Below are 144,179 nucleotides of genomic sequence, written 5' to 3' on the forward strand. Positions count from 1 at the left end.
ATCACCCTCTGATGAGTTTCCACCCATTGCTCCTTGTCCTACCCTCCCACTCTTCCCTGTGACAGCCCTCTAAGCCCACTGCTCAATTACGTTTCCCAGAATTTTCCCAGGTATTGATGTCAAAGTGATTGTGGTTTTCTGGATCCACCTTTTCTCCTTTTTTAAAGACTGGAACCACACCAACTCTTTTCCAGTCCTGGGGGGGGGTTTCCCCCAGGAAGGTGAGAATCGCTCAACCTTCAAAGCCCCACAGAAATGGTGAAACTCTATTTCCTGACTGCTTGGTGCCCAGAAGGCCAGGAAATGTTTTGCTGGGCTGTCTTCCTGACATGACTGCAGGAAAGGCTCTCCCCAAATGGCAACCAGGGATGATGATGAATGCAGTAGTTAAATTATGACTCTTTTCTGCTGGAAACCCTGGCTGGAATCCTCCTGTTGGTTCACTGGGATCTTTAGTGAGCGGGGACTGAGTAGGTATACAGGACCAAGTACCGTAGATCTGGGCTTTTCTCAAGAGAGATCTTCATTCTGAAGATCAGATTTGGCCATAAGTTCTGCCTCAGTATGCTGTCTCCAATAAGCAGCTGAATCAGAAAATCATTTAACAGGGCTTTTTGTTAGAGAACTCTGATAAAGAGGGTCTCTCTATGAAATAGAGAGAGAACCTGGAAAAGTGGCTGACACAGCAAGGAAACGTTAAAGTAAAAGTTGATTGGTTTAGAAATAATCATCTATCCAGTTATACTGTAAGAATTAAAGCATCCAGTGATAGCCATAAAAAAGAGCTCTGTATGCTAAATAAAAAGTAAAAAAAAAATGCAAGGGAAAAAAAATCAGAATGGGTGTCAGTAAGATACATAGACAGTGCTTCCCAATGCTGGGCTTGAATACTTGCTTTGTTCATTACCTAAAAATGAAACTATTTTATCTAAAATTTATCGAATGCTTCTCTGCCAATTCTGTTTTTTTTTAAAGAAAGGCAAATTTAACATACAAGAAAACCCATGTTAGTCAGTGCAACAGTACTACAAAACCCATATTGCATATTACAGATTCCATCCTGCGTGGCCCTTATTCCCCACTTTGATTCTTATCAGAGCTGTGTAGCAGGGAGATAGGAATGAGGCTTTGAAGGACAGGCAGATGAAGGAAGATAACAAGGAACATGAGTTGGTAGCACATGTAACATACGCTCCTCGAGTCTCTCATCTTTACTATGAGATGGAGGAATACAATAGCAAATACAAGTACTACAAAGTTCATCCTACGTGGACCCGGAGGTGCCAATGAAGTTCCTTAAATGCCTCAGGCTGCAGGACAGAGCCAAAGGAGAAGGAGGCCAGGAGAGGACCTGGGCATTCAGAAGCCCTCCAAGCTGTGCCCAGAGTTGATGCTTCCAGAGCAGCCCCTCCAACTATCTCAGCATCAAGAGGGGGAAAATCAAAGCTGCAGCTTTGCCCGTCGTCTCCAGCTTCTCTCATCAGGCTGGGGGCCATTTTCCATTTATTTCCCCCAAGTGGCTATACTCATTGCAGGGTGCTATACAATTGTATTTTTATTTACTTTAATAAGGCTCATTATCCTGAAGAAAGAGGGAGGGAGGGAGGGAGGGAGGGAGGGAGGGAGAGGAAGAGAAAGAGGCGTTTCTGAGATGGGAGTGTTAAAGGAATCTGTTCTGCTTGGCCATCAGGTTTCTCTTTGAAGTTCAGATAAAGCCCCGGAGGGACTCTGCCATCTGCTCCCTGCTGACGCTCAAATCCAGAGGGTACAAATGGGAAAGAGGGCTTCTCTTGTCTGGTGTCACACAGCACTGTGAAGAACAGGCTCAGTTCAAAACCAAACCCTGAAGACAGTGAACAAAATGTCAAGAGTAGCCCTGAGTTCTACTGCATTTTGAATTTTGGGAGAGTCCCAGTTCTCTCTGATGATCAGAAATCCACCCTAATTTCAGCTTTGGGGTATCATGTTCATTGTGTGAATGTTTGCCAACACCAAACTGTAACACATTTTGCATTTTTTGACCCTGTCTCTCTGCAGCTCTTTCCGGAATGTGGTAAGCTTTCTGCCTTATTGATTTTGCATCTCAAGTGTTTGTTTTGTGTATTGGTACTTGGCTTGCTTGTAACGCTTTTAATTCCTCTGAGAGTATTTCCAGATCAGCTTCTGCTGTGAGGTTAAGCTAGGACTTGTCTATCTGCACAGCAAGGGGCCAGTCAAAAGCTTGCTCTGCAAAATCTTCCTCTTTTCTCATTTCCTCACTGGGTTTTATGTACAAGGTAGGTCTCGCCCTACACCTCCCGAGTCTCTTCTGTGACACCCTCCAGGAGTCTTCCCACTCACGGAAAGGTTAGGATCCTGAGTTTGCAACAACCGCACCGCTTTGTCTCCCATGGTGACTTTTATATCATACTACACTTTGGATTCTCCCGAGCAGCCCTCAGATTCTGCTGCAACTGAGTTTTTATAGCTTCTCCCTTTACCTGAGATTGTACTCCCTTTATGTGATATATACCGGTATACGTGTGTGTGTGTGTGTGTGTGTGTGTGTGTGTGTGTGTGTGTGTAAGTATATTCCAATAGTTTTTGGAACTGGAATTTTGTTTGACCATCCTTCTTCTCCATAGTCACTCTAGTCTGTTCCCCCCCCCCCCCCCGTGGTCTTCTTCCATGTAAGAGTTAACAAGGGCTGAATATGCCAAAATAACACTCAGGGCCCTTCTCTGCACACTTACTTACTTGACCTTTTCCTTTCAGAGTCAATTAAGGCTCTCTGTCAACTCCCTAGCACAGGGCTTTTCAACCTTTTCACCAATTGTACCACGTTTAGGATATGGCAATATTCGAGTACTACCAGTCGCCTAACAAGGTGTCAAAAAATTGATGACAAAAAAAAATAAAAAATGATAAAATACAGGTAGTCCTCGACTTACAACAGTTTGCTTAGTGACTGTTTGAAGTTACAACAGCACTGAAAAAAGTGACTTATGACCATTTTTCACACTTATGACCGTTCCAGCATCCCCAGGATCATGTGATTTACATTTGGATGCTTGGCAACTGATTCATATTTATGATGTTGTAAAGTCCCGGGGTCATGTGATCCCCTTTTGCAACTTCCGACAAGCAAAGTCAATGGGGAAACCAGATGTCATGGTTCCGAAAGATGAATCTCTTCAAAAGAACTTCGAGGCATTGTTTACCTTAAAGAATCTTTTATTCGAGAAACAAAGTATCGGCACTACATAGTTGAAGCCAAAAACTGAATTCCCCTCCCTGGGCACAAAGTAGCAAAGTACAATTCCCTCCTCCAATGAACAGTCATAAATCACATTCCCCAATTAGCTTGAAGCATGGGCTTTCTCCCCAACTCTCCAGCCCCTCAAATCTTTATCAACTCTGGGTGCAATAACCTTGATTTCCCACAGCTGAGTTATTATTGTTATGACTAACTGGACTCTCATCCACATCCCCCCTCCCAGCAGCAACTAACTCTAAAAGCGAAAGAGAAAAGATGGCTACATTTCCATCTATTGTCAAAGCAAGAACATCCGATGTTAGCAGCATTTACACCAGATTCACTTAAGAACGGTGTTACTAATTTAACAACTGCAGTGATTCATTTAACAAATGTGGCAAGAAAAGTCATAAATGGGACAAAACTCATTTAACAAATTTCTCACTTAGCAACATAAATTTTGGGCTCAATTGTGCTCGTAGGTTGATGAGTATCTGTACACCCACTTACCACCCTTTTAATGGGAAATTTGTGCCTGTTTCTCTGACATTAATCTTTGCACTGTTCTACCCCCTTCTCTCCTTCTGGTTCACTCAAAGAAGCCGAAAGGTGATTGCAGGGGCTTTGTGGGGGGGAGGATGCGGCTTCTGCCATTGAAATGGGGGCATGGGGGACGTATCGGGGTGCTAGTTGTTATCCCAAGATTCCCTAATCTTAAAACAGCTCTTGAGTGGCAACAGTTACCCAGCACGAGGGGCTCAGAAGAAAGAGGTGCCAGCAATGCTAACTCCCAAGATTGAAGGGCTGAGAGGCAGCTACAAGCAGGGGAGGCGGGGGGGGGGGGGAAGAAAGGAAATCAAACCTGATTGACAGGGAGTATAATAACCCTGCCCCTACTCCCCATCATCCCCAGCCCGGCAGGAGTCTTCCTGCCCCATTGTTGCAGACAAAGGGGGGCTCTGGTGAGGAGGAGGAGGAGATGGAGGAAGAGGGTTTAAGCAAGCGTAGCAACCAGAGTGGGGATCCCCCCCGAAAACAAACATGCTTCGTGGGTAACCTCCCAGCATGACAGAAGTGACCCAAACCTGCTGCAACCACCCAGCAGATGGGGGGAAATAAAAATCAAACAGCCCCCCCACTGCCAATCGTCAATGGAAATGCTCACAACAACAAAAGCCTTGGATATGAGGAAGAGCACAGCCGGGCGGGCAGGCGGGTGTTTTGCTCAGCTGTGGCTTGGAGGAGGGGAAAGGGGACAGCTTCACCCCCCCAAACGCTGCCCTCTCATGAAAGCAGGATGAAATTTCCAAAAAATGACAAGGAAAAAAAGTTAAAACAGAAGAGTCTCTCTTCTGAACAAGAAAAAAAATCACATCTGCCTCCAGCTCTTGGGGGATGGAGTGGGGGATTTTTATTTTTTGCCTAGTTTTGCTTTTTTAAAAGGACCCCACGCCAGAAGATGCCTGCCATCACTATTTGCCTACTGCGCCCCCCCCAGACCCAAAGCCCCTCTTTCCTTTCCTTTGAAACAAAGAAACAAACAACCCCCCATATCCTCCTGTTCCTCCCTTCTGAATTAAAACAAAAGAAAGCCAAGATTTTTTCCTTTTGTAGTCTTTACATATTTAAACTGCTAGAAGGAAATGGCTGTTCTGTCCCAGCCTACATAAGTACTTGCTCAATGCTTTACTCACAAGGAAAAACCCTCTTTATGGAATCAGGCAGGACCCACAAGAAAAACAAACCTTTTTATTTTTACACACCTGACTCAATGTCCAAGACTTCAGAGGCAAACAACCCAATCAACAAAACATAAAGCCGCGAATGGTTGCCTTTGGCAACCAGCACCTCTCACACCTCCCCCTTTTATAGTCCAGCCAGGGCATGGCTTCTTAATGACTTTTCTTTTGGCTCTAGAGCCGACCCATTGCCTTCCTCTGTCTTGGTTGCCTCTCCTCTCTGTGTATCTGCACATCTGAGATTGCCCCCCAACTGTTCCCCATCGTCACCCAACTCAGGCTCCCCAAACTGCTCTGTCTCTGTCCGAGCGTGAGTAGAGGGGCCGGGGTCCTTGTCTGACTGTGAGTCTTGGTGCTCCTCAGAGCCTTTCTCAGACTCCAATGAAACTCCAGGCTCCTCCTCCTCATCTTAGTCTTCAGACTCGGCTGCTGGTGAGAAATCACAACACTATCCCACACTGCAGGACCCTTCCTCTGGGTCTGACGAGCCGGATGCTGTTCGTGGAGCACCACCACCAAGGCAGGAGCATGCATCATGGTCGCATCCTTCCAGATGAACTCCTCCAGTCCATAGCCCTTCCACTCAATCAAATACTGGAATTGGCCTTTCAGCCAACAGGAGTCTTGAATACTGGTGACCTCATACTTGGGAGCGCTGTCTCCATCATATTGTTCTGGTGGGGGATGTTCTGATCGGTGAAGCAGACACGCTGGTTGTTCTGGGACCAAGAGAGACCGGTGAAAGACTGGATGTACCCATAACGACCGTGGCAAGGTTAACCAATAAGTAACTGGATTAATGATGGCTTCGATAGGGAATGGTCCTAGGTACTGGTGGTCCAGTTTGTTGGCAGGCCGGTCTGATGGAAGGTTCCTGGTTGACAGCCATACCTGATCTCCCACCATTAATGTAGGGCCTACATTATCTTGCCTTGATTGATCGGCGACATTCTTGTAATCTGCCTTGGCCTTATCTAATTGTCGCCGCACCAACTGATGGATAGCCTGTAACTCAGTCAGATATTCGTTAGCTGCGGGAACTGAAGTAGAGCTGTGAGAGGGGAAAAAACGCAGGGATGATACCTCACATTGGCCAGGAACAGTGTCATACGTGTGGAGGTGTGCTGTGAGTTGTTAAACGCAGACTTGGCTACTGCAAGATAGTCTGCCCAATTGTCCTGTTGCTGATTCACAAAACAGCACAGATATTGTTCTAGGATTCTGATTACTTTCTCGGTCCCGCCATCCATTTGTGGATGATGTGCCAATGACAGGCAGATTTGTACATCTAGGGCCTTCATCAACCCCTTCCAGAAACAGCCGTAAATTGAGCTCTTCTATCTGAAACAACCCTATCAGGGAGGCTGTGCAGCTGGAAAACCTGCTGGATGAACATGCAAATGGTGGCGTGGGCTGACAGCAAGCCACGGCAAGGAATGAAATGCGCCATCTTGGTCAGCATGTCCACTACCACAAAAACTGTTGTGAAGTCAGAAGATGGGGGCAAATCCATCAAGAAGTCCATGGACACTGCTCCCCAGGGTCTCTCGGGCGTCGGCACGGGCTGAAATAGATCCAGTGAAGCCCCATCGCTGACTTGGCCTGCCTACACTGTACACAAGATGTGATGTAGGCTTGGACGTCGTATCATACTCGGGGCCATCAGAATGTACAGGAGACTAGAATCAGTGTTTTGAAAAGGCCAAAATGCCCCGCTGCCGGATTATCATGACATGGCATGAGAATGAGCCCTCTGAGTGGCCCTCCCAGAACATAGAGCTGATCACGATATTTCAGGAGTCCATCCGTGATGGTCCAAGGGGAGTCGGGCCACAACTCCTCCCTTTGTTGAGGCACCCACGCATCGTGCCATTCTGCTTCCTGAATCCGAGCCCGTAAACCTATTGGTTCCCAAACTGCAGAGAAAGACTCTATGGGTAAAACTGTCCTGGGCAGAAGCTTGTCTTCCATATGGGAATATTCTGGTTTCCTTGACAGAGCATCTGTTTTTTGGTTGCAACCACTTGGTATATAGGTAACGCGGAAATTGAACCTAGCAAAGAAGAGAGACCACCAAATCTGTCGTTGGTTCAATTTCTGGGCAGTCTGCAAGCTCTCCAGATCCTTATGGTCTGTCCGGACTTCAATTTGGTGCTGAGCCCCTTTCAAATGATGTCTCCAGGGCTCAAATGCCACTTTAATGGGCAGTAGTTCCTTCTCCCTTAACCCCAGACAAATTAAGTTTCCGCGAATAGTACACACAAGGGAAGAGGGCATCACCAGGCACATGACCCTGGAGTAACACCGCTCCAATGGTAACATCAGATGCATCCCCTTCCACAACAAACGGCCATTGCGGGTCAGGTGTTTCAAGATGGGTTCATTCATAAAGGCTTCCTTTAAAGCCTGGAAAGCTTGTTGCTCTGGGGTGCCCCAATGAAACAGGATCTCTTTCTGCAGGAGCTGAGTGAGGGGCGCAGTCATGGAAGCAAAGCCGGGGATGAAGGTTCTATAGTAGCTGGTGAACCCAAGAAGTTGCTGGACATCTTTAATGCAATGTGGGGGTTGCTAACTACGCAGGGACTCGACCTTGCTTGGCTCCATGGTGATGCCCTCAGAAGAAATGCGATGACCTAGGAAATCAATGGTCATTTGATAGAATTGGCATTTCTCCAGTTTGGTAAACAAACGATCTCGGAGCTGTCACAGGACCTGACAGAGATGCTGGTGATGTGACTCCCGTGAAGAGGAGTAGATCAGAATGTCGTCCAAATAGATCACGGCAAATTGATCTAACAGATCCCAGAATATGTTGTTCATGAAGTGTTGGAAGACTGCAGGGGCATTGGTTAGCCCAAATGGCATCACTGTATATTCAAAGTGCTCGTACTGGGTGCCAAACGCTACCTTCCATTCATCACCAGGCCGGATCCTAAAGAGATTGTAGGCGCCTCTCATGTCCAATTTTGTGAAGATTTTGGCCTCTTAGAGGCATTCCAGAAGTTTGGGGATGAGGGGCAGTGGATATTGATTATGTACCGTAATGGCATTTAATTTTTTTTTTTTTTTATTAAAAGTTTTATAAATTTTACAAAAAAAACAAAAACAATACAAAACAAAAAACAACATATACAAAAGAAAAAAAATTAAACAATACATATATAAAAAAAAAAAAAAAACCCCCATCCCACACCCCTCCCAAAAACCCTCCCTTCCCCCCCCCTGAGCTTCCCAGAGCAGAATATAGGCTTAAAAAATAAAAATTAAAATTAAATTAAAAACTTTATATTTATATATATAAAAAAGATATCTTTAATATATATGAAAATAAAACTTATGAAAAAGCTATATGATATTTTTGTATACCCAATCTAAATTGTATAAATTTTATCCATTTATCCCAAATAGCAAAAAACTTCTCTTGCGTTTGTTGCTTTAAGAAAGCCGAAATCTTTGCCATTTCCGCCAGATAAGCTACTTTAAAAAACCATTCCTGCAATGTAGGCAAAGATTCCTTCTTCCAATATTGTCCAACTAACAGCCTCGCGGCTGTGATCAAATTTAACATCAATACAACCTCCTTTGTATCACAATCTGTAACAATACCTAACAAAAATAATTGCGGAGTAAATTTTACCCTCCTTCTAAAAATTCTCTGGATATTCCACCATATTTTGATCCAAAATGCTTTTATCTCTCTGCATGACCACCAAATATGATAATAGGAAGCCTCCTTATAACCACATCTCCAGCATTTGGGTTGCACGTCAGGGTACATATAAGACATTTTTTGTGGATCAAGGTGCCATCTATAAAACATTTTATAAAAATTCTCCCTTAAGTTCTGTGCTTGAGTAAATTTGACATTTCTCACCCAAATAGTTTCCCAGGTGTCCAATGAAACTGGCTCACCAAAATTCTGCGCCCATCTAATCATACAATCTTTAATTAGTTCCGTTTCTGAGTCCAATTCAACTAAAACCCCATATATTCTCTTAATGTGGGTTTGTCTTTGATCCTTCACTTGCTTAATAAGATTTTCATCTTCTCTAAGAAAACCCACCTTACAATCCAACTTCCATCTATCTAATAGTTGCCTATATTGGAACCAAGAATAAATAAAATTTTCTTGTGCTAATTCTTCCCGTGATTTTAATTGCCAGTTTTGTCCATCCCATTTAAGTAACTGTCTATAAGACACCATATCCATTTTAACCCCTCTTTTTATTCCTTCTATCGCATGCCAAGGTATAACCCATAATGGTACTTTAAAATCACTTTTATAATATTTTCTCCAAATCCTAAGTAAAGAAATTCTTAGAATATGAGATTTAAAAGCCCAATCTATGTTTTTATTAAATATTAAATAGGCATGCCACCCATAAAGTAAATCCCATCCCTCTAAGTAAAGTATCTCAGAATTTGTCAAATTTACCCAATCACTAATTAATGTTAAAACCACCGCATCATAATATAATTTCAAATTTGGTACCTTGAGTCCACCCCTCTCACGGAAGTCTTGCATAATTTTGAACTTAACCCTTGGTTTTTTCCCTGCCCAAATAAATTTATTGAGACCCTTCTGCCACTCATTTAAATTAATCTCATTTTTCAAAATTGGTAACATTTGAAACAAAAAAAGAAACTTGGGTAGAATATTCATTTTTATCACTGCAATTCTTCCCATGAGGGATAATTGCAACTTTTCCCAGTTCTTCAAGTCCTTCTGTACCCTGACCCACAACCTTTCATAATTATTTTTAAATAATTTTGCATTAGAAACAGACAGCATCACCCCCAAATATTTTACCTTATTAACAATCTCAAAACCCGTCAAGTTAACCAAAATCTGCTTCTCCTGACTCGACATATTTTTAGGTAAAATTTTAGTCTTATTTACATTAATCTTAAAACCCGAGACCAAACCATAATGGTGAATCAACTGTAATAAGTTTACTACAGAATAATCAGGTTGCGACAAAGTAACAACCAAGTCATCCGCAAAAGCTCTCAACTTATATTCTTTTTTATTAACATATATTCCTCTAATTTCCTGGGACTCTCGAATTTTGATCAATAATATTTCCAATGTTAAAACAAACAACAATGGCGATAAAGGACACCCCTGTCTAGTACCTTTCTCTATTGTAAAAACCTCCGACAGACCTCCATTAACAACAAGTTGTGCCGTTTGTTTTTGATATATTACCGTAAGGGCTTGTAATATCTTTTCACCAAAATTCATTTCTTCCATTACTCTTAACATAAAATGCCAATTCAATTGATCAAATGCTTTTTCAGCATCTAAAAATATGAGCCCTGCAGGAACTTGGTTGTTCTTATCTAAATATTCTAGTAAGTTAATAATTTGTCTAACATTATTTTTCATATACCTTCCTGTTATAAATCCTGATTGATCTTTATGCACAAGATGATGCACCACCCTCATTAGCCTATTTACCAAAATTTTTACAAATATCTTGTAATCCACATTTAAAAGAGATATAGGCCTATAATTTTTTGGTAAGGTAAGATCTTGATCCTCCTTTGGAATCAGTGATATAAAAGCACTACGCCATGAAGGAGGAATCTCCAAACCCTGTAAAATACCATTAAAAAGATCATGTAATGGTTGGATCATCTCCTCTATTAAAACTTTATAATAAACAGCTGTTAACCCATCCGTACCCGGTGCTTTCCCTAACTTCAATTGTTGAATTGCTGAGGTAATTTCCTCCTTAGTAATTAAACCATTAATTTCATATTTCTGATCCTCAGTCAGTTTAGGAAAACTTGCCTCAGCTAAATATTTATTTATATCTAACATTTGTACATTAGTAGATTTATATAGATTTTGATAATAATCCAAAAAAGATTTTTTGATCAATTCCTTCTGAGAAACTAGTTTACCCTTATAATTTATTTTCTCTATTATTCTCTGTCTCTGTTTCTTTCTTAATTGATAAGCCAACCATCTCCCAGGCTTATTGGCATTACAAAATGTATTTTGTTTCATGAATAATAAGTTGGTTGCAGCTTGATCTGCTATCAACATATTAAATTGTGACCTTAATAACTTTACAGATTCTTTAATAGTCTCATCAGAAGGATTTAAAATCAAAGCCCTTTCTTTTAATTTAATTTCATCTTCAAGTTCTCTACGTTTCTGAATCTGATTTCGCTTATAAGAATTATTCATTTTTATCAAAACACCGCGCATGAATGCTTTACCTGCATCCCATACCATTGACATTGAAGTCCCCTTATGCATATTTAAAGCAAAATAGTCCTTTAAACACTCCTTTAGTTTTTGAACATTCTTCTCTTGTCTAAACAAATTTTCATTAACTCTCCAGGATCTTCTTTCCTCTTTCTCTTGAATCAGCTCCATCCAAACTGGACTATGGTCCGTCAGTGATCTAGGAAAAATCTTTACATTCTTTACTTTATTATACAAATCCGTGGTAATCAAGAAAAAGTCAATTCTTGAGAAAGATTGGTGTCTATCAGAAAAAAAAGTAAAGTCTCTCTCCTCTTGATTACGTTCCCGCCAATAGTCCCTTAATTCCCAGTCTTCTTTCATATCAAAAAAGGCTTTAGGTAACCTTGCTTGTTTAAGAAAAGGAGAGGAACCTTTCTTATCCCTTTGTGTGTCTAAGACACCATTCCAATCACCCATTAATACCACTGATCTATAATCAAGCAAAGTTATTTTTTGGTGTAACTGTTTGTAAAATTGTTCCTGTTGTTGATTTGGAGCGTAAAGTCCAACTATAAGTACTTTCTTACCATAAATACCAAGTTCAATCATCACATATCTCCCCTGGGGATCTGATTCTACCAGACAAGCTGGCAGGTTTTGTTTAACATATATAACAACTCCCCCTTTCTTCCCAGGTGCAGAAGATACAAAATGAGATCCCAGACGAGCATTAACTAAATATTTCTGATCTTTAAGTAAAATATGAGTTTCCTGTAAACAAATAACATCATTGGTATGTTGCTTCAAATAATAAAAGATTTTTTTCCGTTTCTGAGGAGAATTCAATCCATTAACATTCCAGGTCAAAAACTTTGCCATCTCCCTTGGCACGCAGCCTGGAGAAGACACCATCAAACTCTGACAGAGCTGCGTATGTTGCAGAACTCTTGGGTCTTGCTCCTCCCACCGGCGGTGATGCACTTCCAGGAGAATTCTCTTTGGGCTCTTTTTTACGTTGCTCCTTTTCTTTACGCTTATAAGCTGCACGAGTCATCCTCTGCTCTTTAGCCTCCGTTTGGCGTTGCTTTGCCGCTTCTAACATCCCTGCGGAGACCAAATCTAGAGCCTCAGATTGCTGCTCAGCTTCCTTACCACTCAAAGATTTCCGACCAGATGAAGTTGAGCCTGCACTCAGGACCGAAGTATAAAAATCTCTAGCTTTGTCAACTGTGTTCAATCTATAGCGTGTCCCAGCATGGCTCAAAACGATACCCATCGGAATTTCCCATCTAAATGGCATCGATCTAGCTTTAAGCTCATTGGTTAAAAAAGCAAAGTCTTTCCTACTTCTTAAAATTTTGGATGGGATTTCCTTTAAAATGATAACATCTTGGGCGGCAATCTGAAATCTTTTGTTGTAAAAAACTTGTATAATCTCATTCCGCAGGGACTTCTTTGTAAAGTAAATCACCACATCTCTGGGCAGATTCTTCTGCTTAGCAATCCAGGAGTTAAGTCTGTAAATTTTTTCCACTTCTCTCTGTAATTCTCCTTTATCCATATCCAAAGCCAACGCCAGATCAGTAAGAACCACCTCCATCAAATCTTGATTCATATCTTCCTTGAGGCCTCTAATCCTCAGGGCATACTCCATCTGTCTGTACTGAAACATCAAAATATCTTCTTGTGAGGAGTCCACCTTCCTGTCCACGTCTTGAATTTTGTCATCCAAAAAGTCAACTTTGTCTTCCACTTCCTCAAGCCTTGCATCGAGCTTAACCACCACAGTAGCCAAACCTGAAACAGCTGCCAGTATATCTTGTCGTAATTCATTATTATTTTCTTGCAATTTAGACTTTATCCCCGTTATCTCTTCTTTGAGATCAGATTTAATTTCTGATTTAATCTGTGAAACAAATTGAGTCATTTCCTCTCTCATTTGAACTACAATCTCTCCCATTATGCCTCTAACCTCTTGTGCTGAAAGTCCAGGTAGAGGAGGGGAGGGTGGTGGCTGAGCCGGTGGTGCATGTTTAGATTGTTGTTGTAGTTGTGCAGTGGAAGTTATAGGAGAAGAAATAACCTTGGGTATTGAGGAAGGCTGCTGCCTCTTTGAAGCCATTTTAAAAAACACAATTGTCACTTCCCTTTCCCCTCCAGCCAAAAAGGGAGGAGGAAAAAAGAAGGAAAAAAAAAAATTTTTTTTTAAAAAAAAGAGACAAACTATAATCATTAAAAGTCCAGAGTAAATCCAAAGAATAAATAGTGAAAAAACAAACAGTTCAAAAGAAAAACTTCTAAGCCAAAAGCAAAAGCAAAAGCAAAAAACAGTCCTTAAAAAGGGAAAGTAAAACCAAAGAGAAAGGGAAAAAAAACTCCGATACTTTCAAAACGCCATCTTAAATCCTTTCACTAGTATAACAAAGAAAAGGAGGAAAAATAGTAAAAATCAAAAGATAAAAAAATAAACACCTAAAATATAACAGAAAATCCTTTAAACTGCTCCGTCCGTTTAAAAATAACTCACCAGAATGCTGTAAACACGGAGATAGAAGCGGCGGTTTCTTTTGCTTCCTAGGAAGCAAAAACAGCTGGGAGGCGGAGATCAGCAAGAGCTCCGAGGGAACACTCCTTTCACCCCCTCTGGAAATAAATCCAGAGGGGGTTCAGGGGTTCTACCTCTACTCTTGCGTTCTCTGTCCCTTCCCTTTGCCCGGGAAGGGATTTCCGAGCCGCGGGCCAGCTGATGCGCGCTGCGCTCCGCGGCTCTGACACTTCCCCAGCTGGACGGCTAAAAGCTAGCCGCCATCGCCGTCGCCTCCCACCGGAAGCTCCGTAATGGCATTTAATTTGTGATAGTTACAACAAAGCCTTAATTCCCCGGACTTCTTTTTTACAAAGAGCACTGGTGCGGACACTGGCGAGGACGAGGGCCGAATAAAACCCCAAGCCAGATTTTTGTCCAGGAAGTCCTGCAACACGCTCAATTCGGGGTCCGACATGGAATACAAACAGCCCACTGGTAGAGGCAGAGTAATAGGCTGAAGGCAAACTGTTCTGTCCCAGCCTACGTAAGTACTTGCTCAATGCTTTACTCATGAGGAAAAACCCCTCTTCATGGAACCAGGCAGGACCCACAAGAAAAACAAACCTTTTTATTTTTACACACCTGACTCAATGTCCAAGACTTCAGAGGCAAACAACCCAATCAACAAAACATAAAGCCGCAGCGTGAACGGTTGCCTTTGGCAACCAGCACCTCCCACACCTCCCCCTTGTATAGTCCAGCCAGGGCATGGCTTCTTAATGACTTTTCTTTTGGCTCTGGAGCTGCCCCACTTCCTCTGTCTTGGTCGCCTCTCCCCTCTGCGCATCTGCGCATCCAGGATTGCCCCCCAACTGTTCCCCATTGTCGCCCAACTCAGGCTCCCAAAACTGCTGTGTCTCTGCCTGAGTGGGAGTAGAGGGGCTGGACTCCTAGCCTGACTGTGAGTCTTGGTGCTCCTCAGAACCTTTCTCAGACTCCAATGAAACTCCAGGCCCCTCCTCCTCATCTGAGTCCTCAGACTCGGCTGCTGGATCCACTGGCTGGTGAGGAATCACAACAGTGGGGAAGAAAACCACTGTGAGACACTCTTCTGTTTTAACCTTTTTTCCTTGTCATTTTTGGGAGTTTCATCCTGCTTTTGTGAGAGAGCAGTGTTTTGGGGGGGGGTGAAGCTACCCCCTTTCCCCCCTCGAAGCCACAGTCGAGCAAAACACCCGCCTGCCCGCCCAGCCGCGCTCTTCCTCCTATCCGAGGTTTTCATTGTTGTAAGCTTTTCTGTTGAGGATTGGCAGTGGGGGGGGGCTGTTTGGTTTTATACCCCCCCCATCTGCTGGTTGGATGCAGCAGGTTTTGGTCACTTCTCTCATGCTGGGAGGTTACCCACGAAGCATGTTTGTTTTGGGGGGGGAATCCCCACTCCGGTTACTAAGCTTGCTTAAACCCCCCCTCCTCCTCCTCACCAGAGCCCCCCTTTGTCTGCAACAATGGGGCAGGAAGACCCCTGCCAGGCCGGGGATGATGGGGATCTGCCCTCTGCGGAGTAGGAGCAAGGTTATTATGCTCCCTGTCAATCAGGTTTGATTTCCTTTCTCCCCCCCCCCCGCCTCCCTGCTTGTAGCTGCCTCTGAGCTCCTCAGTCTTGGGAGTTAGCATTGCTGGCATCTCTTTCTTTTGAGCTCCTCGTGCTGGGTAACTGTTGCCACCCAAGAGCTGTTTTAAGGTTAGGGAATCTTGGGGGGATAACAACTAGCACCCCAACATGCCCCCCATGCCCCCACTTCAATGGCAGAAGGCGCACCCCCCCCAAAGCCCCTGCAATCTCCTATCGGCAATCGCATGCTACTCCGAGGAGGAACGCTGGAGGCAAATGGGCGGAGGCAGGAGGCTCAAGGAGAAGGAGGCGTGGCCAAGGGTGGGAGGCAAAAGACAGCTGGAGCTGTGCCAACCAATCCTGGGCTCTCAGCAGAACCCAGGCAAACCTCACACAGCTCCAGCTGAAACTCCGCCCTAAGTCTGCGAGCGGCTGCCTACCACCCCCAAGGCTGCTGCAAATCAGCTGGAGCAGCGCGCACTGATCTTGAGCTCTCAGCAGAGTCCCAGAGATACCTCACGCAGCTCCAGCTGACTCTCCCACAGGCCTGTGCGGTGCTGCCACAACTTCACCTCATCCACTTTTACACTTTTTTTTACAGTGCTTTTCAACCCGTCGTACATGTACCACCTGCCAAGTGCCAAAGTACCACCAGTGGTACACACACCACTGGTTGAAAAGCCTTGCTCTACCATGCTGTGGCTTTGCTCTGATTCCAGATTTGCCAGCTTTGAGGAGCACTGGCAGGCTGAAAGAGGGTGGTTTGCACTGCCAGGATCTCATGCTATTAATCAGTTTGTCGGTCACGGCCGGTGCTGCTGAGGGTGGTGCAAGTTTTTTCCTGGAGCTTTCTAGTGGCTGAATGACAGATAACCCAACTATGCTGGTTTCTTTGATTGGCATTGGCAACTAAACCATGGCGATGCATGAAGTGGACCAGGAGCAGTGGTGCTTGCTTCTTCTTTGGCTTCATGGGCTGCAGTGGGCAGGACTGGCCACGAGGTCCATGATCACTGCAGGTCAAAAGAATCTGCCTCCAGGTCTTGTTAGAGTTATGCCTGCCCCATATGATCATCAGAGGAGTTTTGTGCAGGAGGGTCAGCAGAACTGCTATCAAGCTCTGTGGAACAAAAGCTTGGTCCACCTTTTCTCCAATCGTGGGGTCTCCTCTGACTCCTCTATCAAGGGCTCAAGATCACAGGGACTGTCCTATCACTATCTTTTGGCAGGCCGGCCCTCCGATAGGGGTCTAAAGGGGGGTGTCTTATATCCACCTCCCGTCTCTTCCTATGGGCTGGCCTCTAATTCTGCCAGCAGCCTAAAAGCTTTCTCTTGATCTGGCTGCTTTCCTGGACCTGGTAAGACGGCCTGGCTGTGGGTGGGGAGTTCTTCTGTACCTGGAGGTTTGTCACCTCTGCTCCTGGATGGGGTGGCATTGCCCCAAACAGGCCCAGTGCATAATCTGGGGGTCATCCTGGACGTGCAAATTCTGATCATAGCCAAGAGGATCTTATCTCAACTATGCCTCGGGTGCCACTTATGCCTTTTCTTGGATCAGGAAGTCCTCTCAGTCAGTTGTGGTCTGGTCATCTCCTGGATGGACAACATGCTCTGCACGTAGCTGCCCTTGGAGAGGATCCGGAGGCTTCAGCTCCTGAAAAATGCAGTGGTGTGGGCACTTATGGGCACCTCTACGGCTGCCCGTGTATCGCCTCCGCTGCATGAACTGCATTGGGTGCCAGGTGCAATTCAAGATGTTTGTTATGGGAGCATCTCATCCCTATTACATCAGCTCATCCCACCTGGTCTAGCAGGAAGGGCCTATTGGGGACCCCTGCGGTGGGGTCTAGGAGGAGAGCCTCCTCCGTTATTGCCCCACCCTGTGGAACATGTCCCTGGATGTGATGTCGGCCCCAGGCTTTTGGCCTTCCAGAAGGGAGTTAAGGCAGGCTCTGCCATCTGGCATGGTGCCTTATGGAAGCTCTCTGTCTCTCTTTTTAACTTTGTATATTTTTATATGATTTCTATGGTCTCTTTTTATTGAAACTTCCCAGAATCACATACAGTACTGTGAGATGGGAATGTATAAATTTGATTAATAAATAAATGGGAAGGTAAAATTTCAGGCAATCTTTCTGTCTCCCTGTCTTCCTACTGCTTTTCTATCATTTTCTCTTGAGACCAACTGTTTTTCCTTCCTGCTGGTGTTGCAGAGCTGTATCTTGAGCTGTTAGGTGCCCACACACTGGCAGGTGAATACTGATAGTTACTTCCTTTGGCAACTCAGTCACAAGATTAGCACTGGTTTTTCCCATCCGATCTGAAGGCAAAGCAGGCAATGTCTCATCTGTCCAAAGACAGCAGGGACGGCCTCTAAGCCCATCTGGGTGATGTTTATTTATTTATTTATTTATGAGACTTATATACCGCTTTAAGTACAAACATTCTCTAAGCGGTGTACACCAGTAAGCAATGTATATGTATATATATATTTACATTGCCCCCAACAATCTGGGTCCTCATTTTACCTACCCCGGAAAGATGGAAGGCTGAGTCAACCTTGAGCCGGTGAGATTCGAACCGCTGACCTGCTGAACACAGTCAGCTAAAGTGGCCTGCAGTACTGCACTCTAACTGCTGTGCCACCTCAGCTCTGCCTGGTTCATCTGCTGCCAGTGTACAAGGTCCCTTCGGGTCCTGGCACGGACTTCTATGGATGCCATGCCCCCTTTCTGCTGGGGAAGCTTACTTCAGCATTTTCTTGAATTATATGTCAGCATTTCTCAACCTTGGCAACTTTAAGACATGTGGACTTCGACTCCCACCTAGAAGAGGCGCAGTGGTTAGGATACAGTATGGCAGGCTAATTCTGCTGACTGCTGATTGCCAGCAGTTCGGCAGTTCGATTCTCACTGGCTCAAGGTTGGCTCAGCCTGCCACCCTTCCGAGGTGGGTAAACTGAGGACTCAGATTGTTGGGGGCCACAGGCTGACTCTGTAAACCGCTTAGAGAGGACTGTAAAAGGACTGTGAAGCAGTATATAAGTCTTAGTGCAATTGCTATTGCTAATTCCCAGAATTCCCCAGCCAGCCATGCTGGTTAAGGAATTCTGGGAGCTGAAGTCCACACATCTCAAAGTTGCCCTATGTTACTACAAACAGAAGTTTTTGAACTACTTTTCCTTCTCCTTAACAGGTTTTGCCCTCTTTGGAGCTTCTCTTCCTTCTGGATCAGGTTGTCTAAGAGGTTTTGTTCTCTGAACATTGCTTTTTCTCTTGGAATTTTGTCTAGCCCTGCTCTGAGACTTTGGCCAAACCTGAAACTCCACTGTGGGTGTCTTCTGAGCTCCTGGCTGCTGAATAATTCTCCACCAGTTCCACTGCCTATTTTGCATTCAGACAGAACCGGACTGGGCTTGGCAGGACTTGCAAGGACTGTTTGTGGGCTACCTTTCTGCTCTGGCCACGTGGCTCCTAAGTCCAGTAACTTTGCCCTCAACTCTACAAACTCACCCTGTGGTCGTCAGAACGCTCTCTGCTGGATGCATCCTTGGTTCCTCCACCAGGGCCAGCATCATCTTCTTTGCATTCTCCTCCTCTCTGGCTGGAGGAGCAGGAGATGCTCCTGGACTAAGACATTGACTGAGGCAGGTCTCCCAAACATCGCAGAGAAAGCCTTGGCCTCACCGCCATCTGCCAGCTCGGGGACTTTAATCTGGCAGGCAAAAGCTCCCAGCAGCTGCCAGAACCTGCCACTTTGTCTCCCTGGCCCAACTGTTGCAACTGGCACTGGGTCCTGCAGCTCTTTCTGCCTTCTGCTCTTTCTCTCTCTTGGCTTAAACCCATTCTGGAGGTTTGGCCTCTCTAGGTGGTTTTTCTTCTACAGGCATCTTCCTGGAGAGTGGTCTGTCCTCCTGCTGCTGCTGAAGCCTTTCTTGGAAAAGTTCTAGCCATTCCCCTCACCCTCCTGGCAAAGATGGAGATGCAGTTTGGGAAATATTGTCTCCACCCTCAATGGCTGTAGGGTGCTTTGGGTTGACTCTGGGTTCTGCTGCTCTGATAACTGCTCTTGCCTGGAGCTCCAACTGCGGATGGCTCTCCTCCCTCAACTGCTGCTGCCTCAACGCCTCAGTCCTGGCTTTGCCTAGTCTGCATCTTTGAGCATCTCTGCCAACCTTTGGCAAAGGCCACCCACAGGATCTCACCTTTGACTCCACTGGGGCTTGCAAAGCCTCTGGATCTCAGCAAGGAAGCTCAGCCCAAACCCTCCTTTCCATCTTAGCCACAGGCTTTTATTCACAACCCTGTGCTCTCTGTCTCTCGCTCCCCCCCCCCCAGCATAGTGCCTGAAGGCTGGATATTCGCAGGATGAACCAGATGCAAACTCCACATGCAAACCTTCCTTTTGTTCTGCTTTATTCCTTACACAAAGAACACTGGTTTCTCTTTCACTCATGCAAGGTGAATCAAGCGAGCAGTAGTTTATCTGACACAAAAGTCTTTGTCCAGTGTCTCTTATAGTTTGGGCTATAAAGGATCTTTGTATGCAGTAAAAATCCCTGTGAATTAATTTATTGCTTCATCTAGCATTCCTAGGTTATTAGATTATCTGGTTTCCTATCTGCCATATAATTCTTCTAATGAGGCAGTCTTAACTTAAGACTGTAATTATATGTATAGCTATCCCTAAAGCTCCCATCAGAGTTAATCAAGGGCTTTATTTATGCTTAGCTGGCAACCTCTCTTGGCTGGCAACAAGTTCATATTCTTTCTTCTGCTTCTCTTCTTCCTTTGCTCAGGTAGGCATAATCCTTCAAAGTCTGCTCCCCTTTTATCTTCATTAATTTTCTCATTACCTGAAATTCTTCAGTGTCCATTCTAGAACCAGCAGATCTTCAACAGCAAATGCTGTCTAGATTCATGTTGATTTGATTGCTCCATTTTGATGCTAGCCATCTTCTTCCTCTCAAAACTCCAGTGGCAACTGCCCCTTCCTGACAATTCATCTCCAAGTTCACTTCCTTTCTCTTCTCCCACCCCAGTGAGAAATTCTCTCTGTGTGAAATTGCATACATGTTTCACTCCCTGCTATTTCTTAGACTCAGCTTATCACCTCCAGGCACAGCTTGCCTGTCTGGAAGATGATGTGACCGGATGGCAGAAAGGACCTAGCTACACTGTTGTGTCACAATCTGCCTTCTTAGAACTTAAGTTCAGTAATCTGTGTCCTGTTCAGATCTTCATCTTCTTCTAAATTATCATAGAGTGATAATGGAATTATAGATTTGGAAGAGAGCTTGGAGGTCTTCTAGTTCAACTCCAGCACAGGTCAAACTATAGACCAGTGGCTCTTCAACTTTTCTTGAAAATCTCCAGTAACGGAGCATCCAGGACACCAGGAGGCAGACTGATCACCTAATGCAGTGGTTCTCAACCTTTTTAATGCCGCGACCCCCAACTGGTCGTAAGTCGAGGACTACCCAACCGGTCGTAAGTCGAGGACTTTCCCTGCCCAGGAGTGCCGCGCATGCGTGGTGCCGCCCCCTGCGCCGGCCGAGGCGTAGCTGGCAAGCGGCAGAGACAGCGCAGGGCTGGGCCACCAGCTGGCCCAGCCCAAGGGAGGTAAGGCACCCACCGGGCCCCATGTGTGCCAGCAACCCTCCCTGCGCCCGCTGCCTCCCACCTCCCACCCCTGGCCCTCTTTTCCTTACATTTTAGTAGTTGCTCAGCAGGGAGGGGTGGAAGCTTCCAGACAGCTCGCCTTCGCTGCAGACAACTTGCAGCACCGTTTGCAGAATGGGACTTTTGGTGGGCTCAGCAGGGCAGAGACAGCCTGGGCAATTCCTATTGGCTTTTGAAAGCCAATAGAATTAGACTCTATTCAAGAGAGTCTATTCTATTGGCTTTCAAAAGCCAACAGAATAAAAGGGAGTGGCACAGCTAAGGAAAAGGGGGAAAAAATGGCGGACTGCGTTGTTTGGCGAAATGGTCGTTCGACCCCAAATGGGGTCCCGACCCACAGGTTGAGAACCGCTGACCTAATGACTGATCATTCTCATGGTCAGGAAATTCCACCTTATTTTGACTTTGGACTTCTCACAGTAGCGTGCCCAGCCATTGGTTCTTGTCCTATTCTCAGATACTATGCAGAATAAATTCAGAGTCTCTTTCCCTGTGATAATGTTGGAAGGCTCCTATCAGGTCTGTCTCTCCCTCCTCCCAGCCTTCTCTTCTTTAGGTAAACAATTCCATTAATTGTTTTTTATATGACTTAATCTCCAAGTCAATCACCATCTTTAATACTTGTTTCTACGCTCCTTCCCTTCCTCGATGTCATCCTTATGTTGTCACAAGAAATGTACACAGTTATTCCAGATGGTTTGACCAGCCCAGTCTACAGAAGAACTATGACTAAGAACATGATCTTTCTACCATATCTTGGTTGATGCAGCCCAAGACTGCATTGACTCTTTTGGCAGCTGCAGGAGATTGGCATTTAATCGGTGGTCTACCAGGATACCTAGACCATTCTTACAAGTGTTACTTTTGAGCCAGGCACTGCCTATCTTGTACCTGTGCATCTGGTTTTGCTCTCCTAAAATGTAGAACTGTGGGGTGTTTGGTGCTCTCTGAACTTGGTTGGTTTCTTGCAGACCTTTCATTACCCAAACTAAGTAACATCATAAGCAACATCAAATGATGATGTTACCTAGTTTGGCTAATGAAACATCTGCAAGAAAAAAAACCAAGCTCGGAGAGCACCAAGGACCCCTTATTTCAACCCTGAGCTACAAATATTCTCTTTTATTGGTATGTAGAACTGTGCATTTCTCTCCATTAAATTATATATTGATGGAGAGGCCCCAATATTTAAATATACTAAGATTCTTTCAAACACTGGGCCCATCTTTTGAAATGCTAACAGTCCCTCCTACAGCTTTGTGTGTCTGCACCTACGATGGGTAGCCTTTCCATCCACTTGTCTGCATCATTGATGAAAACGTTGAAAAGCCCAGGACGGAACTCTAGAGCGCCCCACTGCATGCCTCTCTCCAGGGAGACCTAGAGATTTACACGTGAAACCATCCATCTTATATTGTTCTATTTTATCCAGAAGAAGGCTAGGATCAACTTAAGTTACAGTCAGTTTGTCGTGCAATCTTTTGAAGAATATGAAACTTCTACCTTTAATTTATATTCAGCTACTTGTCCAAGATCTCATATTACCCTTGTGTATTTGATATATTTCTCCTAAGCAGTAAATTGCATTTATCTGTCAAATTTCAATCTCTTATTTTCAACCCATTTTTTAAGCCTCTAACCAAGATTTTTTGAAATGTATTTCTGTTTTTGTATGTATTCACTACCCTGTCCATTTTTGCATTGTCTGCAGATTTAATAAGCATTTCCTTCACCTCTTCACTTCCGTCAATAATTTACGTTTTAAGTAGAGTCCAAACCTGAACTTGGGGCATCCCATTCAAGTTTGATGAGAAGCCCTCAGAGTATGATTTTTGAGGCTGGCATATGGGTCCTTAACTACTGTGCCCCCCCCCCCAGCCATAAGCTGCAGTTGGGAGGTGAAAGCAGCCCACCTGGGAACCGGGTCCTCACCCAACTGCACTGTCAAGACAAGTCAAGAATTGCACAAGGACTTGTTCACTGGCCCTCTTGAAGGACAGGAGGAAGAGCTCTCCCAGCCCAGTCTCTGAAAGAGGCCAAGAATTGTTGCCCTTGGCTCCTTTGAGCCCTTTGAAAGAAGCTGCACGAAACTATGGATTGGTCTGAATGTAGATGAGTAACCAACACGGGGCCTGAGGCTTGGAAACACAGCCCTCTCAGTATGGAAAGAGAAATAGGATCACCTTGATGCACTAAGCGGGGGGGGGGGGGGGGGGAGATGTCAGCAACAAGTCATTGTGATAGCAGTGGTTGCCTCCCTTTCAGTGTGAAGGACACACCAGCCCTGAGCAGTTTGTGCCTGCCCAGAGAGGTGAGGGTGGCCACAAGCCTTGAACACACACCCACATTGTCACCTTTTGGGGTATACTAACCAGACTGGAGCAGGAGGAAAATCTGACTGGGCTGACAGTGGAAGAGAAGATTGCCAGCTGGCCTGGAAGGGTACCCCAAGGGAAGATGTGAATCCCCCACCCTTTCATGCCAGGATCCTCTGGCAGTTAGAACCAAGGTTCCGAGTGAAGAGGAAGAGTGTTTTCCCCCTCAAGGGATGCTGGAATCCCAGTACAGCAATACCAGGCTCTTTTTCTTTTCCTGAAAACCCCTCTATTCTAATTTAATACATAATTAAACATTTGATGACTTTTTAAGTTTCTGGCAAAGGATGGGAGAGAAGCAAGAGGGCAGGCAGTCCGTGCCCGCCTCTGAGCAGAAAATCAAAGCTTCCGCTTGCTTTGCCTGCTGCGAGCGGCATCCAGCCTTGGCACACCCCCTGCTAATGGTGCTTAATGGTCCTTGTAATTGGTGTCTCAAGTTATTCAAAAGTAAATTTACTAGAAAATAATTAGCAATTTTATAGTTCACTACTTCTTCATTTTGTTGATTAAAAAAATACAGTTGCTTTTTTCCAGTGGCACAATTGGATGAGGTGGTAAAATGATTTCCCCCCAACCTGCTAGATAGGGATTATGCACGACAGTGTGGAAACACACCAGAGATGGGAGATGTTCTGCTTTCATTATGCAGCAAAAGGAAGACGGCTTCACAGGGAGCCTTTGATCTGAGCAACCTGGAAGTTTCTTTCTCCTGGACCAGCGAGATTCCAAGGCTCACTTCAGACGTTATTCCAAACACGGGATCTCAGATTCTGAAGCTGGCCCACAGCTTCCCTCGAGAGGCTCAGCACCAAAGAAAACTGCCACCGTAGCAGTTAGCGAAGCTGAGCAATGATATGGGTGCCTAACCAGGACTGCAACTAACCATGGTATGTCCTGTTGTCTGAATGGAGCCAGGGGCTCTGCCATCGAGCAGCCCCAGGCGGTTGTTGAGGTTGGGCATTCTAACGTTGGTATCTCATTTCGACTTGGCTCCCAGGATTGCTCGGAAGATAGTCCAGGAATATAAAATAATGACTCCGTCCCGAGGGCATGGAAAGAAAGATGAAGTAGAATTGTGACAGAGGAATTATTCACTTATAAAGGACAGAAAATTGGGTTTGACGAGGGAAATGGAATTGATGATTGCAAGTTACTCTGTGTGTGTGTGTGCGTATATAAAACAGAGCAATTAGAAGAATATGAGACCTCACGATGGAAAGATGGAGGGAGACATTTTAAGACATACAAATATAATTGCTGGCCGGTGGTCTGTTATGAGGATGAGTTTGCCCACTCCTGTCACACAGAAAAGAGCTGGGCGTGTCAGGAGAAACATAAACATAAACCAGATGTAGGGTGAATGGGTGAAGAGGCAGGTGAAGACCAAGAAAGCGGTCAAGGGAGAATGGCCGGGCAGGGAGGGAGGGAGGGAGGGGCACGGCAGTGGTGCAAAGGAGCTTTAGCTGCGTTTTCCTTTCCTGCAATATCTTCACTTCCTCCCTCTCTGCATTTTGCATGTTTATTTCCAAAGGAAAGATGGTGATGGGGGTGTGGGGTGTAATAAAAGGCATGCCAGGATTAAGAATGTTGCTAAACTACAACTCCCAGTATCCTCCTCCGTGGCCTATGCTGATTGTCACTGTGGTTCAGCAACAGTTGGAGGCCACACTGCACCTCTCCCCACACACAGCTGGGTTAGTGAGAATCAGTGTTAAGAGCTCTTTTTACTCAGATATAAGCGGCTCTGATGAAAATTAAAATGAGCATTAAGCGGTTTTTCACAGCCTTCCTGCATTTAATTTGCTCTTCTAGAGCCAAAAGTGTATGGTATTTTCTCTGCTTTGGTACCGCATCTCCACCCATGTGAACCCCCCCCCCCCTTTGCCAAAGGCAGCTGCTTCCCCCCCCCCCTTTCCAAGAGCTGATAAACACAGCAGAGAGAAGAAGCTGCTGTTGCAAGATTTTATTATGGGGTGAGTTTAGCTCCAGGTGGAGACTTCGCAATGTCTGCATCGTTCAGGTAGATGGTGGAGACTCAGAGGAAGACAGGGGAGGGGAGAAGGTGGCAGAGAGGCAATTTTGCTTCCAGGCAATGAATCCTTCCATTGTCAATGGCTGAACTGTGACGCATCCCGTCTCTGGGAGTAGAAAATTAAGTATAATTTATGCCTTGCTAATTGAAATCAAATACAAAATTCGATCTCTCTGTGCCAGGGAGGCTGACATTTAAACAGGGAAGACAAAACAGAAAGAAAAAAAAAATGCTTCCTGAGCTAGTGGCTTCCTCAGAAGACAGACGGTCTTCTTGCACAGCAAAAGGCGAGGCTGGCAGAGGAAACGCACCAGCCGTCCAGAAAACAGGAAACTGGCAGCGTTTCATACAGCGGAATCGCCCCCTCCTCTGTTGGGAAGCGACACACCAACCATTAAACACCCAGGCAGCCTCCCCCACCGGGATGCCACTTTCCAGAAGGGGCTCCCCAAGAACAGGGCGACCTCCTCCGTCTGCTCAGTGGCTCAACCATAGCAAAAATAAACATCTGAAGACACGGCGCAGGGTGCAGGACGTGTGAAATGGCTCTTCTTCCCCAGCTGGGGAGCAAGGACACCCAGCCCCCCCCCCTTCTCTCAGGACAGCAGAGGTGTCTCCAGGGCAAAGCGGGGGCTCTCGGGGCATCCTCCTGGTCTCAGAGGAATCAGGGGCCAAAGGAATCCCCTGAAGCTTCGGCTGCCTCGTCAGTCCGCTGAGCGCTCATCCCCAATGCTGGGGGGGAGGAGGCAGTTGGCCCTCGGAAGTCAGGTCAGGCTCTTGTCACTAAAGATGGATCTGCGAGGAGGAAAAGAAGAAGCATCACCTTGTTATGTGAGCAGCAGCACCCCTTTCAAAGAATGCCCCCCGAGGAGTTGGGGCCCCTGCTTGGGACAGCCCGCTGCTCATCTGGCAGAAGAAGACCTCTCGCAGGGCTCCCGCTAGCCATCCCCTTGGTACCTGTTCCTCATGAACTTCATGCTGTTTGGTCAGAGGTCCCATTGGCTGTTTCTCACGAAAGATTTGCTGTTTTCACCATTTTGTCAGGGACAAGAGAGAGAGGTGGGCTGTGGCGTCCACCATGGTGGGACAGATGACAGGGGCAAATGTGGCCCCAGAACCTCACTCATCAACCACACCAGCTGATACTGAATCAACTCTAAGGAGAAGCCAGGTGGCCTTGCTAATCTTGTCCATAGGCCAGGCTGGGGTTCCCGGCAGAGCACACAGGCCAGGCCAACAAGCAAAGAGCGGGGTCACTTCCTGCGTGCACCTGTCCTGAGTATGGGGAATCCCGGTCTGACGGGATGCAGGCGCCTTTTCCAAATCCTTCAACGAGTCAAGCTGTCCCAGGAGGAGCTTGGGGGTGGGGAGGAGGAGTTGCATGGCCCCCTCAGACCGTAACCTAAGATTTCTTTTCTCTTTTGTTTTTATAAAGCCATCTACCTCAACACTTCAATTTTTGCAAAATAGATTGCACAACATCGTTATTTAACAGAGGAACTCAAAACTTAATCATATGTGAAAGTCAGCTCTAGCACATACTCCATTTTTGTTTGTTAGATTTATAGTTGCTTTTTCTCCTCAAGAGAAGAGCGAGCTATACTATTATAATCTTAAGAATTTTTATAAAATGATGTACTGCTGGCATTGTCCCCAGAAAAATTTTCTAGAATATACAAAGGCACTTCAAATGTACACATTGGAAATGTGAACAAAAGGGACATTTTACCATATTTGGTGGAAATGTAAAATGCTGAAAAATTCTAAACTCAAATACAGATTCAAATTCAAATACAGGATCTTAAAGATTAACAAACAATTGAGTTCAGAGGCTTTTCTTGTGGGATTAATAGACAAACAGTTGGGAAAAAAAGTCATGGAATTTTGTTTTGCACCTGATAATTGCCATGAGATTATTGTATGCACAAAGATGGAAAGATTTGGCCTTATCCTCACTGGAAGAATAGTTGGTGAAGATGATGGAACTCATCATTAGAGATGGCTAAATTGACTTCTTTGATAGATTGTATCTACTGTATGTTTACTGCTGACTGGCAGCCCCTTATGGACATTTTGCACAAAACAAAAAATAAATTTACAGTTTATGGATTTGATCAGATATAGAAAGAAGAGAGTTATGTTGTAACCATAGAGTAAGGGGTAAATATATAATTGTACTTATAACTGCTGTAAAGACAATTGGGAGCCACGAGATGCTTGTGTTTTTTCTTTTTTTTTCTACTTTTAGGGTTTTTTTTCTTTTCTTGCACTTTAGTTTTTTCTTTGATTTCTTTCCTTTTCCCTTTTCTTACTTTGCATCAGTTTGTATTAGTTTTATGTTCCTTTTTAAAATCTGTAATAAACTTTTTTTCCCTTCTGTTAAATCATGTCCAATTCTCAGAGGCTACTTGGACAAGTCCCTGCAGTTTTCCTGGCAAGGTTTTTCAGAAGAGGTTTGCCATTGCCTGCTTCCTAGGATGAGAGAAAGTGACTGGCCCACCCAGCTGACCGCCCAGCTGGGTTTTGCCTAAGGCAGGACTAGAACTCACAACTCCCAGTTTCTGGCCTGCTCCCTTAACCACGAACCAGACTGGATCTCAGTAAAATTACCTCTATAAAAACAGAGAGCTCCCAGGAGGATCTGCTTCCATTTTATCCCAACCTCAAACCTGATGCCCCCCTTCTCCTTGGCCCAGACTGCAGCAGCCTCAGCCCTCATTTCTGCTTGGAGACACCCGACTGTCAAAGCATGAGGCTGTAAGCAGGGCGGGGAGCCATGTTGAAGAGTCAGGGGACCCCAAAGCCTGTGGTGCTGGGCTTTGGAGGGGGACAGCTGGAATAACAAGAAGGCTGCGGGCCATTATGGAGGCTGGATTTTGAATCCAAAGCTTGAGGGTCTTGAGGCAATCACAATTCTGTAGAAAATGAAACATGACTAAAATCTGATCAGATTATGGAAAGCTGGTGGGCTACAGCCATCATCTTGATATAGTGGGAACACAAACCCCTTGCTATTTCTCACCTGACACCTCAGGTGCTCTCAGGTCAGAAGCCTGATCTCACACCTTCTTGCCATTTTACCTTCCGGTGGGTGGCTGGGCTTTGGGGCCCTGCCTGTGAAGCCAGCTCCTGACCAGGGCTGCTCGGGGCACGGCAGCGCCCAGCCCAGGCACTCTGCACGCCCGGGAGCCCAGGGCAGCCTTCCTCAACCTGGTGGCCTCGGGTGGGAGGACCAGGGTGGCCGGAGTCCCAACTCGAAGGAGGGGAAGGGCCGGGATTGTAAAGGCTCACAAAGGCTGCTGCGCCGCCGCCGCCACCCCCACCCCACCACCCCACCACCCCGGTCCCCCAGCCGCAAAGAGGGCTGCTTCTTCGAGGAAAGCCATTTACCTCCGGAGGAAAAAAAACAACCGCTCTGTCTGCCGCGGCTGCGTCAGAGCCCTCCCTGTTGCTGCTCCCACTGGAAATCCTGGCCGGTCATTTGGTAAAACATGACATTAAACGGTTTATAAAACTTGCGCAGCCTCTGAATTACGTCCCGGTCGATGACGGGGTGGGTCCGGCCCTTGGACTTGCCCAGGCACCGCGGGGCGCCGCTCTCCTCGGGCTTCTTCAGGCAAGGGAAGCCCTTGGTCTGGTTGAAGTGGAAATACTTCTCCGTCACCACCCTCCGCAGGCCCAGGAAGGCCTGCGCCTTGGCCAGCTCCCCCGCGGGGTCCGAGATGAGCCGCTCCCCGCTGACGAAGAGCATCTGGGCCAGCGGGAAGTCCTGGAGCCAGCTCTCCAGGTGCAGCGCGTAGAGGCCGATGCGGATGGCGCTCCAGGAGGCGTCGATCAGGCCCAGGCTCCGGTTCTTGAAGGCCAGCGCCTCGAAGGCCGGGATCTCGGGCTTCTTGGAGAGCGTCTGCGTGTAGTCGGAGACGGCCCTGGTCACCGGGTCGCGCACCACCACGATCAGCTTGGTGTCCTTGGCCATGGCGTGGATCCGCCCGGGCGCCTCGCCGGTGACGAAGTAGCTGGGCGTTTTCTCCATGGTGAGCTGGCCTTCCAGCGTCCGGGGCATCAGCTCCCTGGCGGGCAAGAGAACGGGAGAGCCGTCAGGGCCGCGAGCCCGGCGTCCCGGGGAGCCCTTGGGCCGCCCTGCGCCGCGGAGGCCGGCGGGCGGGAGTGAATTGGCCCTAAAACCCGCCCGCCCCAGCCCGAGCAGAGGCGGCGGCAGCCACCCGCTCAATTAAGCCCGTTCGCTTCGGAGCCGGGTATCAAAGTGGAGCGTTTAGGATCACGCAAGACCTTTTTGTTACGACGACAGGGCTCTTAAATGCCTCTGCTAATAAACTTAATAGCGGCAGAGATCCCTCAGCGCGTGTCCCGTAATTAAATGTATTTACTATCTCGCACGCGAGGAGACGGGCTTGCTTTTATCTCCCCTTCCCACGCCTCGCCAATAATTAACGGCCGTGGGCTTTGCAGAGGGACTTCCCAGCCGCTGGGGGGGGGGGCGAACCGGCCCTGAGCCGGAACGGGGGGGGGGAGGGGGTTCCTGCCAGACAATGGACCGGGGCTGGGAAAAGCGGGCCCTGCGGGGAGACAGCCGGTGGCTTTCGACACGCTCGGGGGCAGAGGGAGGGCTCCTGCGTGGAGGCGCCCCCCCCCCCAAGCCTTGCCAGACCCTGCCTGACCTCACCCGGTTCCTTCCCTGGCAGCCACTGGCCAGAACGCGGCTCCCCAGCTCCCTGACTGGCTGGCCCCAACAGGGACCCCAGCCCGGGGACAGGACGGAAGACGGGCGTCCTGAAAGGGAGGCTCCCCCCAAGCTGGGCTCCGCTCTGCCAAGCTGCAGCACCGAGAAACCGCCCCTCCCCCCCCCCCCGGCAAGAGGACGGGCGGCCAAGGAGCGTCTCCTCCGCTTTACCATTCTGCACAAGGATGGTAAAAACCGCCACTTAGGCGCCTTGTGGAGAGGGGCTCCGTGTCGTGCCCCCACCCCGAAGTGTTTCCTTCTGGCCCAAAGGAAAAGATGCTGTTGAATCAAAAGGGTCGTTAGAAAACGGGGCACCCGGCCCAGCATCTCCCTCTGCAGATTCTGCTGCAAATTGCTTTTGTGGGGGGGGGGTCCCAACAGAGGATCCTGCCCTGATGCCCATCCCCCATCAAGCTTCGGCCCCCTTGGAGGCCCTGCCTCGCTGGGAGAGCAGGGATGGGGCAGGGAGGGGCTTGCCTGCTGCCTGGGTCTGGGTAGAGCTTAGGAATGCCCCCCCCCCCCCGGAGCTCCAGTCTCCCAATTGCTATGATGGGGAAACAACCAACGTTTCCAGTTTGGATTTTCACTGTGTGCCAGCAGAGGCTGCAACTTGCCAGCAGCAGAAACTGCCTCTTCTCCGTTCCTGGATTTAGCAAATGCTGCTTTCACAAGCAAAATCCTTAGAGAGGAAGGGATGTTTTTGTCAGGGCTGGTCCAAGCCAGCTCCAGTTTTGGAGCCTGCCTGCATTTGTATGTCTCCAGCCGCCCCCCACAGTCCATGCCCAGCTGGAGGGCTCTCCTGTCCAGTACCTGCATCACCATCTCTGCTTGGGCAGCCTAGTCATTATTCAGGGGCAGGGGGGGAGGAGTTCCAAAGGGGGGGGGTTCCAGAAATGGGTGTGGGGTCTGGAACTGGTGCACATCTGGGTGTTGCGGTGGGGACCTCCCATGCCCCCTGGCGAGGATATTTTCAAGGGGATGGGCCCATTGGAGGCAGCAGAAAAGCCAAACTCCCCGGGCTGAATTTGCCCCACTGAAAGGGCTGGGAAGGAAAGGACACCCCTCCCCCTTCATTCCTGTTCCACTTTACACAGATGGAGCATCTGGTAAGCTTCTTTCTGATCTCCAAATCCATATTCAAGACTAAAAGCATTAATGCTGAAAACTGTTTCAGTCCCTCCCAAGCATACCCTCCAGTCCCTGCCAGTAAGCAACCAAAACTCTGCAGCTGCCATTCTGGGGTGTGTGTGTGGGGGGGGGGTCAAGCAGCATGCAGGTTGCCCTCCGGCCTGACCCAGGACCCTGGATGCACCATCTGGGCATCAAAGACTGATGACAGCAAACATCACTCTCAGAGACAGATATCTCAAAGGGGACAGGGTTGTGTTGTGTAAACTGGTGGGCACCTGCCTGAGCAACTCTGCAGACCCAAAGGAGCTCGGCCTCCTTGGGCTGCATGCCATGGCCGGGGGGGGGGGGGCTTCCTGCCTCACACAGAGCTCTGGCACATGAGAAGCTGCTCTCTCTTTCCTTGGCCTGCCTGGCATATCCCCTTGTCCTCCAGATCAGCTCCTGGCTGTGGAAAACAGTTGTTTACCAGCCACACAACTGGCATTGAAAGCAGCCCTAACAATGCAGAGGAGGGGAACCAGGAACAGCTGCAGAGGCTGGATGGTAGCCAGAGGTTGAAGATACCCAGAATCAGAACATCTGGGAATTCCTCAGGCTTCTATAAGGTTGCACAAAAGGAACAACAGGTGTGGCAAAGGGAGAGGAGCAGAGAAGGTAGGCAATCCCTCCCCCCCCCATTTCTTCCATTTAGTAAGCTTGAGGGCAATTGTCTCTCCCTTGCAAGCCCCCCCCCTTTTTGGAAAGGGAGAAAATGAAGGGAGGGAGAGAGGCCTGGTGGGAGATGGCAGGGAAGCTGCTGGTAGGAACACCTTCCCCAAAGCTGCCATTGCCACCTGAACAAGAGCAAGGAGAAGGCTGGGGGGGGGGGGCTCTGCGTTTTCTAGAGCTACAGCAGAAACAGCCAACAGCCAGATGGGAGCAAATGGTTCTCAGGGACCACAGTGCCATCGTTCCGACTAATGAAACACTTCAAAGAACTTCCAGGCATTGTTTATCCTAAAAAACAGTCTGGGCACTTCGGATATTTAAAAACTCTACACCGCCGGCAATTCTGGTGGCTGGGGCTAAAGCGAGATGTGGAAAACTATGTCAGGAGTTGTACTGTATGTGTCACAATGAAAAGAATTCCAGGGAAACCCCCTGGGCTACTGCAACCAGTGGCTGACCCCTCTCAACCATGGGAGAGAAATAGCTATGGACTTTATAGTAGACCTACCTGAAAGTAGGGGAAATACTGTCATCTGGACTGCGATAGACCTCAAAGCAGGCTCATTTCATTGCCTGCAAAGGACTCCCATCTGCCCAACAACTGACCAAATTGTTCCTGAAACATATGTACCGGCTGCATGGCGCCCCTAAGCGAATAATTTCGGACTGGGGTGCAGTTCACAGCAAAATTTTGGAGGAGTTTTCTTAAATTAATTGGATCATCCCAAGGCTTATCATCTGCTTTTCATCCAGCTACCAATGGAGCTGCAGAATCCGCTAACAAAATGGTGGAGCAATATCTCAGATGCTACTGGACTGACCTCCTCCCTTTCACCGAGGTGGCTTACAATAGTTCTGTTCACAGCAGCACCGGCTACACGCCTTTCAGAGCAGCCCCAGGAAACAGCCCAATACCTGAATACCCTCAGGTGCCCTCTGCCTCCCGGACACTTGATCAGTGGGTGAGGGGGTGGGAAGAAGTTTGGAGAAACACGAAAACTGTGTTACAAAAGTCTTCCGAGACCTATAAAAAGCAGGCTGATAAAAAGAGGGCTCCCCAAAGAATATTCCAAGTTGGGGAAACTAAATATTTATGCCTCAAATTGCCCAGCAAGAAATTGGGACCAAAATTCTTGGGGCCTTTCCCCATAGTAAGGATCATCAACCCCCCTTTCTTACAGAGACCATGTTTGCTCTTCTCCAATTTCTGGCATCTTCCCAATTTTTCAGGTCTCCTCAAGGATGATGGAGGATGAGAGCTTTTATAATACATACTTACCTGAAAGCAAGTCCCAAGGAAACTGATTCATGGAGAAGCTTGGCTAGGATCCCTCCATTTGAGTTGGGCTCACCACACCCACAGGAAAGGCTGACCCTTCATCACTGCCAAATCCAGGACTTCGGGCCTCTGATTCTCCAGATGGGTTTTAACTTTACTAGTGCAGCGGTGAGTTTTCAAAACAAATCCATCTAGGTTTAAACTGTCTTGAATATGTATAGTTTAACGAAAAGAAGGACTAGGGGTGACACGATAGCAGTGTTCCAATATTTGAGGGGCTGCCACCAAGAAGAGGGGGAGGGGATCAATCTGTTCTCCAAAGCACTGAAGGCAGAACAAGAAGCAAAGACTGGAAACTAATCAAGGAGAGAAGCAACCTAGAACTAAGGAGAAGTTTCCTAATTGTGAAAACAATCGGTGGAATGACTTGCCTCCAGATGTGGGTGCTCCAACACTGGAAGTTTTCAAGAAGAGACTGGACAGCCATTTGTCCAGAATGGTATAGGACAGTGATGGTGAACCTTTTAGAGACCGAGTGCCAAAAAACCACCCCACTTCCCCGCCCACCCCCACTCTGCGCCCTGCCTACCAGCATGGCCACCCACCGCCTCCACGGCCCACCGCAGATCACCCAGGCAGCCCAGCAGCGCCATGGCAGCCACACCCTCCACCGCAACAGCATCTGTGTGTGACAGCGCGAGGACAGAATCTTGTCCCCGCTGCCTGGCGGCCATGCCCTTGGCTGTGCTGCTCTGCGCAGACTGCGCTTGGGGGCAACTCTCCTCTGGGGGGGCTGCTGGTGAGGAGGGGGCCATGGGGGGAGGTGGGGCTGGGGCGATGGTGCATGTGCCTACAGAGAGGGCTCTGAGTGCCACCTCTGGCACACATGCCATAGGTTCACCACCACTGGTATAGGGTCTCCTGCTTGATCAGTGGGTTGGACTAGAAGACCTCCAAGGTCCCTTCCAACTCTGTTATTTTGTCTTCTATTTTTATTGTTCACATGTGAGCAAGAATGAAATAATAGATAATTTATGCACAAACTGCAGATTTTGGGCAAGTGCACCAGGACTGGACGGTCAGTATCCTCAGGAGACTCAGAAAGATGACCCCTTGAACAGCCATTGGTGCTCCAGGCTGCAACCAATCGTCCACAAGAGCACTCTTATCCCATTCCCCGTTTTCCCCAAGCCTGACATCTCTACAGAAATTGCATAATGGCAGATTTCTGCTGTCATCATCCCTGCCCTCACAAAATCAAAAACAATACAAGGAGCAGGTTGCTGACATTTATATCAAACCTGACTGCACTTCTCTTCACAAAGACAGCAAGGCTTTTGCTTGGGTCACTCCAACCCAGCACAAAGAACAGCTCCTAGCCATTCTGAAGCACCATAAAGGCTACACATGTGAACGCTTCTCGGTAGAAAAGACACACATCCGATGCCTCTCCCGCATACTGGCTGGCTTCCAACACAGCTCCAAACCACAATGGCTGGCTTCACTCAATACGGTAAGCCCAGGACTCTTCCAGTATATTTGTACAACAGACAAACACTAAATTTTTCTTTTAATTTCTTAAGTCTTCCACAGTACAGCCACCTCTTATTTTTGCATGATAGTGTAGCTGTACCCAAGGGCAGAAGAAGACATGCCCACTCCTGCAGGCCAGGCCATTAAAGAACTAGAAGCCTCATGTCATCAAATGGCTGCAGCTTTTGAGAAGAAGCACAATATGAATCGATCTCACAACATTGTTGGCTGGTCTCTTTACACAACACAGCTGCCTCCTTTGCCAACCTGGAGTTATCCCTCAAAATATGAAGATGTATGCTGAAAGCACTTCCCTCCCCACATTCAACACATATGTTTCAAGGTGTTCTGATACTAACAACAGCAGCAAATTAGTAGAATCCAAAATAGAAGAGGGGGGATGAGAAGGTCCAAGTTGCTACAGCAACTGCCAGATGGATCTGGAAAATATACTGAGAAAAAAATCTATGGGAACTAGGATGCCTCTTTCAGTTCCACTTACTGCATATCCCCTGTACACACAGTCATGAACCTGCTTTTTTGCTTCAACACAATGTGTGTCCATAGTGAGCCTATCAAAGGCAACCGGCTGCTTCTAACACCTCCATGGTAGACGGGAAGTTCTCACATCCAATTCCCTTATTTAAAATCCAGAGGAAGAGAAAATTGGAAAGTCTTAGCACTGGATGTGGGAGATATTCTCTAGATAAAATTAACATAGCCTTTGGAAGGGGATCCTGTAGTCAATAACCAGGTCTACTAGTACTACTAACTTCTCACACAGGGTGTGGTTGGATGGCATGACAACTGAGTGGCTGCACTGCTGAATTGAAGGAACACCCACAAAGGTCCTGAGCCTTCTGCCCTTCTATGCTTTCATTAATGACTTAGTAGAGGAGCTGGAGGGACCATCAATCAAATGTGAGATACAATCAGGAGAAAGTGTTGGAGACAGAAATAAAATCCTTGGTAGGTTGGAGAAATGGGCTGAGATTTAATAGACAATTAGGAAATTTTACACTTAAGAAACAAAGGAAAAGTTCTTGGGTATTGGATGAAAGAGACCACGATGCTTCAATTATGCGAGAAGGAGATTTTGGACTAGCAGGGATTACAAACTGAGAATGAATCAGCAGCTTGATGTGGTTGCAAGAGGGGCAAATATATTGTTTGGAAGTATTTCCAAATCGTGGGAAGTTAACTTATATCATATCTAAGTTTAAAACTGGAGCATCACAATAGAATTGGAGTAAAAATACTCAACAATCCTAGTTTGTCGAATCACTTGTGAATATTTTAGAACAACAAAGCCAGCCTGGAACTCTGGGCAGCAGCCTCCATTGTAAGGAAAAGACATACACACACACACACACACACACACACACACACACACACAGAGAGAGAGAGAGAGGGGGGGGGGGAGAGAGAGAGACAGAGAGACAGAGAGAGAGAGAGAGAGAGAGAGAGAGAAATGAACCACAAGTGGGCCCTGTTTGAAGATGTGACCTAACTTCTCCATGGTTTTTGGTGGATTTAGGAGTCCTGATACAGCTCTTAGACACCGCTAATCCCTAAGGTGCTTTGGAGTTTCCCACAATGTCGGCGGGTGAGTGGGCAGTAGGTGTGGGAGGAGGCATGAGGGCCATGCAGGTGCTTGTAACCCCTGCAGGGCAGCTGGTGCCCCGATGCTGCCTTCTCAACCCAGCTTTGCCGATGGCTCTTCCACAGCCCTGGCCATGTGGGGCCCTGGGGAGGGGGTGGCATGGTGCTGTGTTGTGGGGAGAGGACAATCCAGTTGTTCCCCTGGCTCCTTCCCTTTCCTGAGGGAGCAGAATAAGGAAGAGGAGTCCGTGGTCAGTGGCAACAGCTGTGGCAGAAGAGCAGCCGCAGATGAGCTCAAACCCAGATGTGGCTTTCTCACACACACACACACACACACACACACACACAGTAGAGGACCTGAGGTGGCTCCTTCAGTCCTTCTTGCCTGCTGGGTTGAAGGGCAGCCCACTGGGTCACAAGGGCAGCTCAGCCATGTCTGGCCTGGCACCTCCCCCTCCAAACCACTTTCCTTCTGGCTGGCTTCAGTTTCAAGGCCAGCTGCCCCTGAGCACAGGAGAGCTGCCCCCTCCTCCTTGCCCTCCCCCCTTTCCTACCCAGGCTGCCTCCCAGTTCCCATTGATTATGCATGCAGAAGCCGTAATTCCCCAGAATCACCCGGGAGCATCCTGCTTCCCATTATTGGAGGCCCTGCTCACCCCCTGTGGATTGGCTAGCTGCAGAATGGCTCTGCCTCATTACTGCTCTCTCTCTCTCTCTCTCTCTCTGTGTGTGTGTGTGTGTGTGTGTGTGTGTGTGTGTGTGTGTGTGTAGAGGCTTCACTGCAACTGGGGGGCAGTCAAAGGGAGATCCTGGCTGGTAATTCAGGGGATGCTTATGACCAATCGCTACTGCAGCAGAGCCCCTCCCCAGGGCAGCGGAGGGGTGGCAGACAGCTCCTGCCCCCGTCCAGGGGTCCTGTGGGAATGGCTCTGCTCCAGCCAAACAGTCGTGCCCACCAGGGTGACAGCTCAGGCGCTGATGTAGACAGAGTGCTATTTAGATAAGTTTGTACATTTAATCAGATTTTTCACTGTTTTCAGCAAGATGTGGACTCCATCCCTGTCCACAGCATTTGGTTCGCTTCAGCTGAGACAGAGAATAATCAAGATTTATGACACTCATTCCAACTCTGGATCCCACTCAGTGGTCTGGAACAGCTTGGCTTCCCTCTCGGCCTTGGACCGGCTTCACTCTCCTGTGCTTGAGAGACTGAACGTCCGTCCTGCAACCTGCCAGAGGCATCTTTCTTCCGCTAATGGCACCACCAGCCCCCCCCCACTCTGCCAGCTCAAGCAGGCACCTGTGCCCACCAGTGGTTGGTCTCTGCTGCACTTGCCCGCCAAGAATGCTGTGCCCGGGAGGCTGAGGGGATGACACCATCCCGCAGGCAAGCAGAGTCTCTCGGAGACAGAGCCTGCCAACCAGCCTACCGGATTTTCTTCCGAGCAGGCAAGCACGACTGAAATCCATCTGCTGCCAAGCAAATGTCACTCTGCCATCCTTCCCCGCTGCGATGTTGGAGGAGAGCAGATCTCACCACATGCCAAGGAGCGAATACGTCTCCCACATCAACAATGGTTCATTAGCTGGAGGAGGCAATCAAAGGCATGTTTGGTGTTCAGGGGAGCTTTGTATTTGCAAACAGTGGCTTATCTCACGGGCCTTGACGCACTCCTGGTGGGCGAGGAGAAGAAGGCGAGCCTTGGCAAGACGCAGGAGAAAGCCGAGCAGGCCGGCCCTGAATTTCAGGGCACAAGAGCTTCCTATCACTGGGCTGCAACCCAAAGCGATTTGGGCCGTCTGAGGAATTTCCCTCCCAAGGAAAAAGCAGCCAATTGTGGCCTGAGAGAGCCCCCCCCCCTCCTGCCTGCTCAGACCGCATCTTGAGAGAGAAACGGGCGGGAGGGGAGGAGAGGTGGGGCTTCCATTTATGCCTTAGTCAGAAAGAAAAAAGCAAATACAGACCCTTTGAAGCAGAGAAAAAGCAGTCTGGGAAAGGATTAGGAGGTGGCTTATGATGAGTTGTTGATTGTAACGGCACAACACAAACCCTAGTTTTCACACTTGCTTCCCAACAGTGGACACAAGTATGTCAATACATGCGTGGTGGAATGGCACATATATAAATATGCCTCCAGCTATACCCATGGCCAAAATTCTCATTATACCTTTTTCCTTTTTGCACTTTTTTAGACACAAAGGTGTCTCCTGCCACTCCACTGCAGGCATCCATGCACTCGGTCTCCCCGAGTCAGGGGTGAGGACTTGCTTTGTCTTCCATTTACTGCTTTGTGAATAAAGCCTGCCCTGCATGTAGGCCAGAAACAAAAGAGTAACACCAAGGAGTCAGGTCCAAGAGAAGTCATCCTCCCTCCTCTCTCTTTTGCATGGGCCAAAGTTCACCTGCCTAGTTCTGGGCGCCATATTTCAAGAAGGACATGGTGAAGCAAGTCCAGAAGAAAGCAAGATGGGGAAGGGGTGGAAGGAGAAAGACTCTGGGGACCATTGGAGGCACTGCAGAGTTTAAGTCTGGCTTAGTTTAAGACTTGGCATCTTGTCCAGGTCCCCCTCACTGCAGAAGGGGGAACAGTCAACAGCCTTTCCCAGAAGTTTGCAATGGACAGATTCAATTCTGGTTTGTCCCCACAATAACTGTTCTTTCCCCATCATTCTCTTCTTATCCACATGCTCTCAACTGGAGCTCCGTGCCTAACCCTCCCCCTCCCCGACCCCTAGGATTGACTGAGCAAAATTGAGAAAGATCTTAAGGTCCTCAAGCAGGTGATGACTTCCCAATTTGCCACTCAAAGGAGCAGCCTCTGGGAAATAACCAGATCTCCATCAGTGTCTGAGATTCACCCATATGGGAAATGACTAGCCTATGAGGTGGAGGAAGGCCTGATTATTTATCAGGTGATTCTCCAAATGCAGCAATTCTTTGTGTGTATATCCAGACCGATAACAGTGAATGTGGAAACATTTGAATTTGTTTGGTAAGTACGGGGCATCAAGATCATGAGAAGTGATAGTATTGTTTTATCTGCACTAGTGAGGCCACACTTGGAATACTGCATCCAGTTCTGGTCCCCAGATGCTAGGAAGAGTACAGAGAAGAGCAACGAAGATGATTGGGGGTCTGGAGGCTGTATGATGAATGGTTAAGGGAAGCAGGTATGTTTAGCCTAACAAAGAAAAGACTTAGGGGCAATGTGATAGCTATCCTCCAATACTTGAAGGGCTGTCGGCAGGTTGATTTATTCTCCAAAGCACCAGAGTGCAAGACAAGAAGCAACAAAGCTCATCAGAGGAAGATCCAACCTAGATCTAAGGAGAAATGTCCTGACAGTGAGAACAATTAAGTCAATGGAATATCTTGCACCCTGAAGTTGTGAGTGCCCCATCGCTGGAGGTTTAAGAAAAGTTTGGACAACCATTGTCAGGGATGGAATAAGGACAGGGGGTTGGACTAGAACAGGGGTTTCAAACTGCTGGCCCATGGGCCGGATGCATCATGCTGAAACCGCACCCACCCCATTGCCGGCAATGGAAAAAACATCACGTGACATTGTGACTTTGACACTCCTGGACTAGAAGATCTCCAAAGCCCCTTCCATCCCTATGATTCTATGATTGGACACTGAAAAGAAAGTCCACTAGGGGCTAATATTACTTAGAAACTGGGGAGACAGACCTTGCTCCTTAGAAAGAAAACTCAGACCAGGATGTCCACCCCTTTGCAAGAGCTCTGCTTAGCCAACCTGGAAGAAGACTGCAGACCAGACCTCAGAGGCAGCGCTCCCTTCCAGGCAGGAGATTGGAGAAAATGTCTTGATTCATGTGGAAAGTAGGGATAGTTGGGGGAGAAAGTAGAAGTCTCCGTATGCTATGAAAAATAAGAACGAGAGAGTCCCTACGGCAGGCGTGGAGTTCTTTGGTTGTGCCAAAGTCACGTCTACAAGGAGTGAGAGGGCTGGCCAAGGCTTGGAAACAGTGGACAAGCTTGGGAGGCTGAAGGAAAGCTCCAGGCAAAGGCTGTCAGGACGAGGCAGGCCTGCATCGGACCCTGAAGGAAATGGGATTTGCTAATGGTGTAAATAGAAGTCACGCCTACAGATAGGTATGAACAGAAGAGAGCATCAACTCAGGCCAATTCAGGTGCAAAAGAAATTCCAAAGATGCCTAATTAAGATGGTAGCTTTGGCCTCCAAGCAGGCCTGACAGATCAGAGCCACGAGGGGTGAGAGAAGCGGTGATTTTCCTTTGGAGAAATGGATCCACTTCTTTCCACAGAATCCTGGCAATTTAACAGGAACTCATACGAGGATGAGAAAACCAGCCCTCCTGAAAACCATGGCATCCCACCAACCTGCCTCAAGGTTGCATGCATACTGATGTAGTTACTAAGCTGCTGAAGTATTTACTGCAATTTAGGCAGATACTGGCAGATACATTACAATTCAAATACTGTATCTAGCAAAGAGTGCTGGCTGCCCTGCAAAGTGGCAAATACAGTCCAAAGAGCAGGAAAGGAGTCTAAACACATTCCAGGAGTCACAGAACACCCAGCCAGGAAGTCAGCCACTCCAAGAGTCACCAGCTAGAATACTGAACTAAGACTCAAAGCCAAACAGCTACTTAATTCTGTCTGCAGCCAGCTGGCTGCAATTACTCATGGTTTGCCCTTTGTCCAGTAAGGACCTCATTGAGAAGCATGGTCCTGGTTGCCCTGGGTGTGTCTAGACCTGGGGGGGGAGGGGTGCCTTGTCATCTGACTGTTTCAGCTGAACAGATGTTTGTGGCTGATCAGCCTCAAATGAATCCTGGCTTAATGAATCCTAACAATCCTGAAGCTGACAATCCACAGGACAAAAAGGACAAGCATAAAAACTAAGGCAGAATATCAGCAAGTAGCCAGAATCTGCAAATTAGAATAAGAATAGGGAATAGACTAGACTAGACTAGACTAGACTAGACTAGACTAGACTAGGACAGAATAGAATAGAATAGAATAGAATAGAATAGAATAGAATAGAATAGAATAGAATAGAATAGAATAGAATAGAATAGAATAGAACCTTGGAGGTCTTCCTGACTCTCAAAATGAACTAAGGCTTATGACAAAAGTCAAAAATAACAAAAAAGAGCATCTTTTCAACATATGAAAAACAAGAAAAAAGTGAAGAAAACAATTGGTCTATTAATGGGAGAAAATAGCAGGAAGGTGAGGAGGAACAGGGAGAAAGCAGAACTGCTTAACTCATTTTTTTGCATCTGTCTTTACACAAAAGGAAAAAACAGTCCAACCTATCAAAAAAACCAAAACCAACCCCTGTAAAATGCAGATTAGAAATGATAAGAGAACACCTATCCACCCTAGGCAAGAGTTCAAATCACCGGGACCTGATGGATTACATCCTAGAGTTCTGAAGGAGCTGGCAGATGTGATCTCAGAACCACTGAATCTTATCTTTCAAAGATCTTGGATCACCGGGGAACTACCAAAGGATTAGAAAAGGGCTGAAGTGGTTCCCATCTTTAAAAAAAAAATGGATCCAGGAAACTAGAGACCTATCAGCCTGACATCTATATCTGGAAGGATTCTGGAAAAGATTAGCAACAAATCTGCAAATATCTAAAAGCAAAGTCATAACCAGAAGCCAACATGGATTTGTCAAAAACAGGACATGCCAGACAAATCCTACTGCATTATTTGAGAAAGTGACAAAATTAATGGACCAGAGATATGCTGTGGATATAATTTACTTGGACCTCTGTAAGGCATTTGATAAAGTAGACCACAACCTACTACTTGATAAGATAGAGATGCTGTCTAACCCACATTTTCCTATCATAAGGGATTTGTAACTGGCTGACCAAATGCATTCAATATGTAGTCCTTAATGGAACTGCATCTGCATGGAGGGAAGTATGCAGTGGATACCCCAAAGCTCTTAGGCCCAGTACTCTTCAATAACTTCATCAATGATTTGGATGAGGGGATAGAAGGGAATTCATCAGATTGACAACAAACTGGCAGGAACAGCCAATACTCCAGAAGACAGGCTCAAGAAACAGAAGGATCTTGACAGCCTTGAACACTGGGCTCTATTTAACAAAATGAAATTCAATGATGAGAAATAAAGTTCTACATTTAAGTAAGAAAAACCAAAGGCACAGGTACAGAATAGGTGGTACTAGGCTGCTGCAGCTACCAAAAAAGCTAACACATTCCTAGGCTGCATTAACAGAGGGATAGAATCAAGATCACGTGAAGTATTAGTACCGCTTTACAACGGCGTAGTAGTAAGACCATATCTGGAATGCTGCATCCAGTTTTGGTCACCATGATATAAAAAAGATGTTGAGACTCTAAAAAGAGTACAGAGAAGAGTAACAAAGATTATTAGAGGGCTGGAGGCTAAAACATACAAAGAATGGTTGCAGGAATTGGGTATGTCTGGTTTAATGACAAGGACTAGGGCAGGGCTCTTCAAACTTGGCCCTTTTATGACTTGTGGACTTCAACTAGGGGGTGACATGATAGCAGTCTTCCAACATTTAAGGGGCTGCCACAAAGAAGAGGAGGTCCATCTATTCTCCAAAGCACTTGAAGACAGGACAAAAAGCAATGGATAGAAACTAATTGAGAGAAGCAACCTAAAAATCAACTTTTGAAATCAAAGTGTCCCCCCACACACACACACACATGAAGTAGGTTTGAGGTGACTGCTTTGATCTCAGCTATTGAGTCCGAGAGAGTCTTGATCTCTGTCTCTGTGCACACAAAGTTGCTTGCTCATAGAGCTGATGGTCCACCAGGGCTCCTAAATCCTTTTGGGTGCTCTGAAACTAAGCCAAGACTCCTCAGTCCTGCCACTGATTTTTCCTACCCAGATGCAAGATATTTGTCATCACTGTTTGATTTGGGCCAACGTTCAAGTCTGCTGAATTATGTTACCATCTCTGTGGTGTTAATTAATCTCCTGGCTTGGTGTCATTTGAAATTTAAAAAGTCCATTACAAACTCTGGGTAGTTTATAAGGAGGTTGCATACCGGTAGTACAGAGGGCGGCAGACTGCAGTTACTTTGGGGTTGCTGCAGATCCTTGGACCACTATAACCTTTGCTAATATTTATCCACTTCATTCCCCCCAAATATCATGAAACACTTTATCACAGTGATTGTCAGCTTTGGCAACTGAAGACATGTGGACTTCAACTCCCAGCAATCCACATGTCTTAAAGTTGCCAAGGTTGAGAAAATACTGCTTTATCAAATGCTTTCTTGAGAATGTGTTCATATACGCTTTAAAAATAACAAAATGAAATGGTGGTTTTCCATCTAGGAAACAGAAGTCAAATGCACAAGTATAGAATGGGGAAACACCTGCTGGGCAAAAGTTGTGGTGAAAAGGTTCGTGCCATAGTGGCTAACTAGACAGTGAATTTCGAGTAACACTGTGATGTAGCTACACAAAAGGCAAATGCCCTTTCAGGCTCTACCAACAGGAGGATTGTTTTCTAAATTGCAGGAAATGATCGATCCATTTAGTTCTGCTTTTGGTCAGATAAAAATATGTTGCTTGGCAAAAAAAAACAACCTAGCATGAATTTATCCAAAACAATTCATGCCAAAGTAACCTGATCTCCTTTTTTGATAAAGTGGCCATTTTAGTTAAAGACAGGATCATAGAGGATCTAGCATACTTTGATAAACCATTTGACAAAGGCTGCCATGAGGTTCTAGCAAGGAGGTTGTAAAATGGAGATTTTTTTTTTAAAAAAAAGATGTTCCACGGCCTGAAAAAGTTGGAGCACCAGAGTAAGCTGTGTCTCTGCCTTCCTAGTCCATCGCCTTAATGGTCAGACTGCCCCTCTTCTGCCATTTCACAGATGCAGAGCTGATTGAACAATCACACCCACAAGTTTGATTGCGTAGCCTCGTGGGGCCTATAACACACTGGAGGGAAAGGTCAAGGGACTGCGGACTGCTGGGCTACAAGCCATCCCTAGTCCATTCAATATATATGACTGACGTGGATGAGGGATTATTAAATTGGAGGGGACATAAAGGGGGGGGAATGAGGGGGAGAGGAACAGCGCCATTTGAGAGCGTGTCAAGATTAGGGAAATCTTGACAAGCAGGAACAGAAATTCCACTTGCTGGGCAAAAAACACTTCATCAGAATTCAACTGGCAAACATCCAGTCCTACATTTGAGTAGGAAAAATCAAGGAAACAAGCAAAGGATGACATGCTGGACAGTAGTGTATGCAAAAAATAATATAAATACTGGGCAAAATGGATCACAAGCTGAACCTGCACCAAGAGTGTGATGCACCTTCAAGACAAGCAGGTAAAATCCTGGACAACAATGGCTTAGTTCAGATGAGTTATCATTTCTACCTGTATTGTGTTGGACAGACCATCCCAAGAATATTGCCTCCGGTTTGGGGCACCACCCTTTAGGAAGGACATCGGCACCTGAGTGGGAGCAATCAAGATGGCAAAGGACTGGAAGGAAAAGCTGACTAGGAACACTTGAAGAGGAGGAGGAGGGCTTGTGTAGTCCGGGTAGAAGACAGCAGGGAAACACCAGAGCCAGCTTAAGATTTTGCATCATTTCAGGATTCATTCAGCTGCTTTGTGGTGCACGGTCTGATGTTGCTGGTTCATTGGTTTTTCAACAGAGAGCACTGCATTTCTAGCTAAACCCATTATCATCTTGATTCAGCACACACTGGGTAAGGCTCTCACCCAAGCAGAATGAAACCCCAAGGAGTGACAAAGGAATCTTCCAATAGAATTTGTTGTGGAGGTGGCTGGACAGAGCAATATTACTGGTCAAACTCCCAGGCTCTTTGCATCCAATTAGAGACTGACCCTCCTGCCCGAAAGGCTGTGAACAACTCTGGCCAGTGTCAGCAGAAAATGCTTTCAAATATCATCCTTTCTGTGGACTTCCAGAGGAGTTCTGGTAAACTGAAGACAGCGCTGCAAAAGTGGAGCTGATCACCACATCAAAGACCAAGGAACTCATGAATAGACCAGTTCCTTGGAACCTCTCCAGATAAGGAGAGGATGGGAGTCTGCCCACATAAACTTTGGATGGCTGTTCCTTGCGAGGAGATCACGGGAAAGTGGTTTTCTACAGGTATGAGCATCAGGCATTAGATGGCATTAGACAGCTTGCTCACAACCATGAAGAATTTTAAAGGACACTAAGTTTGCCAACTTCATTTTCTAATCAGTTTTGGAAATTGCTCCTTAACTACTTCTTAGTTATTGGAGATCTTCAGAATGACAAGTTTGAAAATGCCAGATGAGTCTGCCTTCAATCCTGAAAGAAAGAAAATTTTAATCATAAGCTGAAGAATTGATATGAACCACGATTCAGAGTCTGACTCTGACCTTGAATCTGATGTTGCTTCAGCTAAGCCCATGCTTTAGGATGGTCAGCCTCTGAACCCACAAGCCAGAATTCAATCAAAGCTGACCAGCCACAGGAATCTCCTGTTCAGCTATAGTGTCAGATGACAAGGCACAATCCCCAGGCAAGTACTGAAGTGAGCAGAACAATGTTCTTCAGCAAGGCTTCTCATGAAACAAAGGGCACTGAGATATGAGTAATTGCAGCCAGCTGGCTGCAGACAGATTTAGTTGGCTCCTGTGTTTACAGCCTTGTCGGAGACAACCATTTCGCTCTCCAAATCTTGGCTCCAAGTTACATTCTTGCTCCTTGTTTGTGACTCTTGATCCGTAGACTGACTGACTATCCAATTTGGCATCGTGTGATTCTTGGAAACGTTTTTGGACGATGCTCCTGCTTCTTGGATTGTTTTTGGCTCTCTTCGGGCAAGCATTCTTTACAAGGCATCTGAATCACTTTCCTGTCTGCTTAAACTGCAGTAAATATTCCTGCTTCTAATGTACTTGGTTTGTATGTGTCAGCAAGCTTGAAAAAGAAGAATTTAAGGAATCTGAAATAAATAGCAAGAAACTAAATAAGATTTTGATCTTAGAAAGTTATAAATGCACTAATGGGTTCAGATAATTTTGGAATTTTGAAACTTTTACAATAAGATTTTGGAATTATAAAGTAAAAATGGACTCATGTGAGAAATAGATTCTATCTTGCTTTTCACAAGTCAACAAAGACCGGCAATGTCATAATTTCAACAATTGGACATTGGACGAGACAAAAGTTTTTAGGTAGGGGAAAAATTTACAAGCATGTAAAATGCTGCAAAATATTATAACCATAAAAATACTGATGAAGACTTTTGAAGAATGGGATCAGAAAGTAGTAGCCACAATATTAACAAGATCAGTAATGATGTCTGCTTCTATGGATAAACTTATATCTGAAAGATTAATTGAAGAAATGACAGGTGTAGAACAAATTTTAGCTGGCAAGATAGAGATGGTATCAAGCAGTGGATTTATAACTGAACTGGCAAGTCAAGATGATGACTTAGAAAGGATTTTTCCCTGATTAACAAAAAACTGACTGAAATTTTGAAGGGAAATACAAGTGATAAGTCAAGAAAGTGACCTGGATAATTTTTATTAGATTTACACTTGTTAAAGTCTTGAAGAACTCCATGTGACGGGACAAAGAAGAAATGAAATCAAATGGACAATATTTGAATGAACTAAAAATTAAGACTATTAGAAATAAAAGTAAGAAATGCAAAGATGGTTTATTTGATCAAGGTTGAAATAAGGCATGTTGTTACGACAATCCTTTCAATGATACCAGGGCCAAAAAGATGACGTTTTATGGATTTGTCTGTAGATAAAGGATGAGACATGCATGAAGAAATAAATGTTTGTAATCTTAGAGGGGGTGAAGAGTCACTAAATTTGTTTATATTTGTGATGAATGTTGGAAATCACTTCTTTATATCTGTCTTTTCTTGTTATTCTTTTTTCCTTTCTAGTCCAATTTCTTTCTTTAAAAAAGATAGTATAACAATATTCTTAATAAAAATTTTATATGACTAATTTATACACCCCCGCCTGGCACTCAGCTTCTGCCCCGGGCTCAGTAAGCGAGCAGGGAAATGGGACTCCCCCCCCCCAGGGGTCAAGAGAACCAGGGAGGTTCAAGGCCGGGGCTGCTACTGCTGCTGCTGACCAGGGGTGGCTGTCACCAGCCCGGGGGAAGCGGCTGCTCCTTCCTCCGGCCGAGACAGGACAGCCGGGCTCTGGCCCCGGCCTTGATTAAAAGTCATCGCACGTTTTTTGCCGTTTGCCAGGCGGCGCCTCTTCGGAGCTGGAAACGACCCTTTGGCGCGAGAGAAAAGGGCTCCTTCCTTCTGCGAAGAAGCTTCTTGAGCTGCCGTCGGCCGACGGGCAGGAGGGGGGAGGGTGCCGGGACGGCCCCGGGGAGTTAATTGGGGCCGGCCCACCCGAGCGGTGGGTTGTTCCGCAGCAGGCAGCGCCGGACCAGCCCCGGCACGGCTCAGGCAGATCAGGGAGACGCTCTGCGGAGGGAGTCCAAGCGCTCCTCTCCCCGTAAGGCAGGGGTTCTCAACCTTGGCCACTTTAAGACTTGTGGACTTCAGCTCCCAGAATTCCTCAGCCAGCTTTGCTGGCTGAGGAATTCTGGGAGCTGAAGTCCACAAGTCTTAAAGTGGCCAAGGTTGAGAACCCCTGCAGTTGCCGGCTCCCGTCACCGCTGCCGGTTGTCAGCGCCGAGCGCCGCTCCCTCCTAATAAGCCGGCCCGACCTGCCTCTTCCACCTCCGAGCCCCGGGGGTGGGGCGGGGGGTTTCACCTCGGAAAACTGAGTTGGAGCGGGGAACGAGCCCTCCTCGCCAGCCCGGTTTATTGATGGGACTCAAAGGGCGCCTTACAGACACGCGGATCGGAACGCGAAGCCTTAGAAAGGCGCAGCCCTTTCCTGGGAGAAGAGCAGCGCTTGGGGCCCTTCCTTCCACAATAGTCTGCTGCCTCCAGCCAAGCCCGCCCGCTGGCCGGAGTGATTGCGTTTACTCCTGCAGTAAAACAAGATGTTCGGGTCGGTTCTTCTGGAGAACATGTAGGCCGGGGCTTCCGAGGGGCTCTCCTCCCTTCAGCCGGGCTCCGGCATCCAGCGCCCCATCGCACCGCGTCCTGCTGCGCCTGTGCCGGAGGTGATGGAGGAGGGGGGGGGCGGCGCTCCAGAGATGATTTGTGGCTGAGCTGGAAATGGCATCCCCGAATCCTGGCAGTAAGGAACGCCTGATAAATGGACCTCATATTTAATCCATTTATCTGCCTCTTCCCACAGGAGCGATGGCCCAGATTTGGATCTTCTTCCAGCCTGGCTGGTTGGACGCCACCCAGAGCAGCCAAGAGGGATGGAGCCCTTGCAAAATCATTCCAAAAGGAGCAGCCGCTGCCTATTGTTGCTCTGCCCTCGTGGGCAGGTGTTTTGTTTGCGGAAGAGAAGGGCAGTGGCAGTGGGCAGCAGGGGAGGGCTAAAGGGGAGGTGGGGGCCGTGGCAGAGGAGGGGGAAGCAGAGTTGTCCCAGCACAACTCTGGGCACCAAGACCTGCTCCTGGGAGGCTGGCAGGACCCCTCCTCAGACGCTGCAAGGGCCAGCCAGAGTGGGTCAGGAACACACAAGCACCCCAGTTCTGAGGGATCGGTTCCCACATCCCCAGAGTAAGAAAGATGGCATGGCTGCAGAATCCTGGAGAAATGATCACCCCATAAAAGAGCAGATGAACTCTGGGACGTGAAAGAAGGCCAAGAACCGCCATTTTCCTCCTGGAAAATTGCTGTGGAACACTGTCCCCTACTCCCATAAGCTCAGAATGACAAAGACAGGCGGTCTGGCATCTCCTGGAGGTCGCACACGTGGACCTGAGGAATCCTCTCAAGAGCAGACATGGGTCAGCCCAGAATCTACCTGGGAAAGGAACACAGCCAGGACTGTTCTGGATCTGACCCTGGTGACAAGCAAGCACCTTAGTCCAAGTCCGTGACTCCACAGAGGAGCAGCTGGGGACCCCACAGGGCTGACTCGAAGGCCAAAGAGAATGGCTAGGGAGGCCAAGCACCCCGAGGTTAGAACTTCCCTGCTCTACCTCGTCTGCAGATGTTTATTTTGCATTACATCAGGAGGAGGAAGCCCTCCTCAACTAAGCCCGCACAGCCAGGTCCTTGGCTCGGCCTCAGGAGACAGGAGGAGCCCCGCCAGGTGACCTGCACACTAAAGGTTACAGCCTAGGACTACGTATCCATCAAACCTCTATTGTCTATTTTGAATCCCCCACAATTTGGTTTTCTTGGGGTTCCCCCCAAAATGACTTCCTTTATACCAGGCGATGGAGAATGGAAGACTTCTGGAGATTTCCATCCCAGAGTGTTCCCCCAGAAATTAAGTCCGCTCTCCTCCCGGCTCGGGAACCTTTGTATCCGCCCAGGCTGATGCCAGAGCTGGAGCCGATGAGCCACCCTGGCCCGACTGATGAAGCGGCAACTTTGCTGTGCCTCCCGCTGAACAGCGCAACCCAAGAAAGGGGCGCTGGCCCTCGCCTCGGGAGCCTCTGCCTATGGCTGTGTGTGCCTGGCTGTGTGCCTGTGTGTATCTGTGGGTGTTGGAAAAGAAGGCGTGCAAGTCAAATTCATTTGAAAATTGTTTCCAGATGCAAACGGCCTTCCCCAAAATGAGTCCCTCACACCTGGCGGTCTGTCTCAAGGCCTCTTTGGGAAGGGCCAGTGGCCCACCCAAGCCTTCTCTAGCCCCACAAAAACCCCTGCCTTTCCCCAAGATGAGCAATCCCCCTCTTTCGCTTGCAAGGCTGAACACCTCCCTCCCTCCCTCCGTGCAGTTATGCGGTCATTAGGAGGGCAATTCAGCAATAAAATGTGACTGGCTTCATTACAAAGAAAAAGTGCCCAGGAGTTCTTAAATCACCAGCTGGCCACCCACCGGGAGGCTGCCAGACGCCCACTTCCTTTGGCACAAGTGCCTGGAGGAAGGAAGGAAGGAAGGAAGGAAGGACCCTCCTTCCTGCGACTGAATAAGATGCCAGGGCCCTCTGTGTGCAAGAGGGTCTTCCCACTCCAACTCAGGGCATTTTCTGGCCCTCCACTTGTAGCCACCGGAGGGGCCTGGAAGCTTCCCAAGGCTCAGGCTTGGCAGCTCCAAAGAGAAGAAGGTGGCAACAGCGTCAGCCTGAGCTTTGCCTTGCCTGCCACCAAGGGGGAGCTTGGCCTGGCCCTCTTGGAAGGGGGCCCCTCCTCACTCCAAGGGCCACCTCTGGCTTTAAGGAGTCAAAGCCTCTCCTGACCCTTCTGTCATTCTAACAGTGAAACACAGGCAAGCAGTTTCACTGTGTTTCACCCCGATTCTTAATAAAGCATTATGCTTATTCCCCGCCTCTCTCGATTGAATTATCCTTGCAACCATGGGCAGCGCACGGGGGAGGGGGGAGAAAGGGAGGACAGCCACTCTAGACGCCTCTCTTTGTGCAGGGAAGCTGCTCCCAGAAGCTGTTGAGGCAGCAAGACTTCTCCGGCTGAAGGCCAACAGCCCTCACGGGGAGAGAAGCTGCTCTGCCTTTCCTTCAGCACTGGGCGCAGAGCCGTCTCCTCCCATTTTCCCCACAATGCCAGCCGAGTCCTGCAAACTGGGCTGAGAGAGGGACTGACCCACACTCCACCAGCAACTCTGCGTGGTGAGGGTGGGCTTGAACCCGGGTCTCCCTTTCCTGGTGCGACATCTTAACCATCCCTCTGAGCCGCTCTCCCCATGATGTCACCCCCCTCCTCTTACTTCTGGGCACTGTTGGCCCGCAGTGGCTCTGCTGCCAGGGAAGGCAGCCGTGCCCAGGAGCAGCTAGGCCCAAACCCGCCTTGGTACCTCCTGGGCACAGTCAGTCCTCGCTTCTCCTTCCCATTGGAGGTCTGAAAGAGGCTGTCGAGTGGCGGGCCTTCCGCTCCTTAGTTGCTCTGCCGTTATCACCCAAAGCCAGAGCTAAAATCAATTTGGCTTGACAGGTGAAGCACTTCAAACCAAGCTGCTCTCCAGGCTCTGCCAAGTGAATGTGAAATAAGCCAACCTGCGGGGGGGGGGGGGAAAGGGCCTCTGGCCACCACAGTGGCTCCTCCGGGGTTGCAGCTGCGGCCGAGCTCTTCTCGGGGCAGAGCAGAAGCTGGACATGGGCTGAGCCCCTCCCCTGCTTGGGGGGGGGGGAGAGGATGGGCACCACCTGAGCAGTGAGTCTGTTGCCAGAGCCCTGGCAGCTCCAGTGGCTCTGGATTTCCTCGCATCACTATGCAAAACAGGGAAGCCATCTTTGGGGATTGCAGCACAGGTGACTCTTGGAGACCACATGGAGCCTGGAGCCCCATAGGGGGCTGCCCTCCACTGGCCAAAAGGCAGCCTTGTTCTGCCATCTGAGGGACCTTTTAGAAACCTGAAGACCTTCCTGCCCCGAAGCCAATCCAGATGCTCACCATTTTCCCTGCAGCAGGACAGCTTTCCATTCACCTATCCTTCTTCACCAGTTTCTGGGTGAAAAGCAGACAGTCTGTGGTGGTCCCAATTCCCCCTCCTGCAGCCAGTCGTCTCTGGCAAGGAACCTCTATAGCAGGGATGTCAAACTCAATTTCAATGAGGGCCGCATCAGCACTGCGGTTGCCCTCCAGGTCGGTGTGGCCAGGGTGGGTGTGGCCTACTGGGTGGGTGTGGATGGAGTGGGTATGGCCTACTGGGTGGGCATGGCCAGCTCTACATCATTTGCGTGGGGGCCTGGGCAGGAGTGGGAACATCTGAGGGTCTCTGGCAGAAGGGGGTGGGACCGGGGCAAGTCCCAAGGCATGATCCACTGGAGGAGCCTCACTGTTCCTCTCAGGCCATGCGAGGGGGGGGTGGATGGTGGCATGGGATGCCCAGATCCCTGGGCAGCAGAGGTCAAAGCACCTGCGGCACCAAGCCATTTCCAGATGGCCTTGTGGAGCTAAGACTGAATATGTTTCAGCATAGATGACCACCACAAAATTGTACATTGGCTCCCAGCCGGCCTGGGCCAGGGCCAAAGCAGCGGGGGCCGTTCCCTCACTGTTTCCAGAATGGCTTCGTGGGCCACATGAAACCACTTTGCAGGCCGCATCCGGCCTGGGCAGGATTTTGTAGAGCCTGATCATCTCGTCTAAGCTGCCTTCTAATCTTTACATTCCACAGTATTATCTTCTCACCCACAGCACACACCATCATCGGGCGTTCTTTTATCTCCCTTTCTCCTAAATTAAAATCCTCATAACCTTTATTGAGCTAAAGAAAATGGCTTCAGCTCCTTGATTATCTTGGTTGCCCTTTTCTGAATCTCGTCTAGCTCTACAGTCCTCCCTTGGAAGTACCAAGACCAGCGTTATGCAAGTGAAATTACAACGCATGTTGCTATAAATTCCTGATAGTGTTGCTGCTGATGCTCTTACACAACTCTGCCCTGGGCTGAGCAAGGGATGGAGTGGGAATTCCGTCAGGGTCTGCAAGAGGAAAGGCAGCCCTCAGCTCAAGCTTAGAAAGGGGGGGGCTGTCAGTGCTCAGCCTCCAGTGCAGGATTAGTTCTGGAGGGGCTGCCCTCCCTGAGGGAGCGTTCGGGGGTCCTCCTGGGGCAGGGGGCAACATGGCCAGGAGGGCTTTCACACTGCTCGGTGTTGTGTGCCAGTTGTGCCTCTTCCTGGACTAGGAGGCACTAAGCACGGTCATTCAGACTAATAAAGGAGAATATTTGTAGCTCAGGGTTGACACGAGGCGTCCTTGGTTGTTTCCTTGCAGACGTTTCATTACCCAAACTAGGTCACACCATCAGTGCTAGAAAGGAGTGAGGTTCTAGCACTGATGCTGTTATCCAGTCTGGAAAATGAAACGTCTGCAAGGAAACCACCAAGCTCAGAGAGCACCTCGCACCCCTTGTGATCATTCATGCGTTGGTCAGCTCTTGTGTGAACTCCTGCCATGCCCCCCCCCCATGGGGACACCCTTGAAGAACATCTGGGTGCTGAAATTGGTCCAGAACGTGTGGCAGCACAAACAATTATGGGTGTGCCACCTTACATCTTTGCTTTCTGAGCTGTACCAACTGCCAGGAGACTTCTGGGTGCAATTCAAGGTGCTGCATCTAACTAGAAAGCCCTTCATGGCCTGGGGGGGGGGGTTATTTGAGGGCCCCCCCTTCTTCAGTGGTCTCTACTCATCACATCAGGCCTGGGAAGAGGGGCACGATCCAGGGCCCACAGTTAGAGAAAGCCATCCTGTCTCCCCCCCTGGCGTCTGCCCTTTGCAGCCCCCAGCCCACCAGGACTCCAAACCTGCTGACTTTCTGCAAAGCCCTTAAGACCCGGCGATTCACACCAGCCAGTCCAGATGTTGGAGCCGATCGATCGGAGAAAAGACCAGGAGACAATTTCTTTTGGGGGGGGGGGGAAGGAGAAATGCAACCAGAAAGCAGAAAGGGATTGATTTTGGTGTTGACATCCCTCTTTGAACTTTCTTAGATCACTTTCAAGGATCACTTTCAAAAGAGAGCAAGCAGAAAAATAACACGGTCCCCCATTTCCCTTCTGTGTGTATTACTGGTTAGGTCTGAATATTAAGTCTTGATGCTGTTTGCGTTTGAGGGCATGTTTCCCTTTGAATTGCCAAGATGAGAGGGCAGCCATTCTGATTCAAGCCGCTTCATTCCAGATCTGATCTGAAGAAGCGATGACTCCAAAGGCTGCAGGAGGCAGCCACTTCCTTGGGGCACGATGGAATGAAAGTCACGGGGCTGGGAGATCCTTCAGGGGAAACTCTATCAAGCACTGATGCACGTGCAGCAGCAGCACCGCAGCCTCCAAAGGGCCGCCAGAGCCTGAGCTTGGGCTGAGCAGGTTTCTGCCCTGTTGGGAACAGTCCAGCTGACTCAGTTAGCAGAGGCAGGAGGAACAGGCTAGGAAAATTGCTGGGGGGGGGGCGCCATGCTGGCCACCAGAAAATGGCTTTCCCGGCATCTTGAATGATGATAAAAGCTGCTCCGGCCACCCTTGTGCACCTCCGTGGTTGGGAGCCTGACTCCTGCCCTAGGTGTGCAGCATTCAAAGGAAGACCTGAGCCGAGGCTGTGTGCTGGGCTTGAGCCCAGGTGCAGAGAGGGAGCCGAGCTGAGCTTAGGCCAACCAACTCAAGCAGCAAAATCCACCAGCCTGAGAGAGCACAATGGGGGGAGGGGGCAGGTTTGAGAAGCTGGGAGCAGCACGGTGAGCCTGGCAGGCTGCTTCCCTGCCAAGGTTTGGCTGTCAGAGATGAACAAGAACTCTTACGGGTGAGACGTCCTGTCCCAGTCACACTGCTTAATCCGCTCGCCCAGCCTTTCTCTTGGGATGGGAATGCAGACGTAGCTGTCTGCTATAAACCCAGAAGCACAAACAGGGTGGTGTCTGTGAAGCAGCTTCTTGGTGCTTCTTGGAAGCAGCTTCAGTTGTTTACCTGCCTGGATGAGAGATCTTCACTGAATCAAATTCCCTTTGATGCTTTGATTCAAAGCCTCCCCTTCTCTAACCATCGAGGGAGACCTCCTGGCTGGGGGGATGGAGAAAGAAGAGCACCACTTCCACACGGTTCTCCCTTGTTTGTGAATCTCTGGCCTGGGTGTCCTTTGTGCACACCCACCTCTGGACAGACCTTCCTTCTTCCCGGGTCCTTTCCAAGGAACTTCATGGAATTTTTCTCCGCAAAGGGAATCAACAGCTGGGAAAACCTCTTCTATCAAAGCGCTCCCGCCCCAAAGCTTCTCTCTGCTATGCAGAAAGCTCCAGAGACAAGCTGCAGCTTTGGGAAGGAAGCTCTCGCTGCTCAGGAGCAGATGACTTTGGGGAGATCTTCTGAGGAGGCCGAAGCTATTGGACTTCCAGAGCACACAAGGGGCCCCAGAAAAGAAAACAACTTCTCCACATCATCCTGGCATGTCAGACTAAATCCACACAAGTCACAAATGTGAGGGTTGACCTCACAATGTTTGAGGGGTGTATAATTTCTCCAAGGAGCTCTTTAATCAATTTACCCCCAACCCCACCCACTCTTGCTGACACTCTGATCTGTTTGGGCCAGATGAATCTGTTTCTCAGGGACCTACAGAAACCACACCAGGTTGCAGGGATGGGAGAGACCTGCCCTGTGAGTGGGAAGTTCCTGGGTGAGGAACCTGTCCACACGTGTCCCGTAAGCTGATGGATGTTTGGAGTCAAGTTGCCCCCCCCCCCCGTTTCTCCTCTTTCTGAAGACCTGAAAAAGAGCCCGTCTGAGCCACACAGGTGAGGGCTCCCCAGTCGCCTGTCAAAGAGTTGGGCTGAAGTTCTCCAGGAACAGTTCCGTGGGCAGCAGGATCTTCCAAGAGCACATAAATTACACCTGGATTAGTTTTGATTTTTTTGATTTGGCCTGTAAGCCATCTAGCCTCCTCTTGGTCTCTTAAAACACTTTTCTCATTAAACCCCATGTTTGCAAACACTCCTAATCTTTTCATTCCAACCCTTTCCTCAACCTCCTCCCTTCTTTGCATTTGGGCCATTCCTAGCCCCCTCTCCTTTCTCCCCAAATAGGAGCATCCTTCGCTCAGGCTTCCAATGATCCTTCCACCTGTCTCTTCTCATGTTTTCTTCCTTGCTCATCATCCTTCCCCATGCCCCCCCCCCCATGAAGCACTCACACAGCCCGTTGCTAGACTTGGCATAGATGTAGTTTTCTAGTCAAACTCCCCCAGAAATAAAAATATTATTTTCATTTAATATTTCACAGAATTACTGTGTTTCTGTGTTTATGGTATTTTACATATGATTCTAATTTCCTTGATTTATTTACCACCTCTTTAAATGTTTAATGACTCTCGTTCCTGCAAAGCATGCTCCAAGGCTGCCTACTTCATCTTTAATAAGCAAGCCTTTATTTTAAGAGCTGCGAGGGGGGTGCTGGGGGCTCCTTAATTTCTTTTAAAGCCAGGCAGTTCAGGGTCACCAGAGGCCGCGTGTTGTGATGGGTGTGGATGGGCGACACTCATTCACCGATGCACAGAAGCAGCTCCCTTCTGCAGGCCAGAGACTGGGTGGAAGCAGCCTCTGCAGGTGCCCGGCCGTCCTCCCACTGCCCTACCCCAAGGGCGCCACCAGGGAGAGGCCCACTTTGTGCCCTGCTTCCCCCCATCCCAGCCCTGCGGGAGCTGCTGCTCTTGTACAGCAGCTCAAGAGTCCAGCCCTATTTGCAAGCGCCACTGGCTGGCCTAAGCCAGCACTTTGGCAGGGGAACCTTGGTTTCCATTTCTCAGGAATGTTGCTGCACTGAATCAGAGAAACCCAGAATCAGCATCTCTCCTCCCCCCACCAGATGGCCCTTCTCAAACCTTCAACCTCCAGGAATCCAGAGCATCTCCTCTGGAGGCCTCTATCTATCCATCCATCCATCCATCCATCCATCCATCCATCCATCCATCCACCCACCCACCCACCCACCCACCCACCCACCCACCCATCTATCTATCTATCTATCTATCTATCTATCTATCTATCTATCTACCTACCTACCTACCTACCTACCTACCTACCTACCTACCTACCTACCTATCTACCTATCTGTCTGTCTGTCTGTCTGTCTGTCTGTCTATCTACCTATCTATCTATCTGAATCATTATATAGTCAACCATCTCACAAAAGTGACTCTGGATAACAAGATAAACCACTAAAAGTAAGTTTAAACAACTATTAAAAAAACAATAAACCCCAAATATAAATAACCATAAATACAACTATAAGTAAGACCAACACCCTAACCATCCATATTTCAATGTGATCCCCGAGGCTGCTGAAAAAAGCCCCAGCTTTTAAGGGATTTCCAGAAGGACAACGGAATAGGGGCTAATCTCACCTAGGGTGGGGGGTGTTTCAGGGGCCAGGCCCCCAGCAGGAAAGACTCTCTTTCTGGGTCCTGTCCAATGGAGTTCCTTAGCAGACAGACCCACCACATACACGCCCTTCCTACAGGATCTGATAGGACATATAACTGGGAGGGGGAGGGGACCCCTCTTTCCTGGGTGGGCCTGGACCTTCTCCTGCCAGCCTCTTTCTCACACCGCCCCAGTGCTGGGGCCTCCCCCACCGCCCTCCCCCACCGCCCCCACTCTCTTTTCAGGCAGGAGCTGAGCTCCTGGCTCCACCTTTGAGGAAGCAAGAGCAGCTTTGCCAGCCTTCCTTAGCCGGCGTGACTCACTGACCCATCAGCCACAGGCCTTGTGCTTGAGCGCACCCCAAGTGAAAAGGAAGCTCCTGTAGCACCAACCCCAGAGATCCTGTCTGACTGGCATCCAGAAGCCCCTTCCCTGCCTCAGAAACGCCAGGCTCTGAAGCACAACAGGCTCCTCTCAACCTTGGCCAAAAGCCGGGCAACAATGAGGCTCGGCCAGGAATGGTGGGCTGCAGCTGGCCCGCCAGCCAGCTGTTCCTCCACCTGGCCCTTTAGGAAAGCTGAGGTGCAGGGCTTCCTCTGCCAAGATGCCATCTGGTTCCCCACCCACCTAAAAGCCCTCCTCTCCTGCACGATGCTCTCTTGCGCCCAGCGGCCTTTGTCCTCCGGGCCCTTTTCCCATTTTGCCAAGATGGGTGGCAAACCGTCCGGTCACATTTTCACAAGGGCTACACCCTGAGATTCTGTTTCTGCTCATTTCCCAGCTTCTCTTTTACCTTCCTTGATGCTGTAAGGAATGTTCTTGGGCCCCCTTCGAGCTCTGCCCAGGCCCCTCGCCTGCAGTGGCTCTCCTGGCAAGGAAGGGCAGTGTCTGGGGCAGAGAACCATCACCTGTGGGAGGGCTGCAAAAAGCAGTCTGAGGACTTTCACAAAATGGACATGTCCTGAGTAGAATCTACGTTGTTCTTCAACACTACCCACTAATCTTTGTCGTGTTGATCTCGCACTCACCCACTTAATTCAGCTTGAAATGACTAATTTTATTCAGCAACAGCAGCAGCTGAGGTGGGAGGTGCACCAGGAAGGCTGGGGCCGTCTGCAAGCACAGTTTTGCTTTGCACAACTCCACAGAAGGCTGCTTCAGCCTCAGTCAAGACGGCAGCTCCACAGCGGCACTTCTGGCCGTGCAACAAAAAAGGCCTTGAAACAAAAAATCCCCAGCCAGGCTGTGCTTGGACTGTGTGGGGAGCAGCACGAGAGCTTGGAAATGCCTGGAAATGATGCCCTGCTGGTCTTTAAGGGACCCAATAAAATCTAGGGTGCTTATGGAGGTGGGGTCTCACCTGGCCTGCACCAGATGGCCGAGCTTCTGTCACACACCGTGTCACTCATCACGGCGCTGGCTCCCCCCTACCCTGCATTGCATCCCCCCACGGACTGAGAGCTGCGGCATAGAGATGTCTCCAGGGTCTGCTGAATCCCCCAGCCCAGCATCTGATGATGGCCGCTGCCCCCAGCTGCTCCAGGGAGGGGGGAGAACAGTTAGGGATGGTAGTGCCCATCACTGGTCCGGATGGGCAGAGACAGAGAAGCTGTCACTGCCCACTCTTAAGCCTGGTGAGGTGATGGGCTCCTCTCTGCCTCTCAACCAAGACCCACCAGAGCTGCCAGGTCCACCCAGCAGTGCCAGACCTACAACTGGGCCTCTGGCTGAGTCCAACCCAGGGTCCACTTCCTGGCAGCTGCCTCCCCACAGAAGCCCCTTCCATGCTGCTGGCCTGGGGCACCGTCCAAGGGGGCTGCCAGGAACAGCAGCAGGGAACCTGAGGAGCTGCTCAGGTCAGCCAAGGCTTCGTGCCCACCAATCCTGACCTGGAGGGCGCTTGTGACAAGCTGCAGTCACCCCACAGCCCCCAGATGGCTGGGAAAAGCTGCCCACTCACAGGAGCAGCACCCAGTCCCCTCCCCTCTAGGGGGAAATCGGGCTGCCTCCCCCACGCCCACCCCAGATCAGGGAGGGGCGGCCTCCCAGAGCCCGGCAGGTCTTTGCGAGGAGGACAGCAGAAATGCCAAGTGACCACTGACCAGCTGCAAATTATGGCCAGAAACAAGAGTGCCTCCCCAACAGATGAAGCTGAGTAATGTGGGGAAACCCCCCTCCTCCATGAGCACAGCCCCTTCTCTGAGCAGAGATCATTAATCCCTCTCTATTCTACGGATCTATTATTTATTTGCTCAGCAGCCCTTATCAGCCAATGAATAATGTACACGCTGCTCTCCAAATGGCTGATTCCGAAGGAAGAAAGCGAATGGGGCTCAGAGCATCGAACAAACGGGCAATATGAGGGTCTGCTGCCACCCTCCCGTGTGCCCAGGTGCAGAGGGGGTGGGCAGAAGGGGCAGATGGAACTGGGCGCCAAATCCCCTCCCCCCCTGCCCAGAGACAGCCTGGCGAGGCCCCTGGCCACTGGGCGGAGGCCGCAGCTTTCCATCTGCTGGGACAGTCCCTCTCGATGGGCTCCCCAAGGCTGAGCAGGGCATGTTGGCGTTCTTCTCCTCTGGCGTTCTCTCCTTCTTGCTTCTCTCCTGCCCTTCCTCTGCCCACCCGTTCCCTCGGCTGAGGATCACGGACTGCCGGTGTTGGCGCAAGCACCCAGAAGACCGGGCGCCCATTTATTCGAAAACCGTGGTGGATGTTCACGAGCCGGTCTCTCAGAGGAATTACATTTGGAATCAAACCTCTCAATGTTTAAAAAAGCAGTAAAACACGCCTTGCCTTTATGAAGACATTAAAATTTAAAATAAAGAAACTAATTTCTACAGTTGTTGATTTTATTATTTGTCCTGAGCCTTTTAGTCTAAAAGCCCTTATTTTATACTGCAATTTTAACTGCAGTTTTTGTCTGGTGGCTATGCTGCACTTAATGACAGGCACGTGAGATATGAATTCACTAATTTACTCGCTAATTCACAGCTGGGGCAAGCATAGTGGCAGGAACCTCATCTGGCCCCTGGACTGGCCTGGCCCATCGCACTTTGCAGCTTCTTTTTTGTGAAATGAACATCATCACAAGCAGCCCTTTAAAGACAGAGCAGCCAACATTCAGAGGGCCAAAGAACCACAAGCCACCAACGGCTGAGTCTCCGTGGCTGAGCCCCCCCCCCAGAAGTGCAGAACCCCCTCCATCCCCAAAGTTAGGGTGCTTAAAGTTGGGCAGACCCTCCTCCAGCCCCTGCAGGCTGTTCTGCAGGTCCTCGCTGGGCCTGTGGCCAGTTGAGACGCAAAGGGGTCTGGGGGCTCTTTGGGCCCCTCGACCCAGAGGCAGGGCAGGGATGCCTCAGGGCCTGGAAGGGGGCCGGGTTCCTCAGAGAGCGGTCAACTTGCCGCTGGCCTTGGCAGACCAAATGGCAAAAGAGGGGTCATTCTGTGAACCTCACCCAATTCACCCGACCGGCCATCGTATGCTAGCTAAAGCTTTAGACCAGCTTTTGGCTCTGCAGATGACAATAATTCCCGGCTCTTTAAAGCCCCTCAAGATCTTCACTTTGCAAATGTTTCTCTGAGGCCATCAACATTGCTGAACAATTTTACAATTTTCCAATAAAACATACTTTGGTAAATTATAACTGGTTTGAGACTGCTGCCTTTTTGAAAAGTATTGGTTTTAATTGCCAGCCATCTGTGGAAACCTAAGTAGGCCATGTTCGTGCAGCTTCTCCCCAGCCAGGTATGTTGGCCTACCTTACAGGGGTGTTGAGAGGCTCTGTAAACATTTGAAACAGCAATTCCAAATATTCTGCCTTCATCAGTATTTTTATCTAAGCCATGGAGGAAGAGGGGTACGCAGAGAGAGGGCTTCTCCAGACTGTTGGGCAGTCCGTAGAGAATGTCCATTACTCAGCCAGTCCAGCTCACCCACAGACACCCCCTGCTTGCGGATGAGGCCTCTCTTCTCTGCCCAGGGAGGGCTGGAGGCCCTTTGATGACTGAGAAAGCAAAGTGTGAATCCACGGAGTTCCAGAGGTCTGGAGAAGGGCACGTATTGTCCCTTGCTTCAAAAGGGGGTGGGGGAAGAGAGGAGCCAAGTGACTAGAGACTGGCCACTCAGGTGGGAAGACTGAAACAGGTGAACATTTAGCAAAGAAGGCCTGGTTGGCCAAGCCAGCAAGAGTTTACCAGTGAGAAGCCTTTCCCAATCAGCTTGACAGAGGGTCCAATTTAGCTCACTAGGGAAATGTATGGACACAGGGCACCCGCAAAGGGTTCAACCGACTCTCCCAGGGGACTGTAGTGGAGAAATGGAAAAACGTAGGTTGCTCCATGCTGCCATCAGGTGGGGAGAGAGCTGGTTGAATAGCCCTACAACAAAGTTGTGCATCAAATCAGAAAGAAGTGAGTACTGTGTACCATCCTATCCTGCAATCACTCACCATATTTATAAATCACTTGGACAAAAGGTTAGACTGTCAAATTTGCAAGTGATACAAAGACAGATGGGCTAGCAAAAACCTTTCAATAACAAGATTCAGGAGGATCTTGACCAACGAGGCTAGCAAAGTTGAGTTTCAGCAGAGATAAAGGTAAACTCCTGAATAAGAAAACCAAAACTGTGAGCAAAGGATGGAAGGAATCATATCAGGCAGCAGTATACGAGGAAAGGATCTAAGTTGCTTGGTGGTTCACAGGCTGAATGTGAGCCAACAATGTGATACAAAGGCAGTTCTAGGCTGTAATAACAGAGGTAGAGAGTTAAGACCAAGAGAAGTAATTGTTTCTAATTTGCCTGGGTTAGAAAATTGTGTCTAATTCTGGGCATTTCACTTTAGGAAAACTCAGAACATACCTAGAAGAAAGAAATAAAGTTGATGAAGGAAGGAAACATGAAGAGCAATTGCAGGTATTAATACAGTTAAGTTGTCAACGCTGCTAACATTGAATGTTCTGGCTTTGACAATGTATGGAGATGCAGCCATTTCCCCTTACTTTACGTTTTACTGTTAGAGTTAGAATTAGATGATACTGGGGGGGGGGGAGGAGGAATGTGCATGGGAGTTTAGTTAGACATAACAATACTGTATAAGGGTGAGAACCAAGGTTTTTTGAAATAAGAGATGGTAAGAAATGGCGGGAGGGAAAGCCAGCATTTCAAACTAATTGGAGAATGTGATTTATGACAGTTAATTAGAGGAGGGAATTGTGTTTTCATACTATGTGCTCAGGGGAGGGGAATTCAGATTTTGGCTTGGCCTATGTACGTGCCGATGCTGTACTACTCAAATAAACAGGTAAACAATGCCTCGAAGTTCTTTGAAGAGTTTCATCTGTCGGAACCATGACATATGTTTAGTTAAAGAGAAGAGAAAAATATGGGGAAAAGTTGTTCAGAGTTGTTCCAGAAGAGAGGAAAAGGAGCGATAGATTTAAATTATAAGGAAGTTAATTATCGATCAGGAAAAAAAATGGCTAAACTGTTCAACAACCTGCCTGGGAAGTGATGGTTTCTCCTTCCCTGGACAACTTTAAACACAGGCTGGAATTCCACCTATTGGGAACGCTGCAATAGTGGATTCTTGCATCGTCCACAGAATTGGAGGACTAGAAGGTCTCCAAGATCTCTTCCAACTCTTCCATTCTCTGATTCTACTGGAATCCATGAGGACCTGCTACTCTTCCTTGCCGATGAAGCCATCCATCTGCAGGTGCAGCAGGGAACAAATAAACTTTTCTTCCTGTTGCTGCTTGTGACAAGATAAGTGGCCACCTGCAGCACAATAGCTGTAGAGCATTGTGTGTGCCGTTTTTGCAACCATGCCACACTAATGACTTACATTCACTCTGCAATCAACTACTATTCCAAGATCTCTTTTGGAAAAATACTCTTTAGGAAATTGCATGTCTCATATCCCAATATTGGGTCATCTGCAAGCATCCTCCCAACCTCTTCGCCCAAATGTTGAAGAGGAAACCAGTCAGAACCACACCTCATCTCTCTCTCCAGTTGCATTAGGGTCCACTGGATGAGCACTCATCTCAATATAATATTCAGGACATCTTTTTTTGTCATGCCAATCCAGCACACTTAACTAGGTTGTTGATTAGAATGTAATGGGGAAATCTGTCAAAATTTGATGAAAACTAGATATATTACCTCTACAGTATTCCCGCAATCTACCTGATCAAAAATGTGATCAGGTTAATATTTGTTCTTGACAAATACATGCTGACTTCTGTTAATTCCCACACTATTTTCAAGCTGTTTATAAGTTGGTCTTTTTATTACATGGGATCTTCTCGGTTACCGGTGTGTGACTGACTATTCTGTTGCTTGCTGAATCTTCCCTTTACCCCTTTTGGAAGACAGCAAAACATTTGCCCTCCTCAATCACCTGGCACTTCACCTGGATTTCTCAAAGGAAATGTTCAAAGTGCTTGGGCTGACTTTCAACTTGTTCCTTCGTTCAAAGAAGTATTCTCTGCCCATGTGTTAATCCTGCCTCTTCAGTTTGCTGGTAGGACACGTTCTTTCTTGCTAGAGAAGAATGGCCCAGAATAGGAGGACCACAATAGCTTTGCCTATACTGCCTGTTAGCATGTTGCCACTTTCCCTGAACAGCTGACAGACTGAATCTTGTCCTTTTATTCTGGGGTGATTTTAAAGGATCCCCATTTGTGGTTCCTGACATCCTTTGTTAAACTCCACTCATCCTGAGCATGGTTTTCTTGATGCCCTCAGTAAGCAGTTCGAGGCCATCTGTTTTTGTTCTCTGACCTTCATCCACACTCACCTCTGCCGCCAACAAGCCTCCATTATTTCCCCTCACTGTTTGCAACTATGGTTCAGTGGCTCCTTTTGTAAGAACTCCAACCCATCTTTTCCCATTCACCTCCCCTTTCATGGCATCCTACTTATCCCGGATCTGATTGCTGCTTTTTGAGGTCCAAAATACATACTGGACTACACTCATTGTAGCACCCATTAAAATTAAGAACTAGATAGTCACTTTCTACAGCATTCCGGTGGCTTCTTCCTCCTTAACTACAGGTAGCCTTTGACTTACAATAGTGACCGTTCAAAGTTACAACGGCTCTGAAAAAAGTGACCTATGACTATTTGCACACTTGCAACATCCCCATGATCAAAAATTGGACATTTGGCTCATATTTATGATGGTTGCAGTGTCCCAGGATCATGGGATCACCATTTGTGACATATATATATATATATATATATATATATATATATATATATATATATATATATATTTTGGTTGTTCGGGTTTTCGTAAAATTGGAAGTGTCTTGGCGACGTTTCGACGAAGTCCCATTCGTCATCTTCAGGCTGGTGTTTTCAGCTTCGTGCTGCACGAAGCTGAAAGCACCAGCCTGAAGATGACGAATGGGACTTCGTCGAAACGTCGCCAAGACACTTCCAATTTTACGTGGGAGAAAACCCGAACAACCAAAGACCTACATACAAATACCCGCGAAAACCTCAGAAAACATATATATATATATGTCTGGGTTAATTTATTATGTTTAGTAATACCAATTACGTTCTTATTCTCTGTCCCGTTTTTCCAACCATTGATAAAATAGGTTCCATGTTTGATAATATTCCTTATCTTCTTTTTCTTTGATTCTCAGTGTAAGTCTATCCATTTCCACACAGTCCAGTATTTTCTTAATTATCGCTTCCTCCAATGGTGTTTTTTCATTTTTCCAGTGCTGTGCAAATACAATCCTTGCTGCTATTAATACATGTAATGTTAAATATACACTTTGTTTATCAGGTTTTTCTGAAATTTTACCTAATAAAAAGAATTCAGGTTTAAAGTCTATGTGTTTCCCTAACATCTTTTCTAACCAGGTATGTATTTTTGTCCAAAATTTTTTTGCTTTAAGCCTTTGTCAATGGGGAAGCCAGATTCACTTAACAACAGTGTTACTAACTTAACAACTGCAGTAATTCACTTAACTGTAGCAAGAAAGGTCATAAAATGGAGCAAAACAACTATCTTGCTTAGCAATAAAAATTTGGGGCTCACTTGTGGTCATCTTATAATTTACTACCTGTACCATCTTTTGTACTGTAGTGGTCAATATCCAGTTAGTAGTTTTTTACTTTCCTCCATCTGCTGAAAGAGAAAGTTATCAGCAAAACAGTTCAAGGATCTGAAAAGAATGTATTTGCCAAAGTTTCCTTCCCAACAGATATCAGGTAATTACAGTCTCTCATCCTATTACTTCAAGCCTCTTTGACAGGTCTTCAGCTTGCTTTTGAGAAGCATCAGCCACATCTTCCCTTTGGTTGAGTGGACAACAGTAGTTGCACTAGTATTGCTTTCCCTGGATCTTATTTTCCTCTGGTGTTCTCTCTAGCACCAGGTTCGTTCACTTGGATTTCTGAGCCAGAGCAATTTCTTTCAACACACACGGCTTTTCTGCCTGTCTCTTATTTCTGTCCTTGTCGAGAAAGTCTACTTTTTAATTGGATATTCCAATCCCACTCAGTTGCACCTATGAAATTATTCTTGCTTTTGTGCTGGAAGAGTTCTAGGTTCATCATATTTATTTGCAGTACTCTTGGCATTAGAGAATAGACAAAGATGGACATGACTTTTATGAGGTAGGGTCCTCTCTGAAAAGTCACTGGCTCGTTTCATAGCCCCCTCCCAGTGCCATGCCTGCTTCCTTCCAGAGGTCTTTCTGTAAGCAATTCCCTTCCCTTTAATTTCCAGCGCACACTGGAGTCAGATCAAAAACTACCAATCCTCATGCCAACTTGTGCCAGCAGTCCATCACCTAAGGAACTCAAACCGCAGTTCCACACATACAATTTGACATGCCCTCCACATGCAATGCAATGGCAGCTTTCAGTGGCAAGGAAATAACAGGCAACAGGGAGAAAGCAGAGCTGCTTAAATCATACTTTGCATCAGTCTTCACACAAAAAGAAACTATAGACCAACATACCAAAAAAACCACTGTAAAAGACAAATTAGAAACAAATTAAAATAAGCAAGAAAATGGTAAGAAAATACCCATCCAACATTGACAAATATAAATCCTGGAGCATCGGGGAAGTACCCGAAGATTGGAAAAGGGCTGATGTGGTTCCCATCTTCAAGAAAGGGAAAAAAAACAGACCCAGGAAACTACAGACCAATCAGTTTAACATCAATAATTAGAATCCTAGAAAAGATAATAAAAAAACAGAGCCAAGAGCCGAGGTGGGGCAGCAGTTAGAGTGCAGTACTGCAGGCCACTTTAGCTGACTGTCTTCAGCAGGTCAGTGGTTCAAATCTCACCGGCTCAAGGTTGACTCAGCCTTCCATCCTTCCGAGGTAGGTAAAATGAGGACCCGGATTGTTTGGGGCAATGTAAATATATACATACATTGCTTACTGGTGTACACCGCTTAGAGAGTGCTTGCACTTAAAACGGTATATAAGTCTCATAAATAAATAAATAAATAAAACTGCGAACAACTAGAAGCAAACAAAGTCATAACTAATAGCCAGCACTGGTTTATTAAAAACAGATCATGCCAAACCAATCTCATCTCATTCTTCGCCAAAGTGACTAAATAAGTAGACCAGAGAAATGCTGTGGACATAGTATACTTAGCTTGCATCCAAAAATCATGGGCGCCCTATCACTGGAGATTTTTAAAAAGAAGATAGACAGTCACTTGTCTGAGATGGTATAGATTCTCTTGCTTGAGCAGGGGACTGGACTAGAAGACCTCCAAGGTCCCTTCCAGCTCTATTCTATTCTAATTTTATTATCTTTTAAAGATTTTCTTGCTGTGTTGTGTTGTGTTTTGGAGAACCCCTTGTAGTGGTGACTCCAGAATCTTACAGAGAATTCCTTGAAGACAGAAAGAGACAATCTTGGCCAAGGCAGAGTAAAATCGTCAGCTGGCCTGAGATAGCCCTAAGTCAGGCGCAAGGTCAAACAGTGTGTGTGTGTGTGTGTGAGAGAGAGAGAGAGAGACAGAGGGAGAGAGAGAGAGAGAGAAGGGTTTCCAAGCAGGAGCTGCCCTTTTCAAAAGCAAACAGGGTGTCCAAGAGAGCTCTGCTTCCAGAGACCACCAGGAGAGACCCAAGTCGTAGGATTTTTAAAAAAAGGGCCTTGTAATTACTAATTAAATGGATGGGCACAGGAAAGGTGGAAGCAGCCTTGCCCTCTCCAAGGCCTTTCTGAATGAAGGCATCAAAGCAGGGGAAAACAAAGGACTCCAGGAGACAGCAAAGGGGTTTTAATAAGGGAACAAATAATGGCTTGCAAGCAGGCAAAAGATTAATGGAGTGGATCCATGTCTGCTGTTAACAAGCTATCCATTAAAGGGGGTGGCAGACTTGGCCTCCTCCTCCCAGGAATGTTTCTTTCCGCCTCTCTCCAGGAACAAAGAGCAACACAGAGAGATGCTACTTGTAAGGCTGAAGCCCTGTAGTCAGCAAAGCACCTTCAAAATACCCCCCAACACACACACACACACACACTGCTGGGGTGGTCAGGACATGCCCACCCCAGGCAGCCAACCTCCACTTCCCACCACCTCAACGGCCCTTCCCGCCGCCTGGGCTGGGGGCAAACATCCCACCAGGGAGCACGTATAACCTCAGAGGGCCAAAGGATCTGGGCTCAGTGGCGCCCTCACAGGTTTTCCACGACCTTCAACATTATCTGGTTGTCTGTCCCAAAGGTGTTTTTTTCAAAAGGCAACTGGACTTCCTTTCGCTTCTCATCCAAGAATCTTATTCTGAAGTTCTGAAGCTTCTTGGATGAGAAGCGAAATGTCTTCAAGGAAAAGTCCAGTTGCCTTTTGAAAAAAGCACCTTTGGGACCACCACGAGCTGGATGGCCTGGTTGTCTGGCATGCAACCCCGTACTAAAAGAGATCCAGGGTTGGAGGTCATGAGAAAAGAAATCTTCATTAGCCCATTCCTCTACAAAAGATATTGAAATGCCAAAATGTAACAACGGGTATTAAAGGATAAAAAAAGAGAAATAGGAGATACATTTAGAGGAAACAAATTATCCTGACATTTAATCATATACTCAGCTCCACTCCCAAGAAGCTTCAAGCCTGATTATGGCACAGAGATCATTTTGGCCGTCTTAATGGGTGATCTGCCTAGGATGTGAGACACAACATAACTACAGATGAAATTAGTGAAAAGTTAAATACCCTAGCCAATTTCTCAATTCATTAGAAAGCAGCGGCTACCTCCCTATCAAATTAAATAGGATTGCAATTGCGCTACTTTTTATTAAATGAATGGATGAATGAATAGTACACAATTATGCAAACTTCAAGATAATTACATGAGGGACATCTGGGAATCCTTTTTTCCAAGAGGGGATTTAATTTCCTCAAATCCTTTCCTTTTTTTCAACATGACCATTCCTATAACATTTCCTCTTATAATCACTATGAGGGTAAAAATAATAACAAAATATACCACAAGAGCCACATTCACATTTGCCCACCTATCCAGGTCAGAACTTCTGATCTGTCGGAAAGGAGGGATTTGGACTTCTGTGGTAGATCTAGCATCTCTTATTAGAAAAGGACAAAATGGTGATTCCAGAAAGAAATTGTTCTTCTGCACAGAACAATCCAAAGCCAGCTGGCTGACTTGGGCCAGTCCCCCCATCTCCCTGCCCCAGAAGAAGAAGAAGAAGGTGGTGGTGATGATGGCCAACCACCTCTGAAGAGGTCAGCCAAAAACTGCAATGACCAGTCCAGGCAATTGCCAGAATCAACACTGGCTTGAAGAACAAAGGAAAGAAAGGATTGAGATGAATAAAAACTGAGATGCTGGATGGGTCTGATGACCCAAGCAATAAGAGTTCCCTAAAATATTTGCCCTTTTAGGAACATCCCTTAACAATCCACCTGCACAGGCACTTCCGCTCTTGGTGTCAAAGTCCTCATTACATCATCCCCATGTTTCACTGGTGCCCAACCCACCAAAGGTCTCACTTGGGCAATTTAGGAGATTTCAGAGCTGATGCCACCTGATCCCAGTGTTTGACTACTGCAACATGTTCTGCATGGGGCTACCCTTGAAAAGTATCTGGAAGCTTCAACTGGTACAAAGTGCAGCTGTGTGGGCAATTTTGAGCACTCAAAGAAGGGGGCATGTAACACGTTTGCCGAGTGAGCTGCACCAGGTGCCAGTTTGCTTCTGGGTCCAATTCAAGGTGGTGGCCTGTAAAGCCCTACATGGCTTCATCTCAAGTGGCCCATTCCACCCAGTTGGGCAGGAAGGTATGTTGCAAACCCTGTCAGTTAAAGGACTCTGATTGGAGGGATCTAGGAAGAGAAGGAACCCACTTTTTTGTCTACCAAGCATGATAAATTGTCCCTTTTTATTCATGTTTCCAACATACATTTGAAATTCCTTTACATATTCTAGATAATTTCTCTGGTGTCATATACCAATGACACATCATTGTATAAAAATTCTCTTTGTATAAAGATCATAACATAATGCAAATTTCTAGCCTTTTAGCCATATATTTTCCCATTGTTCCATATGTATATTAGAACCAAAATTCTTAGCCTGCTTTATTGTACATTCTTTAATCTGTTCTTCCTCTGTTTCAAATTTCAGCAAAAGTTTATACATTTTAGCAATTACATAGTCATCATCAACTCACAATTGTACTTCAAACTTTTTATTCATTTTACTTTATGCTTTGTACTGTAAGTCTTTTTATCTATTTTGCATCTTTCTGATAACTGTAAATGGGAAAACACCAACAATTATATCTTCTGCCATTAGTTGCTCTCTTGATTTAATTTTATATTCCCCTTGATGATTTTCCAATAATTCCTGGTAGATTAACCATTCCTCTTTTTCTGGTTTCTCTTCTGTAAAATGCTTCTTGCACTGAGATCTACAAAGCTATATCTAAAGCAAAGCACCAGAAGTCAAGAAAAGAAACAATGGATGGAAATTAACCAAGGAGAGAAGCAACCTGGAATTAAGGAGGAATTTCCTAACAGTGAGAACAATTAACCAGTGGAACTGCTTGCCTCCAGAGTTTGAGCAGGGGGCTGGATTAGAAGACCTCCAAGGTCCCTTCCAGCTCTATTCTGATTGAAGATGTTTTGGGCACATATCATTCCATATTGTAAATATGACACGTCTAATAAAATTATTTTTAAAATCCACATTCATTTTAACTTTATCAATGTATAAGTATCCATGCCACCCAAACCTTGGATCATGGCCTTCTAAACTCTAAAAGTCTCGTTCTCATTAACACCCAACTCTTTCACCCAGACCAATTTTAAATCCCATAAACTCAATCTTCCTCTTTTCCTTTGCATCTTGTAACGCTTTACATTTAACTCATAATTTTTCACCTGCCGTACAAATTTAGATATATTATTTTCCTGTTGCTTGAATGGTACACCAGTTGTCAACAGGTATTGTCTGAAACAAAAACATTCTAGACAAAACATTCATTTTTATCACAGAAACATTCCCTAAGTGACAATTTTAATTTCTCTCATTTTAATATATCCTTCTTAATTTCATTCCATGTCTTAACACAATTATTTTGAAATAACATAATCATCATAATAATACCCAAGTATTTTAGTTTTTCTCAAGTTTAAAATCTGTTTTCTCCATCAGCCCTATTTGATCTTCTAATTTCATATTTTTGTTAACCTTTTTATCTTCAGATTATTATTCTTAAGACCTGCCAGCATACCAAAGTCCAATGTTTCTACTCCCTCTAACAGATCTTCAAATTAACACCAGGTCATCCACAAATGCCTTTAATTTATAATTTCTTCTTTAATCTTAACTCCAGCAACCAGAAGACCTCCAAGCTCCCTTCCAATTCTATGATCCTCCCATCCTGCCTTATGTCTCTGTTCAGTATCTCAAGGCCTAAAATTCAACCAGAGTGGTGACACTGGGAGCCTTCTTGAATCTCACTCGCTGAAGCTTTTCTCTATGGAGAGGAAATCCACTGACTGGCTGCCACTTTGGAGGAAAAGATGCACGAGAAGGCGGGTGCCATTCCTGGCCAGCTTTGAGCACCAACAAGTGTTCCTGATCAACCATCAGGGCACAAGGTCCAGCTTGTCTCGAATAGAACAGTTACGTTCCTCTTAAAAATCTAGATTTAATTAATTTCCAAATTCAGCCTCAATTTCAGCAGCACTCAGAAGAGTTAGTTTCGGTCAGCAAAGTCTAGGGATCCTGTTGCTCCTTTTCCTAGAGAAGACAGATCTGTCCTAGTGAAAGATTTACATTCCATTCAATTCTATCTGGTCTGTGGTCACATTCTTCAAGGGGCTGCCTTTGAAGAATAAGCACCGGAACTCTGAGCACGTTAAGCAAATCTAAAATGCAGATCAATTGAGCAACCAGGTCATGTATCTCATGAGAAAATAGTGAATATTATCCTATTGTGCTAAACAGTTGTGAAAACCCTCCCCTGCAAATAGAGACAATGCTTTCTAGCCATCTAGGCAATTCCATCTTTAGAAAACGTCCAAGAGCAGGTGACGTCATGGATCGCACATCATGGTTTTCTGAGTGATTCCAATTATTTAAACAGATATCATTCTGGCTTCAAATCTGATTATGATACATTATTCCCTTACTATGAAAGCCTCCCTCTTATCTGTTTTCAGGTGGAATCCCAAGAGGAGATTGTGTTCTCCTATATCTGCCGACCTCCAATATAAGCTCATCAGAAGAGGTCCTTCAACCTGCTCCATCATGTCAAAAATAAGGGTGGTGGTATCCTTCTCAGCTCTGTAATTCCCTCCAGCCCCTCCTCCTTGTAGGAAACATCATCGTCTCATCTCTTTTTCTAAGCTGACATTTTACCTGTTGAGGATAATTTCTTTCTTTTAAATGTGTGTGTTATGTCTTTCTTATCATTTAATACCCACATGTTATTACATTTTGGCATTTCAATATAGATTTTTAGACGAATAGGCTAATAAAAGACTTGTTTTCTCATGAGCTCCAACCCTGGATCTCTTAGAATAGAGATTTCTGAATCAGCTGGGCAGTTGGCCCTGAATAATGTTGAACACTGAAGAGAATGGCAGATGAACAGGTCACTCCACTTGGTGGAATGGAGGCTATGGGGACATGGAGGCCATCTAGCTGCTTTGAGACTTGGCCCCTCATTCTTTAGTCTGGGTAGAGTTGAAGGAAGTGGTCTTCAGCTATGAAGACACCTGTGGCCTCCTAAGAAAACTGTTGGGGAAGTTGACATAAGATGCAGTTATTTTGCTGCTCTTCCCTCAATGAGTTCAAGCAGAAACTAGGTAGCCATTTTTCAGGAGTGCCTGAAATTACAAACAGTAGGGACTGGACTGCATGGCCTCAAGGGCCCCTTCCAATCCTCTTGACTCATATTGCATCTCAGAGGACTGCTAGATCTTGATGCAGATGAGAGGGACGGATTTGTAGTGTTTCGTGGTCAGTGAACATCTTTTGAGACAATCTCCTGAAAACAACTCTTTGAGGTGGTGGCTCTGCAGAAATGAAACTCGGGGGTTCAGCTGGAGCCAGAGAAAGAGAGCTTGGGGGACGGTGGGAGATTCTAGGAGCATCAGAGAAACAAAGCGAGAGGAAGGAGATGAGGGACCTTAGGCACTTCTGCCTAAGTCACGAAGCAACCAAAGCCGGTGGAGAGGCATTTTCATCTTTCCTTGTGCTGGTCCTTTCCGGCTGTGGGGAGCAACACCATCAGCATCACCAAGAGCATTTCTTTGACTTGCCTGAGCAGGAAAAGGCACTGTGGGGATTTTCCCTCCAAACACGGACCCAGACTTGTCAGAAAACTCAGTTTCTGCACAGGCCTGAAGGACGTCAATAGGATCTAGTTCTTTGCCTATTAAGATACAGCATTTGAAGAGCTGCATCAGAGCCATAGGCCAGAAAAGGCTGCCCTCCAATCTCGCCTCCCGGCTGGGGTGACCCAGAAATGCTCTCAAACAAACAGCCTGGGGCTGGGTTCCCTCTCTGCCATGGTGCACGGCCGCCTTCTCTTTCCCCAAGGGGGGCCCTTGCCAAATGGACAGGCAAAGGGGGATGATGTCATAGTAAACCAAGTCTTGTGTTTGATCCCTGGGCTCAAGGATGCAGGCAGGAACAAGCTAAAGAGTTCCGAGCAGACTGGTCAGTGCAGCAGCTATTTCCCCAAGCCTGAGTGGAGCCATCCCTGCAAATGACTATTTTAGCATGCAAAAAAGAGAGGGCAGCATGTTCCCCCCCCCCAAACTCTCCTTTTTCTAGTCCTCAATCCTCTTTTGATCACAAATGCTGGAAATGGATTGTGCAACTATTTGCTCATCAGTGATGGGAAAACTCTAATGTAGGCAAAGCTCCTCTTAAAAAGAACAAAGAAAACTCTCACATTTCCTGAAGAAATCCATGTGTCACGCCCCCCCCACTCACCCCCCATCGCTCTTGGCCTTCCCACAGTGTCAGGGAAACGAGACAGGAAACACAAGTAGATGAGCTAATTCTACTTTATTATAAGGCTACATTACCAGAGTCTTGCCAGTCTGAAGTTACAAACTTCCCACCTGCCTCCATTTTTAATTGCCTGATCCATTAGGGTGGGTCCTTCCTAAGTTTCTTCCTCTGACTATTAAGCAACGGGGGCCTCCCCCCTCTCTTGTCCGATTGTTTCTTGGGCAGCATCTCTTCCCCTGGTCCCCAAAGTTATCCTCACATTCCATTACATATAGTTATGATGTGTGGCCCTCCGCCAAGATGCCCAGCGAGGTAGCAAAAACACTTGTAGGACCCACTCTGCAAGAAAGATGCGGGAGCTGGCTGCCTTCCCTTTGTGAGTGCCCAGACATCCTGGCATGGCCTATCATCCTGGAGGGGGTGTCTCTGCCCCACAACCTTCTTTCAATACCCACCTGTGTGTAAAGAGGAGCAGAAGTAGCCATCCCACCACTTTGTCTTCCATCAGTACCACTTTGTCTTTTCAGCACCGAGGACAGCACTGGACCATCCATTACTTGCTGTATATGCTGTATAAGCAAAAGTCACCATTTCCAAAAGACTTTAGGACCAGGAAAAAGAGAGCTCTCCTCTTGGTGATGGACCAGCTCCTTGGCACTTCCTGAGCCATCACAGTGGGCAGTAGGCAAGCCGGACAGTAGTCCCACCAGCAATTAGGCAGAGGGGAAGAGCTAACAAGATGCAATATGGCACAATTTGAAATGGGATAACTTGGGTGTGCTTTATTGGAAATGTCATATAATCAAACACTCTATGGGCTACAATCTCAGACCAAGCTTTCCACAAGCCAAAATACAGCTCAACAGAAGCATCATCCCAGCTTCAATATTCCTCAATGGAATAGAATGATTAAAATGCAATGAAATGTTACAGTCTGTCCAAACCAAGATACACAGAACTGGAGCAACAAATATCACAATAAAAGGTTGAAAAGCATTGAAATTAAGACAAGATATTTTTCTTTTGGAATTGGTGGACAAACAGATGGAAAAAAGTCATGGAATTTTGTTTCTGAACATGATAACGCAGTGAGATTATTGTACACAGAAAGATGGAAAGATTTGGCATTATCCTCAATGGAGGCATAGTTGCTGAATATGATGGAACTCACTGAGATGGCTAAATTGACTTTTTTTTATCAGAGAAAAGACTGTATCTATGTTTACTGCTGACTGGAATCCCCTTATGGACTTTTTGTGTGAAACAGAAAACAATGAACTTATGATTTACGAGTTTGATGATTAGACCGGATAGATTATAGAAAGAAGATGTTGTAACCATACAGTAGGAGGTAAACTTGTAATTGTTATAACCACTGTAAAGAAGATTGGGTTCCACTAGGTGCTAGAATCTTTTTTCTTTCTTTTCTATTTTTCTTTTACTTTTTTTACTTGTTTGCACTTTTAACTTTCTTTTTGAATTTCTTCATTTTTCTTTTCTTATATCCGTTTCTGTTAGAATGTATATATAATTACTGAATTATGGAAAAAAGCATGAAAGTGTCAAAGAGCCAGCAGCCTGTCTTGGATGAAACCCAGGGCATCAGTGAAATGGCACCCAAAGAGGAGCTGCTGAGAGTGCCTGAGGCAGTAGCAGCAGAGACAGGAGGAAAAACACGCAGAGGAGGTGCCATGGCACGGCAAGACCCTGCATGTGGGGTATCATCAACAGGCAGCCGAGGTAAGGGGCACTGGTAAATCCTATTGGGGGCTGGAAAGGACTGGACTAAAAAACATAGCAGCAGAAGAACAGGCAGGAGATCCATAGAAGCAGGGGTCTACCCCTCCAGACAGGATCCAAGGTGCAGACTCTGCACAGTCCAATACATTGTGGTAGGGTGCAGGCTGAAAACAGGAAGAGCATACACTGAATGGCACAACCAAGTAGCCGGCATACCTGCAGGGTACAGACTAGGCCCTTCCAGCTCCAGAGCGGAGATTCCAAAGGTGGTCATGGAGAAAAACAGGGCTAAGACCCTGTGGGACTTACAGATCCAGACAGACAGGCAAGTACTAGCCAATCAACCAGACAAGGACTAGAGGACAATGGTAGTGATAGATGTAGCGGTGCCAAATGACAGCAACATGGGGAGGAAGAGGGATGAGAAGCCGGAGAAAGACCAGGGTCTGAAGGAGACTGGAGAAGTGAAGCCAAAATGGCTCCAGTGGTGGTGGGAGCACTCCAGGCTGGGACTCCTGAGCTGGGAAAGGAGCTCCAGCAGGTCCCAGGAAGGACATCCCTGTCCAGGGGGGGCAAGGCTAGGAACAGCTGAGATGCTGCGCAGGACCCCCAACCTGCCAGGCCTCTGGGGGAAGCCCCAAGAGTGAGGGAGACACAGACCACCCGGAGGGTGAGAGGGGATTATACATTACCTAATTGGGGGGAAAAAGCATGATATTCATGATTTCCCATATTTTGTCATTTGAGATGTGAGATAAATATTGTGCTTGTTCAAATTTTTGCTTTCATTACCTAACTCCATGTAAGCAAAACATTCTACTATTTTCATCAATTAACCTTAACTCTTTTAAAACAGGGATGCCAATTTATCCTATTTGGAAGACTTAACAAACATTTGCAGCTGTTAAAAGTTTCTCAATGGCTTTTACACGCTCTTTTCTGCTTCTCCGTTAAGATACTGATGCAAGGGCCCACAGACGCAGGGTATTAAATTATGCTGTATTTTCCCCAACAAATTATCCCAGAAGCAACGATGTAATCAAACCAAGTTCATTAGTTGCAATGCCCTCCTCCTTTCCGCCTTCCTGGCATGGCTTCTGCGGATTCGTATCCAGCCTCATGGAGAACTCGAAGAACAAACTTGGAGCTTTTTTACACTTGTAGCTGCTCCTAATGAATTTTATTGCCTGACAAGATTTTTTTGTGATTTTTTATCCCATTGCTTTTAAAGCTATGACATAAATCCACGATACATCTGCAATACTAATATTTGAGCATACTATATTTTATAATTTACAAATCTGCCCAATTATAATGATTCTGCATATTATTTGCTTATTGAAGCAACACCACTTCTGAAAGTCTTGCCAAGAAAACTGCAGGGACCTGTCTAGGCAGTTGCCAGGAGGCAAGACCGACTTAGAGGCACTAAAAACACAACAGCCCCAAGAGAAGCATCGTATGCTGAGCACAGGAGGCAGCCCCCTCCCCTCCACCCTGCCTTGGTCAGACCCCATTTGATAAGCTTATGTATCTTAGTAGAAAGTTTCCTAGAGGTGGAGAAATCTTAAGGTATGCAAATACTGGCGAAAGGTTGTGAGAAAGAAATGTTTGTCTGAATAAAGGAACATAGCTGTGTGAAAGAGCTTCCTTTTGCTCCATTTGTTCTTTGGAGGGGAGAGCCGGATGTGTGTTGAACAAGATGGAAACCGGTTACTTAAACACGTGTGGGAAGATAAAAAGAGATCCAGTTAAGAATGAACAGATGTTGAATGACTGTGGATAAAAGGAATTAGCATGAAATGATTTGGTAACATAGAGAGGAAGAAATTGTTAGATAGACAGACAAGAGGACGGACTGATTTAAGAGGGGAACAGAAGACCACGAGAATCAAGCTCAGGAAGGAGTTGAGGAGATCTTCAAAAACAGAGAGGGGAGAAAAAGAAAAAAAAAGAAGGCTAAGTCTGAGGTAGCTAAACATGAAAAAAAATGCGATAGTTTGCAAATATGAACACTGAGGCTGTCAATTCAATTTACCTTTATTACTTTTTTTTTACTTCAATTCCTTTTGCTTATTATTTACTCATGTCCTGCACTTTTGTGTAATCTTGTTTAGACTGGAAGAGAACAGCAAGATGGGTATATATTACTGTAAATTTCTGGTCCCATCCAGTGTAGGTTTGTCTCAAGAATGAGAGGGTGCTCTGGAGGACACAAAGGAGACCAGAAGGCCTGAAGTGGCCTATGACCTTCCAACTTCTATCACCACAAAATTAGCTCAAACCCTGGGAAGAACTGCACCATTTTCACAATCCAACTCCTGATCACCCTCAGCGCCCTTTCAGTGCTCTACCAACCCTGGAAACATCCTCAGTGCAATAAAGGTCTTCCTTCTGAGGTCCAAGGCCCACCATGCTGGCAATTCAGATCCTCTGAGTTTGCTGTTCTCAAGTGCTGATCACCCTCCCTCTTGGCCAGTTATTGCTCTGCAAAGGATTTCCCACAAGTGGGACAAAGCAAAAGAGCTTCCCCGGCAGGCTAAATGTTCAGCTGGGGCATCTCTGGGGGCATCTCAAGTTTTCTTGAGGTCCACCTCAGATGCAGATGATCTAAGCAACAACATGGAAGCTGCTGCCATCTTTCAGGATGCTTTCTAAACTTTCTACAGCCTTGGGTTTTGTGAAGGTCTCCCGCCCATCTATGGAGCAGGCCCAAACCAGCTTGTCTTCTAAGCACAAACAAGATTGGGCGATGCTGTCATCTCCTCAGACCCAAGTAGTTTCAGCACTAACCTCGTTGTGTGCGGGCAGAACTGTGGAAAAGGTATCTAGAGATCAGGGCCACCTGTAGCAGGCTATCCTAAGAGGAGGAAGGTTGCAAGTTGCTGGGCTTCTCCCTTTCTTACTATTTCATTTCTGACACTCCATGGTTGAGGAATTCAAGAGTAACTCAAAGGGCCAACATTGATGGACAGAGAGCACTTCTGAGGTTGTCCTCCCTCTCTAGCTCCGGGTCTATTCATCTGTGTTATTATAGATTGCAAGTTTCCTTTAAAGGTCAGATAACAAAATGCAATTGAATCATATTAGAGAGCAGAGCTGAGAGACATTTCAGCTGGGTATGTCAAGGCAAAGTCCGATAAAGCAGGTTGGTGGTTGCAGTCAACACACTTTGTATAATCAAGTCAGTGTAGCTGCCTCCAGAACAACCATTTATGAGAAACGCTGCCAGCCCCCCAAAGAGCTGCTGGCCACGAAGTGAGCAGGGGCACGCCTCCCCCCTCCTTGCCTGGGAAGAGATGGCTGGGGAACTTCAGCACTTCGGAGAGTTCCTCAATAGGCCTTTTAATGTATGGGTGGCTGTTAGCGGTTAATCTAGGACAATGGGGAAGGGCGGAGGCGGCTCTGGCCTCCCTTACAAGCGGCTGTCAGAGAAATGTAGACCTGATGGAAGATCTCAGAGCAGGCAATTCCCAGGCCCACCAGCCCCCGTGCCCTCCTCCTAAAGTGCATCTGTAATTGCTCGAGCAAATCCTTTTTATCACATTCATTTCTGTTCCACATCACCTTCCGTTTGATTAACTGCTTAGCTTGAATGTCTTTCTCATCTCCCTCTAATTTTTCATCTGACTTCGGTGGCTTCTTCCCACCCCAAATGGACACTCTTTCCGTGTAGCTTTGTCACGGCACTGGATTATTAATCGTTGCTTCCAATCAGCTGAAACCCGGTTCCAGAGATATTACCGTATTGTGTCTTCTATCCAGATTCTTCTGCAGAAGGCCAACATGATTTGTAATTTCGGCCTCCCTTAGAAAATCACCTTCATTTCTCTCTGTCTGCAGCACATTCCTCCTGAGGTTCCGATGACTACAGAACCCACTCTCCTGCTCTCTGAGGGAAACTTCTCCAGACATTATCAAGGCAGAAGCCCCAAGGGCAAAAGGACCATGCCAGCTTAGCCATGCCAGAAGACCCTGGCTGAATTCCCTCAAGGGACTCGCAGAATTCTCTCTGAAGAGGGCAAAGCCAATGGGCAGATGGACAGGTACTGCATGACCCAGGTCTCAGTGGTCACTTCCAAAAGAAGAAGAAACAAGAGGGAAAGGAAGACACAGGTGGGTGTAGGATGTGGGCATAGGACTGTCCTATAGCGTCCCTTAGTGGAACTGCGTGCCGTGGAACCCCCCAGCCATTTTTTGTGGGGCAGTGGCACTGCAAATACAGACAGCAGCAGGCCAATCTGGAAGAAGGGATTCTTTGCATCTGCACCAACAGAGACCGCATCCATTTCCCCAATGTGGCTACTTTCAAACTAACTCATGGGCAGCCATCCTGCCAAAGGCCCTTGTGGAGTACCACAAAGCTTGATTCCCTTTCCCCCTGTAGTCAACATTGATATGAAACTGCTGGGTGAGTCTGGGGTTCACTAGCATCATGATACCCAATTATTCCAAGTAAGACTGTCTAGATCCTGTCCCAAAGCCTGCAATGTTTGGATGGGGAGGAAGCATCTCCAACTCAACCCTACCAAGGCTATGGATGGAAGAAGCACCTAAACCTGGAGATATGTGGCTTCTGACATATCTGGGATGGGATGCACTTTCCCTTCAATAGTGGCAGACAATCTGAGGATCTTCCAGGACTCAGTTCCCGAGTGAGCAGAGGGCAGCTGTGGCCAGAGAGGCCTTTGCACAGCTTCATTTGGTATGCCCATTATGCCATCTTCTAGCGTGAAAGCCCATTCAGAAAGTCATTCATACCCTGATCATCTCAACTGCTAGATCACCACTATCATTACCATCACCTCCACCATCTATTCAATACATATGCTGACCAACCCCCTCAAGCAGTGCCATCTGTCAAGACCCCAGAAGTGTGCCTTCTCTACCACGGTAACCTCACTCTGGAATGAGCATCTCCCTAAGATCTTAGCAGCTGCAACCCTGTGACAATAGCACTAGCACTTAGACATCTAAATACTGCTCCACAGAGCTTTATAGCACTTTCTGAGTGGTTTACAAGGTCAGCATGTTGCCCTCAACAATCTGGGTCCTCATTTTACCAACTGCGAAAGGATGGAAGGCTGAGTCAACCTCGAGCCCCATCAGGATTGAACTCCAGACTGTGGGTAGAGTTAGCCTGCAATGCTGCATTCTAACCACTGTGCCATCAGGGCTCAGGTATTCTGGAAGGCCTCAAAGACCTGTTCTTCTTCTAGGTGCAGATTGGGATGGCTGAAGCCCTTGGCGGGTGTGCAACATGTCTGTTTTACTATCTGGCCAATCTGGAGTGAAGACCACCAGGAAATCATGAGCTGCTGACTGGATGGAGAAGTCCAGGACCCCCTTGAAGGCTGCAGGGGGAGGGGACCTCCAAAGTCCCAGCAAGACTGCCTGGAAGGCTGCCTCCTCTTCTCTCCATCCCTCTAGGGCAGTGATGGCGAACCTTTTAGAGACCGAGTACCCAAACTGCAACCCAAAACCCACTTATGCATCATCGGGTGCTGGGTGTATGTGGCCATTGGCTAGGTGTGGCCATTTGGGTGTGTGTAGCCCATTGGTGGGCATGACCCATTGGTGTGTGTGTGGCCCATTGGGTGGACGTGGCTGCAGTTGTAACGGCAGACTGGGTGGGACTAAAAAGTTCAATCAACCAATTCCAACTTTGCAAGATCTTTTTTTTCCTCGCGAGAAGTTAAAATTGACTGATTGATTGAACCTTTTTTTTTTTTTTGCACACGGCAGTGGAGGCCTAAAGCGAAAAGGTTTTTATAAAACCCAGCTGAAGGCCTAGGACTGGGGCGACGGTGCGCGTGCCCACAGAGAGGGCTCTGAGTGCCGCCTCTGGCACCCGTGCCATAGGTTCACCACCACTGCTCTAGGGCTTCTGAGACCAGCCGCTGCCCTGCCCTGCCCTGCCCAGCAGGGCTTCTCTTGGGTCAGTAGAGGGGCAGGGCCAGCCGGCAAGGCCTTCCTGCTCAGCCTGCAAGAGAGCTCCAATAACAAGAGAAGCTTGTTTTAAGGCCACCGAGGGAATTGGTTTATTACTAAAGCAGCAAATAGCGCTAATTGAATCTGCCATTTGAGAGGAAACAAGAAGGGGAGAAAGATGTTTTCACCTAAAAGGGGGGTGAATCCCTTTTGTCCTGGCCAGGGCTGAATTCCTGGGGAACTAGGAGTTGGAGGGCCAGCCAAAAGTCCACCAGCCAAACCTTGGCTGGCCCCCTTGTCGAATTCCACAGGAGGGCAGATTGTGCAACAGTCGTCCCATTCTGGAGACTGTCCTGGAGGAAGCCCATCATCCAGTGCCACCCAAAGGAAAGAGGGTGCTCAGAGCAGCAGTGAAAGGGCAGCCCCCTCCCTCCCCTCCCCCTGCCAGAGGAAATCAAAGGGGAGCAGGAGGAATGGAGGGGGCCTCCCCAGCAACCACTAGGAGGAAGAGGCTCCCCTCCAGGAGCCGTCTGTGGCCTGCAGGTCTTTCCGTGCTGAGAAGAAGCCCTCCTGAGGCAGAATGGGACAACTCACTGCGGGACAACTGAACAATTCAATTATTCAAAATAAATAAAAAAATATTTTAATTTTTGTCATTCGCATTTCATTTGTTCCTCCTTTTGCATCCTTCCTTTAATGATTCTGTCCCACCATTTCTCTGATACTGGCATAACTCTTGTCCCGCAGTGAGTTGGCATGGCGAATAGTCACAGACCCCTCCAGAGGACGAGGATCTCCCGACCTCCCCTGGCCGAACATGGGACGCCCAGTGGCGGCAGAATCGCTCCGAGCCCCCAGCCAAGGGCCAAGCGAGAATGAGGCCAGTGGGGCAGCCATAAGCATCACTGTCAGCATCAGGATGAGCAGACACCGAGTCTGGCTGTGGAGGGAAAGGGCAAGGCGGTCAGGAGCCTCAGTGGCGGACCTGGGGACCATCCCCTATAAATCAATTGAAGGGAGCTCGAGCCCAACCAGTTGAATCCCCCCCTTGGGATTGGAGTCCAGTCCAGCATCCCAAAACAAGATGCCAATTCCCACCTGAATTCCTTCCTCCGCCCCCGTCATCTGCCCGGCATTAACTAAGATCCAGGGGTCCACATCCTGCCCTTTCCTTGGCTGGCCCCTCAGCAATAGTGGGGCAATGCTGCCACCTCCATCCTCAGCTTTCCCTTCCCAGAGCTAAACCTGCCCAATTCTCTACTCAGGGGATCTGGTTTCTGGCCTCCATTCGTGGCATTTCTTGCTTGTTGCGATCCTTCTTAAAATAGGGTGCCAGAAGAGGGCCCAGTCCTTGAGGGGGGCCACCCGCACTGGCTGGGCCTCCAGCCTGATCCTCTTCCATGCCCCTTGCACTCCTCAGGCCCGTCTGCTCCCCTTCAAGATGGCTGCCTGAACGAGGCTCTCCTTCAGCCAAGCTCTGAGGGGAGCCTTTCGGGCAAAGAAACGTGTTTCCACACACTCGATCGGCCCTGCCAGAAACACAAAACAACTTGTGCCGAGGAAGCCTCTCCTGCCCCCTCCCGCCTGACCCGTGGGTGCTGCTGACAAGCATCAGAGCAAAATTGCCAGCTCTGGGACTCTGCATGAAATTCCTTCAATGGCCCAGATGTTCAGCAGCTGGAAAGCTCTTTGCATCCCTCCATCTGCCCAGCAGGAGGCTAACCTGGGCGGAGATCACTGGCCACCCTGCGGGGCTAGTTAATGGGCCTTTCCCATTCAACCTGTCCCTCAATCTCTGACTCACAGCCATGCAGGGCCTGCATTTTCAAGGCAACACAAATATTAATTACCACACAAAAACACGCATTACTCTAACAGCCAGCGTATTCATTAAGTACCAAGGAGTCAAGCAATAAAAATGCTCACACAAAAGAGATTCTTTGTGGTTTGCGTTTCTGAACAATCTTCATTTCACAAACCTACAGCCTGGCCAGCCACTCCTTCCACCAGCAAAGGCCTTTGTGTGGTGTGACAGGAGGGCAGAGTGGGCTGTGTGCCAGCCTCCCCAGCTCCCCTAGGCATGCGAGCTCCTCTCTCTCCTTGCCCAGCTTGCAAGCACAAACCCTTCGGCACCCAAGCAAGGCAGGAGTGGCCTCTCCCCCCCCCCCACCAGTTCTATCCCAAGGCCACTCAGGGCCACGCTCCTTTCCGGGAAACCTTGAGACCATCCATCCCAGTTTGGATGCCACTCGGATGCCAGCGGAATGGCTCTTGGGGGTCAGTCTCCCCTTTCTGAATGCAGGAGTTCTGCTCAGAATATCACAACGGGTGCAGCAAGGCTACGGCAACCCAGGAGGGGACAAAGAGATGGAAGATCTGTCCCTCAGCCTGGTTCCTCCACAGCTATCAAGCCAAGAGGGCTCCTGGATGGCCTGGTCAGCCCCTCCTCCCCTCCTCCCCTCCTTAACATTAAATCTCGTCTCTCAAAGGTTGCTGTTGTGCAAATCTCAATTTTCAGCGTGGTTTGAGCAGGGCTGGCCTTCTTCCTGCCACTAGCAGCTGCCACCACAAGTGTGACTGTGTCTGCTTGCTTAGAAATACGCAACCAAAAGAGTTACAGGTTATTTCTGATCCATTCCAATCTTTGCATCCCTCTCCCCCTCCCTGGGCTGGAGGCCCTGTGATGGCAGGCCAGCCGAGAGGCCCTTCGGCAAGGTCTGGGAAGTGTCCCCTGCCCGCCATCCAGCAACCCCTCAGGGCCTTCCCCAGGGTTCTCCCTGGACAAGCCCCTGTCCCTACCAAGGGCCCCTCTGGCCTCCGGAAGGCCTCTTCCCCTGGTCTGCCTTGCACTGGGAGGGAGGAATGGCTGCTCTGGTGCAGAAGTTGAGGAACAGCTCGGTTGAAGCCCTTGAACCACCTTGGGAGACGCCCCTTGGGGGCAGCCCCTGTCTCAACCCAATCCCCTTCCTCAATGGTAGCCATGGGGAGAAGCTGGGGGAGAAGGTGCCTGGAGGCCACTTTGAGGTTCTGGAGGAGAGGCAGGATTGAAACCTAACAACAAAACAAGAGGCAGCTTTTGTCAAGCTGATCACCAGCTTCAGGTCCTTCTGTGGACACTTGACTGCACATCACTTTGGACCTTTTAAAGAACAAGCACACAGCTAATTGTGGGTCATGAATAAAAATGCAGCATCACTTCAGCCTCACTGGGGAGGACACAATCCTATTCCCAGACCCCAGAGCACACGGTCTGATGCTCCAGGAAGAGAGATTCTGGTTGAACTTCTTAATGGGAGGGCAGTGGGCATCCTTCGTTGGTCACTCAGATGGGCAGGGGATGCCTTCTTTGGGGTCCCTGCCCTGATCCCCACAGCTTCAGGGGGCTTTTCTGGGATTCTAGGACAATATGGAGGAGTCTCATTAAAAGCAAAACCACTCCTGGCCTCTCCTGTTGACGCAGGCACTTTCCTGAAATGCAGGGGGACCGAAGCAGTAAAGCAACTTTTGTGCTTTCAGAAAGAGGGGTGTGCCAGGCAGGCCAAGTCTTGGTATAAAGTTTTAAGTGACTGTAACAGAAGGCCTAACAACATTTGCTCTAACATCCTCAGTACAATTAGAGCAATAAAGCATCAGGCCCCAATCAGTGCAAATAAGCTTTCAGCTCAGGTTGCACAGTTCATCTCGTTAAACAAGGCCAGCCATCACCTCCCTGCAATGAGTAATGATGCAGAATAACATTTAGCACTATCGCCACCTTTTCTGCATAGGAACCAGCATCAGACTCCCAGGTGTTGCCGCTCCAGTGTCTGGAAGGGGATGTGTTGCTTTGCTGGCAGTCAGGGCTCAGGGTACTTCTGTAAATTGTCCATCAAAAGGAAACAGCTGACTGTAGGATGGAGACAGGTGCAAAACCTACCCAGCCACTGTACTGAAACTGGGGTGGTTACAAGTCTCCCCCCAAACCTTCTGGCCCCATTCCTGCTCTCCATCTGGGCACCCTCCAGGTGGGAGGTCCCCAAGGCCCAGAATACTCGAACCAGCCCAGCCATCACTGGGTATTCCCAGCCTCGAAAAGCACCTGCCAGGTGGGCAGGATGGCATTAGGGAGGGACCAAGGAAATGGACAAATCCAGAGGCGAGAGTGAGAGGACACAAAGTGAGGACCACCACTTTCTCTCCTCCTCTTCGTGTTTCTCTTTCGTTCTCCATGACCAGGAAAAGCCAGAAGCCTCAGCTGATCATCTGAGGGGGGCTTATGAAACCAGGTGAAGAGCCTGAAATCAGTTGCAAGTTGCACACCCCTGCTTGATCCTCTCTGTAGTCCCTCACCATAATAAGATGAATGAGACTACATTGTTGTAGAAATACAGTACAAAAACATAGTTTTTGCTCTAAAACTCCTTAAAAAGTTTAATGAAATATACAGTTCAAAATATAATCATGAACAAAAATTATAATTTTATTCCACTGCTCTTGCTAGTATAGGAATGAGAAATTCACACTTCCAGTGAAGATGGTCAACTGAATACCCTGAAGGGTTTTTCACTGGACCGTAGCTCTTCAACTACTAACAGAAGGAACTGGCATTCCTTCAGTTTTATTTGACTCTCCTGGCTAGAGAAAGTCTTAGAATTACCCCTCCGATACAGCTGAGGTCTGCAAGTAACTTCAGGAGCTGCGCTTTGAAGCAACTGCATGCCGAAAGCTGGGGAAGAGGGGCTGCAATCTGTTCCTGTTGAAGAAGCAGCCACTTTGAAATTTAGTTTTCAAACAGACAGTAAGTTGTGCCTTTTATTTCTTAATCACCTTTAAGGGGTATTAATCTTTACTAAGTTAAAAGAGGCTCTTTTTAGTCACAGCCTGCTATTCCTTTTTGAAGACCTGTGCCATTTTGGGGATTCCTTCAGTGTTAAACAACAAGGAAGATTGCTAAGTCAAGCCAAAATAAGGAAGTGTGGAGCAAAAAAAAAAAAAAAAAAAAGCTGATGGAGACACATAAAGGCAGAAAATTGTGGTTTTAGTTTATTATTTGTAGTAAGTTGTAGCTTGGTCTGCTTTGCTGTGGGTGGCTAAAACTTTCTGATTTTTATGATTCCTGAATGGCTAGCAATTTCTAAGTGACTTACAAAAAAGTCACTCTTTGACCAAAGAGGGAGTAAAGATGGAGGAGCAAATTATTAGACATGTATTTGAAAAATTTTCTAAATAAAATCCACCAGTTTGTAGATCAGTTGTGCTCCAAAAATAAAAAATACTTCTCAAACTACTTTAGAGATGCAAACATATGTAGAAAGTTACCAAACTACAGAGGCAGAAGCATCAACTGCAATTTTGGAATATAAACTTGACACCTATTATGATGGTTTAAATATAAATCTCTCAATACAACTGAAAGAAGAGCTTCAAGAAAAAGAGCTTCTGCAACTTTTAAAAGGAAAACTTGGGGACTTTTTCTTTAAGGACATTAACAAGATTGAGAAATCCTTGAGGAAAAAGGGAAGTTTATAACTACTTGATAAACTTTCCAGAGAAGAAAAAGATTTTACTCCAGGAAGATAAGCTGGAAGGAGTGACTTAAATCTAACGAGTTAACTGGAACTAGGTTGGACATTTACCGAGTTGATATTTGTAATTGAAAGGAAGTCTTAATCTAAAATTAGAAAATGTAACTTTTTTACATATATAATGCCTAAGTAATTCCTAAAGTATGCAAAATGTTATTGAAAATGTATTTGAGAATATCTGTGTTAAGAGAAAGTTAAAGAAAATGTATTAGTTTAAAGAAAAATTTAGAATTTTAAAAAGGATGTATACAAAAGAAAAAATATATTCTATGAGGGTAGTTTGGAGGGAGGGACTTTAACACTTTACTTCAAAGTATGTATGCTAAGAAGTTAAAGGAAAAAGGCCTATTGCAAAGTTTTGATTTCAGAAATGTGATCAAAGAAAAGTTTAGTATTTTAAAAAAGGATGAAAAAAGAGTATTTTCCCCTGTAAGATCAAGGAATCTGAAAGAATTCAGATGGTTTATAACAAATGGTGATAGTTTATAAAGATTACTAGGTGCAAGTAGAAATACACACTATTTCCCTAGCAAGGAAGATAAAGCAGAAATGGTTAAATTGATTATTTTATTCAAAGAGGAGAAAACACTTAAGTACTTTTTTCATTTGGATATCACTTCTGGATTTTGTGCTTGTGATGAAAAAAATAAAACTTTGGTTTTGTTGATTAGATAGACTTGTCGTTATAGAAAAGACTAGTTATATACTGATGTGTAAAAGCAAAAAGTTGAGGCTGCAGTTTCTGTCTTGTATTGTGCTAAAAAGAATCGGAAATCAATGCCTTTTTTCTTTTTTTCCCTTGTACCTTACATTTTCTTTCCCCCTTTCTTTTTCCATCCCCTAATTTCCCATTTTTATTTCTCTTTGTATTTTATATATAGATAAAACAATAAAAGCCATATATATCCAAGGAATGAGAGAAATTAACAAGCCTGCTAAGAGAGGAAAGTCCGAAGACAAAGAAAGCCAAAAGAACAAAATACAATACACCAATACAATATATCAATACTAACACTGATGATATTACCTAACTAGGTAATGAAATGTCTGCAAGAAAACCACCAAGCTCAGAGAGCACCTAGAATTCCTCCTCCACCACCTCCTCCTCCCTCCCCCTCCCATTGAGGGATACTGAATACACTCAGGCTATGACAGGCAAATGCACAACATCCCAACAGCTGGACAAAGAAAATCAGGGCCCCAAAGACTCCTTAAGAGAAATGCTTCAGCTGGGAGGAGACTACACAAAGGACTGTCTGCTTGTCTGATCTGCAGTGGCTTCTCAAGTTCGCTTTAGGATCCTTCTTCCCGATTAAAATATGATTTTGGTTTCTTAAAGGTAGTTTAATAAAAGTTAAACAAAGCAGGCAGAGTTCCCCCCCCCCAATTTCATCCCTCCTCAGTAATACTAAACAAACCAAGGATAGGTAATTACATGGACTTATTTACTTTGGGTGGTTATATCCTCAGAATAAATGGCTGTACTACCTTCAATACCATCCTTGGTATTAATTATCTCCATTATTCAGTAGCAGCATTCTGGACACAGCATATAGGTCAGGAAGACTTAATATATGAGCCAAACCTGAGAAAGCAAGCGCTATCATATGAAAATAGATAACTTGGAATAAAAATAAAGCAACTGATGAAACACAACAAAGACTCCTGTCCATATGGCTGAGAACACACCCTTCAGTGGAGGAGGCTTAGTCATTCTTACAACAACACACCCAACGGAACAGACCTTTCAGAGGCATGCTGGATGCAACAAAGAAAAAGACACCTCAAATAATCAAGACCAGGAAATTGTTACCTTGAGCTCTAATGGCTGGAGCAACATCCACAAAGATGTTGAAACAACGGAGGCATCAGGATGGGATAGACACACATAGCTCTTCTCATCACCCTGTTCCTTTCTGGTGTAAGCAACATTATGCAAAGTAAATCAAATAACAACTGCCAGCTCTGTCACTTGGTGCCAGTCTGCCATGAACTCTGGGGAGGATTCAGGGCTAACAAAGAGTTCTACCTGAGAAGCGACCAGCATGGGGATGGGCCCCAGGGAAGGAAAGTTACTCTTTGGGATTTTGGCACTTGCACTTTTCAGTTCTCACTTTGCTCTACTGAATTTAGTAAACTATACCTTTCTCAACGAATGGAGTCAAGGATCCTTGTTACTTAAAGGTTCAGGTTGAGGCAGGTCTGACAGCATGAGATAAGGAAATAAAAGGAAACATGAGCGAAATCTAGTTTGCATCAAAACCACTTACTTTACCCATTCACCCCATCATTGCTGGGACCACCTTCATACCGTACATCATTTATTCACCGCCTTTTGTTCTTTAAATCTCAGCTTTGCCTTCCTCTCAACCCACCCACTTTTCTGCTGTTTTTATTTTTACACCGATCCTAATTCATTCTCTCTGTATGACCAAACCACTTCGGTGAACTTTGTTTGCACTACTCTTTTTTTGTATTCAGTCCTCACTCATTCTTGTTTTACCGCACGCATCCCCACAGCATTCCACTTCATTGTAAGCTTCTCTTTATACGCCCAGATGTCTCTCCACCCATTTTCCCATCCTTAGTAAACATTCTGTCAAAATACAAATTCATCTAACTGCTCTAGATTTTTCCTGTTGATGAATAACTTCCCATCATCCAATCCATTGTCTCTGTGCACAATGCAGCATTTATTTCCAGATCCATCCTTTTTATTGCATCCTATCTCGTATTTGTTGCAAAACAAACATGGCTTTGTCTGCATTGAAAAATATAGGAACATTCACATCTCCAACCAACATACCTCTAAGGTCACCACAGGCCTTTCATAAGCATTTTTAATCTATTTATCCCTAAATTGAACACCCAAGTAGGTATTGTGCATTCTTGTCTTCCTCCCTGCTGAGTTGAGGCAGGTCTGACAGCATGGGATAAGGAAATAAAACAAATCCCAAACATTTTATAGATAATTCTCACCTTACAACAGTTCATTTAGTGACCGCTTGAAGTTACAACGGCACTGAAAAAAGTGACTTATGACTGTTTATCACACTTATGACCACTGCAGCATCCCCATGGTCACGCAATCCCGGGATCATGTGACCTTCACCTTTTACAACCTTCTGACCAGCAAAGTCAATGGGAAAACCTGATTCACTTAACAACCGTGTTACTAATTTAACAACTGCAGTGATTCACTTAACGAATGTGGCAAGACTATCTGTATTCACTCTCCTATCCTACCACTGCTCTCCTTGCATTCAACAGCCAACCTTCCACTCCACACACATGCCCCACGTGCCGTAATTGGAGCCCATTCCTTTTGTCATCCCCAAGTCAATGCAGGAACAGTAACATTTCCAGAGAGTACAAACGTGTCCCGCCAAAGAGCAAAAATCTGATCTTTGTGCTCCATCTTCCCAGACTTTGTTTAATGATTTTGATTGTACTCTTTCAATCAGAATGTGGCCAATCTATTATTTCTCTTTATGTTCTAATATCACACTTTTCAATAATTGGATTTATTTTTACATGTTGTGACTTACTCAAAAGCTACAACATGCAAAGTTTCCTTGCCTTGCAAACTCATCCCCTACAGTTTTGCATTCACTTTTGCTACTTTCCCTTTTAATGGGGAATGACATCATTCTTCCAATTCTCAGGCAAAAATTCAGAGTTCATAAATATGTTAAGCAAGCTTTACAGCTAATCCATGAGGCAAATCCTATCCGTATTGTAACATTTATCTGAGTACACCATGTATACCTGCAGTCCTTTCATTTTCCAACATTATTGTTTTTATGACACCCTTGTCATTATTTTTTCCTGAGTATTAACATTTAGAGTACTAATTTCAATTTCACTCTCTCCCAAACAAATCACTAACAATCCCTCCCTTCACATTCATCCCAAATATCTCCACTGAAAGGGAAGCCAGCTATGAAATGGAAGCATAAGATTCTGGTCTCACAGAACAAGGAAGTTCTCTCCCGAGTTAAAAAACCCAGAAGGTTGCTTTCAGGAAGAAGGGGCATGGCTGCTGAGGTGGGGCATGTCAAGCTGAGAGGAATAAGAAAGGCACATGCACACCTCGTCCATATTTCAGGAGGTGTCTGTATCCAAAAGGGGACAGTTAGGCTGCTGAGATGCTTCATATCCACTAATAATTATCCTTTCCTACCTATGACAGGTGGGGATCAGCAGTACTTCCAGAACAGACCTTCCAGAAATTATGAGGCCCTAGACAAGCAGTGGGAGGTCTTGCAAACCACAAGTGATGTTTTCGTGCACTGAAGTCAGGGTCTAAGAGAAAAGAACCGGCTCTACAGATGGTACTCCCAAAAGGGATTAGGATTCCTAATCCTGTTACCTACAAGAAGGACTCAAGCAGATGGAGGAGTCTCACACAGACCAGAAGGATGTGCTTGGCAGGCGTTTTACCAATCTCATCGGGAGGGCACTAAACTGGAGCAAAAGGTGGGGTGGCCAAGATCCAGACTCAAATACCCCCTGAAGGACTGGAGCCAATAATGCAGGGGAAGGAACCAGAGTGAGAGGGCTCCACACCAAAGCACAGAATAGGGGACTCGCGCAGGGAGAAGCTGCGACTCTAACACATAGGATGCCACAGGGATGATGACTTAGGATTGGAACAGAGTCCTAGAAGGCTACAACAATCAAAAGGAACAAACTCAGTGGGAAGGGAGGGGCAGTTGCAATCTGCATGAAGGAAGGCAACTTGCCTAGAAATTCACACTCTAAAGCATGGAAATCCTCCTGTGAATGCCTTCAGTCAGAATGAAATATCTATGATTATTGCTGACTGGAAACCCCTGACAGACTTTTTGTGTAAAACAGAAAAATGAACTTATGATTTATGGTTTTGATGATTAGACAGGATAGATTATAGAAAGAAGAGTTATGCTGGAACTGTAGAGAAAGAAGTAAATTTATAATTGTACTTATAACTGCTGTAAAGAAGATTGGAAGCCACAAGGTGCTAGAGTCTTTTTTCTTTCTTTTCTATTTTTCTTTTACTGTATTTTCCTTGCTTGCTACTTTTGTCTTTCTCTTTCTTTTTCTTCCTTTAAAATTTTTTTTTAATAAAAAGAGAGACTAAAGGGGGGGGGGGGAGAGTGTCTTTAGTAAGAATTAAAGGGAGAAACAAAAGTGATACCACGGTGGGAATTTGTTATTGCAGAGGCATGAACTACAGAAATCACTCTGACCATCAGTGACAATTTCAACAACTCTGGCATCTGCTGAAAATCCAATTCTGCCAGCGATCAACAAATTTCTGCTCTGGTTTGTGAACATTTGTCAGAAGATGGAAAGAGGAACTAGAGGGCCTGCTATTAAGAACTTTATCCTCATCCACAAAGAGGCGTTAATTAAAGAAGTGAAAATGATTGGAACCTTGAGAGGAAACCATCAGATCTCCTTGGAATCCATGCTATGAATGGGAGAGGAAGAGAAGAAAGCCAGACCTGTAGATTCTGGAGGAGCAGATTTGGATCAGCTTGGATGGAAAGCCAAATGGCTTAAACCGGGAAGAAGAAAAGTGTTCATGGAGGGAGGAAAATCCTCAAAATTGTCACAAACTCTTCCTAATTAGGGAGAACAAGAGAGGCATTTAAGAACTCCACGTGGAGAGTTTTCTAAAGAGATGAAAAGGAACTTAACTTTTTCCTTGAGAAGCAGGTAGGAGAGGCAGAACAATTGCTTTGTCCTGGGAAAGGAGGACAATGACGAGGAGGCTTAGAAGAGCCTCACCTTGACCTTGTTGTCCAGGAAAAGGGACAGGGAAGAGTTTGGGCAGGTTCCAAGATTCTGCAAATTTACCCAACGCCAATAAAATTGCATTCTAGGGACCCCTGCAGAATCTTTTTATTGACTGGTCTGCCTCAAAGGGCTGCCACGTACAGGAAAAAAGGTGCAGGAATTGTGTCCAAAAGGCTGGAGACCACACACACTGTGGCTTGTAAGAAATGCTCCAATCAAGAAAAAAGCTTTTTCAAGTATATCACAAACAAAAAGAGGGAGAAAAGGCTGAATTCATCACAAGGTGACAATGAGAACCTCTTTGTCTTTTTTTTTTCCCTCAGAAGAGAAACAAGGCCTTAGCTGGCCACCATCATGCCAGAGTGGCAGGAGGGAACTGCAGCTCAGGAGGGGCAAAGAGGGAGCAAGAGAACCTGTTGAAAGAAACATCTTCATCAGGGTCCAGTCCAAGCCGGGAATAAACAAAATGGAGGCTGCTTTAGAAAGAAGGTTGTGGTTTATTGAAGAGCAGAGCCAGACAGAAACATGTCTCTGGAAAGCTGACCACATGTAGCTGGGATTGGTGAGTTTTTATTTGAGGTTGTTTCCTGTTCCTGTTTGAGACTTTGTATTTCCTGTGTCATGTACTTCAACCTGAGTCTGAGTGTGCCCTTATGGTATTGGTAGGTTAATCCTATTATGTCCCCAAAGGTCATGTCTTTTAGAGTTTGGGTGGGGTATGTAGATTTTAGAGGCCTTTGTCTTCCTAATCTCATCAGCTTCTAGCTTCCTGGCTCCAACCTTCCTGAATGGATTATTACATCTGCATTTCTAAAAGCTGGTTTCTGGCTGGGGGGAGGGAGAAGTTTCTGCCTTTTTAAAGATCTTCTACATTATTCCTTTGGAGAAATATATTTTGCCTTTTTAATATTCCCAAAATATTTCTTTCTCTGGATTCTTCCCACAAACCCTTGGCCGGTTCAGAGGAACTGACCTCTCAGGCCAGATGGATGCCATCCCAGAGGACTGAAGGGGGGGAAGAGGAGGCGGAAGAATCCTCTTTGGGACCTCCTGAAGGACTGGGAGCCCCTGGAGGCTGGAGGAGAGCCAATGTTCCCATTGCTGAAAACAGAGGAGAGGCCAGGAAACAAGAGACCAGCCAGCTTGACATCTGCCCTGGGCAAATCCTCAACCAGCCCATGAATCATCAGGATTGTGAGCACTTGGACAGATGTGCTGGAATGAACAGGAACCATCATGGATTGACCACAAATGGCAGGCTGATCTCCTCTCTTTGGCTCCACCTCATTTTGGAGAGCAAGATCCGGCAGGAAGCAGCGGGGCTCTTGCTAGACCTCCTGCTGTTCAACACTTTTAACACAAGGAGAAACATCTGGATCTGGGGAGAAAAAAAAGGAAAGGCACGGGGGGGGGGAAATCTGGACCAGCAGTAGTGGACCAGATTGCAGGAAGCAGACTTTGTTGTTTCTGCCCTTTGGGGTGACTCAGAGAACAAGTCCACTTCTGAGTAGCACAGCCTTAAAAAGACTTTGACAAACTGGCTCAACTGTGGTGGGAGGCTAGAAATCAGCCCTCAGCAGAAAAGTTAAAAGCACCTGGATATGTTCATTCTGCAGAAGAAGAGCAAGAAGGTTGGGCAGAAGCCTCCAGCCCCTGCAGGAGGGGGGAGGAATACAACTAGACGAGGAAATGGACTCCTTGCAAAGGGCAGAACCAAATCAAGGGGCTTGAAACTTCGATATCAGCTTCGATATCAGGAGGCATTTATAATTAAGAGCTGTTAACCAGTAGAAGAGGCTGCCTTATGAAGATGTCTGTCACTCCTCATTGGTTTCTCTAAACAGAGCCAAGACGGCCACCTGTTCACTATGCTTCAGCAGATCTTGTGCTGATCAGGGAGTTGGACTAGGTAGCCTCTGAGATCGCTTCTAATTTTATGATTCTCATTCTACCAAGAAATATTTTTCATACTTCCCACCAGTGTAGTTCTACACAGTTTGGTAGGACTCCAACATAAAAAGGACTCTCTTCACTCTGTTCCAGCTAGAATTTACATCCTGTTTCCTTATGTCTACTTTCCATTTGCTCTGTTGGGAAATTAATTTAGCTCCCAGTGTTTTTTCACACAGGAGTCATACTGGCAGTCATTCTACTTTCATTCTCATTTCCTTGGTTTCTTTCCTTTCCTCCTGTGTCCATTTTTATCCAATATTTGTACTTGACACTATCAAAAACTGGCCTCCATCACATCCAGAGTCTCTCATTAAGTTTGCATCCTTCACTAAGTTTCTTAATTTTCCATCAAACAGAATCAAATAGTCATGCTTTGCTACAAGTGCAGACAGGGCCTCCAAATGGCCAATAATTATCTAACTCCTCCCAATTGTCCCCATCCTTCCATTCCTGACACTTAGCAGAACACCTTTTTCACCTGGGTTGCCTTATTTCAGAATATGGTGTAATTCTCACCAAATTTTGCTTCCTCGATGATCTTCATTCAGTGTTAACACGCAATTCAAGCCAATTCAAATCCTCTGATATGGATCTGAACCCTTCTGTTCATAACTAAACCTTCAGTACCTGCACATATTCTTCCATTCTTCCCCAGGAGATCTGAACCACCTTCAGATCTGCTACCTCCTTCTCTTCCTGCCAGTCTCACATATACATTTTCTTCCTTTCTTTGATTTGCTAATTCATACTCTTTATAATTGTTCCCCCATCCATTCCAAGGTGCCAAAATTATACCCATGGTTGCCACCAGGTGGACCCACAGCAGTATTCCAGTATTTGAGGGGCTACCACAAAGAAGAGGGGGTCACGTTATTCTCCAAAGCACCAGAGGGCAGGACGAGAAACAGTGGTTGGAAACTGATCAAAGAGAGAAGCAACCTGGAATTAAGGAGAAACTCCCTGACAGTGAGGACAATTAACCACTGGAACAACTTGCCCCCAGAAATCTTGGGCGCTCCATCACTGGGGATTTTTAATAAGAGGCTAGTAACCTGCAGTTCCAGAGCCTCATGCGGCTCTTTCATCCCTCTACTGCGGCTCCCAGTCCTCTGTGTGCAGTCTCACAAACAAAAGAAGTGGGACTAAAAAAGTTCAATCAATGAATTCCAACTTCTTGGGGGGAAAAAAGATCTTGTGAAGTTGGGATTGATTGATAGAACTTTTTAGTCCCACTTCTTTCGTTTGTGGGAGAGGAAGTGACGGAGGACGGAGCAGAGGCACTCAAGCCCCTGATGGCCGCTTGAGTGTCGAGGACGAGCTTTGCTGCTGCTGCTGGGCCACACCTGGGCTACGCCCTGCTGCTGCCTCCCAAACTCCACCTTCACCATTGGGGGAAGCAGCAGCGGTGGTGGAGCGCTCTGTCGGGGGGGGGTGGGTGGAAGCAGTGGCGGAGGGGCATTCCGTGCAGGGGGGGTAAGCAGCTGGGTTTTGTGGCTCCCGGTTTTTTATTTTCTCTGAGAAAAGGGTCCAAATGGCTCTTTGAGTCTTTAAGGTTGCTGACCCATGGGCTAGAGCTAGACAGCCACTTGTCTGGAATAGTATAGGTCAGGGGTAGGCAACCTCGGCTCTTTTATGACTCGTGGACTTCAACTCCCAGAATTCCTGAGCCAGCATGGCTCAGCTTGGAAACCTCTCCCTTTTCCCTCAGCGTGGCTGGCTCAGGAATTCTGGGAGTTGAAGTCCACGAGGCATAAAAGAGCCAAGGTTGCCTACCCCTGGTATAGGTTCTCCTGCTTGAGCAGGGGGCTGCACTAGAAGACCTCTAAGGTCCCTTCCAGCTCTATCGTAAGCTATGGTTCTTCTCCCAGAATTGCCTTGCAAGCCAACCCACGTTGGCCTGGATTTCCCCCATCCCCTCCCAACTAGGAAGCATGTGCAGTGCAATGGCCAACGTCCCAAGGACACATGCAGATTGAAAGGCAGATTCTGAGCTGCTAGGAATCCAGGGGCCGTCTCCCCAGTGTTTTGCCTTCTTTGCCGGGAAGCCTAAATATTGACAAGCAACGGTCAAAAGTGTAATTTTGCGAGACAGAAGGAATCTGAACTGCAAGAGACCTGCTAGATCCATTACACCAACGCCTCCCCGGGAGGGCGCCCTCTGAAAGGTGTAGAGGAAACGGTTCCACTTATTTACCACCAGGAATTCCTCTCAACCCAAATCTCGGCAACTGAGTCTTTCTTGCGCCCTCCCTGCACGGGAGCCCCTTTCATCCACTTACAATCGCTGGTCATCCCAAATCCTTCAGTGGCTCCTCTCAGAGGCTTGGTCTCCTAAGCCAGCTCCAGCGTCTTCATTGGTCTCCAAAGCCAAACTCTGAGCTGGATGCCGAACCCCAAGTGCAGAAGACCACAGAGGTTTGACCTCGGTTCTGCTAAACGAATTTTCTAATCTCCATCTGCAGCTTTTTCATGCCGTAACTGTATCCAAGGTCAGATTTTATTTTAAAAAGCAAGGAATTATTATTAATGCCATCCAGTTGCAAAAATCCTTTAATGCAGCTCCTTGAAGAGACACAGCTAATGCAGTGGACAGGGCAAAGTCCTCTAAAATACTCCTTTATGGCAATTCTGAAAAAAAGGCCAGATGGAACCAAATGCCTTCTTTGGAATCCCCTATTATGAGCTGTTCTTATGGCCAGGGCCCGGGCAGAGCCAGTTGCTGGCCTAGAAACCAGGAGGCCATGAGTTCTAGTCCTGACTTGGGCATTAAAGTCAGCTGGTTGACTTTGGGCCAACCCCCAGGAGATGGTGAGTTGTAGTCCCAGCTTGGGCATGAAAGCCTCACTCTAGCAGCCCAACCCAACTTACAGGCTTGTGGTGGTGGGGAAAATAGGAGGAGGAATGAGTATTAGCTATGTTTGCCGCCTTGAGTTGTTGAGGAATTTAAACAAACAAACAAAAAATAAAATAAAATTGAGGGCCCCAAATAAACCTGGACTTTCTTCTTCAACAGAAGGCAGGGAAGGAGCTGAAGAGCCAAGCTGAGCCAGCTTGCAGCCCTGGAGGGCAGAAGGAGCATCAGTTCCTCTTCCCCCCCCCCCCAAGCCATGTGGGCTGAGCCCTGCAGGCATCTCCCCTCCCTGCCCTTCAGTGCATGCAAAATCTCTCTACCCCTTTGATTTGGGGGAACGGCCTCTCTCCCTGCCTCCGAGCACTCGCCAGCTCCTTTAGGAGACCCTCACTCGGGAATGGTACCTACTGGGTGGGATTATCAGCCCATCTCATCCAGCTGTCTGTCCTCGCAGGGCCCTCCAAGGAAGCCCACCGGTCTCCTGGCAGATGGCCTTCAGAGTTGCCCCGCGACCATCAAGGCTAACAGCCATAGATCCCCGGGACTTCTGTGAATCAGCCCAAGCCTTTCTGAAGCCAGCCACACCAGCCAGCACCACACCACATGGCAATGAATCCCAAAGCTGAATTACGAGTTGTGTAAAAACAAAAAAAAAACCCCTCTTTCTCCCAATTCTTCCAAGATTCAGCTGCATTGGGCGACTTTTGTTCCAGTATTTGGGAAAGGAGCAAATGTCGTCTTCTTGTCCACTTTTTCCGCACCAGGCATGATTTTGTACACCCAGCCCTGTGCAAGTCTTTCTCCCCTTGGTTCTGTAAGGAGACCCAGAGCCAGGAGGGGGGAGGGGCCGGCAGAGAGCCAAGCTCACCTCTCAGCCATGGACCAAGAGAGGAGGAAGAGGCAGCTGGCCCCATCCATGCTGCTCCTCTTGGGGTCCTGCAAGGGGTGGGGCAAAGGAAGCCCCACGCCCCTTGGGATGCCTCCCCTGCAGTCTGGAGGGGGGGAGACTTGGGAACCAAAATCGTGGAGAAAAGGGAGAGAAGCATCAGGGCAGCCTTCTCAGCAGAGCTAAAGAGAAACGCCAAACTTGGAGATTTGTCCTTGGCTGTTAAACAGTCATCCTTCCTTCATTCTGAGGGTAATAAATTTCAGGACAGTTGCTTCCTGATGGACTTTAGAGAGAATGGCATCGCTTTTAAAGGGAGCTTTACAAATAGCAGGAGTCACCTGAACTTTGGATTTAGACCTTCCTTCCTGGTAAAAAGCAGCAAGTTGTTCTTCCCTTCCCATGAATGCAGACAGAGACAGAGACAAAGGGAGACTCTACCAACCACCTGCTACCAGTAGCTGAAATTAATGGTGCTGCCTTAGTTAAAATTGCATCTTTTTTATCTTGAAAAAAACATAGTTTATAAATAAAACAGTTAATTTAAAACATCATTTAAAAAAATGCTGTTGAAAAAACCTAAATATTATTAGTACAATTGAAAAGCCGGTGATGTTTGTTCTCCTCACACATATCAAATAAAAAATCCTCTAAGCATCGAGAACAATTAATGGAGCTGGTGCTGTTTAGTGCCTGATGACTTCAGAAAGATCTCTCACAAGTTGGCTTGACACAATGATTACTTTCCATTTTCTAATGAAAAATAATCTGGAGAAAAATCTGACTAAATCATTTCTCTATACACTATGTACTTCCAGAACGGATAGCCACATCTCATTTTAAGTACCGTGCTAAAGAAAATGTATTTAGATTATATCAAACAAGTAGAATGCAGTTTTATTGGAAAAGATGGTTACAGAATTATCCTGATGGGTGAATTAATAATGGTTTAAACCAAATCCATTCCGAAATCCTAGTTGGCCACACTCACTCTAGAGCAGGGGTTCCCAACCTTTTCTATACCCCACACCCCTAGAATGCTTCTGATATATTCTTGCACCCCTTACAAAAGTTCAAAATGAATTATGAATATACACTATAATTTTGAAACTTCTAAACCCAGGTTTTCGCACCCCCTGGAATATCGTCTCACGCCCCGGTTTTTGGGAACCCTGCTCTAGAGAGTTGATAGCTGCTGATTTTTTTAAAAAACTCCAAGTGCATTTCCATGGATTTACATTGCTCTGATCCCACCTTTGCTTGTGCAATACTGGCTCAGCTGGAAGTCCTCTTGATGCTCTGACTTTATTCTTTCAGGGCCCGGTTGACAGGTCCCACCTAAGACCCTGTGGAGCCCCGCCTGGCCTGACCCGGCCATGAGAGCGTTTCCCCCATCAGAAACACCACAGAAGACCCTTGAGTTGGACCCATAGCTGGGCTTCACACTACTTTAACACTCTAAACTGGAGGCGTGCCAGGGAGACCGCTTACCCCGAGAGAGTTTTGCCAACCAGGCCGACTCAGTGCCTGACCTTCAGCTCCAGAGGAGGGAGAGATTTAGCGGCTCTCCGGGCAAGGCGAGGCCCCTGGGAGGAGAGTGGATGAAAACCACGCGCCCTTCTCTGTGGGCCTCTGCATTTAAATAGTCTTTAAGGCCTAATTACTACCGTTAGCCCTCGCTTATGGACCACTTGTTTAGCAACCATTCGAAGCTGCGATGGCATTGAAGAACAAGTGGTAGTTATTCCTCAAATTTCAAGCCATCCCAGTCACATCATCGCTCGGGCGCTTGACAACCAGCTTGCACTCACAACAGTCACAATCACAAGATCGCCATCTGCAACCTTCCTTACCAGCTTCCCTCAAGCAAAGTCAATGGGAAACTGGCGGAGAAAGTCGCAAGATGCTGCGACTTTCTAAATCTTAATCTTAATTAAATTCTTAATCCCCCTCACCTCCTAGTGCAGCAGGCCACCCTGCTCCCCCCCACCCCGCCTAGCCTCCACCGAAGGCCCCAGGGCTCCACCACACACAACACACACACACACACACACCAGCACTCAATAACCTTACCTGGGACTCTGCTGCTTCCCACTTAATGACCCGGGCATCCTGGTGTTACCATGGCAACGGGCATGGCCACAGGACATCACACATGTTGACTGCCCCACTTAGAGATGGCAAGCCTCTTCCCAGTAGTGTCGTAACTCGAGAACTTCCTGCACTCCTTTATCAACCAGCACAGTTGAAGGAATGCCTTCCTTTTTGCCTACCTTACTAATTGGGGACAGGAAATGTTGTGTTACTTTTGGCAATCAGGCGTCCCCGTGGGCGACAGTGTTGTCACTGAGAAATCCTTTCAACCACAGACGCAGCCTCCGGTTAGCTCTGCAGGTGCTTCTGACACAAATACAGGCAGACGTTGCTAATCATTTAAGCAGTTCAAAAGTTTAGTCACTACTGAATTCAAATGTAAGTATTACGACTTAGGATCACAACTGAATTGCTCAAAATTTCCGTTGTTAAGCGAGATAGTTGTTAAGTATATTTTGCCCCATTTTACGACCTTTCTTGTTGTCATCCACCCCACTTAAGTTAGTTAGCAAAGAAAGGCCATTAGTAACCAGGTTGTCTCTGGCCTCCCCTCCCCTTTGCTTGTCAGAGAGGGGATCACAAGAACCTGGGACACGGCAACCGTCACCAGTGCATGCCAGTTGCCAAGTGCCCAAAATATGATCACACGACCACACAAGGATGCTGCCTTGGTGGTAAGTGTGGTCAGTCATAAATCACTTTTTTTTCAGGGCCCCTGTCACTTCAAACGGTCACTGAAGAAGGGTTATGTTGAGAATATCTGTTTTTCTTTTTTTCCCAGTAATTTAGTGGTTGCTTAATAGTTTTAGCAATCCACCAAATTATCTGGGTATATTTTAGAACTGTTTTATTTTACTTAATAATAGTCCATGTATCCTAATTGTTTAAAGATTATATTTATTTTTGGTCACTGACTATAATATTATATTCCTCAGTTGGTTGTAACGAGTGCCAGCAAATAATTCCGTTCTATCTTTTTAAAAAAATAGGGATTCCTAAGAACCAACTTATTCTCTCTGAAAACACAGAAACAGAAGAAACAGCTGCAGCTGGATGCCTTTTGTTCTCATTCCTCTTAAAATCCCCCAAAGCATCACCAATGCCCCCCCAACATTCCTTCTTTCCTTAAATATTCCTGGCCTCCCCCAAGCAGGGGGGAACACTTGCCCCCAGTGTCCCAGAGAGAGAGAGAGAGAGATCCCTCCAGAGCCAGTTTCTGTGGGGAGGGGGGGAGATCAGCATCCCCCCCATCAGACAGGATTAAACTTCAATTATGGCCTTTAAGCAGCATCTGGAGCTTCAAGGTGGCATCAGTTTTTTTCGCTCACTTCCGCCTGGCTGGTGTGCTTAACCGCCCTAAGCAAGAAGGGGCCTGTTTGTCTCTGAGGCTGCCTGACAAAAGCTCCCCCCATCAGGCTTATTCTCTCCCTGACCTGGGGGGGGGAGAAGAAGACCCCTCACCTATCTACTTGTAGGTCTAAGTCCCAGAATAGATGATGGAGCAGGAGGATGCAGCAGCCATTCCTTCCTGCTATGACGAAGCCCATCGTGATGCAGGGACCCACGGGGGGGGGGGGGGGCAGTGTTCTTCCTCAGGACAAGGGGGGGGGGAAGGAAGTGATGCAGCTGATTGGCTCAGGATCTCCCATGGCCTCCTTCCTCCTCCATGCCAGGCCCACTGAATGGTCTCCTATACCTCAGTGAGTGTGCAGCCCTCAGAAGGCAGCCGTTCTCCTCTCTGGGGATGACAAAGGAGGGGAAATCCGATTACCCAGCGCAGCCCAGAGACCCCGATGCTGCCACACGCCACAGTCAGCCTCTTCCCCGAGCCATGGCCTCCCAGGCAAAGATCCCGGCTGCAGCTGTGCAGCTGCAGGACCACGAAGCCCAGCAGAGTCTGCCTTGAAAGGTTGAGGGGAAAAGGACCTGCTGCAGGTGGAAGGGGGAATCTGGGTCTGGGTGCTGAGAAAGAGCAATCCAGTGTTCTGATTGGTCTGGCTGGCTGAGTTTGCAGGGAAGACTCTTCCCCAACTTGCCACCTTGTGGGCTGGCACACAATGTCCAAGCCACCCACTGGATGCCCAGAAATCCAGCCAGGGAGCCTGAGCCCTGCACCAAGAGCCCACCAGGAGGCTTGTGGCAAAACCAGGGATTTGGGGAGCATTGGCTCTATGTAGTAAACCAGTGTTTCCCAAACTTGACAATTTTAAGGCATGTGGACTTCAACTCCCAGAATTCCACAGCCAGCATTGCTGGCTGTGGAATTCTGGGAGTTGAAGTCCACATGCCTTAAAATTGTCAAGTTTGGGAAACACTGTAGTAAACACTCCAACAAATACCGTAGTTGGGAAATTTTCCAGAAGGGAAGCATCTGACTTCTCTGAAGAGCTGGATCTAATTCCCTCCTCCTGGGACGGAACCATCAACCCATCCCCTCAGATACAAGAAAAGTTCTCCAAAATACCAGATGCTCTTCAGCTATTTTAGATTCCAGCTCCCATAAGCCACGCCACCATGGTTAACGTTCAGAAGTATGGGTAATGTAGCGCCAAACACCTGAAGCACTTGTGTTACCTACTCCACCATGATCAGTACAGACTGAGGATACATCATGAATTTTGAACAGACACACCTGCAGGCTCTGCTCCCATCGGATGTTTCAGATGGCCAGGAAAAGGGGGGGGACACACACATGTGTTATTTTCTTAGCAGAAGGAACGTGAAGAGGTTGTTTTAGGTTTTCCGAAAAAGCTTTTATTTCTCCTATTCAAATGTTACAATTAGATTTTGGGGGGTGTCTTAGGGCTCTGCATGCAGGCAAAAAAACCTAGAAACATTCCTAACCTGGGAACTTCATCATACCACACCTCCCTGCTCATCAACCCTAACGTGATATTTTCTTTTGCAATCCTCCTTCCACACAAAAAAGTTTGCACAACAGAATCATTACCACCACCATCACCGTCTCTCTTTGGTGTTTTACCTAGTCCTCTCCAGAAGCCAGCAGGGGAAAGGGCAGCGTGCAGGCAATCTCCTTTCCCAAGAAAGGAAGTCCTGTCCTTTCACTCTGCATTCAGATGGACTCAAAATTCATCACAAAAGGTGAAATCATACAAGAGGAATCTCGATGCTTCGAATTATGCACGCACAGCAGAGAACAGCAACGAACAGCCAGCTTCAGCCGGAGAAGAGGACGCCCCGGGTTCTCTGAAAATGGACAGCTGTGGGCAAATACAGCAAGCAGGACGATGCTTTGAATTATGACTGACCCGGAATGAGAAAAACGGGACATTAGAAAATCACTTGAGGCTGAGTGTTATTGTCAGCCTCCGCATATCCATCTCTACCTTCAATCACAGGCTGAACTTCAGGATATCATGGGATGCCCACCTGCATTTTAAGGAAAGATGCAACAGATTCTTGATAACAGTAAATTGTCTGCCACCCTTGAAAGCTCTCATGGCCAGTAATTACGTATGTGCAGAGGCCTCATTCAAAAGGAAAAGCACTTGCTGGAATTCTTTGGTCACAATCCCAACTCTCTTTTCTAATGGCCCTTACTAATCAGAGCTCCGAGGTCCTGCGCTGGGATCTATTGTTCCTGGTTTAAGTTGCTACAAAAGACATCTGACAATATGGAAGAACATTCCTTGCTTGCAAATGTTGGGCTGAGAAGGGACGTGTGTGTGTGTGTGTGTGTGTGTGTGTGTGTGTGTGTGTGTGTGTGTGTGTGTTCCTGATACTTGTAAGCTACCCATTACCTCTGCCAAAAAAAAGGGCAGGCAATCTTCTTGCACTGGAAAAAAACTGAAAATTGCTGCAAAGATTGACATTAATAGAGGGCCAGCAGGATAAAACAAACATGACCATGAACATTAATCACAACAATAAAAGCTGTATTTCTGTTCATCAGAAATCTAGATAGGGAAGATCAATATACCGTAACATGGCTCTCAAAATGCAGCAAGCCAACTCTTTGTCAAGCCCCAAACAAGATTTACACAGAGATTTATAAACCAGGTTTAATGGCAGGAAAAAGGTGTCAGAACACAGAATCTTAAAAACTGAATAAGCAAACTGCCAGTCCTAATCTTGAGTGAATTCACTAAGAGAGAGTCTCTGTGAATTGTTTCTCAGAATTACTAAACTGAAGAACCATCAAGCCTTTTCGCAAGTACAGCGGACTGAAATGTCCATGTTTTGAAATATTTCCTTTTCCCTCTCAGCGTCTGAGAGTCTCTCAAGAGGAGGATCTGCCCTGCTGGGTGCCTCTCCAGTGAAGGTCCTCAGGCTAATCTCATGCGCTTCGTCTCTGAAGAGGGGGGCATCCAGAAAAGAACTTCAGATTTTGGATTAGCTGCATAGATTAATTGGGCAAGAGCTGCCATCATTTTATGGATCAGACAGGGCATTTTGACGTATCTAGAAATTTACAGGAAACCAAAGAGATGTTCCATGTAGCTAGGATCAATTATCATATTTTATGACTGCTGAAGTTTCAAGGTAGTTTTTGACTGGGCCTTATTTCAACAGGATGTACTGTACTCATCCAATATGATGTTTGCAGGGCTTGAAAATATTAATGACTTTTTCTAGAGTAGTGCAAAGCCACTGGCAATAAGACAAACTTCTCAAGGAAGCTTCCAATGGGCAATTGGAACATGAGAACAGATCCTCCCGAACCAATAGTCAGGATGACTGAAGGTCATGAACAGGGAGACCAGAGGGGATGAGGTCACTGGTCAACTTTGGCCTATCAGCAGTATCCAGCAGTGGCACCTGAAAGCCTCTCAACAGGGCTAAAGACCAAGTGGAAGGTCACTCCAGCCGAACAAACTAACTTGACTGCTGGCCTCTGATCCAGCTTGAATACTCAGAAGCTCATGTTGAGATAATAAGACTTCGCCAGCTGCAGAGAATGTACTCAGGGACTGTCCACTGGCTGTTCATTTGCGGAGCCACACATCTCTTTGGCCACCTCCCCTTTGCTCAAGAGTTTGCATCAGGCCCATGCTCCCCCTTGCCTTCCTTCCCATACTTCACTCCTCAAATAATTTCCATGCTCATCTTATTCATCTCATCCACCTACCCATCCTGTAACCTTGGAGGTGAACATTAATTTAAGGTATAGTCTTCTTCTGTTTATCTTGCAATTTTTTTAAAGAATTCACAGGACACTTTGTCAAGGTAAATGTCTTCAGCTATATAAGGGCGGTGGTGTTAGTAATAGTTGTAGTCATAAAGAGCCCAGGAGTTTATGACCCATCCTCAATGCCGGCAGCATGTAAAAACTGACATGAGGCGGGACGATGATGCTTTCTCTAAGTTGGACTCTTTCATGCACAGAAGGAAAAACAGCTAATTTCTCTCAAATATACACATTCTTTCTCCAGCTCTCAAACACTGCACATTTAAAAGGATTTCCTCTCTCCCTCCCCCTCTCTTTTTTTACATGACATAAAATGAATCAGTGAATAAAACTGCCAAGCTTGGAAATAAAAAGCAGTAAGGCCCACTCTGCTCACCAAGCTTTTGCAATGCATTCCTCTCTCTCCCTCTCCCTCTCCCTCTCCCTCTCTCACATGCACACCCACACACACTTTCAACCCCAACGTACTGACGAAGAGCAAGGCCCACGCTGGGCAGTAGCACCAAGTAGCACCAAGGACTCTGTTTATGGACCAGAGGCCTCAGCAATAGCCTTCCTGTCAGCCACAGCTCAAACACCAATAAAAAGGTTCCAGAACCAAGAAGCAATTTCCTGCCTAGAAAACCCAGGCTCCAGACTGACATTTTTAGTAGGAGGATCCTGGCAAAGCCTCAGAAATACAGCTTTACGATGTCTAGCCCACAAAGACACCCTGGGAGGGTAGGCAATAGGGAGGAACAGACTGGATTGTCTCCAAGGAACAGAATACCCATAGTGAAGTAGACCATCACAGCCACAAAGGTCTTCTCAGGTTTCTGGCCCTGCCAGGCCAAACCAGTCCTGAGGTTTGCAGAACAAAGTACATCTGAAGGGTCTAAGGCAAGGGTGTCAAACTGCTGCGCTCACCCCAGCTCCGGCAATGCAAAAAAAGCCGCGATACATCACAACACGTCATGTGACGTGGTGAGTTTGACAGCCGTGGCCTAAGGCCTGCGGTTCTTCCAGACTTCCTCGGTCTCTTGGACAAGTGCCGCAGGAACAGGTTGATCCACAACTTCTATAGAGTGCCAGATGGGAAGAAAATCTGGTCCAAGCAGCAAAAACGTGATCCAGACCAGCCCACCGTGGACTTTCAGGGTTTCCCGGGGTCCCACTGAATCCACCCAGCAGGTAGGGATGAAAAGCAACTGTGCAGGAGGTCACCCTTCCATCTTGGGTCCTGGCAGCAGAGCCAAGGAAGGGGGGTGAGGTGCTGCCTTGGGAAGAGCCCCCTCCTTACCCCACAGGCCTGTGAGAAGCAAGGCACCGGCAGTGGTTTTGCCTGGCTCTTAAGGGCCGCCCTTTTACCCCATTTCTCCACCAGAGCAGCACCTGGGAGGCCTCAAGCAAAAAAGAATAAAATGCAAAGCCAATTAAATTAAAGGCACAACTCCCTATTAAAATGTAATCAATAATTTTGAACAAAGGAATCAAGCCACTCCGAAGGCTGTATTCTCTTGACAGCCCTGCACGCTCACGCCCTGCACAGGAAGCCGAGGGCTCCTTTCAGGGAAGATCAGCTGGGAAGGGACGGCCAGGACTGCAGATGCTGCCTGATCTTTTCCAGATTCCCACCGTGGCGCAGGAGCAGCATCACACGGAGCCTCTAAATATTGCCCATGTGGACAGAAGCAAACCTGCCGGCCTTTGGCTTCCTCCTTCTCCGACCAGTCTCACTTTCGCTCCTGGGCAGAGGTGAATGCGGGGGGGGGAGGGCAGCCTCTGCACACAGCACATCTGGAAGGAAGCGTCCAGGGCTGCTTCTCCCAACCTCCCCTTCAGGGCAGCTTGGGGTCTGCACTACCCAGGGGCTCTTTCAGTGGGGCCTGAGGCCACAAATGACGGCCACTGAAGGCCACGGGGCTGCTGGGGGGCTGGAGAAAGGGATGGAGGGGCAGCTCTCCAGCAGCCGTGGAAACCAACCACCCCTCCTGACTCCCTGCAAGGAGCCCCGACTCCCCACCACCACCACCCAACAGCTGCAACGGCGGAGGGGCTTCGCTTCTCACTCTTCCAGTTCCGGGGAAACATGGGGGTGCATCGAGTGGGATTTCTGGGGAACTGAGCACTCAAAACAAATCCTGCAGTCTACCTCAGAATTCCACTCACAGCTCCTACCGAGAGCACGGCGGGATGAAGGTTACAACTTCGGAGAGCAGCTGGACAGGAAAATGAAAAGCCAAGGAAGCTTTATGGTCCGCTGGGACTGCAAGTAATCAATCACGAAAGCAGGTTCCCAGGATTACTGTAGATAAGTAAAGCTACCAAATTGAACTGTTGATCTCTCTCCCTTCTCACTTCTTCATACTAGGCCTTTGGCTGCTCATTCATACCCCAGGCCTTCTAAATTCATGGAAACCTTTCCAAGCAAAAATCATTTGAAAGAAATTACCGCTATATACAAGCAGTAGGAATTGTACCTCACCAGCCCTGGAGCCATGAAGTCTCTGCTGACGTGCACAATATAATAACTACGAGAAAAGGAGGCGGGACGTGGCCTGGGACATCCTTGGTGACGGCTTCAGCCAAAATCCCAGCAGGGGTATCAAATGAACTCTAGCTAAGGAAGGCTTTCTGGGGGGGGGGCACCCAAACAGCACTTCTGTAGACACCCCAAGGAAAAACAGCCCACCACCTCCCGAGATTAGGTCCCACTGGCAAACAGCTTTTACAGCCAACACAAAACCACTCTTTCTTTCATAAAGCCCTGGTTTCTTCATCTTCTAAACAGGTCTGGACAATTATTTCCTGTCTTCAGGCTAAAGAGACCCAGAACTTCCACATCGTCCTTCCAGGCCCTGGATCATCTTTGTGACTCCCAAGACACCCTCCGCTAAGCCCCTGACCACTGCCCAGAGCTGGACACCATATCGTATGCGCAGCCCAAGCAAGCGAAATAGAGAGTCCCTCTGACCGCGCTTGCTTTTGACACATGGAAGGTGCCTCAGATTGTGCCCAATTTTTTCTTCTGCAGCTGCACCGCTCTCTGCTTGGGTTGGTAAGATGCTGCATTTGTCCCTGTTGACACCCCCCCCCCCCGCCTGCTTTGCCTTCTTGTTGCAGCCTGTCAGGACCCGCCTGAGCTCTGATTGCATCCTGAGATATTTTTTTCCCTATCTCCACAGTTCAACCCTGGGCTATAGATTTTTCTTCTACTGGAACTCCCCCACCTTTGTGTTGGGGAGTTCCAGGCAATTTGTAAATATGTAAAAGAGCCCATGGCCCCAAATAGAGCCTCACAGAGCCACACGACGGCACAATTGTTCAGACAGCTCTGGGTCCAGCGACATTTTGCCAGTTTCTGTATCAAAAACTCACAGGAAACTTCTTTACTCACCACAGCCGCAATTCTCCTGTGGTCAACTGAACTCTCAGTAGCAAATAGAATTTGTCACGATTTGTTCTTGATAAATCCATGCTGACATCTGCTAAGTAATAGCGTGCTTTTCCAAATGCTGACTGCTTAATAATTTGTCCCCGGATTTTGCCCAGTACCAACATCAAGTGAACAGGACTTATCTCAGACCTCCTGCTCTCTCCCCCCCCCCACCCGCCCCCTCTTTCTGAAGCCAACTCCATCCCTCTCTAGGGAGAAGAGCAGAGCCACACAGAAGCCCAGGCATTCTGCCTTCCTCTTGCCTGCAGACGTAGCTCAAGCGCTCGTTTTTGTGCTGCTCTTCGTTTTTGTGAGGCTAGTTCTTTGTACTTTGTATGCCTTTCTGACACATTCAAAGTGCTGCAAATTTTGATGGTGGTGATGGCGGCAGCTGCTGTCCTCACCTGGAGAATCAGAGAATCACCTTGGTGAATTAGGAAGTAAGAGGTTGCCAGCGGCATCCCCAGGATCTTTTGTTAAGGCCATGCGTGTGACAGCGTGACACTCGCAGGAGAGGGGCAGAGCTCGCAGTACAATGCTGCTTTGTCAGACTGACCCCCTGGTCTGCCCCAGAGGCAGCTGGCTGCCACTGAATCCTGCTGCTTCCTCTCCAAAACTCAAGGCATGAGTCGGGGGTCACCCAGATGTATCTCAACTCATTTAACTGCAGAGGAGCTGAACACGCCAACCTGCATGCAGCACCGGAGGCAATAAAGCTGCCCCCCCCTGCCTCCACCATTCACTGCTTTATTGCCAATGCCAGGGGTTCCAAGAAGTCGGCAGCAGCTACCACCCCCATCGCCTCGCCAGAGCCCAGAGGTAAAAGCTCACAAACTCCAGAACCCGGCTGGGAGTGACAAGAGCTCACCTAGGTCAAGCCCCCCAAATCACCAGAACCCCCCAGAAAGTGGTGATTCCACTGAGCTGACTCTGGGCCAGAGGAGGCCACGAGGAGCAAGGAGGCCACAGCTTGCTTTCCTGTGGCTCGGAAGCACCCCCCCCCCCTTGGCTGCACCCATCTGTGGTCTGTTCCTGGTGAAAGGTCTGGCAGACCCGGGCACCAGAATTTAACTTGATGCAGAGTAAATGGGTGGACGAAGGGAGGGGTCCTTCCGACAATCATTTTTTCTGGATGATCTGAGAGCGAGAGAAAGCTCTCCCCGTCTCTCTCCCCACTTTCTGGCCCCCAATTTTCAATGAAGGCTGTGCTTATGTGACCCACTCGGCCAAGCCAGTCATAAACCCAGCGTTGCAACTGCACAGCATTCCAAGATGAGAGCAATTAGATGCATTTGTGGTTCAGGAGGTTGTGTGTTGCGTTGAGGGGGCAGCAGTCAGGCCAGGCATTCTCCCTCAACTCCCCTCTCTCTCTTCTCCCAGCCTGGGTCAGTCGGTTGGTCATTACTCCCAGCTGCCCCGCCTGCCCCCTCCCCAAACAGGTTGCTCGGCATCCCCACCTCGGGCATGTCCTTTTCAGCAGCGAAAGGCTTCTGGGTCAGGAGGCTCCCCTTCCAGGCAGCCTTTTACAGCAATCCTGCCTCCCCCATCTTGAGCAGCAGCACGAAGCCCACGGACATCCTGGATAGCCACACTGGTCTCCGTAGCCAAGTCTGACCCTCCCTTGGCTGAGAAGCAGTGCCTGAGTAGCAAAGCTGTGGGAATCTTGCAGGAATTTTGGCCCTCCCCAGCCCCACCGCAGCTTATGTGCCCACGTCTTCCGAAGCACGTAACCTTAAGAGGCCACGAAGGGCCGAAGCGAAGCCAGAATGAGCAGTGTCACCTCTTGCTGTGTGAGCCATTAACTGGGCATGCACACCCACGCACAGACACACCGCTCAGAGCAAACGTCAGAGTGGAACAAATGCTTGAGTTTTGAAACCACAGAGCTGGCAATTCAGCTGGAGCCAAAGGGCCAGCAGAAAACCAGCCGAGAAAGAGCTGTTTTTGCAGGAAGCCTCCACTCACGGCAGAGAAGCCTCTCGGCCACCCGTTGTGCTGGCATTAGCCAAAGCAGGGGAGGGGGAGCTGCCTGGGCGGAAGGCAAGAAACAGGCCCGGCTGTTGACCAATGAAACAGCTGGCACTGGATGGCCATCGGTGGCAGAGGCTGGAGCTGTAGAGTCCTACACTGGGCAGCCGTTGAACCAGGCCTCCCAAATTTGCTGAACTGGCTGGACAGAGTCACTGGCAATCCCTTTCCTAGAATCTCGGGTCATCTCAGTCCCGTTGGAGCCTTCACTCAATGCAAAATGCCCTGGACTTTCCTGACCTGCTTCGTAGAGAAGGGATGGTCAGCTGCATAAAGAAAGTGACTTCTGGGTGCTCAGTGCTCCCCCAGAAAGTCACAGCCCCAAATCACAGGGCTGGGCTAAGGTTAAGCACTCCAGGCAGCAAGACCACAACAAGTGCCGGGACCATGTCGAAGAATGAAGGGCTTGCCAGGGGGCACAGGACCTGCCCACGGCTGGCTTCCAGTCCCGAGTGCACCAAAAGCACTGAGCCCCACTGCAGGGAAGCCAAGGCAGACAGGCTAAGCCGCACGAGAGACACAAACCACCCAAAAGCAGAAAGAGTGTCACAGGGATGGCCAGCAGCCTCTCCACGCAGCACCCACTGGCTGCAGCTCCCGCACAGGGCGAAAAAGTCTGGAAACAGAATTGGGCCCTCCAGTCTCTGCATGTGGTAGGCTAGGCAGCTCCTGGCTTGCAGCCCTTGTCCCTGGGCCACGCCGGATGTGGGTAGATGCAAACTGCACATCAGAAAGTAAAAGGGCCCCTCTCCCACCCCAAAGCTCTAGGTAAGAAACACTGACACAGAAACACACACAAGCACAGCAAAGCTATCTGAAGCAAGCGTGTAAGGATGCAGGTAAGGACATTCCTCCTGCCTCTTGTCACCCGCCTGGTCTTGGGGAAGCCCCTGTTTTTAGGGCACCTCTGGCTTCTTCCCTGGTGCCCCTCAGGAGGGCTGAAAGGGATGCCCAGGCAACTGAGCGATGGGTGCAGACCTGGGCCACCCACCCAACAAAGCTCAGCCCTTCGTAGCTCCTCTGGGCTCCTCTGCTCAGCAGTGCCCAAGCCTCTCCCAGACAGAACAACATCGGGAGGGGATCTTGGGGGTCTTCTAGCCCAACCCTCTGCTCAGGCAGGAAACCCTCTACCGTTTCAGAAGTCATAAGGATGCAGACAATCCCCTCCTCCCCCCGGAAGGAGGGTCTCCTGGGATCCCACTCCTTCCTCAGCTTTCAGGGTCCCAGGAGAGCCTGGGCTGGTCTCCCATACAACGTGGGGAGGGCCAGAGACCCTCGTGCAGCCGGGCTCCTCCACGGGCTCCTTTTGCACACATGGGAGCAACCGAGTGACCCGGCCAGCCTTTCCCAGCAGATGACACCCTCCGACCCAGACCGCTTGCTCGGGAATCCCCCGGGAATCCGGGAAGAGGCACGCGTTTTCTTCGCGGCTGAAGCCGGGCGACAGAGCGCCGCGAAGCCAAGCAGCAGCCGCTCGGCCAAGGGTCAGATTTCCGAGCGGTGGGCAAAGGCATCAAGTGGCGGGGGGAGGGGGGAGTCTGTCCCAAAGCGCCCAGGGTGGCTCCACAGCCTCGACTTTTGCCTGCTCTCCCCCCCCCCACACACACACACAGCAGCTCCCTCTACGGCACCTCAAGATACGAAGAGGCTCCTCGGGGCAGGAAAGCAAACGCGTCCTCCCCACCCGGGCTGCTCCCTCCCAGGCGGCCGATCCCAGCCCCCCACCCCCGCAGCCCCCGCCCCGCCCAGCACCCCGGTTCTCGCCCACCCCCCGCGCCCCCGGCCGCCTCCAGCCGGCCCCCGGGTACCCGGGCGAGCGCCTGGGGAGCGCGAGGCGGCTGCCGGGCTAGAGTCGGCGCTCCGCGGCGCTCCCCGAGCCACCAGCCGCCGCTCGCGGACGAAAGCGGGCGAGCCGGGCAGCCTCGCCACCTCCGGGCCGGGCGGCTGTCCAGACCGGCGGGCAACTTGCACACCTGCGGGAAGGCGGGGGCGCCACGCGGCTCCTGCTGCGGGCGGAGGAAGCGGCGGCGCTTGAACGGCCCGAGCGGCCCCCGCGCGCCGCGATCCCGGCAGGGAGGCACCCGGAGGCGCGGAGCTCGGTGCCTGCGCGCCCCGACAGCGCCCCCCCCCCGCCGCCTCACCTGTACCAGTCGAGGCCGTGTCCGTAGTTGCGGTCGAAGAAGTGCGGCTCGGTGCCCACGGCGCGGACGTCGGGATGCGCCCGGAGCGCCTCCAGCAGGGCGCGGGTGCCCCCCTTCTTCACCCCGATGATCAGCGCCTGCGGCAGCCGCTTCTCCCCGCAGGCCGGCGTGGCCGTGGCGTCCGCCAGCTGGGCGGCGGCTGGGGTGCTGGCGTCGCCGCCGCCGCCGCCGGGGCTTTCGGCAGGTCGCCCGGGGACGGTGGCGGTGGCGGCGGCGCTGATGGCGGCTACCTGCGCGGCGGCGGCGCTGCTCCGAACCGCCGCCTGCACCGCTTCTGCTGCTGCCGCTGCTGCTGTGGAGCCCGGCAGCGGCGGCGGCGGCGGCGGCTGCGAGGTTTGGGGCTGCGCGGGGCGGCGCGGGGCGGCGGGGCTGGCCGGCGGCGCGGCGGGGCTGGGGGAGCCCTGGGCGGCCAGCGGGGAGCGGAGGGTGCCGGGGCCGCCCATGAGGCTGTAGCAGGCGTAGGTGAGGCAGAGCGAGAGGCTGCACATGCAGAGCAGCTTGCGGGCGGGGGGGCCCTTAGGCGGGGGGGCCATGCCGCCTGCCCGCGCCCAGCCCCGGCCGCATCGTGTCAGCCGCCCGGCCGCCGCCCCCCCGGCTGCAGGGGCCGCTGCCGCCCGCCCGCCCCGCCGCCGCCGCCGCCGCCGCTACCCGAGGGAAGCCCCGCATGGCACAGCCGCCCGCCCGCCCGCCGCCTCCCGAGCGCGCCTGGCCAGTCAGCCACGCCGCCGGCCGGCCCGGGCTCCGCGCCGCGCCAGCTGCCCAAGCAGGGAAAGTTTGGGCCGGGGTCGAGGCGGGGCGGGGGCGGCGGGGCGGGGCCCGGCAGGACGCAACGGGCGGCGGCGGAGGCAGCTCGGGGGGTGACGCCGGCCGGCCGGCTGGCCGCCTCCTGAAAGGCTGGCGAGGGGAAGGCCCCGCCCCCGACCGCCCCCCCTCCCCGCCGCCTCGAGCTCCGCCAACCCGGCGCAGGCAACCCTGAGGGGGCGGGGCTGCTGGCATCGCGGGAAGCGGAGACGGGCGACGGGTTTCGGGGCTCGTGCAAAGTGCGGTGGCAGCGACTTGTGTCCGGAATGGGCAAAGGGCAGAGCCCGCCCCACCTTCCCTCCGTCGCTGTCCCTGCCAGGAGCAGCAGGACTGGGCTGCCTCCCCGCTTCCCGAAGAGCGGAGAGGGCTGGCACCAGCAGCGCCCCCTGGAGGGGACTGGCCGCCAGCAGCTTGGCCCGAACGGGGCGCCTCCGAGCCGCGCATCCAGGGGGCTGCGCAGGATCCACGGAAGCGCCCAGACAGAAAGGAGCAGCAGGCCCAGTCTCTGGCACGTCAGGGTCTCGCCTGGCCGCTTCCCTCGGCCCGCAGGTGCAAGTCACCGCTGCTCTCCGTTGGGCGAGCCCTGGGCCGCCCTTTGCTCAGCAAGGACCAGTGACCAGCAGCAGCCCTCCCTTCTGGGCTGCTGCTGGTCACTGGAAGGCTCCGGACTGTGGAGTTGGGCAGCCCCAGGCTTTGTGGGCGGAAATGGACCAGGCCTGCATCCCACTGTTGGGTGGGACAAAGAGCTGGCAGGCGAGCGGGATTAGGCAGTGCCCCGGGAGCCCCCCCCCCGCTGGTGCTTTTTTCATTTCCCATACTGCGGCAAGTGGGGAGGAGGGGCTCCATGGCCCCATTTCCTCCTGCCCCACCTAGGACGTTGCTCCACTTTGCAGTTCTTCCCCTGACCCTTTGGTTTTCTGCTCTGGCCTGCCAAATAGGCCGGGGGGGGGGGGGAAACAGCCTGGGACCCTGAAAAGCACAGCAGGGGCAGGTTTGAGCTGGTGGCTTCCTGGCATTGTATCCCTCCTGGACCCTCCACCCAAGTGCCTCTTTCATCAGCAGGGCCCCCAGCCCCAGGACTTGCGAATCCAGCCAGGAGGGTTTTCAGAAAGTTCCTTTTCAAGAAACGAAAGAGAGGGCAAATGCTCCTTTCCAAAGATCAGTGGATTATTATTTTATTTTTTTTTTTGAAAGTGTTGGACTCTAATTGACCAAGACCAGAATGCAAGTTTTCCTGATGGGCCTGCAGCCCCACAGATGCCTACTCCCCTCCGCCCCACTCCCCAAGTCCATCAGGCCACAGAAACCGAGGGCTTTGTGCCAGACAACCCCACCCAATGATTGGTGCTCCAATTTCCCCTGAGAAGAAAGCAGGAGTGAAGCTGGCTCATCTTGTCAAGGGGGCAGACTGATTCAGGGCCTTCAGCTCTCCTGCACTGGGATGGCTTCCCTTGGCTTTTTTTAGCTTCCCTTAAAGCATGTGGGCAATCCCAAGCTGGACACCATTCAGCCTGTCCAAGGAGCTTCTTCCCAATAGAGTTCAGTGCCAGTGTCCAGTCTGAGCCTGTCAACCATCATCCCATCCATTACGGAGTCTTAAGCAGCTGTCTGGCACTTCTCTGCTCCCAGAGAGAAGACAAACACCACTGGGAGGCATCCACGTATTGATAATGTCCAGAGGCCTCAATATCCTTGTTCAGCAGTTCCTTGGAGAGCCCAGTTGCCTGAAGGGCAGGTAGAACCTGTGGGGTGCCAGATTTAGAAATTGCTCCATACAAACAGCACCCCCCTCCCCAAAGAGGAGAATATGGCTAATAAATCCCACCATGGTTGCCCTGAAAGGTGCCTATGGGGGGTAGCCAAGACCAAAGGGCAGCTCTGGCGAGTCCCACAGAGTGGCCAGTTGAGGACAAGGCCAGCTTTAGGCCTGAGCCCGAATTAACAGGGCTGCTCATAATCCATCTCTTCCAAGTCAGCCTGGTAAGCCTACCACCCAGAAAGTCCTTCTGGACGAACCAGGCCAGGAGGGAGCAGCCCATCTGGCCCTGAGCCAAGTTGCCACAGTCTGCTTCCAAATGGTCTGCAGCTTTTAGGAGGCGTGGGGGAGAAAGCAGAGGGCAAGTTATCCCCCCCTCCGGAGAAATGAGAAGAGGCTGTTATCTGTGGTCCCAGACCTCCTTAAGTTGGGAGCTGGCATCCACACCCTTCCCTGAGAAAAAGGGGGGTGGGGGCAAGTGGTATTGAAAGGAAGCGGATCAACACAAGAAGGACTAGGGAGGGCAGAAGACGTGGGGAGAGAAACCCCAGGGGAACAATCTGCCCCAGAAAAGGCAGCCAGCCCCCAGTGCCAGTGGAGAGGAGAGCCAGAGGTGGAGAAGGCTCCATCTTTGCTTTTGAACTGATCGCTCACAGCCAGGCCTTCGACAGTGTAGATCTGGAACATATTAAGGTTAACGGGAGTGTCAGAATAGTTGGTTGTGCTTCTGAGGACCCTGTGCAGTGAACAAGATCAGCTGTAAGAGTGGAGCTGGGGGGGGGGGAAGGTTTAGAATAATAAAAAAAATGAGCAGCCCTTATAAAAATAAAAATGACATGTGAAAAATCTGGTTGAATATTGACGACCAGAAGGTAGAATGAAAGACAAGGGAGTCCAGGAGGTCAAGGCAGCAAGTGGCCCTCAGAAAATTGTGGGAGATCCATGCGGACAGGTCCAAATGGCCAGGTGGCCACCGGGGTTAGGGGCACCCAGCTTCCTGTTTGAATTCTGCCAAAGAAGACCATCTATGCATGCCCAACACACTGCTGGGGCTAAGACCATCCTTGAAGAAATCTCCAATTTCAGCACAGCACAAAGAGGCCCTTGATCCAGCCATGACTGCTCTTTGGCCCCCGGTGCTCCTCAAGGTGGGCGGACGATGAGCATCCCGTGGCCTTTTTGATCATGCTGGCACTCGGCACAACCTTCTGCTTCAGGCAGCCCCCCCCCCACCATGCTCCAGTAATATTAATGGATGCTTCTTTCATCTGATGAACAGGGAGCTTGGTGGGCCCTGCGAGAGCTGCTGGTGAGCCCAGTGGTGCCTTCCAAGTGCTCGCTCTCCCAAGTGCTGGCAGATTCAACCTTTGGCTAGTCAAAAGGGTACAGAGAGCCAGGTATTAACCCACCCATGGAGGAAGGGCACCAGGGTCTGCTGCAGGGCTTGTGAAGCAGTCCCCCACCCCGCTCCCTGTGGCCATGTCACCAGGAGCCCCCAGAGGTCAGCCCCAGTGTGGACAAGGCCCAGTGGCATCTTCTCTCTTTGTCCCCAAAGTCCCCCTTGCTGCCCCGTGGGATAAGGGGTCTGAACCCAATCTCCAGGGGCCCCCTACCAGCACTGTGCTGCAGGGCCGCCAAAGGCCCCCTTTCCTTTGGGGGGGGCAGTCTTGGTGCGGAGCCCCCAAGCGCATCTCACCACTTCATTCCCAAGAGGCTACGGAGGGGGGCAGACAAGCCAAGCCGGGAGCCGATTAATTTTTTGACTGCGGTGGCAGCTGCCTGCTCTTTTGGCCATTGCAGTAAATAAATGAAGCCTTTTGCAGCTCAGCAACAGGCAGGAGTCTTGCTTCATCTTGTTTCTGCCGCTGATTTATGACACGGCCAGTAATTTAAACATCTCTGGAGATCTCGGGAATTGCTGCTCGGTACAGCCTGGACGGGAGAGGCTTCCGCTCTCCTGGAAACATCGCCCCCACCTGACGCCCCCGACCCTGTGCCCCAGGTGAGGATCCAGCCGCTCTCAGGGGAAAGCAGGAAAGAGCCCGGCTTCAGGGAAGACACCCCCCCCCCGTGCACACACTACCTTCCCCACCGCTCCTGCAGGTCCGGGGGGGGGGCTTTGAAGGGAGCCTTTTCTGCAGAGCTGGCCCAGACCCCTGTGCCAGGCACGTGCCAGGGAACCTGCCCCAAAGAGCCGCTGCCAGCCCACCAGCCAGCAGGTTTGGGGGAAGCTGCCCCGCTCAGCCCCTGCAGAGCAAAGCCCTGGTCAGCCTGTCTGGGGGAGCCCTCTGGCCTCTTCTCCCTTGAGTGCACCTGCCAGCAAGGGCCAAGGGGGGGGGGCTCTCTGGCTTCATGCCAGCACCTGCCCCCCCCCCAATCTCCTCCGGGCTTCAGTTCCAATCCCAGAGGGCTGGGCATGTTTTCAGGCTGGCAGAGCCCGTCTCCAGCTGGGTTCCAAAGCCTCCCTTGCTGTCTTGCAGGGGAGCAGCACTGCTGTGATGAGGAGCCCCCTCAAAGCACCAAGGGGCTGCACCCCTTTGCACTCTTGGGGCTTGGATGGGGGGCATTCTCCAGCTCTGGGGCTGCTTTTCTACGTCAGATCCAGGCCTGTAGCCCCCCTCTCTTTTCGCTTTTCCCCTGGGTTGTGGGGTTCCAGCAGGATGGGTGCCACTGCCAAGACCGGAGGTGGCCCATAAAGAAGGCGGTTGGAGGGGGGGGCAGCTGGATCTGGCTGCTGAATTGATTGGCAGGAAAGCTGACGAGGGAGGGGCTCTAAAGGAGGCAGCTGGTCCCTGAAGCAGCCCCCTCTGGTTCCGTTGTGGGCTCCTTTCTGCCCAACCAGCTTTCTTCCACCAATGAAATGGATCTCCGCCCAGGGCAGCCTCCTCCTTCTCCTGGGGGGCTGGTAACACTCCATGAGATCCTGCTTGCCCTGCACTTTCTTCCCTGCCCTGGCTGGTGTGGCTTGAGCCCCCCCCCTACACACACCTGCAGGCCCTGCCAATGTGCAGAGCTGCCTGGCCCAGTGGGCACCACCCTCTCCTCTAGGCCTGGGGTGCTGCAGATGGCCCTGCTGTGGCAAAGGTTCAAGCTGTGCTCAGCAAAGCTGGCTGGCCTTCCTGCTCCAACTTCCCACCCTTTCCAGCTATCGGTCCTGCTTGGCTCATCAGTCCTAGAATGGTAGGATTGGAAGGAACCTTGAAGGTCTTCTAGTCCAGCCCCTGCCCAGGGCCAGAATGCCCATGCCGCAGAGTACTGGCTGTCCAAACGTAGCTTGAAAACCTGTGGGGAGGGGGAGCTCCCCTGACTACGTTCCACCTTTGGCTGCTCCAGAGACCCCCTACCCGGAAAGGCTCGCTAAAGCTTCTCCCCACCAGCTCTGCCCTGCTCTCAGCCCTGAGCCGAATACAGCCAGAGCTTCTTCCGGGGGGGGGCAGCCCTTCAAGGATTGGAAGACTCCTATCACGTTGTCCCCCCCCCCCCGACTCCGGTTCTCTTCTTTAGGCAAAAGAAACACAGACCAGGAGTTCCTGGCCTTGCTCCAGGCATACACGCAGCAGTCCAGAGCCGGAAATCACTGCCTTTTCTCTCTTCCTGGAATCACAGAGTTGAAAGAGACTTTGGGGGTCTTTTGTCTTTCCTATCCTGCCTCCTCTCAGCCTCTCTTCTTTGGGCTACACACGTCCAGTTCCAGGTCCTTCTCTTCTCCTTCAGAGGGTTTGGCTCACTCTTTTGCTGCCTCCTCTGCCCTCTCTCCCATCCCTTAGCATCCCTCTTGCCGTGTGTCAAGAAAACAGAGGCACAGTCTGACCAGTTCAGCGGAGAGCAGAATGGTGACCTGAGGTTGATGTATTGCATTGGCTCTTTGGGCCACTGCAGAACACTTCTGGCTCAGCAGAAGCAGATTCAGTGTGGCAAATACTAGCAAGGCCACTGGGTGCTGAAGCGCCACTTGCTGCTTACTGGGCTCCATGCCACCTTCCCACAGTGGGCGAGGCCAGCACACGAAGGCTTTGATTCGGAGTAACAAATTCTTCAGAGTTGGAGACCACTGAGATTATCAGGGACACTCATTCCTCCCACAACTGGCACAAGAGCCCTTCTTGCAAAAAGCCTGCGAGGTAGGCAGGCGTAGAGGCCGAGCGATCCCACCTGCCTCTAAGCGCATGGCCACGTTGGCTGGATGAAGCCCCGCTGCTCTTGGGATCCAGGAGCTCACCTCGCCCAGGCGGTGCACAGGGAGACCTGGGCCAAGTAGCTGTGGCATTTCTGCTTGAAGAGGCTGCCCTTCCGGCCATTTCTGGACATGGCCCCAAGAAGGGAGGGACCCCGTGCAGCCAAACCCTGCTTGCTTTGGCTCATTGGCTGGGCTGCCTCCAGCCTCCTTTGCTGCTCTTGGAGCTGACCCCCCCCCCACTTGCCTCCTGAAGCTGTGGGTGCTCCAACACTGGAGGTGTTTAAGAAGAGACTGGACAGCCATTTGTCTGAAAAGCTACAGAGTCTCCTGCTCGAGCAGGGGGTTGGACTAGAAGACCTCCAAGGTCCCTTCCAACTCTGTCATTTTGTTATTCTGGGCAGGTGGGGAGGACCTGCGAAGCTCTCGCCCGGAGCCCTTCCAGAAGGAACCAGTCCCCACCGAGCCCGTCTTCCCTTCCCCACCACCCTTCGTGCCTTTGCCATCTGCCTCTCACTCACTTGACTAGCAGCCGAATTCCCCTCGCTGCCTCAGCCAGCCGCTCTGTTTTCAGGGCTCCTCTGGATGAAGGCGGCATCCAGGAGTGAAACAGGAGACTTTGGCCGTGAGAGGAAAGGTCGCTATCCGGCTCTGCCTCAGGTGCGCCCGAGGGGGGCTCTGAACATATGAGGGGAGGGGGCTGGAAGCTGGCCCCGTGAGGCATCCCAAAAGCCATTGGGGGGCTGTAGCCCGGGGGAGAGATGTTGTGGCAGCAGCTTTTGGGTCTCGCAAGAGTTGGGGTACCTTCTCTGGCTCCCCACCCAGGCGGAACCGATGGACTCAAACGGCAGGGAAGGACATGCAGGTCAGCTGTGCGGAGCCGGTGATGGTAAGAGCTGCCAGCCAGTGAAACAGGGAAGTGGGGAGCCTGCAAAAGCCCTGCGCAGGTGGGATCTCGGGGGCTACTTCCAGCTCTGTAACTCTGGGGTTGTCTTGGGACTGGAAGGGAAGGCAGGAGTCCTTCTGGCACAGGTCGCCTTGCCTCCAGAGGCCGGCCTTTGTCCCTGAAGGCCCACCAGGGAAGGTGAAGGGCACAGAGACCTCTCTCTGCAAACAAAGCTTGGAGGAGGAGCAGACCTTGTCCAGGAGCAGAGGAGGAAGGGCAGAAGGATGAGGGATGCCTTGGGTCAGGAAGGGAGCTCAGTTGGAAACTCTTGGACATGGAAGGAGAATGCTGAGATAGTCTGGCATCCCAGCCTCTCCAGAAGGGCAGAAAGAGCAGCTCCAGAGGATCATGAAACCAAAGCTCTCCATTGAGGAGGATAAGGGGGCCGGGGCTGCTGGCTGCTGAGGCAAAGACCGCTGGGTGTGCACCAGATAAGGGTTGGTGAGAAGCCGCCATCTTCCTGGGGCACGTATCCCTGACAGAGAGGAAAGATTGCTGAGGAGCATCGCGCCAACTAATTCCTCTCCATTCCTGCTTATCTACATGGAGACAAAGGACACCACCAAAAGAAGACAAACACTTCAGGGGATAAGAAGCCACAATAAAGGCCTGCTTAGCAGGCTGAAGGGACTGAGTGTGGAGATGAATGACTGGCCAAGGAGAGCGGGTCCCCTGGCGTGGCTGGGAAAATAGGCCCGGCCAAAGAGGGCTTTCTGCTGAGTCAGAGGGGAGACTGAGCACAGGCCAGGGCTGGGTAGGGCTGGATGGGAAGAGCTCGGGTGCACGGCCACGGAAGTGGTGCAAGGCAAGGAGGAGACCGAGGCGTCCCCTTGCAGGGTGGGGGGCGTCTCCCATCCCCACAGCAAAGGAGGAAGGGCACGGACCTGGGCAGTCAAGAGGAGCAACTAGGATCCTATCAGAGCGAAGGAAATGTGCCCTAACAGGCATGCAGAAACATGGCTGGATGAGATCATGATGGGATGAAGAGATTAAATATGGAGACCCCCTTGAAGCCATCTGGATAAGGTTCAAAAGAGCAGGAACAAACACAACACCATCAGCAGACTTCATTAGTGGCCACCTGCCCCTTCCAGGCACTACTGTGTGGCTATCCTAGATTCGTATCGGTCCCTTCCCAAATCAGCTCTCAAGCCTTAGTGGTCGTGGGAGACTTCAGCCATCCCAGATATTTTCTGAATATTAGCTGGGCTGGAAGAAAGAACTGGCCAGGGGACTGGAGGTGTCAGCCACCATCTGCCAGCAGTCGGGAAAAGCTCTTGACGTGATTGAAGAAGGAGGCTGATGCAGCCCAAGATTGAGAAAGACCTCTGAAGATGTCCAACAAAGAGAAACAGAGCCCCCACCCAAAGGTTTGTTTTTATAGCCACCCATCTTTCAACCAACTCTGGGCAGCCCCCAATCAAAGCTGATGTAATCACCAAAATGGGCAAAGTCGTAGGATACAACATAAAATGGTCCTGCTTTGTCCACCAGCTGTGCCAGACTGATGGTATCTCTACCTCTCTATCGCAGAGGAGTTGGTAGTTCAAGGGCTCCTCTAGAGCATGAATTATGATCTTCCTTTTTGGCAAGACCCGCCTCCCAATCTCCTCGAATTGCTGCCATGTAATCTATATATACCGTATATAGATAGATTAAAAAGGGTGTGATAAATCACCATCATCTCCTGGAGTTGCTGCTTCTTGCTCCTTCAGACAGGAAAATCTAAGCCAACGAATCCTGCAATTCAGTAGAGACCTTAAAGGTCTCTGGCCCAACATCTGGCCCTGTGCAAGGAGCCGTGGTGGCCCAGTGCTTGGAATGCAGCATTGCAGGCTGATTCTGCCGACTGCCAGGAGTTCAATCCTGACCGGCTCAAGGTTGACTCGGCCTTCCATCCTTCCAAGGTCAGTAAAATGAGGACCCTGGTTGCTGGAGGCAAAATGCTGACCCTGTAAACCAATCAGAGAGTGCTGTAAAGCTCTGTGGAGCAGCATATAAGTCTAAGTGCTGTTGCTATTGCTATCCTCAAACAATGGCTGGCCAGTCTTTTCTCCAAACCCTCCAGTGATGGAGCAGCCACGAGCCCAACAAGCAAGGAAATGCTTCCTTGTTTCAAGTCTGGATCTCTCTCTGTTGTGCGTCCCGTGACATCCAACCTCATGGAGAGGAACTCAGCTTCATGAATCTCCATCACTTCACTTCCAAAACGTAATCTGCTTTTTCCCTTTAAAAAAACCCAAACCACGGCCTGCTTCCTGTGGGCCTGCATTGCCCAGCCTCAATAGCAGGAAAGCATGCTGGGCTGGTCCAGGGGAGGCAGTTGAGGGACACGCAAGGAGCCAGGAATAAACCCGCTGAGTGAGCAAAGGAAGGGGGCTGCTGGATTGATGGCAGATTCCCCCCCCCACTCTTGCTCTGCACCCATCCACCTTTGTGGTTATCATGTTGAGGTATTTATTCTCTTTGGGCTCCTTTGCTTGCTTTATTGTTCTATTATTTTACACACCTTTTGTTTCTTCTTCCTTTTTACTATTGTAATCCGCCTAGATTTGCCCCCACAGCAAGACAGGCGGCAAATAAATAAGGGAAGAACCTGAGGGAAGGTCTGGAGGGGGGGGGCACAGTTGTTGCTGTAGTTTTAATGTCCTGCTTATGTCAGTCTAGTCCTCGGCCCGAGGGGCGTCCGCTGGCTGTTGGGGATCCCAGAGGGCAAAGGGGGCGACAGATGAGGGGAGTCCGTAGGGAGGCTCCAAGCAAAAGAGGCAACTGGGGAGAAAGCAAGAGACCTGCAGGGATCGTCTCTCTGCCCGAAAGGGATCCAAAGCGCACCTGCTGCAAAGGGCACGGCTTGAAGGGAGAGTCTCCAGCTGCCCCACATCAGAGGAGAGAAGAGCTCCAGGCAGCTCCCTGACCTTCTCCAGCAGGAGCAGAGAGAGAAAGAGGAGGAGGCAAGGGGCCCCCCACCGAGGCAGAGATGGGGAGGAACAAGGCCCCCCAAACCCAAAGTGGCTCAGTGCCAGTGGAACCCGGGCTCTATCCCAGGCTGCTCTTCTACCCCCAGCCAGGGAGCTGCAGGAGAGGGCCCTCAGGGGCCACGGGACAAAGAAACCCAACAGCTCCCCTGCAGCCCTGCGGATGGACGGACTCTGCCTTCTGGGCTCGTCCAGCTCCACACCTGCAGATGGCTTCTGAGCTGACCTGGCTTTCCTGCCACCGTCAAGGCTTCCAGCCCGCCACTCGCCCAAGATTCACAGTTATAGACTCTAGGCAAGAAGTCGATCTTGGCCCTACACAAGCTCTGCCTAATTTATGACTCTTAGCCAGAGCTTATCTCTTTCTCTGTTACTGTGAAAGATTTACAACAAGCCAATTAAAGCTCAGACATGTGTAAATTGCCTCTCCCTCCGTCTGCTTTCAGCCCAAGCTTTGCCTAGGATGGGCCAGGAGGTGGTGCTATGCAAAGCCTCCAATGTTTCTGCACCCAGCGGGCACCAGCCAGCCAAGAACTGGCAGTGGCAAGAGCCGGGGGCCCTGGCCAGAACAACCAGTCCCAGAAGGATGCAAGGGAATCCTGGGAAACTCTAGCAGCCGACTCAGAAAAGTTAAGGCCAAAATGAGCCGAACCTTTTAAGAGTTACCAAAAGCACAATGGGGGAGGGGGAATTGTTTTAGAAAGGAACGCCAGAGAGGGCGAGGCCCGTTGGACGGGGAAAGGATGGGGGCCAGAGAGAAGGCAGAATTTTTCACTCCTCTCTTCTCTCGTTTTGCCTCTGGGGAGCCGGCAACTGCAGTTGTGGATCAAGAAGGAGAAGTAGGAGCGCTCTGGGCAACTGCCTCGAGGCCAGAGGCCTGGCACAGGGGGATTTAGACCACTGAAGCTGCCCAGTGTCGCCAGCAGTGAAATGCCAGCATAGAAATTTAAATAAACAAACCTCTATGGTCCCTCTGAAGTGTACATGGTTCCTGTGCACATTACTCATCAAGCTCACACCCACACACTAAAAATCAAGTGTGCACAAAATGAAGTTACACCCCCCCCCCCAATAATAATTGGCACAAAAAAATAGCAGGCTCCCAAGTTGCAACTGCGCAAGTTGGCACCTTAGTTTAGTTGCAGCGGCCACTGCTCATTGGACGTGGCTGCTGGGTTCAGGTGGAGCAGAGCTCTGGGGGGGGGGGCATGCTGAGGCATCTCTTTTGCCCGAGGCAGGTTGTCCTCTCCTGGCCCTGCAGTGGCTGCCCCTGCATCGGACTCCAGAACCTGCTGCACCAAGGAGCACTTCCTTCCACCCTGCCCCCCCCCCCAATTTAATAAGTGCCTGTTGAGTTTCAGGCCACGCATGATCCATAACTGTTACTAACCTTATGAAACATTCAATTTTTAAATTAATAATAATTAAGATTTAAAAACGTTTGGAGAAAGAACAGGAAAAAATGAGAGAGAGTTGGCCATATAAATGTTTTTTGTGTAATGCTTTTCTTTCTATTTCCTTAATGTTTATTTCATTACTATAACAAGTTTTGAGAAAGTAATCATTTTAAATGCTTACAAAATATCAGCAAGCAGTTATTTATAATCTGTAAAGAAATACCTGTAAAACCATTTTGGTGCAGTGATTTAGACTTCAGACCTGGGACAGGGGCACAAAGCCAGCTGGGTGACCTTAGATGGGCACTGTCTCAACCCTGTGGAGAAAGAGGTGGCAGACCAGTGCCACAAAATGCAGCGGGCATCACCAGGAGTCAAAACAACTTGAAGGCACAACAATTCACCGTGTACGTGATAGGCTGTCATACTTTCTAGTTTCTATACTTTAACTGAGAAATACCAGTACATAAACATGTTAACGTGTCAGTATAGTATGTATTTGCAATTTACTGTTATGTTCACATAGTGGTCCACAAACTTGTACGTGGTTTGGGAAAAGCTGCATAAAATAGTTTTGTTCCCACAAATGCAACGTCAGAAATTAGAAGGAATGTTGCAGTAGGAATTGGGGGGGGGGTAACTGCAACACTGTTGAGAAGACCAAATATTATCTTTGCAAAAGAGTAGGAGGAGCCTGAGAAACCACAGCCGGCCAGCTGGGGATCTACCCTGAGGTCTTCAGATGGATGAACAGGCAGCATCCTCGTGAGCACCTGGATGAGCCTGCTGCAGGTAACAGGAGCCAGCATGCATTGGTCAAACTTTGTCCGGGCTAAACCAAGCAACTCCTTCACCAGACCTAACCGCTCAGTAGATCAGGGGAACGCGGTAGACCCAGTGGACCTTCAGCTAAGGACCTTGGGATACGCCTTCCCAGGGTGATCAAATAGAGGCTAGAGCAGGGGTGTCAAACTCAGTTTCATTGAGGGCCACATCAGCATTGTGGTTGCCCTCGGGGGGGGGGGAGGTGGCTGTAGCAGGGATGGGTGTGACCTACTGGGTGGATGTGGTGGGGTGGGCGTGGTCTATGTGGTGGGCGTGGCCAGCTCGACATCAGTTGCTTCAGGGGTGCCTGAGCAGGACGGGGGCAGATCTGAGGGTCTCCGGCGGAGGAGGATGGGACTGGGGCGAGCGCTGGGACGTGGTCCCTCCCACTCTCCCTCCCTTCCTCTGTTTCTCCCTTCTTCCCTTGTTCCTTCCTTCTCCTTCTCATCTTTTTCCTTCCCCCACGCTCAGGAAGGGGTGATTGGGGGGAGGAGAGATTGCCAGCAGTAATATGCTGCTGCCGGCCATTCCTACACCATGTGGGTGGGCGGGGGCGGTCCCGTTGAAAGGGATGCCTCATGGCTTCAAGGCTGGAGATGCTGGTTGCGTCCATCAAAGCCAGAACGCACTCAGCCTAAGATCCACTGGAACCAGCAAGGAGCTTCCCCACCACCTCTGTCCTGTCTCCCAGGTGTGCGCACAGGAGATGGTCAGTGCCAGCATCCTGGTGAAGTCAGTCTGCAGGGCAAGACAGCCAGCAGGGACGCCGGACTCCATTGTGCGCACACCCAGAGGACAAGGCGGGGATGCCCCGTGGATTTAACGCTGAGTACCTTCTAGCTTTGATGGACACAACCAGGTTGTAGATCAGCGCCCGGTCAGCCTGGGCTGGGCCGAGGTGTGGCGGGCTGGTCCTTCGCTCTTTCCAGAGCAGGTCCCCGGGCCAGACGGAACCACATAGTGGGCCACATCTGGCCCGTGGGCCTTGTGTTTGACATGTCTGGGCTAGAGGATGCCATCAGATACGCCCCTCGCACCATCATGGGCTCTACGAGCACCCCCAAGAATGGTCATTAATGGCTCCATTTTGATTTGGAGGGAAACATTGGATGGACAGCCCACAACTGGATAGATTTCCAGATTCCAAATCTGATTCTATAAGTTCACAGGACTTGTAAACTATGATTTATGACTTTGTGTTGAAAACCAATCCAAAATCAGTATGATATATTAAAAATCCATAGTTAAAATTAGGCATGGTTTAACTCAATGTGTGAACTAAGATAATAGCTAAAGCTTTTAGGATTTATCAGTATTTTAGAATTGAGTTTTGCTGGGTCTAGGTTTGCACTGGAATTCCACAGCCTGGCCGTTATAGGTGGCAAATGGATTATCTATCATCCATCCATCCATCCATCCATCCATCCATCCATCCATCCATCCATCTCTATCTATCTATCTATCTATCTATCTATCTATCTATCTATCTATCTATCTATCTATCTATCTATCTATCTATCTATCTATCTATCTATCTATTCACCCACCCAACCTACCTATCTATCTACCTACCTACCTACCTACCTACCTACCTACCTACCTACCTATCTATCCTTCTATCCCTCCACTCACCCACCCACCCACCCACCCACCTACCTATCTATATCTATCTATCTATCTATCTATCTATCCATCCATCCATCCATCCATCCATCCATCCATCCATCCATCCATGTATCTCTGTTTATCAAAGAAAATGAAAGCCAAGCAATAAGAGGAAAGAGATGACCCCAGCCTCACTCACTGTCCTTTCTATATTTTCTCTCCTTGCAAATTGTTCCTGTCTAGGTTTGCACTGGAATTCCACAGCCTGGCCGTTATAGGTGGCAAATGGATTATCTATCATCCATCCATCCATCCATCCATCCATTATCTATCTATCTATCTATCTATCTATCTATCTATCTATCTATCTATCTATCTATCTATCTATCTATCTATCTATCTATCTATCTATCTATTCAACTACCCAACCTACCTATCTATCTACCTACCTACCTACCTACCTACCTACCTATCTATCTATCTATCTATCTATCTATCTATCTATCTATCTATCCTTCTATCCCTCCACTCACCCACCCACCCACCCACCCACCTATCTATATCTATATATCTATCTATCTATCTATCTATCTATCTATCCATCCATCCATCCATCCATCCATCCATCCATCCATCCATCCACGTATCTCTGTTTATCAAAGAAAATGAAAGCCAAGCAATAAGAGGAAAGAGATGACCCCAGCCTCACTCACTGTCCTTTCTGTATTTTCTCTCCTTGCAAATTGTTCCTGCTCCCACCCTTCATGCTGCCCTTTTTTTTTTCCATCTCCTCTCCTGCCTCTTTGGAGAATTGTTGAATAGAATAGAGCTGGAAGGGACCTTGCAGATCTTCTAGTCCAGCCCCTGCTCAAGCAGGAGGACCTACACCATCTCAGACAAGTGACTGTCCAGGCTCTCATCCGCTCTGCCTACCCAGAGGCTTCTCAGTCCTCTTGACCCATCCCCTCTGCCTTCATATATTTGTTTTGCAAATTGATTCACATTCATTCTCTCTGTATTGTACAATCAAACCACCTCAGGGTATTTTTCATACTTTTGCATTTAGCCTCCATTCCTCCTTGACCTTCCATCTTTCCTCTCCACCACATCCACTTAAATATCCCACACCTGCTGCATCTGGCTTAGTTTATATTTCTCCTGACATCCTGAACTCTCTCACCTGGGCCGAAGCGCCCTTTTATACCCAGCCATTTTCATTTCTGTCAGCAAATATCCCACACTGAGATCAGTCCCTGCTTTTCTAGCAGAATTTGTGTCAGAGCACACACAGTCTTATTGCGTGCAACAACCCAGGAGCAGACACAGCAAACAGTGGTTTGTAAAAAATGGTGGTTTATCTACAATATCTGCATTGTCATACAAGTATCACTAGGAACAATGTACATACATATATAAACTAAGCCAGATTACAAGCAGAACCCAACAAAGACAGCAAACACAGCAGGAAAGGGAAAAGAAAAGAAGACACACTAGCAGAGGCTCCCCTTTTTCATAGGGCTCTTAAAGAGACAACAGCCAAAGACCCTGCTGACTCATTCCTATCATTGCACCAGCTGGTCAGCTCTTAAATCATCACCTTGACAATTGGCACATCTCAAAAATCCTCCTGCTCATATTTGCAATGTTAGTCTATCTTCTGCCATTTTCATCTTTGACACTTCAATGTTCACATTTATCCTTCTCACAGCAACCTACAGTCCTTTTCAGATTCTGCAAATCCTTTGATTTCTTAGCCATCAACATCTGCATGCACATTTGTGTCCCCAGCAGCAGCACCACAAGCATTCCCTGGGCATTGATCCCAAACAAACTAAACAACCAATTTGGTGTCTTACTCCCTGTTCAGTGCTGAACCGTTCCCAAAGTATTCTATTTATTCTCGCACATCCCTTTCCTTCCCCATATTATCAAACCTTTGGCCTTTTGGAAAACTGTTAAATTGTTCTCCTAGGCATGGGGTCAGGAAGTCAGCTGAGCCTTGGTGGGTTGGTTGCTGGTTCATCTGCTCCCACTGCATATTATTTATCCTTATGGCTTGTATTTTGCTGGTTGTATGGTTTTTTAAATTTGGTTAGCTACCCAGATTTGTGTTTGCGAGATGGGCAGCCATATAAATCAGATCAATCAGTGAATAACCTTCAGTGATTTATTTATGCAAAATTCCCCCCCCCCACACACACACACACCGTGGCCTGTCTGCTATCATATACTTTCTCCATGTCAACAAATGACTTTCTTACATTCATGTGTGTTTCTTAGATATTATCTGCACCTTCCATTTATTCTGCAAAACAAAGAAATATTAAAAAAGCTGCATTATATCCTTTGTTATTGGTTTATAGATATTCATTTTTTATTTTTTTATTTATTAAATTTCTTTGCTACCCATCTCGCTGCAAAGCGACTCCGAGCAGCATACAACAGTGAAATAAAACCCAAAAAAATACAGTATGTGTAAAATCACAATAAAATGATAATAAAAATACAAATTATGACTAAAGCTAAAAGATGGGGAAGAAAGGAGAATAATGTATGGGGGGGAGGTGGGAGCTGCTCTTAGTCAATCAACCACATCCATGGTGATTTTCCCCCTGGGGATCCCACAGCCAACCGGCAGGGCCAGGTCTTCAAGCTCTTACGAAGGTCAGTGGGTTGAGGGCAGGTCAGCAGGAGATTCCAAAGGGCCACCACCATGGCAGAGAAGGTTCTTCTCCTGGACCCTGCCAGCCAGAATTCCTTGACCGATGGGATCCACAGCATGCTTCCTCTGCCAGCATGGGTGGGGCAGGCCTGTCCCATCGGGCTGAGACAGATCCTCAGGTAGCCTGGACCCATGGCATGCAGGGCTTTAAAGGTGATAACCAACACCTCAAATTGCACCTGGAAGCAAACCAGCAGCCAGTGCAGCTCGCACAAGAGCAGTCTAAGCTGGGCCGCTCTAGGGCCCCAAAGGCTGCCCGTGGCATCACGCTCTGCACCAGTTGTAGCTTCCAAATGCTCTTCAAGGGTAGTCCCATCTAGAGCGCATGGCAGTAGTCCAGGCATGAGATGACCAAGAATTGAGTGACTGAGTGCTGGAACTCCTGATCCAGGAAAGACTGGACTGGTGTACCAAACAAAGTTGTGCAAAGGCTTTCCTGGCCCCAACTGCCACCTTCCCTGGGTTCCTGCCAAGGAAGAGGGTCTGTTTGCCCTCTGTTTGCCAAATCTCCCCTCGATCCAAAGGCAGCCGAACTTGCTTCTGCACCCACAACTGGGGGACTGTTGAGGTGCTTCCACAAGACACCTCACTCCAGGGAGCTCTGACTTTGCTCTTTCTTTGCCAGAAAAATCAATAGGTTTCCTGGCCCTGCTGTTTATTCCTGCTCTGTTTCCTCAATGTTAATAAAGAGACTGGATTATTTAGATGTCAGGAGGGGGGCCGGGGCCGTCCTCCTTGCACGGCAGGGATCAATTTTTAAAAGTCAATAGGAGATGTTTCCAAGCAAACAGAGGTTCACAGACAAGGAGGGTCTGTCACTGGGCTTGTAACAAGCTTCAGCCAGAAGAGCAGCAAGCACAGACGAGGGCCAGGAGCTGCTGGCTATGGAGCAGCATCGGTGGCCACACAATTGTGCTCGGCTCCCTTGCAGATGCCCCTGCCCTGCAACATGCCAAATGGAGGATAATATTGGATGTTCATTTCAAATACTTGAAGCTACTTTTTAAGGCTGCCTGTTCCCCAAGCAGGTTACATAAGGTGAGAGATACCATACATTTTATGTGATCAAAAGGGTAGAGCTAGGCCAGTGCCTGGGCAACAGGGGCCAAAGGCAGATTGAAGATGGTTTTCACAGCCAGGTCATTGCTAGAGCCAAAGGACAGGAGGAATGTTTTAGAAAGGGGCAGCCAAGGCCAGGGGCCACTCCAGAGAAGGCCCTGTCTTTGGCACTGATCCATCATGCGGGTCTCCCAGCAAGCATTGATTAAGACTCCTCCCCAACCAGATTTTAGCGGGAGACTCTTTACTGGGAACTTAAACTAGCCTAGTGTTCCTAATAATGCCAGAGAGATAACCACTCCAGGTATACAATTACTTATTGATCTAATTGATTCAGAATGTCAACACATTTTGATACCAAAAAGGGGCTATTGCTTGCGGGAATGGCTCATTAGCTCAACAAGATTTTTCTAAATAAATTGATTTATGCAAACATGTCACCTTTCTGCAAAGGACACAGAGACCATGTCATGTCTGGGTTCATACAAGAAGTTTAATCCTAACCTGAGTCAATTATTCTGTCATACACACACTAATCCCCAGGCAATATAGTGTATTATGGCTTCATGCAATGTTCATTCTCAGAATATGCTGAATCACTCTCTCCGCTCACATCACTATCATAAAACATTCTAGCTTTCAAAAGCAAAGCCTCTCCCTCCCCCTCCCCCTCCCAGGAGCAGGGAAGATGGTCACTCTGAGCCTTTATATTGATGTGAAAGAAGAGACTGTAGTTCTTCACTCATGCTCCCCAGCAAGATCCAAGGGCTGGTTTTCAATTATGGGCTGGCCCCTTTGCACTCCTCTTGGGCCCTGTGCCCTTCTCTGCCTAAGAGTCCCTGCTGGTGGTGAATGGGAAGGTTCTAGAAAAGTTTAAAATTTTCTACTCAGCAACAGGCTCACTGAGCATGTGCGGGAAAACCTGAATACGTGCCTGGAACTAGGTATGGAATGTCCACATGTAGAGAACAAAAGAATACCCATATATGGTAAAGTAGGAGGTAAGGTAGGATCATTGTGTCGTCTGATAGGTTTGTGACCTGCCACGTCAGGAATAGCTGACGTAGGTATAGGAGGAGATAGGGAGGGGTATAACTGCTGTTAGCTTCTGTAGGAGGTGTGGCTTTTCCCTGCAACTCTTGTGAGTACGGGTTAAGTCCACCACGCTTTGCAAACCGTCTTTTCTGCTAAACTTGATTTTTGAGAATAAAAGAAACTTTATTCTGCTACTCCGAACCTCGTCTCTGAATTTCTTTCAAGGAATTCTACAAACAAATTGGGGGCTCGACCGGGATCCAATCTGCGCTGGGACTCTGAGGGGTCCTCCTTAGGTGCACCCCTTTCCTTTTGAAAGGAGGGGAACCACCCAGAGGACTGCGGAGCTCTTGGAAAACCCGTAAAATTTTAATAAAGACGAGTATTAGGAGAAGGGTGAATAAAGTGCGGAACAGCCTGAAGACAGACCGGGTAACATCTGCGCGCAGACCCTGGTGAGTACTGGTTTGAAAACACCAGAACACCAGAGTCCAGGGCGGTCGGGATAGAGTGTGTGGATGTGAGAACTGGCAACGGGGCCGGGTGGAAGTCCTTTTGAGGGACCTTGGGGAGGTCTGCAGGACGGAGTGAGTGAGGGGGATATTATTGAATATCCGGAGACGGTGACGTGTGGAACTGGAAGGAGTTGCTGGGAGGGACACAGGCGCACATACTCAAGATAGGCTGAGCACCCATAAAAGAAATGGGGGGCAATACAGGGTCGACCAATCCGGGGACAAAGTGTGTTAAAAGGATCCGTAAAAACCCCAAACTTAAAATCGACCCGAATGGCCCTTTGGGCAAAATATTGGCTGGATGGGGATCCCCGCCCTATAACCGGGAGATTTTGAGGTTGGGGTTGAATAAAGAAGATATGGTTAATTTATGTTGTTTTGTTTGGTGGGAGGACGATAATGTGGAGTGGCCAAGGAATGGCTCCACAGATTATTTTCAGTGTCACAATTTATATAACTATGTGAAGAAAAAGAAATGTAAGAGTTTAGATAATGAATTAGATTATGCGCTAATTTGGGTGACAGATGATGGTAGCAACAGTACAGCAAGTAATGAAGCAGGAAAAACCTCCTAGAAGAGAGTTTGGGGATAAGAAGAGTCCCTTTGAGACAAGATATAGGGGGGATGAAAGGAACCAGTATGTTAATGGGAGTAGAGGAAGGGAATTTGGAGGATTTCAAGGTGGATACCAGAATAAGGAGACAACGTGCTTTGGATGTGGAATGAAGGGCTACTCCGAAAAAAAAAAAAAAAAAAAAATTGCCCTAAACGCGAGAGAACAGCAAGTTTACTCAGTGTGGGAAGAAGAGGATAGTTTTTACTAGGGGAGGGAAAGGAGCTCATTGGCTTTTGAACAGCTCCTTGAAATAATAATAATAGTTATTGATTTGTCAAGAGAAAGTATGAAATGAAATATCCCTATGTGAAAGTGTTTGTACAAGCAGTTTGAATGGAAGTGAATGTATGGATATGCTGATCCTGTCTCTCTCTCTCTCTCTCTCTCTCTCTGTGTGTGTGTGTGTGAGTGAGTTTCTCCCCCATTTAAACTGCAGGTTTTATTGTTTTAGCAAGTGTTTGCATGAGAAGAGTTCCATGGAGAATGTGAGAGAATTTATGGCAAATTCATGTGAAGGAGAGAAAGCTAGTCCTCCCCCTTCGTTTTCAGCTGGCTGTGTTGCTTTAAGAGTGAGAGACAGAAAGAAAAGGGGGGGGCTGCTCATTTTAACTTTTTTCTCCGCTTGGAATTCTGCTTTGGGAGGAAGGTGGGGTGGATGTGAAATTTAATACCCATTCTTATAGTCATGAAATATGAGAAGAACTTGAATACACCTATACTGTAGTTTTATTTTTATGTTTTTATGTCTGTGTGCAGGACACACTGATAAAAACATAATATCTAGGAGACCTGAAGGAATGGTAATTCAACCCTTGTTTAAAACGAAGGAGTTGAGAAAATTTTGGGAGTATAAATGAGCTATGTTTTGAATAAAGATTTGTATGCAAACAAACTCAAGCAGAGTTGGTGAGCGCTCCTTTGTTGGCTCTTTACTAAGCAATGTGTTTTTAAATACGGATAAAAGAAATGGCTAGGGGAGGGATAATTGATACTTTTCTATGGTTAATATATGGTTGGTTATATGATATGTAGACAAATACATAAAATGCTCTATAACATCTAATTGTGAGGCTATTTCAATGCATTCAAGTTGATTTTAAATCATCTCAAGTAGGAAATTCCACAATATGAAAACTAATGACATGTTTATAAAGAATTAGATACTGGGGCTGTTTTCTGCTTTGTCTTATCTCAGGAAACAAGGCTTGCTGATCTAAACACCCCCTTTGAAATTTCCTGTCCACAAGTTTGAGTTGGGACAGTGGATCCTGATCCGAACGTGAAAGGAGGAAAAACTGCAACCTAAGTGGGAAGGACCATTCCAGTGTTGCTGACCTCTGAAACAGCAGTCTGGACGAAAGAAAAAGGGTTGGACTCATTATACCCGAGTAAAGAAGGCTAATCTTGAGGAGTCGGAAACATGGAAAGCATTTTAAAAAGAACCATTGAAACTGGTGTTAAAAAGACAATGACTTATATCCTTTTGAATATGACAATAGTGGCGATTGGGGGAAATTATGGATTGAGCCGCCTAGAATCTTTGAACCTAATGAAACTTGGATACAAATTCGGTGTTATAATGACAAAGAGAGTGAACACTGTCCTATGAACTGGATCTTTGAACCCAAAATTTGGTGGTGTGAATCTAAGTTGCAACCAAACTGGCAGCAAGTAGGTCAGGAGAAAAGCTGGGTAACGCAAAATAAAGGGGGTAAGTGTCAAAATACTCTATATTTACAAGTAACCAGGGAGACTATAGGTAAATATACCTGTACCATGTGGGAAGGGAAAACTTATTTGACTAGTCACTCGTTAGTGGCTTCTCCAGACTCCTTTGAATTTCCTCCTATTCCCTTGTGGATATGGACAGCTTCGGCTATGAGGAGACACTTTCTGCGGAGAGAAAAGAGAGCAACTAGTACTATTATCTGTCTAAAAGGTGGGTGACATCAAAAGGGAGAGTTCCAATACTGGAAAACTACTCAATATGGATGTAATCTGACTCTGGAAGTAACACCAAGGCAAACCCAGAGAGATCCAGCTTGGACTTGTAAAAATCAAAGTAGAGAGTGGATGAGTGGAATTACCCAGATGTGTGAAAATGCAACCAGGGGAGACCCAAGGTGCCCTTGGATAGGGAAGGCCTTGTGGTACAGTGGTTGTGGCACAGAAGGGGAAAGCACTGATTATCTCTACTTTCTATGTAACAATACTAGGAGTCAGTATTTACAACCTGAATGGGAAGGGCTGTGTGAAGTACTATGGGAAGAACTTGTTCAGACTCATCAGCCTGTCCATTCCTTATCCCCTCCTGTTAGAAAGATGAGAACTACTGTTACTACAAAACAGACCACAACGAAGTTCGGACCCTGCCAAGAGTGCACAGAATGTATTAAAAAGACTAAGCCAGGGAATATAGTTACTAGTACCTTATTATATCACACTCTAAGACCAGAGTGTAATGCTACTAAAGTGCAACCTTGTGTGTGTAATCAAACTCAATATTTTAGGTGTTATACAGCCCAAGGGATGCAGTGCTATGAACCAAAAGCAGTAGGTCCAATTACTGCTAACATTTATGTATATGGATATAAAGGTGGAGTTACTGGAACAGAAGGGTTATTTGCTATAGCCCAAACTAAGGGAGGATACGTTGCCCACAATACCACAAGAGGAAATACCAAGCTGTCTGTGTGTTTTGACACTTGTAAAGCTATAAGGGTAGGACAAGGACATGATAATAGACAAGGAATGAAGTGTGGTAACTTTGAGTGGGAAAGAGATTATATGAGGGAAGAAAAATATTTAGTCCAAGTTGCTATGCCCGCTGCGAGTACAGGCCAGGTGGCTTTTGCTCCAAGTCACACTTATTGGTATACCACTAAGACCCCTTGGGAATGGAGGAAAGGACCCCAGGGTTTCAACTTGTCTATGGCCTCAGTATCAACAGATTGTAAGCCAGAACAGTGTACACGGATTTGCTTACAAATCAAGGCATCTGAAACCCCCTCTACTAATTTTTATTATTTTGGTATTGGTATAAATGGAAGAGGAAAAGATCCATATGGGTATATTATAGTAAAAGTGAGTTCAACAAAGTTAACTTCAGAGCCAGTAAAAGTATATTGGGAATATCAGGAAGAGATTGCAAAATTTAATAGTCTCCCTGTTCCACCAAAGGCTAAAAATATGTTTATCGCTTTAGCCCAAGAGGTTGCTCAGAAGTTAATGCTGAAAAATTGCTTCGTGTGTGGGGGAACCAATATGGGAGATGAATGGCCATGGCATGCTAGAGAAGCTAATTATACTGGAATTGAGAAATGGAAAGGAAATTTCACTTACCAGAACACCTATAATGAAACTTGGAGGATGTCCATTAACCTGGTGGGCAATATATGTTACTCAAGGAGTAACCATAGTGGGAGAACTAAACCTATGGGGTTCATGCGCTGTTTGAATACCTGGGAAAACAATACTTGGATATCACAAACGAATCAAAGTGTCCCTAACAACTCTTTATCTTTAATTCCCGAGCTAGCCTTCCTAAAAGATCCTGAAAACGATACCCTCCTCTGGACCACTCCTGATGGGTTATATTGGATCTGCGGAGCATTTGCATATAATATTCTCCCTGCTGGATGGTTTGGGTCTTGTATTCTGGGTGCTATACAACCCTCTTTCTTCCTCTTGCCATTACAAAGAAGACAATTATTGGGTGTCCCTGCCTATGAACATGTGGGAAATTTGGTAAGGCGATCTGTGGCTAAAGTGAGAGAAGGGTTAAAAATTGGGAATTGGAAAGATGATGAATGGCCACCCGAACGAATAATTGCTTATTATGATCCAGCTACATGGGCCCAAGATGAAAGTTGGGGGTATAGGACCCCAATTTATATGTTAAACAGAATTATCCGATTACAAGCAGTAGTAGAAATTATAACCAATAGAACAGCTGAGGCTTTAACTAAGTTGGCTAAAGAAAGTGTTTTGTCCAGAACATATATTATTCAAAACCGCTTGGCTTTAGATTATTTGTTGGCTAAGGAAGGAGGTGTCTGTGGAAAATTTAATTTAACAAATTGCTGTATACAAATTGACGATTCAGGCATGGTAATTAACCAGATAACGAAAGACATGGTTAGAATTGCACATGTACCTGTACAAACTTGGACAGGGATATTGGATGATGAAGGGTTCTTGGGAGGAATATTCAGAAATTGGAAACAGGCTCTGTTTATGGTATGTATTATATTCATTGGAATAATGATGTTACCTTGTCTGATTCCAGTAATAAAGAACCTAGTAAACAGTTCAGTCCACAGTATATTACAAGCCCAACAAAATGCTAAGTCCATAATGGTATTAAAAGAAATTGAGGACCAATATTGGAAAATATGAATACTTCACATCCAATGAAAACTACCAAAGAAGAAACTAGTAGGTTAAATGAAATAAAAGAAAATATTAAACTAGTGACCAAATAAGAAATGGGGGAATTGAATGGGAAGGTTCTAGAAAAGTTTAAAATTTTCTACTCAGCAACAGGCTCACTGAGCATGTGCGGGAAAACCTGAATACGTGCCTGGAACTAGGTATGGAATGTCCACATGTAGAGAACAAAAGAATACCCATATATGGTAAAGTAGGAGGTAAGGTAGGATAATTGTGTCGTCTGATAGGTTTGTAACCTGCCACGTCAGGAATAGCTGACGTAGGTATAGGAGGAGATAGGGAGGGGTATAACTGCTGTTACGCTTCTGTAGGAGGTGTGGCTTTTCCCTGCAACTCTTGTGAGTACGGGTTAAGTCCACCACGCTTTGCAAACCGTCTTTTCTGCTAAACTTGATTTTTGATAATAAAAGAAACTTTATTCTGCTACTCCGAACCTCGTCTCTGAATTTCTTTCAAGGAATTCTACAAACAGTGGCCTGACCAGTCTCACACCAATCCCTTGTCAAAGGTCAAAGCAAGCAGGGAGGGGCAGGTCTCCCTTGGTGCTCCAGGAGGGGCAGGTCTCCCTTGGAGCTCCAGCCAGCCACGGCCTGCTCTTCCCCATCCCCGTTCCCCTGGAACTGAGCTAGTCGAATGCCTGCCCTTACGCGGGATGAGTGGGGGAGCCTTCAGCCTTCTCCCCTGGAGGAGGGCAGATCCTTGGTGCTCCATCCACATTGCCCACCCACCCCCCGACCGTGGTCACAATGTTCAAATGGCCCAAGGGAATCTCTTTTGGGGGGTAGGGGTAGAGGGGGGGCTCCTGCAAGCTCTTCCCGCAGACTCAGCCACGCCTGCTCAAGCGCGGGAGAGCGGGCCGCGGTCTCGTTGGGCAGCCCGACTTCGGCTGTCGGTGGCTTCTTCCCGGGCACTGCGGAAGCGCAGCCTTCCCGAATCCGCCAAGATCTGAGGTGAGGAAGGGGCGGCAGCCTGGACTGTGGGAAGCCGGCACAGTATCTCTTCATCACTCCCGCAGGCGCGAAGCGCTTCCTTGGCTCCGAACCCGCCGGAGGAAGAGCCATTCATCACTCGGGCCCCGTTTGGGCTCGGCTGCCAAGGCGCTCCGCAGCCTCTCCGGTGCCCGGCGCAGCCTGGCTGAAGGCAAGATGATCGATGCCCGGGTAAGGAGCAATCGATACCTTCGCGGAGGCCCTTGTCTGTCAGCCTGGCATTGTGTGGACTAATTAGATGATAAAATGTGATGAATGTGTATTAAAGTCAACTTCTCCCTGTTAGCACTCCAGGGATCCTTCCCATTTTCTCACTGACCTTTAGATCTCAGCTTTATTGTACGTGAATGCAATTAAATCCATTTGTCAGATATTTGCATTGCGTCGGCTTGTTCAGAATTCAATTAGTCAGTGTCACTTCCCTGTCCTTGGAGCCTCGGCCAGGAGAGAAACAGCCGTTGCGTTTCAAAGAGCTGCATTCAAACACGAGCCCCGAAGCCCCGCTGGACAGGAGCCTGGCCCACGCCCCCCTGCCCCGTTGGCCTGGTCCCACAAGAGGCGAAACGGGGCAGGAGGGAAGGAAAGAAAAGAGGGGACACGGGAGGCCTCGAGGCAGGGTGAGAACGCCAGCATCACCCAGATGGAATCCGCAAGTGGTCTCACACCAAACCTTGGTTTGTAAAATCAGGGTCTCGGGCAAGTGGGGGCTGGCAGGGCTCTGCTAAGTTCTCGGATTTCCTGCTTCAGGTTCTTCCCTGGGACCTGAGCGCGGAGTGGGAGGAAACTGGGGCAGAGAAGAGGCAGGCTTGGTCCTGAGTAGCTTCAACAGTGAGAAGGGCAGCGTATAAATGTAATAAATAAATAATAAAGGACCAGTATTGGTGTTTGAATGCTCCTCACTCTATGCCGAGGCTTTTGTGATCAAAAGAAAGAGAGACTGGCCTGGAACAGATGTGAAGATTTTTCTTTAGGATTTACACCAATTCTTACAACATGTAGGTTCTTTAGTGGGGGGAGGGCTTGAGTTTACGCTGCTCCTGTGTTAAAGATGTACTCCCCCTCCCTCGGACAATGCCTTCTGCCTCTCCTTGATGGGACCACCGACACCACCATGAGCAGCTGTATCTGAGCTCCTTGCTGAGGGAGGCGCCTCTGATTCGGACTTAGGACAGCTTCCTCTGGGCCGCTTTGGCCACAGCTACTCAGGGCAAGGCCAGATCTGTTGCCCCAAAAGGGGCCAAAGCTGCCCAAGGCTGACTCCTGGAGGCATAGCCTTTCCCCAAAGGAGGGAGCCCCCCCCCTTGCAGCAGAGAGAGAAGCCGCCTCTTCCTGCTTCTATTGTCGCAGGGAACATCTCAGAGGCCCTGGATTGCAGCCCTTAGACCTGCCTCCTCCTCTTGCAGGAAAAGGGCGGGCGGGCCATGCTCCCAAAGTACCTCAGTTGCACAGCAGACTGATCAGTTGGGAAGAAAAGGCAGCCCACCCCCACCCCCAAACCTCATGGACCCTCGTGCCCAGCCTGGGTTCCCTTCTGACGTTGCAGTACCTTCCAGCAGAACTCCAAAGGAAGCCAGCCCCACCTGCGGTTGGGATGATCCCAGTTTGGGAGGGAGGCCGCTCTCTCTCCCTGGGCTGGGCCTCTTGGCTCCCCCCTCCCTTGGGGGCTTTCTTGGGCTTCCAGGGGCATTTCTGGGCTTCTCAGTGGGCAGACATGTTCATCAGACACAAAGGAAACACAGGCCTCCAGCCTAGCCCAGGATTCAGGTCAGACGGTTGGCCTCTTCCTCGACATATACAGAACACAGAGTGGGCAGGGATCTTGGAGATCTTCCAGTTCAACCTGCCTGTGCAAGCAGGAGACCCACTACAGTCTAGACCAGTGATGGCCGAGTGCCCAAAACCTGGCTCCAGCCCCGCTCTACCCCCTGCCCCACCCCCACTCTGCCCCCACCCTGCCTGCCCACAGGGCCACTCACCACCTCCAGGGCCTGCCAATTGCCCAGGCAGCCCAACAGCACCATGGTGGCCACGCCCTTTGCCCATGCCCGCAGCATCAACTGTGCGCGATGGGGCATGAGGGCAGAGTCCTTGTCTACACTGCCTGGCTGCCATGTCCTTGGCTGCGCTGCTCCGCATGGGCCAGGCTCAGGGGCCAACTCTCCTCCAGGGGGACTGCTGGTGAGGAGAGGGTCACAAGGGGTGGCAAGGCTAGGGCAACAGCACATGTGCCACAGAGAAGGCTCCGAGTGCCACCTCTGGCATCCGTGCCATAGATTCACCACCACTGGTCTAGACCAATGGTTGCCCAATCCCTTCTCAAAAACCTCCAGTGATGGAGCACCCACAATATGCATAAAGTGCTGCAGCACAGCTGACCTTGGAAACCAGACAGAGGAGGAGATGGGGAATCCAGCAGAAGGTTTTAGCACCCTGCATTTTCTCTTTCTAGAGACATTTGTTCCAAAACAGTGTATTTTATGCAAGGAGGGTCTAGCTTTATAGGTCATGCCCATCACCTTGAATCCCCCCCCCCAGAAACACACCAGCCACCAGTTCAGCTCATGCTGTGGATGGACACATCAAAGACACCCACAGATTCCTATGCAACCACATTCTGGATACTCAAATGAATATTACCAGCATATCCCGAAGATATTGTTGGATCCTATCTTGGCTGAGGATCCCACCTAGAAGTTCCCTATAGATGTTAAACGGTTAGCAAAATGGCCCCTTTGGAAGAGGAAAGGGGTTTTCTGGAGATTTCCCAAACTCCAGAAGCAGAAGGGCTCGTGCCATTCCCTTGGCTGGGAAGGGGGCTGGCCTTTCTCCTGCTACCTCCGGCATCCGTAGGATATTGCTGAACCTTTAAAGGGAAGGCAGGTGGCCCTTCCAGGTTAGAGGGCCGGCCGGTGCTTTCTCTGGGTCAGAGGAATCCTTCCCTCCCTCGGCACAGCTCCACCCCACCCTCCCTCATTATGAGATCCGAGGATGGCTTTGTAGGCAACTGGAAAAGGCCACAGGAAGCTGGAAAGGGATGCAAACACCAGAGAGACTGAACGGGACTCAGCTGGCAGCTGATCACATCAAGAGCAGCTCTGCCAGTGGCAAGAAACCCAAAGAAGAGCTGCAAATCTTTTGACGATTCTGCCATGGGGACCTCACTGAAGGTGGACATTTCTCTGACCTTTCCAAGATTCGGCATTGACCCCAGAGCAACATAAGATCATGTCCTGAAGCCCAGGCACTTATTAAGGCTGCCCAGCGGAGGCGGGCTTGGCAGTGGAGCTGTTCATTCTGCCAAAGCAGCAGCTCCTACGGCTGTCGTCGGAGACGGGGATGGGGGAAGCAGCTGGGGTGAACTGGGGTGGACTCATCAGATTTCTGAGCAAAAGCCCAGGAAGCCCCTTCCCCATCACTCCCTAGGCGGGTAGACACAGTGCAGCCAAAGGAGCAGTGGGGGGGGGGGCGGTTCCTTGGGCTGCTGCTGGGTTTTTCAATATCCCCACCCCCACCCTGAGGGGAACAGTGTGAAGGAACGTTGAATGTGAAACATGGAAAGACACCTAGGCAGCTAAAAATGACTAAGGGCAAAACCAAGATGGCTTTAACTTGTCTATGAAAACGTGCATAGACCCTCCTGTACTCCTGGAGATGTTTCCAGCAGACATGGGGAGCCCCATGGACCAGAATGAGCAGCCGCTGTGGGCTGACTTTCCCAGGAAGGGGAGGGGTGTTTGGACTCATCTCATGTCATCCGCTTTCTGGTGGCCACAGTTGCCTTAACCTCCTCAGCCACTTCTTCCTGCCCCACCTCTTGAACCCATTTGTGGCTTCGTTCTGTGCACCTGTGGGGGATGCGGCTTCCTTCTCCAGCTTCCGTTTCTCCCTTTGTGGTCTCTTCTTCTCTGACTTTGACTATCCTGCACAGTTTTGGCCCTGGGTTCTTCGTGGCCTTATCTGTGCCAGCTTTTCTATTCTCGGAGTGTTTTGTTTTAGGGATCTACCAAAGTTTTGCTTTCCTCTATGGTTAAGGGCCTCATGATCAGTGCCCACTTTTTTATGGCAAAGGCTCATGCCACCAGCATAATCTTGTTGCATTACTAACTGAAGAACAGACTTGCTCTTTTTTCTTTCCCGAAAAAGGACCTGTTTGGTCAAGAGTACTTTGTCCACAAAGGTTCCTGCCTTAATATCTTGCACAGCCGCTCCAGATGCCCTGCCAGACACCCCTTCCATGTTCCTTTTCGGGGCTCTGCCATTCTAGTGAGAGGGGGGAGGTTTTTCCTCTGCTGGGAGGGGGGCTTGTGGATGTATTTCCTCTACTTTGTTCTTCCTCAACTTTGAGGTATCTCTTTGGGCGTGAAATGGGGAATGGAATGTGCCAGGGAGCATTTGCCTTATCTCCACTCCATTGCGAGATCTGGTGAAGAGCCCAGGAACCATCCCTTATCAGCTCCAGTTCCCATAACAACTTCGCACCTGTGGATTGGCTGGACACAAACTGGACAGTTGGGCTCTGGGGTGGGGTTATGTGAAATGAAAGTTTTAATGTAGTAATTCGCATAGGAAACCTTTAGATCTTGCTCTGCTCTCTTGCTATCACCGTCTCTCAATAAAAGTTCCTTTTGAAACAATACCTGTTTCGAGAGTTCTGCTTTCTTGGGAGGAATAGTTGAGGCAGGACCTTACAACCCCCAAAGTGGCTTTTTGTTTCCTGGGAGGGGCCCTTTGGTGATGAGAGGGTCACAGCCACATGGAGAAGCCCCCGGATCTGGGGCACTGCGGCTCTCAGATTCAGCCAGAGCAGCTCTTCCAGGAACGGGAGAAGGGGCTCATTTCGAGAAAGGGGTGCTGTTCACTAGAGAATGGTCAGAACTGTATTTTCATCCTCCAGGAAATTGCTAGATATAC

General features: G+C 48.4%; 1 protein-coding gene across 1 annotated transcript; it reads right to left on the reverse strand.

The window, feature by feature from the left end:
• Positions 1 to 25,319: 25,319 nt before the first annotated feature.
• LOC120310812 (heparan sulfate glucosamine 3-O-sulfotransferase 4-like) lies at positions 25,320 to 113,964 on the reverse strand. Its single transcript, XM_039349631.1, has 3 exons — positions 113,341 to 113,964; positions 28,794 to 29,473; positions 25,320 to 26,198 (listed from the first exon to the last, which is right to left on the reverse strand). The coding sequence occupies exons 1-2, from the start codon at positions 113,931 to 113,933 to the stop codon at positions 28,837 to 28,839; spliced, it is 1,230 nt and encodes a 409-aa protein (XP_039205565.1). The 5' UTR covers positions 113,934 to 113,964; the 3' UTR covers positions 25,320 to 26,198; positions 28,794 to 28,836.
• Positions 113,965 to 144,179: the final 30,215 nt, after the last annotated feature.

The sequence above is a fragment of the Crotalus tigris genome, unplaced genomic scaffold (assembly GCF_016545835.1).
Source record: "Crotalus tigris isolate CLP2741 ecotype Arizona unplaced genomic scaffold, ASM1654583v1 scf7180000018301.7375997, whole genome shotgun sequence".
NCBI classification, from domain to species: Eukaryota; Metazoa; Chordata; class Lepidosauria; order Squamata; family Viperidae; genus Crotalus; species Crotalus tigris.

Bases quoted from the DNA above. Each gene is read 5' to 3' on its own strand.
- LOC120310812 (XM_039349631.1), bottom strand. From the start codon at position 113,933: ATGGCCCCCCCGCCTAAGGGCCCCCCCGCCCGCAAGCTGCTCTGCATG. The intron at 29,474-113,340 runs GTGAGGCGGCGG...CTTGCCCGCCAG, and splicing joins CACGGCCTCGACTGGTACAG to GGAGCTGATGCCCCGGACGC.